Source organism: Acanthochromis polyacanthus, chromosome 6, assembly GCF_021347895.1.
Source record: "Acanthochromis polyacanthus isolate Apoly-LR-REF ecotype Palm Island chromosome 6, KAUST_Apoly_ChrSc, whole genome shotgun sequence".
Classification (NCBI taxonomy): Eukaryota; Metazoa; Chordata; class Actinopteri; family Pomacentridae; genus Acanthochromis; species Acanthochromis polyacanthus.
The window spans coordinates 40,000,188-40,133,754 of NC_067118.1; the positions used below are offsets into that span (position 1 = coordinate 40,000,188).

General features: G+C 40.5%; 4 protein-coding genes across 8 annotated transcripts in view; 2 read left to right on the plus strand and 2 right to left on the minus strand.

Moving 5' to 3' along the window:
• Window positions 1-20,171, plus strand: part of casz1 (castor zinc finger 1) — a 76,902-nt gene extending 56,731 nt beyond the window's left edge. For 3 of the 5 annotated variants that reach the window (XM_051949110.1, XM_051949108.1, XM_051949109.1), the window contains exons 7-19: window positions 886-1,058; window positions 1,534-2,399; window positions 5,662-5,794; window positions 6,176-6,239; window positions 7,209-7,372; window positions 8,302-8,424; window positions 8,531-8,851; window positions 8,944-9,142; window positions 9,982-10,153; window positions 11,748-11,896; window positions 12,734-12,974; window positions 13,793-14,149; window positions 14,914-20,171. In XM_051949110.1, the coding sequence (XP_051805070.1) occupies window positions 886-1,058; window positions 1,534-2,399; window positions 5,662-5,794; window positions 6,176-6,239; window positions 7,209-7,372; window positions 8,302-8,424; window positions 8,531-8,851; window positions 8,944-9,142; window positions 9,982-10,153; window positions 11,748-11,896; window positions 12,734-12,974; window positions 13,793-14,149; window positions 14,914-16,202 (4,251 nt within the window). In that variant the 3' untranslated portion in view covers window positions 16,203-20,171. The remainder of the gene's footprint in view (window positions 1-885; window positions 1,059-1,533; window positions 2,400-5,661; window positions 5,795-6,175; window positions 6,240-7,208; window positions 7,373-8,301; window positions 8,425-8,530; window positions 8,852-8,943; window positions 9,143-9,981; window positions 10,154-11,747; window positions 11,897-12,733; window positions 12,975-13,792; window positions 14,150-14,913) is intronic. The other 2 variants (XM_051949111.1, XM_051949112.1) reach the window with 1 other exon arrangement.
• A 31,188-nt stretch (window positions 20,172-51,359) lies between these two features.
• On the minus strand, window positions 51,360-98,709 carry pex14 (peroxisomal biogenesis factor 14). Its single transcript, XM_022206677.2, is given in 10 exon segments — window positions 51,360-53,664; window positions 53,667-53,686; window positions 56,371-56,462; window positions 63,409-63,506; window positions 67,707-67,809; window positions 69,732-69,817; window positions 72,511-72,636; window positions 78,707-78,791; window positions 97,124-97,174; window positions 98,612-98,709. Coding segments are annotated over 10 exon segments (1,146 nt in total). The 5' UTR covers window positions 98,648-98,709; the 3' UTR covers window positions 51,360-53,215.
• On the plus strand, window positions 98,258-109,330 carry dffa (DNA fragmentation factor, alpha polypeptide). Its single transcript, XM_022206666.2, has 7 exons — window positions 98,258-98,364; window positions 99,075-101,353; window positions 102,399-102,557; window positions 102,667-102,821; window positions 103,343-103,547; window positions 104,598-104,725; window positions 106,208-109,330. Exons 2-7 carry the CDS (start codon window positions 101,260-101,262, stop codon window positions 106,430-106,432), a joined length of 966 nt encoding a protein of 321 aa, XP_022062358.1. The 5' UTR covers window positions 98,258-98,364; window positions 99,075-101,259; the 3' UTR covers window positions 106,433-109,330.
• Window positions 109,331-112,358: 3,028 nt separating this feature from the next.
• masp2 (MBL associated serine protease 2) lies at window positions 112,359-116,422 on the minus strand. The gene is made up of 6 exons (XM_022206655.2): window positions 116,332-116,422; window positions 116,039-116,261; window positions 115,782-115,959; window positions 114,908-115,039; window positions 112,843-113,039; window positions 112,359-112,648 (listed from the first exon to the last, which is right to left on the minus strand). Exons 1-6 carry the CDS (start codon window positions 116,337-116,339, stop codon window positions 112,466-112,468), a joined length of 921 nt encoding a protein of 306 aa, XP_022062347.2. The 5' UTR covers window positions 116,340-116,422; the 3' UTR covers window positions 112,359-112,465.
• Window positions 116,423-133,567: the final 17,145 nt, after the last annotated feature.

The following is a 133,567-nucleotide window of genomic DNA, read 5'->3' on the forward strand; positions in this document are numbered from 1 at the left end:
CATCTGCTTATTTTCAACGTGTCATACTGCCGAGAGCTTTCTCGCTGGCGGGGCAGCGGCGCAGCGGAGGATGGCTTGAGATATATTCTTTTTTAAACCCCTCTAACAGCGTAATTGTTATTAGGACATTTCAGCCCTTGTTTTAACAGTCCCTGAGAACCTGCAGATGTTGGCATGGGCTCTCTTGATTTAGGGGGATAAAAAACAGAGTGGCATTTTTTTCATTGTTTGACTCAATATGGAGAAGTTGCCCGGTTTGCGCGGGTGAAAAGTGCCACGGTTGATATACAATTGCTGCTTTTAATTCAAACATTACCTGTTTTTTTCCCCCTCTTTGTTGGCTCTGAGGGCGCCTGTGTACAACATTTTAAACTAAAGACAGTCATCTTACTCTGGTCTGCTTTCCTCTGCTCCCCCCTCTGAATTCTGTTCTCAGAGTTACAGTAAGTTTGTGATGACTCCACTCCACACTTCAAATATGAATTTCATTTTCTTAAAGGCTGCTTTGCCAGGAAAGCACTGTAGTTTCTGTAGCTTTCTGTGGCCACTGCCTCTTTCAGTCACTTTTTTTTTCTCTTTTATTTTTCCAATTGTCACAATGGCAAGATTGTTTCCAGTTCCTCGGTTTGACATGAAACTCGTAGTGCTCTGCAGTGCATTACCACAAATTAAATTGTGAATGCAAGAAAACAACATTCTTCTACTCATTTCTAGGCCACTAGCATTTTCTCAACCACAATAGGCGTCCGTTCTCTATAGCTTGTACAGTATATCGGATCTAAAGCACAGGTTTTTTTCAAGCCATGTTCTCAAACTGAAACTCACATGCATGCCTGTGGACCCAGATCTTGCTTTCAGTTGCCACGTTTCGTCTCTGCTCTGTAGGTGGGATGCAGCAAGGTGTACACCAGCACCTCAGATGTCATGACCCATGAGAACTTCCATAAAAAGAACGCTCAGCTGATCAACGATGGCTTCCAGAGATTTCGCGCCACTGAGGACTGTGGAACAGTCGGGTGTCAGTTCTATGGGCAGAAGACTACACACTTCCACTGCAGGTAAATAGACCTAATGTTGTGGAAATTCCTCCACAGAATCGTTTTACATCGATAAAACCTACCTTTTTTAACATTAGTATTATGATAATGTGGTGTGACTCAATCGCCGTAGTAGAACTTTACATGAAAACAGAAAATTTGCATTAGAAAAAAGGACTATAAGCACAGTATTTTAAAGTAAATACTTGATAGTCACTACAGTCTTGTACCAGAAGTAAAAATCACAACTTAAAACTTAACATTAGTAATTTTGAACATCACAGAATCAGTCAAAAAATAAATGTGTATAAAAATAAGCAAATGAGCGAGTATCCTGCTGGCAAAGGTTGCTCATGGTGCAGACTCCGTTATAATTCCTCCATTGTGAAGTATTTGAATCATGAAGACCTTCTTTATACTTAGGTACTGAGGAGGCTTTGTAACACAGAATCATCCCTAATCATATTTTGTCTTGTTATTTTCCGTTCGTTTTCAGGCGCCCAGGCTGCACATTCACTTTCAAGAACAAGTGTGACATTGAGAAGCACAAGAGCTACCACATAAAGGATGATGCCTACGCCAAAGATGGCTTCAAGAAGTTCTACAAGTACGAGGAATGCAAGTACGAGGGCTGCGTGTACAGCAAGGCCACCAACCACTTCCACTGTATCCGCTCCGGCTGCGGCTTCACCTTTACCTCCACCAGCCAGATGACCTCCCACAAACGCAAACACGAGCGCCGGCACATCCGCTCCTCCGGCGTCATGGGCCTCCCCTCCACCTTCCTGGCGCCCAAGGACGAGCCGGAGGAGTCGAGCAACGACGACCTGATGGACTTCTCCACGATCAGCAGCAAGAACTCCAGCCTGAGTGCCTCGCCTACGACCCAGCAGTCCACCACTGTACCGCACCTGTTGGCCACGCCCACCACCGCAGTCTCCTCCTCCACGTCGGGCCACAACCTCAAGCTCACCCCCTCGCTGCCCAGTGCAGGCCAGCGTATGTCCAGCCTGCTGTCTCAGGCGCTGCCCAGCAACATGCCGGTGGCCCTCGCTCTGTCCAACAGCGCCCTGGCCACCTCCAACCCGTTCTTCCCCCTCATGCCCAGGCTGCCTCTCCAGCCGCCCGCACCAGCCGCCAGCCTGATTTCAGCCGTGTCTTCTGGGGCCCACTCCATGCCCACCGACTCACTGACCCAAGGCTGCTCCACGGTGGGGGCAGACGGAGCCATGGCGTCCACCCCGACCTCCTTTGCCACCTCCTCCATCATGGAGAAGATCTCGGCAAGCAAAGGTCTGATATCACCCATGATGGCCAGACTGGCGGCTGCTGCCCTGAAGCCCTCCAACAACCCAGACGCAGGTCAGACACAGTTTGCATATTTGCATAGAAACTAGGTCATATTTTATTTCAAATATATAAAGTGTTTCCTTACCAGCTAAAGGTTATCTTTGCTTGGTTTTCTTCCTCATTCTGGTCAGAATGAGACAAAAGTATCAAAACACATGACAAATAATAACCTTTTGAACTGCGCCATAACCAAAGATTATATTCTACATGCGTACGAACAGCTACATCCTTTTTTCGGTTTGGACAGAGCAGAGAAAGTGCACTCAGAGGTCATTTCTGTAACTATCCCACAGCGTAGAGGCAGACAGAAAAACCGTCGCTTTCAGGCTTAAAGGGACATACCGGAGGCACGGTCCTCTGCCCGGGGCTTGTTATTGTGTTGATCGTTTGTTAGATACCCACAATCCATTTGGAGATAAATGCGCTGACAGGGGAGAGTAGAGCCTGTAAAAGTCTCTTATGATGTTCGGAGTGGGGGCTCCTGGGGCTTGTGTTGAACATGTTTCCTCATCATTGGTCTCTTATCTCTGTCTGCGCCCGTTCCAAGCAAATGGAGGTGGAATGAAATTAAGTTCAGAAATTGCAAGAACAAAAAAAAAAAATGTTTTTTTCCCCCTCTTTTCGTATCCTCTATGCAAACTGATAAAAAAACAGAAATCACTCAGGCAGAAATGACTCAATGCACCAGAGCTAAGAAACAGGCTGTTTTTTTTGTGCTGATACAAGAACTCAGACACACTTGCATGCATCAGCAAAGACACACTTTTTGAGTTTCTAGAAACCTTCTGTTTCCACAAAAACATGTCAATATCTATTTAGCATAAACATAATTCCCATAAATTTTGGAGGTAATTGGCCCGTCTATGTTTATCATATTTCTCTAAACAAAGCCTCAGAAAATGAAAATGAAGCTAAAGTATTCAATTTATAATGCATTGCACAGCACAGTCTTGCAGTGGGGTCTTTTCTGCGTTGAGCCTGAGCAGGTGGGGTGTGGATTTTAAATGGGACGGCTCCGGATGTTGGGACAGGGAAGGATTAGAATTCCTGGTGGTGCTCCTGGAGCAGGACAGGCCCTGGGAGGGAGCTGGGGCAGCTGCTCCGGGGAGCCGAGCTGAGCCCAGGCTGTCAGGCTGAGCTCCACCTCTGGGCTTCCAGCAGGTAGTCTGAACGTTGGGAAGGCCCCCACTGAGGGTGGGGCCTCCACAGATGGTGTCTTCACCACCCCTTTTTCTCTGTGGCTTATTCAAAGGGTACATCTCAGATCTCTTTGCTGGAAAACACAAATGGTTTGAAATAAGCTCCCCCTGTCTCGGTCACAGACATTTTCGTAAATGTTCAGCGCACACACAGGATGGCGGGGTTAGCTGTGGTTTTGTTTCTCATATTTGCTTCATAAAATGTGCGAACAGGACATTTGGGGCTAAAATGAGGAGGAAGTGGTTTCTGCTTCTCTGTCAAAAAGGTGTGAGAAAAGTCACTGTGTTTGTGGCTATTTTTCACAGTGTTTATTTTTTCACCGGGTTGTGAAACTTAGCTTCTTTTGCGGTGAATTCTGCATTTTTCCTGTTTCTGCCTTTCGTGTTTTCTCAGTACTTTTTTTTTTTGTATTAATGTTCCGCTCTAATTTACCCCTAAGTGTTTTTCCCAGAGATTCAAGCATCTGAAGGGTTTACTAATTAGACACACAGTACAAATGATCTTTCACAAGCTCTGTATCTTATCCGGAGTAATTACATGGTGGTACATTATTCCTGGATAATTTCCAGAAAGAAGCTGCTTTGAGTCAAACTCATTTGTTCTCCCTCCTTGGGAAAGTGGGTAGAAAAAAATGATTTCATGATGTGCATCTGAATAAGATAGTTTTGCACTATAATCCACGTTAAACAGTCAACTTATCCTCTGATTTAGCGAAGGAGTGCTTTGCTCGGCTCGGCGATCATGTGTGGATCATACAGCGAGTGGCTGCTTTTGATATAATGTGCTCTCATTTCGTCTGAGAGTTGATTTAATTGTCAATGACAAGGCAGGATTTGTCTGGCTACTTAATTTTGGGTATACTCTTATCAAGTTGGAGGGGGGGGGGCTGGACTTGGACTTGGTAAGCGTTCAGTGACCTCAAACCAGACGCAAAATTGTTTGACTGCTGTTTTCCTTTAGCCCTCCCCCTGCCCCACCCCCAGCCCCTCCAACCTCAGCCATTGTCAAACTGAACTGACACTGACACTTCCACATCTCCTAGCTTTCAGCTGACAAGGCCCAAGACTGGCTTTTCCACTCCTATTCTGCCTGATATGTCTCTGGGTCATCTTGTGGCAAGGGGGGAACTCTGCTTGGTTTCCCCCCTTACGTAGGCTGGTCTTGTTTTCTCCCTTGCAAGGAAAAAAAAACGAGAGAGAGAGAATCCTCACCAGGCTGAGGGCCAAGGGCACACACTTGGTTGCCCATGACCTTGCCTGTCACTATCCCTCAGCACCAGCCCTGATTCCTAAACAATAGATTTCTCACCAAAGCAATCAGTGCTGCTGGTAGGCTCCGGTTTTAGTGTCTCGGAGGCTACGGGGCCCTCACCCCTCCCACTCACATATATATATTTTTTAAATAAACCACCACTTATTGTCAACGAAAAGCGGCTTTCTCTGTATAGCCCCAGGACAAATTAATATTTCAATCCCGTGGGATTCGCAGAAGGGGGGCAGAATTCACCTTCCTGTCAGCACTTTTACCTCAGGTCATCCCCTGGTGTTTATTTATTTCAATCCGGGGCTCCTGTCCTCACTCACTGAATACCTATTTGGAGGAGAATGTGATCGAGAGGTCACGCTATTTGAACCAATCTGATTGGCTGTCAGCTCCAATCTGACCGACATAGCACCCCGGTTCCTTGTGGGTACGCTCAGTGGCATTGGCTGCCGCCCGTTGTCAGGCCAACAAGGAGCCTGGGAAGGTGGGAAGGGAGGGGGGTGGCCAATCTGAGACTGCCACTTTCCCTCAGCATTAGCATCTCACTTAATGACCAGTTAAGAGGCAGCCTGGCAAATGAGTTGTGACAAGTGCTGCAGAAAAAGGAGTCTTTTTCCCTCATATCTCCCGCCTCTCAATCACCATTTAAAAGGCTTGACGGCCTGACATAATTTCACAATAATTATCACTCGGAGTATTCTTTTCGGGGCCAGGACAGAAGTCACATTGGATCTCGTCATAGGCTAATAATGCTGACCAACAATAACTTTGTTGTCTCTTCTCTCCTCTGCGTCTCCGGCTTGATCCTCAGGGAACGGGCAGCCGGCTTCAGCCAGCCAGTTCGGTCTGGTTCAAGTGAAGCAGGAGCCGGTGGACGCAAACTCTGGGGCCTCGCAAGACTCGACACAGGAGCACAGCCTGGACCTGAGCAAGAAAGACCACAGGTAAACAGCTGCACGGTACATGAAGGGTTAGTCCAAAAGGCAGAATGTTAATTAATATAACAGCAAAATAACCCATCAAAGAGATAAAAAAAGCTTCTCTGACTGATAGATGATTTCTACGCGTTTGGCGCATATTTCTAATTTCCATATAAATGTGCATACAATTATAAAATCCCTAATATATTTCTCCATTTTTGTGTGATCAGGATGTTTACATAAACCTTCAACTCCAATCTTCCCTCCAACTCACAGTAGATCTTATTTCTTAAGAAGACAGCATTTTTCTTCTTCATTATACAGGCACACCTTGCGTGATAAATAGTAATATTTACTGTTCTCATGCAAATCTTGACTAAACATTGTTCATTTTCCTTGTTCCAGTAATGAATCAAACGGACACCCTGTACCAGGGAATACATCTCTTTTATCCTCGCTTATGAATAAGGTAAGATCCATCCATCAAACGCCTTTCATCCCAAGACAAATTAGCGGGACACAGAGGGGCCTGTTTGTTTTTTAATGTTTCACCGCTAATAAGATGAGTTTGTATCATTTAAATTTTCCAGCCATTTTTCATACAGTGTAATTTTCACTGCACCTCTCACAAATTAATATAATGACGCAGTAGCTCGGTGCCATGCCAGATATATAGAGATGTTTGGTTTTTGATGAGCTGTTTTGAACTCGCCGTCCATTTTTTCTCCTCCTTTATACTTTTTTTTCTCCTCCGCCTCGCCTCTCTCTACATTTATTTATAGAGTTTATAAATTATTTGATTAAAAAGTCAGAGGAGAAAAAACAGGAAGGCGCTGCCCTCATTTTTTAACAAGTCTAAATGTTAGCGTATGGAAATTTAACTGTGTATATTTTTTGTGAAGATTAAAATGGACATTGTCTGGGTCATATATCTTATCTGACTGGTACAAATGTGCCAGGTGGTTTCCATCACACACATGACGTAATGGCAGATCAGACTCCCTTTTTTTTTACTCTCACCAACCGATCAGGACCTCCTCCCTCCTTATTCGTGCTCACCCTCCACACACATAGACACAAATGTCTTTTTTAACCTTTCCCTCGGTGAGCTTAACTTCAGAGCCGCAGTCATTAAATTCAAACGGCGGAGGAGAACTGATGTCAAACAGCTCCACTGTTGTCATGTCAGATTTTTGGGGGTTTGATTCCAGCCACCACATCACATAAAAGGGTTAACAGTCGCTCCCAGAGGATGCTTGGCAAACAACACTTGGCCTGCACTCAAGCAAAAGCCTGGATGTTTGTAAATCCGGCTGCTTTTTTTTTGTACTGCCAAATCATGTGTTGGTTTTGCTTTCATTCTCCCACTAACATATGCGAGTGCCCGGCTTGCGTATGCTCGGCTAACCCTGCGGCCGGTGGTTTGTGTGTTGTGTAGATGTCACAGGTGAACCCGGCGCTCTTCAACGCCATGAACCTGAAGACGGAGCTGGAGGCCGGCCAGGGCAGCGACACCTCTGAGGCTGCACAGTATCTGAACAGAGTGCTGAAGAGGCCCCTGCCAGAAAAACCCACTGAGATCTGGAGGACATACCTCCGCAGGTAAAAAGAAATTGAAAGAGAAAACACGAGATACTGGATTCATTCATTTTGATAGTGAGAAACGTTTGAAAGCACCGTCTCTCGAAGGTCTTTTCTTGTAAATGCTATTGCACGTAAGCTGCACCGCTGGAAAACCCCCTGAAACATAAAGAATCCGGTCTTGCAGGAATTTCAGATGACTTCAAGCAGGGGTGTCAAACATGGGGCCCGCGGGCCAAAAGCGGCCCTCCGGAGGGTCCAATCCGACCCCCAAAGTGTAAAAATTCCAGAGAAGACATAAACTCCAGATTGTAAATTACTAAACCTATAAATTTACAATACTTTCTAGTTGTTTTGATCATGAAGTAAAATGCTAGATTTCCATTGTTCATTGTCTCATTTTTGTAAAATTTCGTCTTGTTTTTTTGTTGTTTTTTGTCTGAGTTTAGATGTTTGTCTCATGTTTTTGTTGTTTTGTTTCTCGGTTTTTTGTCTCATTTTTGTCGCTTGTCCAATTTTTTGTTGGTTTGTAGCTTTTTTGTCTATTTTTTTGTCTCTTTTTTGTTTTGATACGTGTCATTTGTCTCATTTTTTGCCTTTTGTTTCTCACTTTTGTCATTCTGTGTCTCGTTTTCATAATATTTTGTCTTGTTTTTATTATTTTTTGTCTGTTTTTGTCCGACTTGTTGTTTTGATCATAAAGTAAAATATTCTATCATTTTTGCACTAAAATAAAGGAAAAATTTGGAGTTGCGGTTATTTTTAGGTTATTATGCAGTGATTTTACTGATCTGGCCCACTGGAGATGAAATTGGGCTGAATGTAGAACCTGAACTAAGACGAATTTGACCCCTCTGACTTACAGTATTGGAGCATTTACTGTCAGATAAGTTGAACCAGTTGTTGAAAGCGGTGAATGTGCAGCCTTTCTCCTGTGTGTTTTTGTTAAGGTTCGACACAGATGACTTCTGTGAGGCTCAGTGCGACTTCCTTCAGAAAGTGCATTTTCACTGCCTGGTGGAGGACTGTGGGGCTCTCTTCAGCACCGTGGATGGGGCCATAAAACATGCTAAGTGAGTGTCGCAGCGGTTCATGATCGAGAAAAACATACCCCGACTTTCTGCATTTTAGTTGGCGTTATTGATCCGTATAACAACGAGCTTCCATCTTGTTTTTCAGCTTCCACCTCCGAGCCACCTTGAAAGTGAAGTCGGAGCCTCAGTTCGGCGAAGGCAAGGACGCCAGCGAGGGCGCCCCGCTGCAGCCCGTCGCTCCCGTCTCCATGGCCAACAATCCCTCCATGGATGTGGCTCATCTCACCTCCTCCGGTGGCTACAGCTCTCCTCCTCCCTCCCTGCTGGCCTGGAAGCAGCTGACCGGCAGCATCCCTCAGATGCCGGCATCGATGCCCAACCTGCCGGCCAACTCCCCGCTGGCCACCACCTCTCTGGAGAACGCCAAGCCACAAGTCAAACCTGGTTTCCTGCAGTTCCAGGAAAAGTACGACAAACATTTGTGTCCACTTCAGTGTGTTGCTTTTCCTCTTTTTTTACCAGTTGATTAAACTGTATTTTGCATTCCTATCCATCCAGTGATCCCTGTTTGGCCACCGACTGCAAATACTCCAACAAGTTCCACTTCCACTGCTTGTTTGGGAATTGCAAGTATGTGTGCAAGACCTCCGGGAAGGCCGAGTCCCACTGTTTGGACCACATCAACCCCAACAACAACCTGGTCAACGTCCGCGACCAGTTTTCCTACTACTCTCTTCAGTGTCTGTGTCCCAACCAGGTGAGTGCGGCTTTGATAACTCAGCCAGGAGCTGAATCACCTACTGTCATCTCCCAGAGGTTTCTAAGCATGAAGTATGCTATCTATTAGACCAGTATTTGAGGTTATTTGACTCAAGGCTTTCACAACCACTGCTCCCCGTCTTCCATCTCTGCTGCGAAAGACAGTCGACTCACCCCAGTAATGCCTGTTTATATGTCAATGATGTCATTTTGACTGCCGCATTCTCCTCTCAGAAAAGGCCAATTTAGCTGATATTACCCAATAAATCATTGTCACTTGCACAGTAAACAAGGCTGTCTGGAATAGGGCAAAAATCAGGGGAATGCTTCGCAAATGAAACCTAAATGGCAGCCCCTGCCTGCTCTCATGAGCCCGTATTTGGAAAACCGTTTAAATGAATTCATTAATGTGTCGAAAATCACCCCTCTCACAAAAAGTCCCCCCTCCTCCCTCCTTTCTCCTCCTCCTCTCTTTCCTCCCATCCTCCTCCTCCTCTTAGTCTCCATCTCCTGAACTGAGCAGATCTTATTTGGCCCGGTCCTTTGGGATCTGGGCCTCACAAACAGATGGTGGTGTACAGACATGTTAGAAAAGGAGGGGTGTTTGTAGGAAGCCTGGAAAAGCAAAGTAATTGTACTTAGAAATGCGGGATGTTCCAAACAACCAGAAAGGGGAGGAAAAAAAAGAGTCGACTGAGGTGTTGATTGTGTTTGAAACCGTGTGCGGTGCTCACTTTAACTGTGCACACAAGGAAAGATCAAATGAAATGAATCAACTCGTTTGGCTTTCACCACATTTGACTCAGGAAATTGGAAATTGTGTGTCTCCACTTGCAGCACTGCGAGTTCAGAATGAGGGGCCACTATCACTGTCTGCGGCCCGGCTGCTTCTTTGTCACCAACATCACCACCAAGCTGCCGTGGCACGTCAAGAAGCACGAGAAGGCAGAGCGCCGTGCCGCCAACGGCTTCAAATATTTCACCAAAAGGGAGGAGTGTGGCAGGCTGGGTAAGCAAAAACAGAACAAACAAACAAAAAAACCTTCTGATGCTGTGTAAGTCTCTACCTCTTGTTCCCTGCATCACCCCACTAAAACGCCCAGTGTCAGCTTCTGATGATATTTCGCTGGGAGAAATGTGGATTAAAGGTGTTACGTTGAGAAAGATGTAGATTGATTTGTATTGGCTGTTGCAAGAGGATATTCTCCGTGTTTACAAAGGGAGAGAGACCGGTGTTGGCAAACACTGTGTCGTGCATTGTGAGCGGTTTAGGAGGCATGAAACAAGTCCGCCTCGTAGGTTTTTGTTGCTGCATTTTGCATATTCACAATGGCACCTCAAGTCCCAGAGGTAGTCTTGACTGTACTGTATGAGCAATAATGTCAAAGAGGGCAATCACATCCAGGTTGTTTTCTTCTTTCTTTTTGCCCCTGTCAGAAATGAGCAATTAGGTTTGTGTTTGTTAATTATCTGGCTTGTCTGGTTTAGCCTGTTTGTGTTGTGAAGCTGCGCCTCACAGCCACCGCTGCCATCACACAGAAATGAATTAAAAGTGATCTGTTTTTTTCAGGCGGTTACACAAGCTTTTCAGAACGCACAGACAAAGCAAACAAAACCAGGCCCTAAACAGCTGTTTTTTGTCCCCAGCCTGATCTGCCAACTGTATTGTTTGGGCTGGGGGAAAAAACAGAAAGGATTACCATCGCTCGCACTCCAGTCATAAAGAATTGATGGGTTGCCAGTATCCATGGCAGCAACATTAAACTGAACACCGCTGATGATGTTACCTGGTTTCTGTCTCACAAAAGGCCCTCCGTGTCACGGGGGTTACTGTTATTTGCTCAACTTTGCGTGTTTAAAACATTGTGTGTGCAAAAGCTATTTGATGACACAGACATGTTTTTCTCTTAAACCGGGTGCCATGGTTACTGACATGCTAGCACCTGCCCAGCATGTTACTCTTTCAATTATTTCTGCCTGCTTTTATATAATGGTATTTGATTAACAGGCACAAAACGGAGCATTCATTTAATTTGAAATCATAAAGCAATTAGAGCCAGACCGGTTAAAACACGAGAAAAGAACAGAAGAATATGAAGCAGACAGCAGTATAATGGAGAACAAAAGGAAAAATGACAATGGAGATACTTTGAAAAATGAATTTAATATGGTAATAATTGTATATTTACTTTGGTTTGCAGGGGTGTGTGCATTATTGGCCCACAGAAAATGAGAATTTATTTATGTAAATTCCTAATTGAATAAAGCATGTCAGTGTAATAAAAGAGCTCCACAGGTTCAGTGCACAGAAGCCTTGACTTGCTCAGTGTGACACCAGAGTGATCTAATATTCCTCCTACATGTACACTCCGAAACACTTTGAAACCCGATCCCTCTTTTGTCGGAGCCATATCATGAAATTAGAAAAACCTAAAAAATATTTCGCTTTGTGTTTGATCTAATCACGACACAGTCACACTGATAATATTATCGCAGGAGCCGTTTCTGGGTGATGAGCCCGAGACAAATTAATCTGCGAATGGAGACTTTACAGCTGTTTTCTTTCTTTCCTTTTTTTTTTTTTTAAATTTCCTTCTTTGCAGGTTGTAAGTATAACCAAGTCAACAGCCACTTTCACTGCATCCGAGAGGGTTGCCAGTTCTCCTTCCTGCTCAAGCACCAGATGACCTCACACGCCCGCAAACACATGAGGCGGATGCTGGGGAAGAACTTTGACAGAGTCCCGTCACAGGTACGAGCAGGCAGACGGCGACACGGGCCTTTTATGAAAAGGATAATTATATGAAAACACGGGCTGAACGCCTCGGTGAGCCAAAACAGGTGCTGATTGAAATAGATTCCAACAAAGCCGAATACCTCGCGCACCCTTTAGCAGAGAGAATAAAAAGGGAATGTACTTTTCGCTTTTGAGCACTATTCATTTATAGATTTTGAAGATCTTTTTCCTGTCATCGGTTTTGTTGTTTGCTAGTTTTCTCACAAACGCACACAGTTGTCGTGGTTTCTGTCGTAAGAAGATTAAAAAAAAAGTTCCCCTTCACACAAACGCTCCTCGAATTATATGAAACGAGGACAAAATAAAAATGACTCTTAATCAGTAAAAGGCCTTTTTCCATTTAGATTTTTTTTTTATTTAAGAATAACAAGGTCTGCCGTTTCTGTCCATTTGATTTGTATACCTCTTTTTTTTGTTGTTGTTGTTTTTTTAATGTCAAGTTTCCTGTAGTATGACTCAGATTCAGGGAAAGACTAACAAGTGTTCAGTAAAAAGCGAGTACTGCTCATATCCTGTCATACCAGTCAATGACAAATCACTCATGACATTCTTTTGATGAAATTTTTCACACAGGAGTGTACACATTTACTCAGTTAACTCTGCAGTACAATATGTACCGTACGTGGATTTAAATATGTGGATTTTCAAGTTCGGTTTGTTGTCTTTTTTCCAATTTGTAGCCTTCGTATAACTGGTGGCACCTGGTGGCACGCCAAAAGCCAACACCTGCATTCATCGTGCTTTATACCCCGACATGTTTCTTTACAATGAAGGTTTTTTTTGTTTCTCCAGGTGATGCCGCTCGGACAGAGGGCGGATGAGATGCAGCACACGTCCGGGATGATGTCCGGGCCTATGGCGACCCAACACGGCATCACCTCCAGCTTCTCCAACATGGCGGACGAAACCGACGACTACGTGGACTACATGGGAGGAGGAGGAGGAGACAGCCCCTTAGGCCTCTCCTCCGAGTCCTCCAACCAGGACCGAAGCTGCACCAGCACACCTGTTGGCAACGACAGCTCCCCAGCAGGTGAGGATACGTAAAATCCGCCCAGCTGGTCAGCATGTAGGGCTAAAGTCTAAGGGTGGAAAGTGCAGTGCAGGTTTTCTACTCTCACGTTCAGCTTTACGCAATCCACCGCTTCACCGGGAAATCCAGCCACTTGTCATTTCATGCATTCTTCAATCACGTATTTCATGATTCAGTAGTTTGTCTTGCAATCAATAGACACATTATAGTATACGAGGTTGATGACAATGCTGTATTCTTATGTTCTGAGTCGTGGACAAGACATTCTGCAGTTTGCCTGGTCATCCCCATAAAAGCTCCATTTTGTACATCAGTGGTTTGAGTTATTGCGCTGTATGTAGCTTATTACATTTTCCTTTGGCCAGAGATCATCCCTGTGGCTTTATGTCTACTTTAGCACTTTTAGTGGGTTGAATTGTGGGAGAAAGAAGAAGGAAATGAGAAACAGCCTCTTTTTTCCTCAAACTTACTGCATAAATGGGTTCTCCTCTATTTTGTTTCTGAATCTGAGCCTGTCTGTAATTTTTCACATTTCTCCACGTGTTGCCAGTATTATCCACTGCTCTCATCATTGTTGTTTTGGCTGGTGTTTGGGTTACTTGTCTTGAATGGGCCTCATTTTGTATCATTCTCTTATCTTTTATCTTTCCCTTTTTACCTCCCATCCCTCTGTGTGTGTGTTCGTTTTTGTGTGTGTGGGTGTGTGTGTGTGTGTGTGTGTGATCTGGCCCCTGTTTTTTGTGTATCTGCCCGTCTGTGTGTGTTTTCTCCTCCCTCTTGCCTGTCCTTCACCCTCTCTGGTCAACCTGTCTCTCCAGGACAAGGCTGCCCCGCCACCACTTCTGCTCCTACCACCCCTGCTGACACTAGCGCTACCCAAAACGCACCTCCTTCTTCCCCTCCTCCTCCTCCACCGCCACCGCCACCTCCTCTCTCCGCTCCTCAGCCTGGCCTCCAGTCCCAGGCCCCATCCCTCTCTCCCGCTCTCCTCCGACCTCCTCTCCCCTCACTCCCATACCTCCTCTCTCCATCCTGTCTGTCATACTCTCTGCTCAGCGCCTCTCTGGGAGCCACTCGGAGTGTTGTCATGCCAACCAACACACCAGCTTTCAGCCCCATCATTGCCACTCCGTCTCCGGTTAAAAATGACGTCCCTATAGTGCAGGATGCTGCAGGTACTTATCCCCGGCGCAAACCAACACTGCAGCTGTCACTCTCAATTATTGAGTCCTGTGCAGCATTTAACTGTGTGATCCAGCCTTTCAGCAGTATGTTATGGGAGGATGAAAACATGAAAGGGGCTTTAAAGCATGCAGAAAGAGAACATTTAAGTAGAAATGATGAACCGTGCATGCTCACTGAGGAAAAAAAAAATTGCAATTACTTCTCTTACACCTTTGTGTGTGCTTTCTCTTTTCGTATTACCAGCAGTTAGAGCAGTAAATTTGGCACCTGTTCTATGGAGCCTGGGCCTTGTTTAGCTTCCATTAACAAGGCTGCATCAGCAGCCTCTTATTTTAATCATGCCTCAAGTTTTATCGAGGCCCACTGCTTCCTGTCTTGCAGAACAGGGATCACATCATTAGCAGTGACCCCAGGGTGTTGCAAAAGGTGGGTGCCCCTCATAAAACAACATGGAGATAAGAGGGTTGGTTAAGACTCACAGCTCCACCTCTGTTTGGAGGCTGGAGACACCCTGTAAAAGTGTCATGTTCCACAGTCAATCTATCATTTTCCCCCTCCTTTAATCATTCTGGGAATTAGGAATACAGAAATGGTGGCTCTCTGTGCTTACTCAGCTGTGAACCACTTCTGGCTGAGTAGGATTGAATGTTAGACTTTCAACCAGGACAGTAACTTTGCTTGTAGTTTGTTGAGATTTACTTTGCAAACCAGCTGATTAAACTTTAATATGCTTTGTTATTTTTATTTTTTTTAGGCAACACCATCTCCATCCCCACGGCCACTGGTGCAAAGAAGCGTTTCTGGATCATCGAGGACATGTCACCATTTGGCAAACGCCGCAAGACCGCATCGTCACGCAAGATGCTGGACGAGGGGATGATGCTGGAAGGCTTCCGGCGCTACGACTTGTATGAGAACTGCAAGGACTTGGGCTGCCAGTTCTCCCTGAAGGTCACCCACTACCACTGCACCCGCGAGAACTGCGGCTACAAGTTCTGCGGCCGCACCCACATGTACAAGCACGCGCAGCACCACGACCGCGTGGACAACCTGGTCCTGGACGACTTCAAGCGCTTCAAATCCTCCCTCAGCTGCAACTTCCCCGACTGCCAGTTTTCGGGCAACAGCACCCACTTCCACTGTCTGCGCTGCGGCTTCCGCTGCACCGACAGCACCAAGGTGACGGCCCACCGCAAGCACCACGGCAAGCAAGATGTGATCAGCGCCGCCGGCTTCTGCCAGTTCAGCTCCAGCGCCGACTGCGAGGTCCCTGACTGCAAATACAAGCTCAAGTGCTCGCACTTCCACTGCACCTTCCCCGAGTGCAAACACACGGTGGTGGGCATGTCCCAGATGGACTCCCATAAGAGGAAGCACGAGAAGCAGGAGCGGGGCGAGCTGCCGTCTGTGTCGCCCAAACAGGAGGCGGCGCACCACCTCGGAGGAAACATGGCGGCTGTTCCTCCATCCTCCCTGGGTCTTTCTACTTCCTCCCCCGGCGGCCTCCACGGTTTGTCCCACAACATTAACAGCAGCGCTCCCTCCATGCTCTACCCGCCCATTGGCATCGGTTCTGACTATAACCACTCGTACCCGCCGTCCTCCATCAGCCTGGACAGCTCCCTCAACCTGGGCACCGACTCCACCGGCTCCCTGTTCTTCCTGAAGAACGCCGCCGGTTTGGGCCTCAGCGACTCCCTGGACCTCAGCAAGAAGATGCACCACGAGGCGGCGCGGTCGGGCCTCGCCGCCGCACGGTCGGGCCACAACGCCATGACCCCGCTGGGCCTGCCGGCAGCTCAGGACGACACCACGGGAACATCCGGAGAGGCCGAGGACGACCTGTCACCGGAGGAGGAGGCGCACGCTGAAGAGGAGGACGAAGAAGAGGAGGAGGAAGAGGAAGAGGCAGAAGATGAGCTCAACAGTGACTCAAACGATGATTCGATGGCGGAGCCCGACGGCGAAAAGGACAATGGCGAGAGTTTTGATGCTTCCGTTAACCACACTGATACTTCCCAACTGGAAAAGCAAGACCCATAAATAAAAAAAATAAACTAAATGACTGTAGGAACTGCAGAAAAATCCTGTGTACTATAAAAAACAAAACAAAAATGAAAGTGGCCTCATTTATCATGTTTAGAGACTTCAGATGACGACAAAAAACAACAACAGCAGCGTGGAGAAAATGACGGCCCGAAATGATTTATTATGATGTTTACAAGATGACCAACATTATTAATTCAATTATGCATTAAAAAATATGAACGGAGACACACAGAGTTAGGCCCTGTTTTACACGTGGGGCAGCAATGTAAAGCATTTTACTACACATCAGTCTTTTTGTGTGCGTGCATGTTTGAAATTAATTTATTTTTCTTTTTTTTTCACTTTTTGTGTGTGGAAAAAAAAAACACGTTAAGAAAAACAAAAACAAATCTCTCTATATAACTATTATATGTAAGTGTGTGTGCGTGTGAACGACGATGTACAAAAGGAAAAATGCTGGCACAGGCGACGTGAACTGCAGGGCCGCGGATACGTAAGAAAAAAGGGACATGAATCACTAAAGGGGAAAGAGGATGTGTTTCAAACATTTGATCTTTTTTTCTGTATTATTGTTGTTATTATTGTTAATTATTATTATTATTAGACACTGAGAGAGAAAAGGGGGTTGCATTTCGCTCGTTCTCGTCTCTTTGGTGTCGTTTTCTTTGTTCTCGATGACACATGGATTTTGACCAGTAACTGTCTGGTCAGTCTCAGCTGCAGTCAGGCGTCCAAGAAAAGCCGCCAGCCTCAACGGTTCTCTTTGACATTCTGCTAGAATAATATGTTCAACTAGCTACCAAAAACCAAGCTTAGCCCTTGTAATTTTAACCCCCACCCCCCCGTGGAGGAATCAAGTTTGTGCGTTGGATAGTGCACTTTTATATTAGCTGACCGTGATGATAGGCGACTCATGAGTATATTTAAAAAAATATTTTTGTTACCGTTTGCATCTTTGCATTAGAAATGTTTTTTTTTTCTTCTTGTTGTGTTTTTAGTCAGAAGCATATCGATCTGTAAGCGGGCGAGGTTGTGATTAACGGCCGGCGAGTCGGGTGGGATGGGAGGGTGAGGAGGGTGAGGGTGAAAGGGGGGGGGGAGCCCGGCTGACCGGAGGAAATGATGAGTCACTCAGATGCTGCGATTGGGGAAAAAAGGAGGGGGAGATGACGACTAGAGGAAGCGTCAGGGAGTGTGTTTCATGTTGAAAATGTACAGACCGAAAAAATGTCTCAACGGCATTTTGTTTTTTTCCACTCACTTATGGCTGTGGTTGAGCTCCTGTTGTAATGGTTTTTATTTAATATTTATGTGACCTTCCAATGAGAAAAAAAAAAACATTTTTAGGGTGTTATTGCACTTTTTAGGTTCATTTTTACCGTCTGAAAACAAAAACAAACAAAAAAAAAACAACTAAAAAGAATGATATATATCTTTTAACAGGGAATTTGCTTTAAAGATGTTGTTTTAGTTCACTTTTGCTTTAATGCACAAATAGATGTTAGTGTGACAAAGATCTGTTGTTTCTGTGATTTATTTAAAAGACTGGTTTTTATTTTTATTTTTTATTTTTTTTTGCTTTTCTTCTGTGATTGGACAGCTTGAAAAAAAAAGGAAATGTGGTGCGCCAGAAACCAAACGGTGCCCCGATAAGAAACACTAATACGGACTGTGATTTAAATTAATTCTTAAGACGTTCATAGCAATGCTCACTTACTGTAGTACTAAATTATGAATCTGTCAAACCACCCTCTGGTTTTTATTGAGCGAATATGTACGACTGAGGAGTGGACACACTGATCGAGGATTATCTCCTGAGCTTGGCATTGGAAATAAATGATCATAATATAGGGAATAATAATGTGTGTAGATGATATTACTCCAGATATTGTTTTGAGAAGAAAAAAAAAGGTTGTACAGTATTTTCCTCTGTAAAAAATAACTATATATGAACAAAATGCTCTTTGATGAACAGCTTCCTTTAAAAAGAAAACCGTAAGAAGGAGAAATGAATAATAAAAAGTTAAAAATTCAAGTAGCCTCATCATAGTTTGCTTGTGTGCGTGACCTTTTTTTTTTTTTTTTTTATTCCCCCGGATTTTTCCCCCAGAAGTTGTTCATACTATAGCAAACGGCAGATTCCGTTATTTGCAGTATATATAAATATATAATTTTTTCTTTTTTTCCAAACTCTGTCAGAAGCTCAAACTGAAAATACATTGATTTGAATTCATTCATTGATGTTTCTGTTTTATTTATCAGCTCATTTTATTCATTGTCATTTTTCTGTGTGCTTTTTTTTTTTTCCCCTCCTCATTAACTGAAATTCTTTGGTTTGTATTTACTTTGCTGTGGGCATGCTGCGTTCACAGACTGAACTGTCTCCCGGGACTCTGTTTGCAAAGCAGAGGCATTACTACATTTGTTTTTTTGTTTTTGTTTTTTTCCTCATCATTTGTGGAGAATAACTGTAGGGGCTGGGAGACATTGTGCACTTGAATTCAGTTTGTGTGTGTGTGTGTGTGTGTGCGTGTGCGTATGTGTGTCCGTGTGGGTGTAAAATAGCAGGATGTGTAAAAAGTTGAAAATAAAGAAACTATAATTATTATGACACATGTAGTGGCTTGATAGTGCTTCGGCCTGAGGGACTTTTTTGGGGAAGGAGAGAAGGTGCTGCTGGAGGACGGCAGGGCGAAAGGTCACGGTAGCGCTTTTTTTTTTTTTTTTGTCTCTTTTCTATCAGTCAGTGATACTACTGAAGTGTGTGTTCATGGGTGTGTTGTGTGTGGTTGTGTCTCCTCCTGAGAGAGACGGATACGAACAGTCCTGTGGTTCGAGATGCTTCGACTCAAAACCATAACCTCATGACCCTTTTCGCCTTTTTTTCCCCCCCAGTTTGTACCGCTATAATAGACCCTTTTTTTTGTTGTTTTGGTCACAAAATTTGAAGAAAAATAACCATCTGCATTCATGCAGGTAGAGGAATCAACAATATTTGTTGTCGGGGTCGCCCGTTGTTCACTCTTGACATTCTGGTGCGAGAACAAGATCAGAGCCGAGGACCATTAGGGAGATTTAGAGGCCTGCTACTGCTAACAAGATGGCTCTCTGTGTCTTGCTCACTGTTAACAGGGCACATTTATTATTATTATTATTCTTTTTTTTCCGCCTTGAGCCTTGTGCTGGGTTTTCTCCTCCTACTCCCTCATGTCACCCAGTGGCCAGTGTGCTGACTCTGTCTGTCCCTTCGTCTACAGCTGTTCCTGTCCTTCCTCCTTCTCTTCCTTGTGATGTTTTTTTAATAATAAAAAAAAAAAGAAAAGAAAAAAACACACACACACACGGGTAAAGGCATCACCATCTGTCAGCCAGCTGGTATCCTGTATATAATCTACCAGAAAGAAGAAAAAAAAAAAAAAAAAAAAAAAGAATAAACATGAAAATTATATTACACAAAAACCAGACGGAAACGACCTCCAAATCCTGCATAGGCTGCTGCCGAAACGACAGATCATTTTACTGTTTTAATTAACAGAGTAAAAAGGATGGTATAAAAAAGTGGTGGGGAAATAAACAGAGATGTATTTCCACTGCTGGAAAAAATCTAATATGAAAGCCGCCTGCTTACTGCAGAGTAGTGGATCAACACAGCAACATTTTAGACTTTGTAAAATATATTGCACTTTTGGACTAAAAGCCATCTCCCGTTAGCGTTCAATTTGGCGAGATTTATGAGACATTTTATATGAAAAGTAGACAATGAAGCAATTTTTTAAAAAGTCTCTACTTGAATTTGTTGCCCTCAGCACTACTATTCATTCTAGTCATACTGCTTATTTCCACTTGGATACAGTGCTGTTCATCTTCATTGTGCTATATTTATGTTTTTCTTCTGTTTCTGCATGTCTTATGCAAAGATTGAGCTTTTCACTCAGTGAAATAAAAACATACTGAATAACTTTAGGCCTGTTTTCAGTGTCAGTGTTTTTTTAAAGGAGTACGACACGTCTTTCAGCAGATGCATGCCTTCTGTTTTTTCACAAAACACCTTCTAGTCATACATACTACGAGCGCCAAATGTGTGCGGCGGCCAACGCTGACATGCAGTCGGTTGATGTGCCAGGAACAGGTTGAGTAAGAGTGCGAGCAGCAGCAGAGAGGCAACAGTTGAGGATGGGAACATGCACGACAGGTGTGCGCTGCATATGTGGTCACATGATGCCTATAAGGCAGATTAGGGCCCAAACAGATGAAGCGCTGCTTAATGGCAGCTTTTATTAAGTTCACAAAGCGAGGAGGGAGAGGGTGAACAGAGGAAAAGCAGGTGGCCGGGCCTGTGCACTCTTAGATGAAGACAGATATTGTACGGCGGAGTCTGAAGAGGGTAGCCACTGTGGAAGGATTTATGGAGATTTGCCCGCCCTGGACTCACCGCCTGCCTGTTCCCCGAATACTGCAGTAATAGACAAGAGAGCTGGAAGAGCTCGCAGAGAAAAATGTGGCAGCCGTGAAAGCAGAGAATGTGGTCGTATGGGATGAGATTAAACTATAATAATAAATATGTGGCTGATCAGCCGCTGCAACAACAAAAAGTAAAGTGACTCAGAGAAATAAAAAATAATCCAACAAGACATTCTGCATAAAAAAAAAAGCATAAAAAGCATTGAGATTATGAGTTAAACATCAATACCAAGACATGCGTTAGGAATTAAATAAAATGAGATGAGGGCATTTACAAAAGAATATCTGCATTTGAAAGAAATGCCAGGTGTATGATGAAAAATAACAAATAACCTGTATATTTATATATATATTAGACTTAGACAGACTTTATTATTCCCCAGAGGGAAATTCTGTTGTTACAGCAGCTGGATCTTCAACAAGGGGTTAAACATCAAGACAACACAGAATATTAGGGTCAGGTATGAAGTGAAGGTAACATAAAATAAAATAAGATATAATAAAATAAGATGAGAATATGGAAAATGTAATATAGAAAAAAAATTAAAATATACAAGAACATACAAGACTGAAAAAACACTAACAACACAAAAAACACGACAACATAGCACAAATAAGGAGCAGGTTGTCAGGAGCTGCCACGCAGCACGGCATCAGAATGCATTACTATGCAAAATCACTGATGTATAAACCAAATGAAGGGTTTGCAGGAAGTTCTTAGACAAAAACGTGCTCTGTTTGATTAATGAAATACTTAAATGAGACGTATTCAGCTGCAGGTAACTAAAATGTGAAGCTCCATTTAGTAATAAAACCCAATGATTTAGGTGCAACATGAAGCCAGCAGAAATAGTAAAACTGTCATCATATCTGTCTGACTCCAGATCAGCTGGAACACATCAGCTCAGGTCGTCTGTTTGGACTCTGTGTGCTTTACAGTGTGATGATTGGCAACGTGAAGCAGCACCTCCAGCGCTCCGTGTGAGGGCCCCAGACACAGATATGTCAGCGAGATGCGTCTACAACACACTTCACTTTAGTCCATATCTCTCTGCAAAAAAGTGCCTGCAGGCGCACACACACACACACACAGATGTTTGTTTTCTATACCGGTGGGGACTTACCATTGACTCCCATTCATATCTAACTCCTAACCCTTACCCTAACCCTAACCTTAACCATCACCAAATCAATGCCTAACCCTAAACAAACGTTTTTGCACTTTTACATTTTTTATTAACAACAATATGGCCAAGAAAACGGTGTTGCCACCCGTGGGGACCTCATTTTAGGTCCCCACCGTAAGACAAGTCCCCACCTTTATAGCAAATAGTCAGGTCAAAGTCCCCACCGGTATAGCAGAAACAAGTACACACACACACACACACACACACACATACACATACACACACATACACACACACCGCTGGAGCAGAAACGCTGCTCCTGGTCGGTTCATCTGCCCCCCTTCAGCCTCTCTGATGCCTCCTGACACATCGGTTCACACAAGGCCACGCATGAGCTGCAGAAATCACAGTTTTTCACACTGAAACTCCGAAAGTTTGCCACTAGAATCAATAGTTTCACATTAACAGTGGATTATGGGATGTTGAAAGCTCCGTTTTTCTCACCCAACTCAGCAGTTTCTCTCCTTTCTGCTGAGAATTTAACCTTTTTCAGTTTTCTTGTTTCAGCCACAACTTCACTGTTTTGGTTCAGTTTCTCAGTAGCGTCATGTTTTTTGGCCACAGCAGCTCTTTGAGTAAAGTTGTGACGAACTCATGTTACTCTACCTGCTCACACATGTTGCCTCAGAGATGAACACATCGGAGCATTTAGCCACCAGAGAGCAGGAGTTGGTGGTGGAGACCAAAGCAGTGTGAATATTGGATCAAGTTTATTTTTAGAATTCCCTAGAGCAGAACTCTAAAGCACAGCTAGTCTTCCTGAGGTCTGCATTTATAATCGTAACAGGTCAGACTTTTTGCACCAAGTCTTTTGATTTGGCATATTTTGCTGCATTTGATTGCTAGTGGGAACTCGGTATTTCCGATCTCCGACTACGAATAGCCAAAGAAAACCTCACCAAGTCACATTTATCATTTGGTAACTTGACTCGGGCTTCTTAACCTCAACTTTTGCATTTTGCATCATTTCCCAAGAAAGCCTCTTTACTTATTTTTTTGTCTGAATGTTTAAACCATTAGGTGATATCATTTTTTGCCTTTTTTTCTGTTCCTGTTCTTATTTAGTTACGTAAACTACATGTTCAATTTCTTAATTGGGGAAAAGCAGCAAAGCAGACCTGGAGGCGGCAATGTCTTTATTTTCACTCTGTGCATTGAAGGCATCTCACTTGTGAGGTACATTAAATGCAACCTTATTTTGACTGTTTTTATTTTAAAAGTATTATTACTGTCTAGGTTGATACTTTGGGGAATGATGTAAAACCTGACCCCAGTTACTGAGTAAGAAATCTATCTTCTGGTGGCATTTTTTTTCCTAGTTTTAGAGCGGATATTCCAAATTCCCAGCTCACTCTAATGCAGCATTAGCGTGCTAATGTCTGGCTACTTTAGCTACATTCATTTAACAGGGAGCGTATCATAATCAAACATTAAACTGATAGAAATATTTGGGTGACACAGCAGAGCACCTCAGGAAACAGGCAAAATGAAGATCTACCCAAAGAATATGGCAGCAACTGTGTCACAATGGACTGATTTAGAAACATATTCAGCTCCACTTGATGTGGAACTCATCCAATGTATAAAGCAAAGTTTTTCTAAACCCTGAAGCAGCTCAGTTCAACACAAAATGAGGTTTGGTCCTGAGCAGAGAAACATTTGCATAAAGAAATGACCTCTCTTGTGTCATTTCTTTGTCATAAAAGCAGCTGCTTGTTGACGCCACATGTGTACAATATATCATGTGTCTATATGACATGCCAGCAGCACTCATTTAACCGCTTCATTGGCCCATTTATAGTTTACGTTTTTGGATGAGCTGCTTCCCTCCTTCTCTTTCAGCGCTCTGCCCTGGATAGACCTCTCTTTAAATCCGGTGCCCTTTGCAATAGCTGTTCATTTATCTATTTTTGCATGTGTATGAGCTTATTTTGGAAAGACCTCAGTCACACCGCAGAAAAGGGGGCTGTGTGAAAAAAGAGGCTTTGCCATTGGTAGCAGCTGTTGCTGCTGAGACACCTCAGAGGAAATGGAGAATTGGACACACACTCATCCAATTTACCATTAACAAGACCTTATTGGATGCAGGGCCTTAGAAACATGTGGCTTTGCCTTATGTGGCCCTGTTTCGATATGCTGCTGTTCCTCTCCAGTGTGGTTTATGACACCGTTGGCATCTGTGATTGGGGATCAAAGTTAGATATGTGCAGTGATATCAAGTCTGTCATTCAGCCTCAAGAGAAAAAAAAGAAAGCGGTTGTTGCAAAGGGGATGTTTTCTGCCACAATATTCAAAATTCGGCACTAAAGGGTAAGACTCCAAGGCACCAAAATAATAAGAACTTCCATGTGTTTGGAAAAGTGACTCCTAAAGGAAAGTCTGAGTTGTAACATGAGATGGTTTCAAACATCAAACACCAAAATTGGTCCACAAAGATCTGCAAAAACGAGAGACTTCCACCCGTTCTGTGTTTTCCACATTTAATTTCAACCACACCAAGAGAACTAAGGTTGTTGTCAAGCTTTTCAACATAGCAACGGCTGGTCAGACGGGCCCTGACTTCATCCTCCTCCATGATTTCATGCAGCAACAATTATATAATTATCTTTTAGAGATCCCGTCCTGCGTAAGCCGCTCATCTACTTCTACATTCGCTCAGCAGATCTGAATCAGACACTTTGCTCTTGTGCAACACCTGTGTCTGTTTTGTTTCTGGTCTGGTAGCATTTTTTTTTACTTTTTTTTTCCATAAACACATCTGACATTCTTTAGAGGACGGTGTATCTACAAATCTTTGTCTTTCAACGCATTTTTTTTTCTTTCTGTAAGGACACAGATAACAAAGCATTCTTTTCTCACAGATTTGCTGGAACATTCAGTAAAAACAAACAACAGTGCCACGTTATTAACCTCAAAAACCAGAAAAGCAGGATTAAACCGGCCGGTTCTCACAGAAAAGTTGAGCAAACCGCCCGGAAGCCGCTGATCTGATCGTCACGGTAATGAATCAGATGTTTTTTTTTGCTGCTTTTCAGTGGAAAACTTCATTCCTTTACTTTATTTTCCATCTCTGCTTTGAGGTCAGAGTTTGTTTGAGGGCAGGGTCACGCTCACTCGAAAAGGAGAGAGGGAAAGAAAAGAATTCAAACTATAAATCCATAGAAACATTCAGAACTTCAGGTGAGTTGAGGCTTTTCTTAGGACACTTGAGAAATTATGAGTTTGACCTTTAGATGTAGTTTCCTGATAATTGCAATTCATTATTTCCACACAGTTGAATAGAAGTCCTCTAAACGGGACAGAACATCAGGTAATTAACACCTGATGCATTTTCGATGTTGATGGATGTTTGATTGGAAATGAAAAAGCTGCTTCGGTTCTGTCTTTGGGTAACTGTGCTGATCCGGGAGCAAACACAGCAGCTCCCATATTCCTGTGAGCTCTGTTTGAAGTGAACACATTTTCACAAAGGGGGGGGGGGGGGGGTAGTGTTACGGCGGGGGAGATGTTATTTGGTAAACATGCAGTTGTCATCTTACAAACACAAACAGAATCCAGTGGAAAGATTAGCGTTGAGGCCCTTTAAACAGCTTGTGAAAAATGAGCCTCCTGTCAGCCCGGTTACATAAATGTTTACTAAGAAATACCAAACATTGTGTTCTATTTGTTTTACTTTGCCTCAAGTTTGCCCATTGCCGTAGATTAGTCATCCCCCGGAGTTAAACACAACTTTGCCAGCAGAACAAACAGCTAGTAGCAGACAGCAACCAGAAACAAGTGCATAAAACGGTTGATCCGGGCTGGCAAGCGGCCACGCGGCCATTACCCTTCAAGTAGTTTGCTTCAGAATTGGACCAGAGGTCTCCGGAGTTGAGTGGGAGTGTTTCATCACTTTATAAAGTCTGGTCCAAAAGCAGAGAGCTTACAGCAAAAAGTCAAATGGCAATCTCTCAGAAGCCAGAGTCATTCTCATTCCACTTCATTTGCCACAGCGCTGCTCCACTAACTGGCAACCGAGGCCTGCTGCTGCTGCTGCTGCTGCTGCTCTCTTGGCAAGCGGAGAAGTTCTTAAGTGCTAAGCTGTAAATTTGCTTAATTTGACGTGAGTCCGAGGGGAATGGGATCATTTTCTTTCAGGGAAAAAGCCTGGCATATTGGCTGACAATAAGCCGGAATGGTCCAACATGGTGTTTCTGCTCGGCGATGACGGCTGGAACACGGAGCAGACAGCGTTGGACAGAGCCGTAAAAAGTCTGGCAGCGGCGTCGCGTGACTCATTTTCATGTTAATAACGTGAAAGCCTTTCAACGGTAATTTCTGCGGAGGAAAAATGACGATGAAGCGGCTCAAAGTGGTTTGTCTGTTTGTACATACAAGAAAGTTGGAATTTACCGAGCGTGCACGTGCACCGTCAGTAATGAGCCGTTAATAAAGTCCCCTCGTGTTAATCTGCAGAAAATCGCTTACGTTAAGAAAGCGACACATTTATGACATCAAACAGGAAGTGTCAGTCATTTCTCACTTCTGACATACAGCTGTCATGCATCAGATTGTGGGGGGAAAAAGATGAAGTTTTGGTTGCATACATGGGAACAGGTCAGTGCAGTAGCTGCTGACTCATAAATGTCAGAAAGGAGAAGTGTGCTTTGAAAAGAAAATGCAGTCGATGTGCTGAATGTCATATGTACTCATTATCTATGACAGAAAAGAGAGACTATTCATGTTCATGTTTTCGGAAAAATGTAATCCTTTTTCATGTTTCAGTTGTCTTTCTAAACCACAAGCTCTGATCATAAGCATCAGAACTCTTCCATTTTCCCTCATTCATCCAAAATTTAAAGAAGAAATGAATAAAGCCCTTAAGTTGCTTACAGATGGTCATTTGTTTTTGCTTCACTGACAATAAAATCTGATAAGTTTCAACATGAGTGCAGATGGTGAATGACTGCCAAAAGATGTGTTGATCTAGTTTGCTCTGGTTAATGAATAATGTCCAACACAAGCTAGTTCTGATTTATTATGATCACCCGATGTTACCTTTGACCACAGTTAAACGGAAGACTTGTGAACTTCTTTGAGGGGTTTCCTGTGTAGTTACTCCACCAAGGAACGGCGGAGTTGTGTGACGATCGGCGTACGCTTGTCTTTGAATCTGTTTGTCTGCCTGTCTGTCTGTCTATCTGTGTAAAACATTACTCAAAAACGGATTTGGATGAAATTTTCAGGAAAGGTCAGAAATAACACAAGGACCATCTTGTTAAATTTTCACAGTGATGTGGCTTATAGTCTGGAAACGTTTTCGTCCCTGGACTTTCATGCCTCAGACCGGCCCACTTTAGATCACAACCTGTTACTATTAAAATCATGTAATTCTAGCCTTGCATGTTAAGTCTACAGTAACGCACTGTTCTGCAAAGTCTTGTTATTCAGTGTGTTTTTCTAAAATATTTCCAATTCAGTGCAAGTAAGGTTTTCTTTACAATGTGGATCTATTTCAACATCTCCAACATTATTCTTTACAACAATATCAGAATCTATATTCTGTTCAAATAAGTGTTAAAGGATATTCAAACCTTAAAAATGAAATAAAAGAAGAAATAAAAATATTAAATTTAAAAAATAAAATTAAAGGTGTTGCACTTTCTAGTAACACTATAATAATAATAATAATAATAATAACTTTATTTATAAATCGCTTTCCGTCAAAGTGCTGTACACAGAAATAGAAACAGATAAATAAAATGGAACTGTTGTGCCATCACAACTTAAATTTCACAAATATGAGAACATCAGTTAAAGGTTAATCTCCAACACTATTCTTTACAACATCACAATGTCCTTTTTTGCAATATCAAATATCAAGCAAATAAGTGTTCACAGATATCTAATCCTCATGAATAAAGAAGAATTATTACACTGTTGTCTGCAAGTTTGTCATTCACAGTGTAACATAACTTTCTAATGATGCCATTATGGCCCGTGTATATTTTGGCAATTGGATTTTACGTTCTGAAACGAATATTGAAAAACAAAAAAATGGGTGGTTATTTGATTTTCGTTTTAAAATACCAAAAATTAAAATTGAAATACAAGGCATTTTTCCTTTTTATGCTCAAAAAGGAACATACGGAATTTTAAAAATGCTTTGATTTTCATTTTTTATTTACAATAACAAAAAATAAGATTGGAAAGAGACAGAAACGAAAAAAGGTCTGTTTTTTCATTTTCTGAGACCGGAAGTGGTCATCAGCAAGTGTGGAGGCAAATGGAAGTACGATGCAGAGACTGTATATATTTCTTTTCCCGTTAGTTTTCATGGTCATAACGAGAGATCAGGTGGCCGATCTTAAAATAAATCAATATTGAATTTTTTATAGAGCGTTGAAGTTTTGTGAAGCCAGGGGGCGTGGCTACTAGATAAACAGTCCGGTCTGGAATAATTGACAGGTCCTATGGAGGAGGCAGGAGAGACCTGTAGAGACTCTGTTTTCCTCGTTTGGATGAATTCTGATATATTAGCTGTTGGTTTATTTTTCGGTGGAGCAGCAGAACCTTTTCCACAAACAGTTTTTCTGCCTGATGGCTTGTTTTAACAACTTTTCTACCTTCGGCTGATTCTACCAGCGTTTCCATTACCCTTAGAAATGCGCAAAATGTGAATAGCGCAATAAAAAACTGGTAATGGAAACACCTGAGTTTTGAAAAAGGACTAAAATATCGCTAAAAAGTTTTTAACGCTCTCATGAGGTGGTTTTTCAGACGTTTTGATATTGAAAAATATCGCAAAAGCACAATGGAAACACTTTTTCCGCAATTATATGTCACCGGACGTGACGTACCTGGTCACATGACCAGTTCTCTCGGCGTAAAAATGGCGCGGTATGTGTGGACAGAAGAGGAGACCGAGACTTTTCTTGCCATTGTTCTTGAGAAAAACATCACTGCCATACTAGACAACAAACAGCAGAAAACTCTTTTCTCACCTTTTATTCTTTTCTAATGTCTGATTTTGAAATGTTTTGTTTTTAATATTTAATTGTTATTTTTTCAGATGTTTTCTCGCTCAGCTTTGAAAAATTTCCTTTTCTTTCCCAATGTGTAATTTTTAGATTAAATCTTTAAGGTTTTTCTACTTAAATGTTTTACCACCTTTTAATGTTTAACTTTATTTTTAAATGCTTCATTGTATTTTCTGTTTAATTCCTTTTTAGAGTTTTATTGTCTTTAAGATTTAATTTTCTAATTTAGCATTTAGTTTTTTAATTAAAATTGTGTGTTTTTAAGGGTTAATAATATAATTAAATGGTTTGTATTTTTTTAATGTTTAATATTCTTGTTTAATTGTATTTTTTAAATGTTTAATGGACCAAAAACGTCATAGTTTAGTATGTAGTCCAAATATGACCAAAATATGACACAAATGTAATAATTTAGTATGGCATCCAAAATGTGACCAAAAGTGTCATAGTTTAGTCCGTCGTCCAATAATTGACAACAATAGTTATAATTTAATATGTCGTCCGAAAATGGAGAGAAAACATCATAGTTTAGTATGTCGTCCAAAATATGACCAAAATATGACAAAAACGTCATAGTTTAGTATATCATCCAAAATATGAAAAAAACGTCATAGTTTAGTATGTCATCCAAAATGTGACCAAAAACGTCATATTGTTTTTTGTCCATTTTCGGACAACATACTAAACTATGACGTTTTTTTGTCCATTTTCGGACGACATACTAAACTATGACGTTTTCTATCCATTTTTGGACGACATATTAAACTACGATGTTTTCTGTCCGTTTTCGGACAACATATGAAATTATGACGTTTTTTGTCCGTTTTCGGATGACATAATAAACTATGGCATTTTTGGTCATATTTTGGACGACATACTAAACTGTGATGTTTTTTGTTCATTTTCGAACAACATACTAAACTATGATGTTTTCTATCCATTTTCGGACGACATATTAAACTATGACGTTTTCTGTCCGTTTTCGGACGACATACTAAAACTATGGCATTTTTGGTAAATATTTTGGACGACATACTAAACTATGACGTTTTCTATCCATTTTCGGACGACATACGAAATTATGATGTTTTTTTCCGTTTTCGGATGACATACTAAACTATGGCATTTTTGGTCCATTTTTGGACGAAATACTAAACTATGACAATTGTTGTCCATTTTCAGACGACATATTAAACTATGACTTTTAATTCCATATTCGGATGACGTACTAAATTATGACGTTTTTGTCCATTTTCAAACAAAGAAATTACGTTTTTTTTTCCATCTTCAGCTTTATTTGGTAGTTGAAGTGTGATAGAGACAGCAAATGGGGGAGAAGAGTGTGGGAAAGACATTCAGCAAAGGACCGCAAGCAGGAATCAAACCCCGGCCCCCATACGTGAGTCGCATGCTTAACCCATTGAGCTACAGTGGTTCCCTTTTTTGTCTGTTTTCAGACGACATACAAAACTATGACGCTTTCTGTCCATTTTCGGACGGCATATAAACTATGGCATTTTTGGTCATATTTGGATGACATACTAAACTATGACGTTTTTGGTCATATTTCGGATGACATACTAAACTATGACGTTTTTGGTCATATTTCGGACGACATACTAAATTATGATGTTTTTGTCCATTTACGGACGACATACTAAACTATTACATTTTTGTCACATTTTGGACATACTAAACTATGACGTTTTTTGTCCGTTTTCGGACAACATACTAAACTATGACGTTTTTTGTCCATTTTCGGACGACAAACTAAACTATGACGTTTTTTGTCCATTTTTGGACGACATACTAAACTATGATGTTTTTGTCCATTTTCGGACGACATACTAAACTATGACGTTTTTGGTCATATTTCGGACGACATACTAAACTATGACGTTTTTGTCCATTTTTGGACGATATACGAAACTATGACCTTTTTTGTCTGTTTTCGGATGACATACTAAACTATGGCATTTTTGGTCATATTTTGGACGACATACTAAACAATGACGTTTTTTGTCACATTTTGGATGACATACTAAACTATGACGTTTTTTGTCTATTTACAGACGACATACTAAACTATGACGTTTTCTATCCATTTTCGGACGACATACTAAACTATGACGTTTTCTGTCCGTTTTCGGACGACATTTGAAATTATGATGTTTTTTGCCAGTTTTCGGATGACATACTAAACTATGGCATTTTTGGTCATGTTTTGGACGACATGCTAAACTATGATGTTTTTTGTCCATTTTCGGACGGCATACTAAACTATGACGTTTTTGGTCATATTTCGGACGACATACTAAACTATGACGTTTTTGTCCATTTTTGGACGATATACGAAACTATGACCTTTTTTGTCTGTTTTCGGATGACATACTAGACTATGGCATTTTTGGTCATATTTTGGACGACATACTAAACAATGACGTTTTTTGTCACATTTTGGATGGCATACTAAACTATGATGTTTTTTGTCCATTTTCGGACGACATACTAAACTATGACATTTTTGGTCATATTTCGGACGGCATACTAAACTATGACGTTTTTTTCCATATTTTGGACAACATACTAAACTATGGCATTTTTGGTCATATTTTGGACGACATACTAAACTATGACGTTTTTGGTCATATTTCGGACGACATACTAAACTATGACGTTTTTGTCCATTTTTGGACGATATACGAAACTATGACCTTTTTTGTCTGTTTTCGGATGACATACTAAACTATGGCATTTTTGGTCATATTTTGGACGACATACTAAACAATGACGTTTTTTGTCACATTTTGGATGACATACTAAACTATGACGTTTTTTGTCTATTTACAGACGACATACTAAACTATGACGTTTTCTATCCATTTTCGGACGACATACTAAACTATGACGTTTTCTGTCCGTTTTCGGACGACATTTGAAATTATGATGTTTTTTGCCAGTTTTCGGATGACATACTAAACTATGGCATTTTTGGTCATGTTTTGGACGACATGCTAAACTATGATGTTTTTTGTCCATTTTCGGACGGCATACTAAACTATGACGTTTTTGGTCATATTTCGGACGACATACTAAACTATGACGTTTTTGGTCATATTTCGGACGACATACTAAACTATGACGTTTTTGTCCATTTTTGGACGATATACGAAACTATGACCTTTTTTGTCTGTTTTCGGATGACATACTAAACTATGGCATTTTTGGTCATATTTTGGACGACATACTAAACAATGACGTTTTTTGTCACATTTTGGATGGCATACTAAACTATGATGTTTTTTGTCCATTTTCGGACGACATACTAAACTATGACGTTTTTGGTCATATTTCGGACGGCATACTAAACTATGACGTTTTTTTCCATATTTTGGACGACATACTAAACTATGGCATTTTTGGTCATATTTTGGACGACATTCTAAACTATGATGTTTTTTGTCCATTTTCGGACGACATACTAAACTATGACGTTTTTGGTCATATTTCGGACGACATACTAAACTATGACGTTTTTGTCCATTTTTGGACAATATACGAAACTATGACCTTTTTTGTCTGTTTTCGGATGACATACTAAACTATGGCATTTTTGGTCATATTTTGGACGACATACTAAACAATGACGTTTTTTGTCACATTTTGGATGACATACTAAACTATGACGTTTTCTATCCATTTTCGGACGACATACGAAATTATGATGTTTTTTTCCGTTTTCGGATGACATGCTAAACTATGGCATTTTTGGTCCATTTTTGGACGAAATACTAAACTATGACAATTGTTGTCCATTTTCAGACGACATATTAAACTATGACTTTTAATTCCATATTCGGATGACGTACTAAATTATGACGTTTTTGTCCATTTTCAAACAAAGAAATTACGTTTTTTTTCCATCTTCAGCTTTATTTGGTAGTTGAAGTGTGATAGAGACAGCAAATGGGGGAGAAGAGTGTGGGAAAGACATTCAGCAAAGGACCGCAAGCAGGAATCAAACCCCGGCCCCCATACGTGAGTCGCATGCTTAACCCATTGAGCTACAGTGGTTCCCTTTTTTGTCTGTTTTCAGACGACATACAAAACTATGACGCTTTCTGTCCATTTTCGGACGGCATATAAACTATGGCATTTTTGGTCATATTTGGATGACATACTAAACTATGACGTTTTTGGTCATATTTCGGATGACATACTAAACTATGACGTTTTTGGTCATATTTCGGACGACATACTAAATTATGATGTTTTTGTCCATTTACGGACGACATACTAAACTATTACATTTTTGTCACATTTTGGACATACTAAACTATGACGTTTTTTGTCCGTTTTCGGACAACATACTAAACTATGACGTTTTTTGTCCATTTTCGGACGACAAACTAAACTATGACGTTTTTTGTCCATTTTTGGACGACATACTAAACTATGATGTTTTTTGTCCATTTTCGGACGACATACTAAACTATGACGTTTTTGGTCATATTTCGGACGACATACTAAACTATGACGTTTTTGTCCATTTTTGGACGATATACGAAACTATGACCTTTTTTGTCCGTTTTCGGATGACATACTAAACTATGGCATTTTTGGTCATATTTGGACGACATACTAAACAAGGACATTTTTTGTCACATTTTGGATGACATACTAAACTATGACGTTTTTGTCTATTTACAGACGACATACTAAACTATGACGTTTTCTATCCATTTTCGGACGACATACTAAACTATGACGCTTTCTGTCCGTTTTCGGACAACATTTGAAATTATGACGTTTTTTGTCCATTTTCGGACGACAAACTAAACTGTGACGTTTTTGGTCATATTTCGGACGGCATACTAAACTATGACGTTTTTGTCCATTTTTGGACGATATACGAAACTATGACCTTTTATGTCTGTTTTCGGATGACATACTAAACTATGGCATTTTTGATCATATTTTGGACGACATACTGAACAATGAAGTTTTTTGTCACATTTTGGATGACATACTAAACTATGACGTTTTTTGTCTATTTACAGACGACATACTAAACTATGACGTTTTCTATCCATTTTCGGACAACATACTAAACTATTACGTTTTTGTCACATTTTGAACATACTAAACTATGATGTTTTTTGTCCATTTTCGGACAACATACTAAACTATGACGTTTTTTGTCCATTTTCGGACGACAAACTAAACTATGACGTTTTTTGTCCATTTTTGGACGATATACGAAACTATGACCTTTTTAGTCTGTTTTCGGATGACATACTAAACTATGGCATTTTTGGTCATATTTTGGACGACATACTAAACAATGACGTTTTTTGTCACATTTTGGATGACATACTAAACTATGATGTTTTTTGTCTATTTACAGACGACATACTAAACTATGACGTTTTCTATCCATTTTCGGACGGCATACTAAACTATGACGTTTTCTGTCCGTTTTCGGACGACATTTGAAATTATGACGTATTTGCCCGTTTTCGGATGACATACTAAACTATGGCATTTTTGGTCATGTTTTGGACGACATACTAAACTATGACATTTTTGGTCATATTTCGGACGGCATACGAAACTATGACGTTTTCTGTCCATTTTCGGACGACATACTAAACTATGACGTTTTCTGTCCGTTTTCGGACGACATTTGAAATTCTGACGTTTTTTGCCCGTTTTTGCATGACATACTAAACTATGGCATTTTTGGTCATGTTTTGGACGACATTCTAAACTATGATGTTTTTTGTCCATTTTCGGACGACATACTAAACTATGACGTTTTTGGTCACATTTCGGACGACATACTAAACTATGACGTTTTTGTCCATTTTTGGACGATATACGAAACTATGACCTTTTTTGTCTGTTTTCGGATGACATACTAAACTATGGCATTTTTGGTCATATTTTGGACGACATACTAAACAATGACGTTTTTTGTCACATTTTGGATGACATACTAAACTATGACGTTTTTTGTCTATTTACAGACGACATACTAAACTATGACGTTTTCTATCCATTTTCGGACGACATACTAAACTATGACGTTTTCTGTCCGTTTTCGGACGACATTTGAAATTATGATGTTTTTTGCCAGTTTTCGGATGACATACTAAACTATGGCATTTTTGGTCATGTTTTGGACGACATGCTAAACTATGATGCTTTTTGTCCATTTTCGGACGGCATACTAAACTATGACGTTTTTGGTCATATTTCGGACGACATACTAAACTATGACGTTTTTGTCCATTTTTGGACGATATACGAAACCATGACCTTTTTTGTCTGTTTCGGATGACATACTAGACTATGGCATTTTTGGTCATATTTTGGACGACATACTAAACAATGACGTTTTTTGTCACATTTTGGATGGCATACTAAACTATGACGTTTTTTTTCCATATTTTGGACGACATACTAAACTATGGCATTTTTGGTCATATTTTGGACGACATTCTAAACTATGATGTTTTTTGTCCATTTTCGGACGACATACTAAACTATGACGTTTTTGGTCATATTTCGGACGACATACTAAACTATGACGTTTTTGTCCATTTTTGGACGATATACGAAACTATGACCTTTTTTGTCTGTTTTCGGATGACATACTAAACTATGGCATTTTTGGTCATATTTTGGACGACATACTAAACAATGACGTTTTTTGTCATATTTTGGACGACATACTAAACTATGGCATTTTTGGTCATATTTTGGACGACATTCTAAACTATGATGTTTTTTGTCCATTTTCGGACGACATACTAAACTATGACGTTTTTGGTCATATTTCGGACGACATACTAAACTATGACGTTTTTGTCCATTTTTGGACGATATACGAAACTATGACCTTTTTTGTCTGTTTTCGGATGACATACTAAACTATGGCATTTTTGGTCATATTTTGGACGACATACTAAACAATGACGTTTTTTGTCACATTTTGGATGACATACTAAACTATGACGTTTTTTGTCTATTTACAGACGACATACTAAACTATGACGTTTTCTATCCATTTTCGGACGACATACTAAACTATGACGTTTTCTGTCCGTTTTCGGACGACATTTGAAATTATGATGTTTTTTGCCAGTTTTCGGATGACATACTAAACTATGGCATTTTTGGTCATGTTTTGGACGACATGCTAAACTATGATGTTTTTTGTCCATTTTCGGACGGCATACTAAACTATGACGTTTTTGGTCATATTTCGGACGACATACTAAACTATGACGTTTTTGGTCATATTTCGGACGACATACTAAACTATGACGTTTTTGTCCATTTTTGGACGATATACGAAACTATGACCTTTTTTGTCTGTTTTCGGATGACATACTAAACTATGGCATTTTTGGTCATATTTTGGACGACATACTAAACAATGACGTTTTTTGTCACATTTTGGATGGCATACTAAACTATGATGTTTTTTGTCCATTTTCGGACGACATACTAAACTATGACGTTTTTGGTCATATTTCGGACGGCATACTAAACTATGACGTTTTTTTCCATATTTTGGACGACATACTAAACTATGGCATTTTTGGTCATATTTTGGACGACATACTAAACAATGACGTTTTTTGTCTATTTCCAGACGACATACTAAACTATGACGTTTTCTATCCATTTTCAGACGACATACTAAACTATGACGTTTTCTGTCCGTTTTCGGACGACATTTGAAATTATGACGTTTTTTGCCCGTTTTCGGACGACATACTCAACAATGACGGTCTTCTCACATTTTGGACGACATACTAAACTATGACGCTTTTTGTCTATTTACAGAAGGCATACTAAACTATGACGTTTTCTATCCATTTTCATACGACATACTAAACTATGACGTTTTTGGTCATATTTCGGACGACATACTAAACTATGACGTTTTTTGTCCATTTTCGGACGACATACTCAACAATGACGGTCTTCTCACATTTTGGACGACATACTAAACTATGACGCTTTTTGTCTATTTACAGAAGGCATACTAAACTATGATGTTTTCTATCCATTTTCATACGACATACTAAACTATGACGTTTTTGGTCATATTTCGGACGACATACTAAACTATGATGTTTTGTCCATTTTTGTACGAAATACTAAACTATGACGTTTTCTATCCATTTTCAGATGACATACTAAACTATGACATTTTCTGTCCGTTTTCAGACGACATACCAAATTATGACGTTTTTTGTCCATTTTCAAACAAGGAAATTATGTTTTTTGTCCATCTTCAGCTTTATTTGGTCGTTGAACTGTGATAGAGACAGCAAATGGGGGAGAAGAGTGTGGGAAAGACATTCAGCATCGGACTGCAAGTGGGAATCGAACCCCGGCCCCTATACGTGGGTTGCATGCTTAACCCATTGAGCTATAGAGGGTCCCTTTTTTGTCAGCTTTCAGACGACATACTAAACTATGACGTTTTCTATAAATTTCCGGACAACATACTAAGCTATGACATTTTCTGTCCGTTTTCGGACGACATACCAAATTATGACATTTTTGTCCATTTTCAAACAAAGAAATTATGTTTTTGTCCATCTTCAGCTTTTTTTGATAGTTGAAGTGTGATAGAGACAGGAAATGGGGGAGGAGAGTGTGGGAAAGGTGTTCAGCATAGGACCGCAAGCGGGAATCGAACCCCAGCCCCTATACGTGGGTCGCATGCTTAACCCATTGAGCTATAGAGGTTCTCTTTTTTGACAGCTTTCAGACGACATACTAAACTATGACATTTTTTGTCCATTTTCGGACGACATACTAAACAATGACGTTTTTGTCACATTTTGGATGACATACTAAACTATGATGCTTTCTGTCCATTTTCAGACGACATACTAAACTATGGCATTTTTGGTCATATTTGGATGACAAACTGAACTATGACGTTTTTGGTCATAATTCGGATGACATACTAAACTATGACGTTTTTGGTCATATTTCGGACGACATACTCAACTATGACGTTTTTTGTCCTTTTACGGACGACATACTAAACTGTGACGTTTTCTATCCATTTTCAGGCAACATACTAAACTGTGACTTTTAATTCCATATTCGGGCAACATACCAAATTATGACATTTTTGTCCATTTTCAGCTTTATTTGGTAGTTGAAGTGCGATAGAGATAGCGAATACAGGAGAAGAGTGTGGGAAAGACATTCAGCAAAGGACCGCAAGCGGGAATCGAACCCCAGCCCCAATACTTGGGTCGCATGCTTAACCCATTGAGCTATAGAGGGTCCCTTTTTTATGTGTTTTCAGACGACATACTAAACTATGACGTTTTTTGTCCATTTTCGGACGACATACTCAACAATGACGTTTTTGTCACATTTTGGACGACATACTAAACTATGACGCTTTTTGTCTATTTACAGAAGGTATACTAAACTATGACGTTTTCTATCCATTTTCATACGACATACTAAACTATGACGTTTTTGGTCATATTTCGGACGACATACTAAACTATGACGTTTTTTGTCCATTTTCGGACGACATACTCAACAATGACGGTCTTCTCACATTTTGGACGACATACTAAACTATGACGCTTTTTGTCTATTTACAGAAGGCATACTAAACTATGATGTTTTCTATCCATTTTCATACGACAGACTAAACTATGACGTTTTTGGTCATATTTCGGACGACATACTAAACTATGATGTTTTTGTCCATTTTTGTACGAAATACTAAACTATGACGTTTTCTATCCATTTTCAGATGACATACTAAACTATGACATTTTCTGTCCGTTTTCAGACGACATACCAAATTATGACGTTTTTTGTCCATTTTCAAACAAGGAAATTATGTTTTTTGTCCATCTTCAGCTTTATTTGGTCGTTGAACTGTGATAGAGACAGCAAATGGGGGAGAAGAGTGTGGGAAAGACATTCAGCATCGGACTGCAAGTGGGAATCGAACCCCGGCCCCTATACGTGGGTTGCATGCTTAACCCATTGAGCTATAGAGGGTCCCTTTTTTGTCAGCTTTCAGACGACATACTAAACTATGACGTTTTCTATAAATTTCCGGACAACATACTAAGCTATGACATTTTCTGTCCGTTTTCGGACGACATACCAAATTATGACATTTTTGTCCATTTTCAAACAAAGAAATTATGTTTTTTGTCCATCTTCAGCTTTTTTTGATAGTTGAAGTGTGATAGAGACAGGAAATGGGGGAGGAGAGTGTGGGAAAGGTGTTCAGCATAGGACCGCAAGCGGGAATCGAACCCCAGCCCCTATACGTGGGTCGCATGCTTAACCCATTGAGCTATAGAGGTTCTCTTTTTGACAGCTTTCAGACGACATACTAAACTATGACATTTTTTGTCCATTTTCGGACGACATACTAAACAATGACGTTTTTGTCACATTTTGGATGACATACTAAACTATGATGCTTTCTGTCCATTTTCAGACGACATACTAAACTATGGCATTTTTGGTCATAATTCGGATGACATACTAAACTATGACGTTTTTGGTCATATTTCGGACGACATACTCAACTATGACGTTTTTTGTCCTTTTACGGACGACATACTAAACTGTGACGTTTTCTATCCATTTTCAGGCAACATACTAAACTGTGACTTTTAATTCCATATTCGGGCAACATACCAAATTATGACATTTTTGTCCATTTTCAGCTTTATTTGGTAGTTGAAGTGCGATAGAGATAGCGAATACAGGAGAAGAGTGTGGGAAAGACATTCAGCAAAGGACCGCAAGCGGGAATCGAACCCCAGCCCCAATACTTGGGTCGCATGCTTAACCCATTGAGCTATAGAGGGTCCCTTTTTTATGTGTTTTCAGAAGACATACTAAACTATGACGTTTTTTGTCCATTTTCGGACGACATACTCAACAATGACGTTTTTGTCACATTTTGGATGACATACTAATCTATGACGCTTTCTGTCCATTTTCAGACGACATACTAAACTATGGCATTTGTGGTCATATTTTGGACGACATACTAAACTATGACATTTTTGGTCATATTTCGGATGACGTACTAAATTATGACGTTTTTGTCCATTTTCAAACAAAGAAATAATGTTTTTTGTCCAGTTTCTGCATTATTTTCGTCTTTATTTGTCAGTTGAAGTGTGGTAGAGACAGCAAATGGGGGAGAAGAGTGTGGGAGAGACATTCAGTAAAGGACCGCAAGCAGGAATCGAATCCCAGCCCCTATATGTGGATCACATGCTTAACCCATTGACCTATAGAGGTTCCCTTTTTTATCTATTTTCAGACGACATACTAAACTATGACGTTTTTTGTCCATTTTAGGACAACATAGTAAACTATGGCATTTTTGGATGACATACTAAACTATGGGCCGTGAGCAGGAATTGAATCCAGGCCACTGCACTGGAGATCAGCCCCTGTATGTGGGTCGCATGCTTAACCCATTGAGCTATACAGGTGCCGTTTTTTGTTTCCTTTCAGACGACATACGAAACTATGATTTTTTTTGCCCATTTTTGGACAATATACTAAACTATGATGTTTTTGTCCATTTTTGGACAAAGAAATGATGTTTTTTTTGTCCATTTTCTGATGACATACTAAACTATGACGTTTTTTGTCCAGTTTAGGACGACATACTAAATTATGGTGTTTTTTGTCCATTTTTTTAATTTTTTGGTTTATTTTTGCCTTTTTTTGATAGTCGAAGTGCGATAGAGAAAGGAAATGGGGAAGAAGAGTGTGAGTAAAACATTCAGCAAAGGGCCATAAGCAGGAATTGAACCCAGGTGTTTTTGTTCACATTTTGGACTACATGCTACACATACTAAACTATGTTGTCCAAAACGTGACAAAACATGACAAAAACATCATAGTTTAGTATGTCGTCCAAAATATGACCATAAACGTCATAGTTTAGTATGTCGTCCAAAATTTGACCATAAACGTCATAGTTTAGTATGTAGTCCAAATATGACCAAAATATGACACAAATGTAATAATTTAGTCTGGCATCCAAAATGTGACCAAAAGTGTCATAGTTTAGTCTGTCGTCCAATAATTGACCAAAAACGTCATAGTTTAGTATGTCGTCCAGAATGTGTCAAAAAACTCATTGTTTCATGTGTTGTCCAAAATATGACCAAAACATGACAAAAACGTCATAGTTTAGTATATTGTCCAAAATATGACCAAAAATATCATAGTTTAGTATGTCGTCCAAAATATGACCAAAAACGTCATAGTTTCGTATATCGTCCAAAATGTGACCAGAATATGATATAAACATCAGTTTAGTATGTCAACCCAAATTTGACCAAAAATGTCAAAATGTCGTCCAAAATGTGACCAAAAACATCATAGTTTAGTATGTCGTCCAAAATGTGACCAAAAACATCATAGGTATGTCGTCCAAAATGTGACCAAAAACATCATAGTTTAGTATGTCGTCCAAAATGTGACCAAAAACGTCATAGTTTAGTATGTCGTCCAAAATGTGACCAAAAACATCATAGTTTAGTATGTCGTCCAAAATGTGACCAAAAACATCATAGTTTAGTATGTCGTCCAAAATGTGATAAAAAACGTCATAGTTTAAAATGTCGTCCAAAATATGACCAAAACGTCATAGTTGAGTATTTTGTCCAAAATATGATCAAAATATGACCAAAGAAGTCATAGTTTAGTATGTCATCCAAAATGTCCCAAAAATGTCATAATTTCGTATGTTGTCCAAAGTATCACAAAAACATCATTGGATTTCTTTTTTATCAAATCTGTAGATCCAGACTATAAGCCGCATCACTGCCAAAATCTAATCACTTGGACCTTGTGTCATTTCTGACCTTCCCTGAAAATGTCATTCACACATGGACAGACAGACAAACCAATGTCGATTGTCAGGGGACTCCACTGCATTCCTTGGACGAGTAAATATACAAAGATACAAATTGGTCAACAAAGTGTAAAGTATGCAGTGAAGAATCATGTACAAAACTGAAAAATGCCCCTTAAAATGCTAAATGAGTTTATTAATTACACTATTACGGTCAACCCCCATCATGTATTTGAGAGTCAAAATGTGACAACTGTGGTGTTAAAAAGACAGCATGTTTTGAAGACTCTATTTTTTAAAGGATGAAATAAAATACTTGACATGTTGCTGAAGGTTAAGAGTTTCATCTTGTCTCCAGTTGGTCACACTGCAGCACAACTGTTGTGATGCATTTCAAATGAAAGCGTCACAATCAGCTTTATTTCTGTTGAATGACTCTTGAATATCAGCAGCCGCCCTCTTATGAACATCATGAGAGCCTTTAAAAAGACCGGTTTCAGTATCACAGCTGTGACCTTCATAAAACAGAGCTCGGCAACAGGTGGGCATCATGTGTGTGCTAATCTTCCACATTATGGTTGTTGATAACAGACACTGCACAGCACGGCTCGGCTAAAACTCAGTAATTTAATATGGAATACATCAGCAATGTGATATTTGTAGCATGGAAGAAGCAAAGGTTGGGAAGATTCTGCTGATGCTAATAATAGAAAACGTCCATCATTCACTTTGGGTTTCTGTTACCAGAAGAATTCTGAGTACCGCAGACCCTCCAAAACAAGACATTGGGCGTCCACTGAGGGATTTTGGGATTATTTTTTTCACTCGCCCTCCTCCCCTCTAAGGGCATGTAAATGTGGATTGTATTTCGCTGTGACAATCCATGCCAATTTTGGAGGACAAGGTCAGTGAATGTACAGCCTTCCTCCTTTTTCACAGTCCATGCTGCTTTACCCATCAATACTCACACGTGTCTTCTGTTGGCTGGAGGTTTGGGCCTGTGGACAGCTGGAGCTCGACAAAAGCAGCGATTCAACGCCTACACTTGGCAAGCTGGAGGTCCTGGCCTTGTGAATCTTAAGCCTAATGAGCCTCTAAATGTTGTGGATTAAAAAGTCACCATTACTTACATTACACTAGACCTTGGAATATGATAAAAATAAACATTAGTCTTGGACACAGTTATACTGAAAGACAAAAACACATTCTGAAGTGTTAGTAGAGACACTTAAGTTACTCTGGACTGTCAATGGTTTTTGGTTCTAACCTGAAAAACTAGAAAACTACCTTGTTAAATACATTCATTGTTAGAAAGTTTGCAAAAACGGACAGGACTGCTAATCACCTGAACATGCTTATATTGGCGGAGTTATCTCTTCAAATCAAAAACCTTGAACACTCATGTAAAGTAAAACCTTTAACTTATTGCTTTATCTGCTTTTAGTTAAGTCGTTTTGTGGTTTTTAAATATTTATTTTTACCGTGTTGGAATTAATAGGTGTGCTGAATGACATCTTGTCTTTCATCTACGAACTCACCAAATTAAAGTTCCTAAAAGTTCCCTAACTGTTACTGTAACCTCGGTGTTCAGTGATTCTTTAACTCCATTTGTTCAGTTTTAGACATTATTGAATGGTAAATGAAGTCAGTGTTAAAAACATTCTCCGCTATCAGAAAATTCAGCCATGCTTACCAAAAATGCATTCCTAATTATGTTTTGAGTAAAATGTATTTTCTGCCTGATTGTGATTGTTTGTGACGCATCACAAATACATTTCAAATTAACATATGTTTTCTATTTATTAACCCAATCAAATATATGTGAGATGGGGTGGGACTCATTACCCGGGTTACCCAGAAAAAGGAGGAGACGCTTCTAACATGTCATGAAAAGGTTATATTTTAACCCAAACTTTGCTGTTTTCCTTCATCAAGCCAAATAATTTTGGGATATAGAATTACCCCAGCCTTGAGCAACTAATTTTTGTTGTGAAGGCGTAAACTAAAGTGGGATATTTTCCTAAACCAAACCACATAGTTTTGGTGCCTTTACCTAGCCAAACTGTGAAAACGGACAGTACACAGTTTTTTCGTCTAAGAATGATGGTTCCATTTGAGACGCAAACGTCAGTCTCCTCTGTATAAGTCCTTTTGTCAACTTAGGCCAGTGTTGCACTTTCAACAACTGTGCGAAGTTTTTGAAATTTTGTCATCTCCCCACGTCAGCGGGAGCCTCCACAGATCCCTCCGCACCCATCTGTGTGAAGCCAAATATTTCAGCCATTATGTCACAAGGGCAAATGCTCTGCAGTAGTGTGTCTGCATGGACTACAAAAATGAACCCTGCCTCATGTATGCAACAGACCTTTTCAAGCCAGTCTCCCACAGACTAGTAAAGTAATATCTGTGGGTGTCTGCAGCTGTCTGTTTGCATGTCTGCACTAGAGTATAATCAAAGCTTCAGGCCGTTGTTGTACTTTTTGTATCCTTCTGTGCGCAAGATAGTTATTTCCCCGACTCCGCAGAACTTTGTGTTGACCTCTCTATGGACACCAGTGTGCAGCCCAGAATCCATGTGCATGTCTGCAAGGGAGTGTAATTAGGCCTTTTGTCTCCCTGCTTCCTTTGATTTTACTCCAATGTGTACGTGCGCACAGCCAGGTCTGACACGTGTGGTTGTTATTGTTTTACTACTTTTTCTGGTCTGTAGAAGTCAGCTTTGAGTTTCCGTACAGATACACCAGGTTGTGTCTATACATTCTGTGCATACACAGCCCTGCCCTTAAAGCTGCAAAGACACAGATATTTGGCTACATGTGGATATCTACTGAAGGGTCTGCACAAATTCTCATAGGAGAGGTGACTACATTAAGTCTTGATAATATGGTGTGGATGCATGATAAGAGTCCAACAGTCTGCTTGGAAGAGTCTATTACAGACATAGGTCGTATCTACACATTTCGTACATAGACACCACTCCCAAGTATGGTCTCTATTGTTCTTTTAGCGTAATGCCTGAATTTCTGGGTTTCACAAGGATTAGATTTACATCACGTGGACCCTAGCATACTTACATATGCAGAAACTGTAGCCCAGGCCTGGCACAAACTTTGTGGCTCAATTGGAAGCCTTACCTACTAGCTTTGGGGAGAAAATAAATTTCTTTTAAAACTTAACTGAGAATGCAGTTTAGCTGTATAGAAATATAATTTTTGGGAGATATGATTAGACAATTTGGAAAAGTTAGCACCAGCCTTGGGAGTTTGGAAAACACTATAGTAATCTTCAAGTTTGTTTTTAGCCGCACTAGAAATGTAGCTCAGGGAATGTTAGTGTGGATGGCTTAGTTGAATTTCTCCTGCTGTATATCAAGTCATGTTCAGTGCTAATTAGCAAATGCTAGCATGCTTAAAGGCTAAGATGGTAACTAAGATGGTCTATAATGGTTGGACTACATTCTACCTGCTAAACATCAGCATATTAGCATTATCAATGTCAACATGCATCAAAGTGCAGCCTTACTGAGTCACTAGCGGGTTCTTAGCATGATTTTGTTTATGAGCAGGGTCAATAGTCCTTAAGATATATCTTGCATATATTTTTATGTTCATTATGATCATGCCTTTACAAATTCCAGAATTATTATTATGGAAACAATCACGTATTGATAAAAAGTGACTGGATATCAATAAAAAGTCAACTAAATAACCGACCAAATTTAATAACAACCACCTTCTAATTAGCTAAACAATAATAAAACGAGCTGATTCAAAAATGGTTTTGATTGTGTTCTTTTTATTAAGTTGAGATAATCATGACAGGTATTTCTTTTTTGGCAATACATCAAATTCTATATGGAAAATAACAAATTCCATATGTGTCAGAGAAATCACTTTCCACTAAGTTCCCCGTTACAAAAACACCTCTCCAGGAAGTGTGTTAATTCCAGATCACATGACCTGCTCCTCATGATGTCATTTCCTCCTGAAGAAAAGACTGGCCAGACTCCAAGGCTTTCTGACTTATTTAATATAAAGTAGTCAACAGGTTTACTACAATATCTTTAGAACTAACTTTCAGTTTTACTCAATTGTATATATATATTTAGAATAATTTTTCTGTGAAAATGCCATGTGGTGTTTGGTTATAGGCGGCCATGTTGATTGTAGGGCTGAAAACAGCAAAAATGTCAACTATGATACCTGTCAACTATGTTCCAAAAAGTTTTGCAATTATACATTGACCCAGTAAATGCTACGAGAAATGTTGTATAAAGTTGACTAGCTGTGCTTAACAGAACACAAGGCCGATTGTGAAAGCAAAATGAGAAGAAAGTGCAGGACTCTCCCGCTTTATTTCCTTCTCTCTCCCCCATCTCTCCCCCATCTCTCCCCATTCCAGCCTGCCTGGCCACTAGCATGCTTCAGGTGTTCCACAGTCAGGCCCTCTGATTAGTCTAATTTGCACAAACGCTGCCGAGCTTCGCACCTGTTGCCCCTGCGCCGCCTGCAGCCGCGGTCCCTCAGCAGGCTGACAGGCCTTCCCTCGGATAATCCAATCTCTCTACCAGTGCAGGACAAGGGCATCTGTTTTTTTTCTACCTCTTGTCTCCCTTCGTGTTCTCATGGCCACCACGCTCCTGATGGCTCATTATTGGACCATTCATAAAAACAGGCAGCCGGTATCCACCTCCCTGCTCTATACAGCAGTCTGCTGTTGTTTTCCCTCAGCGCTCCTTAGCAGCGCCTTCCTTTACCTGTCAGCGAGGTAAGTAAAGCTTTCCTTCAGGTCCAGAAGAGGCCCAGCAGCCTTTCACATGACAGCCTTCCAGTATCCGCAAACTCCATTTGGATTTGAAACGGCGCCAGGAGAAAATCAAGTGACACAGGCCACACAGAGTGGGAGGGCGGGAGGGAGGGAATGTGATCCCACTTGATTGTTGAGAGTTTATATAGCGAGTGATGACAAAGTGCTTTATGACTTTGCAGTGTTCGCTGGGCCCTGCGATTGAAGCCTTATACAGGCAAAGCCCCCTGGTGACCTTGGCTTGTCAAATGTTCTCATTTTCACCAGGAAGGAGCCGGTGTTCAGCAGCCACTCACAACTGGCAAGCTGCTTTTAGAGAGACAGCCACAGAGAGCTTTTGGAGGTGACCCATGCTTCCTTACTTTCACTGCTGAGGAAATGCATCAGTCAGAGACAAACCATTAAATTATAAGACTATGTAGAATATAAAACCATTAATATTTAAAATGTAAAGAGCAGCTATGCCAGTGGCTCTCTGATGCTGAACTTACACTACCGTTTAGCTTTGAGTTAAATGCTAAATGCTAACATCAGCATGCGGTTCTTTAGCAGGTGTACCATGTTACAGCATGCTATCATTTAATTACAAGTTAGTTAACTATTTATATAACAGGCAGCTTAGAATAATAGGACATTTTGTGGCATGTTATTTAAAAAGTTAAAATTTTGACAAAGAATTCATCCTGAGGAGAGTATAAATGTTTTTTTAAATCACATTTAATGTTCATCTATCTATTAGCTGTTGAGATTTTTCGATAAAACACAATATGTCAACCTGGTGAAGCCACAATTGAGAAGAAAAGTGAGGAGTTAACAGGGGGATACATCATCTAGAAACCATAAATGTCAATTCAAAATTTGATGCTAATATATCAGGTGGATGTTTCACCAGATAAATGAAAACTTTGACCTGGTGGTGGCACTTGATTAAACATCAATGGATAACCAAAGTCATTAGGATTCGTCCTCTGTGGACGATGAATTCATGTCAATCCATCCAGTAGGTGAAATTCAGTCTGAACCAAAGCAGCTGACTGATCAGTTAACCAGCACATTATCAATCTTTTACATCACTGCCGTTCTTAGAGCCTCTCTGATTGTGTGATATAAGAACACTGGGATGTCAAAATCAGTTTTGATGGAAACATCTGGAAAGAAGACTAACAGACCTTCGCAGCAGAGAGTGATCAGTAGAAACATGGATTTAACAAGGAATAAACGGGTATCTCCAGAGGGGTAACGCAACTGGTGGTGTTTCTAAAGGCCGTCCACACATAACATCAGATCGCTCCCAGATACATACGACATGCATCTTATCTCACAGGGAAGAGGAAGAATAATCATTTCATCCTCAGGGCTGCTCTACCTGCATTGACTATGACCTTTCCTACGCAAATGGCAGGACACTTCCCCTTTGAGCTACACGTCTGGAAGTTGGGCGGAGCCTGATGCTTGAAGAACCGGGTCTGTGTTGGTTGGATGTAAATCGTCTCAATCAGTGCGATGAGGAAAAAAAAAACAAAAGCTGGACCAGGATCAACACTCAAGGACTCCAGGAGGAGTTTTAAATGAGTGGAGATGATGTGTGCACGGTGCAGACAGAGCCACGGTGGCCCTCTGACTGCTGCTGCTGCTGCTGCTATGGGCTAACAACTCTTGCATTGATCCAGGGAGACACTCAGCCCTCTAACCTGCTGAGTGCTCAGTTCCAGTGAACAATGGAGTTCAGAGCGCGTCGATACACTATCCTATTGAGTGCTCTCCGTTTAGCAGCAAGATTGATGAGGTTAAGGCTCCCAACCGGGGAGCCAAATGGTGTCAAAACCAAGGTGTTGCTTTGGACAAACAATCCCTCCCTGCACTGCCGCACTGAGAGGCGCTGGTTAACGGCTAATGTGCCCGCTGTAACCGGGAAATATATTTAAATGGCTGCAAGGTTTCTGAATGGGTATGCAAACTGCAATGGATGTTGTTGAGACTCTTAAAATGTAGATGAGAATATGAGGGTAGGATAGACGGCGCTTTCTGGACAGGAATGCACTGCAAATCCCCCAAGACACTAAATGATGTACAAGTGGATTTATTACTGTAGGTCCCTATAAATCTAAGGTTGGCCTGAACTCCAGGGAGAGGTTAATGGATTACAAAGGGATGTGGTATCGAACCTCAGAGAAGTTTATACACCTCATCAATATGTGAAATGCTATTGATCATTTAGACCTTGATAAATTAAATTCATACACTTGATAATGCACGGTAATATTGAGGGGAAAAAACTAACTTTTTTAACCCAGCCGTGAAAAACCGCACATTAGGAAAACAAGCAGGGATTTGATGTGTTATGTCGATACTGAGAACTAAAATTCTGAGAACTGTTTCCAAACACTTACCAGAAATTTGATTATTTAACAAAGAAATGACAGAGGACACATTTAGATTTTCCACAGTTGTAACTTGGGGAACACCTTCTCACATACTTGTCGAACAGCCTCTTTTATGTCATTCTACGTAAATCTAAGGCAGCATGTCATTAGGATATAGGCTGCATATGAGAGGATCAATTGCACTCGACGTGATGCAGCTGGATCGAAATCAACATGAGAGATTGTGCATCTGCTGCAACGTGGACTTCTGTGTGAATACAATGAAAGCAGTCAGTCCAACACTTTGGTTCAAAGAAATGAAAAACTATTGGCCGGCCTTCAATTAAAGCTTCTCTAAAGTCAGAGGAGTACTACTACATATTTGAAACAAGTCGTATAAAGTCTTTTGCGATTCCAAAGGGAGTCGCACAAAATCTGATGACAGACCAATGGGGTCAAGGCCACACCAGCTACTTGCACAGCAACACTAGAAGTCTTTGCATTTTGGGTAATGCAGACACCAGGTTGTGACAAGAAGTAAGAATATATCAAGTAAAATAATGATAACAATTACTCTGTTGGTAATTAAACTAAATTAACGCTCACACGGTAAACAACATGCAGCATTAATAAGGCTCATTTAAACACAGGACTAATGTGAAAATCAAGTTTTCAACCTTGTTAACATGCTTTTTATATGCTAGAAGATGCATCATGAGTGAAATCAGTGGTCAACACCAGCATTTCTACCTTGGCAACAAAAGTTTTGCTAAACAGTAAATAGCTAGAACTAACTTAAGCCATAAAATGACGTTTTTCATGTAGAAGACACAACTTCCTGGGATTAGATTACCATAAACAGCCTTCATTTACATTATATTGCTGCAACTATTGCTCTGTCTCTCTCCTTTTTTCTCTCACTCCACCACAGAGGTTTTTTTTGTACCTTGGGTTCAGCAAAAATGATTAGAAATGAAATTTAAATCAGCAATCAGGGATCAGTCTCTTCTAATAACAGGATGTGGCTTTGTTTATCATCATTTCTCCTTCAGAATTAGCTTTGAGTTTGAACATGTATGGCTGATTTACTCTAATAACACAAAATGGCATTGTTTAGAATAGTTTTACAATGTTTGAAAAGAGCTGCAAAGAAGAAGATTCACTAATGGAAACAAATGTTGAGCTGCATCTAAACCATTTTTAACTCGAGAGGAAAAACCAACGTCTAAATGCGTAACTCTGAAATAGCGATGAGTTTTTGGCGGTTAAACAGTGACGGTGGAGGGGCTTTCACTACGCTGACGATTGTAACTGTAGAACCGTGTTTAGCTAGAAATGACAGCAGCTTTTACTGCTGAAAGTTTGACGATGTAAAACTGAGCCTGACACACAGGAACTGAAATAAACCTTCATGATTGACTTCAAAACACGGCTTTCCTCCAGGGTCGCCTCAGGCCAAGCTTTACATTTTCTGCCCTGCTCGTATGAAGAATTTAAGCACAGCAAAGCAATGACTATATTTTTAATCAAATTGTTTTTTGGTCTACAGGTGTGGAAAAAAATTCTAGTCTTATTAAGCCCATAAATGACGTTTTTCATGTAGAAGATGAAGCTTCATGAGATTAGATTACCATAAACAGTCTTAATTTCCATATATTGCTGCAGCTATTGCTCTGTCTGTCCTTTTTTTTTTTACCAGCTCTACACCCATCTCACTCAGCCACAGAGGTTTTTGTAGCTTTGGGTTAAGCAAAAATGATTGGAAATCAAATTTAAATCGGCAATCGGAATGACAAACCCCATTTTAGAAAGCAGAACTCACTACAGGAATAAAAAAAGGCTCCGATGATGCACTGACAGAAATAAATAAAACTTTCCACATTTAAAGTATAATCATGTTTACTCATTAGTGGAGAGAAAGCTTAAAAAAACTCGGTCTGAAAATCCCTGCCCTGTCATGCTTTCTCATAATTCATGATTCATGGTTACGTACAATATCCACAAAAGTAGCAGAGTGTTCTCATCTGTATCTGGTGTTACTGATACCTTACAGCTGGTTAGCAGCCGACACAAAACAAAAAAACTCAGGAACCACAAAGATTCATCTGAAGATTTCACCTTAAAATGATCTTAGCATTCGAGGACCTTTGGATTTTTATTCGAATCTGGGCAGGCTCAGTGTTCATATTTAAAAAATCTAAACGTATGAGCCTCAAACTTGCAAATGCAATTTCAAATAAACAAACAAAAAAAAATCTAACAAAAAGTCTTTTTATTTAAGCCAAACAGAAAATAACTCCTACAGAAAAGCTTGCTGCACTCGAGCGCCCGCAGCAGCATTCACACAAACATCCCAGAGATCAAAAACAACCACAAAGAAAAACTGCACGACCCACTTAGAGAACACGTTCTGTGCGATTTGAATTTAATAACAGTTTTATAATATAAACATGAAAATCCCAGTAATACCAGGATCATCCTTTAATGGTACAGTAGATACATTCACGTGTATATTGTGTCTAGCTGGTTTAAATAAAACTAACAGAGATTCTTCTGGAGTTAACCAAATTTATTATAGTTATGGCTGAATTTCAGACAGTGTTCAGCAAGTTGGACCAATTATTGAGACTACAGTGTTTGCAAAGCATGGTAACTCTGGAATTATTTAACAAAACTCATTTCATCCACAAAAAATTCATTTCTACAACATCCAAAAATATACTTACAGCATACTGCCATGGTGTGTCATCATTCGGACGTACTTAATAACTCAACAGATGTGCGGGTCAGGCTCAGTGTCCCTCTACCTTTTCTGTGTTTCCACGAAGGTCATGTGACGAAGATGGAAATGGCACAAGAGCTGATATCCCTTCTTCTCACTCATGGACTGTTCTTGTTAGCTCGAGACAGAGTGAGTAATTCAATAAGTCAAGTATTCATTTATTACTTTCCTTTTCAATCATGGGGCATTTTTTTTTTAACTTCCCCTATCCACCTCCACACTGAGAGAAAAAAAAACAAAAGTGATACGAGTTCTGCAACTTCCATCTGTGGCAGCGCTCGTCGTCTTACTGCAGCTTAATTACAAAATATTGGCGCCGTTTTCTGTAAAGATTACTCACTGTAGGAGGCTCTACGTAATTTGGACCGGAGGGTTTGTCACAGAAAATAACACAATGCAACTGGGCTTTCTGTATTAGATTTCCGCTTTTAGCCTCCTTGACATTTCAAGCTGCATGAACTAATACATCTGTTATTTGTTGATCATTTGATTATTAACATACTTCACAAACCAAATCAGCTGCCCTGCTGGAGACACAGATACAGCTCAGCAGACAGCAGTCTGGGTTTTCTCGCCTGCCACGCACAAACACACTCGCAAAGACGCACAATTCAGCCCTCAGTGATAAAGGAAAGCGGGGAAAAAACATTCATCTTCCCCTCCTTTGAGCGTATGAGCACTCTGACACCGGCATGGAACAAAGCCCGTCATCACATTCTAATCTCAAATTTCAGGGCTTTATTTCACCCAAATGCCACCCTGCTGGCCTTGTGAATTATTGACAGACTGACACCAATGCGAAAGGACACATAAAGAGGCTAAAAGCTCCGGCCCTGGAAGAGCTTGTCCTCTCCTATTGCCATCAACAGGGAGACAAACTCTGCTAATGCTCCACTGGAAGCTCACGGTAACTTTGAGACTGAAGTACCAACATATGATTCCTGACCCACAGCCGCACTACTGCAGCAGAGATATTCTGTGCAGCGCTGCCTCTTTGGTCTGAAGAAGGGCCTTTAGTACAATTACAAGGACACCAAGGCAAGGCTGTGAATTATCTGATCAAATCATGAAAATTAAAGCAGTAAGTCACACACGGTTAGTACTGCACACAGGCTTGTAAAGTCGCTCTGATTTGACTACTGCTCCTCATTTCTCCTTTCAAAGAGCCCTAACGACACTTGGCTCGGCATGCAGTCATTTAGTTTGCAGGATCAAAAGTGAACTGTGGTGAGCCGTGTGTCACTAAACACTCCAATATTTGTCAGTTTAGCATCTTCTGACGCCCACGCCTTCTCCTCACTCTGCTCGACACTATGATGTGACAGAAACGGGCGGAAACAGAGAGTGAGCACAGATTAAGAGTAAAGAAAACAAAACAAACAAAAAAAACAAGCAGAATGTGTGTGAGCAGAGCGGAGCAGAGGCGTCGGCAGAGACGAGATGTGGTGTTTCACAGAGTGTTTTTGTGCTTTCCGCTGTCGTCTAATCAACCTCGCTCTCGTTGCTGGCACCCTCGGGCCGCCTCAGTTTGTCCACCTGTTCGTTAATCTGTCCATCCCCACCTCGCCGATCCTCTGTCTGCATGCTCAGACCCTCCTCCTCCTCCTCCTCTTCCTCCTCTTCCTCTACATGGCTTACAACATCCTCCTCTTCCTCCTTTTTCTCCTCCTCTCCTTGCACCTCCATGCGGACCTGATCCAGCGGCAGCGTTGCGCCCAGGCCCACGGCGTCCCCGTTGATCCCATGGGCTCCATCAGGCCCTCCCATTGCATCCTGGGGGCTGTGGTGTCCATCTTTGACGGGGGAAGAGTTGGTGGATTCGTTACTGACGGGGGAGATGTCGCTGCTGCTGTTGGTGTGGTTTCCGGACGGCGAGCCGGACGCTGAGGGCGGCTTCAGGGGAATCTGCCACGAGGGGATCTTAGGAATAGTGGAGTTGAAGGGAATTGTTTCCTGTGTGTCGGGGGGAGACAAGAGTGTTGAACAAAATTAGTCTTGATCACAACTTCATCAAACCTCACTGTGTTTAAAATGTGTGAAGACTGAGAGCTTTCCCACGATGTAATCAGCCATAATTGGGCATACTGTGACCACAAAACTATATATAGCTTCCAGTCAGGTGTTGACTGAGAACACAGCCTCAACGCTGCTTTACGTCTTTGCATGCAGCCACACTCTAAGCGCCCCATCTAATTCTCATAATTACAGCAGAGAAAATGGTTTTCTCCCCCAAATAGCCAGATGTTCAGCACACCTGGTGAAGATGCTCCGAGATTTTTTAATTACACCGACTGCAGCTTTTAAGATCAAAAAGACAACGTTGAATGGGTTCAGCACTTCTTGGGGCTTAAAAAACAGTTTGGAGATGATTTGGATCATGCGCAAAGGAAGGGAACAAGTTTGGAGACAGATGGCGACACGCAGCCTTTATTTTTAGTGATTCAAGTCTTTGCCAGAAAAGTCATTGTGGGAGTCGGGATGAAGTCAAAAAGGCAAATGACAAAGGGATTATTACTGATTAGAATGTACGAGGGGAACAAAACATGCTCAACTAGACAGTTGTGAGGCAGTTTTTGCCCTTGCTGCTTTTCTGATGTACACTCTTACTTCAGGCTTCATTATAGACACTGATACATAATCATGCATGCTAATGGGCCCGACTGAGCCGGGCTGTGCCTGACTAGATTGAGGAACAAAGCCGGAAAGAATGAGGGAGCGTCTAGCAGTATAGAGAGACACCGTATCACAGCAGCAACATAACCTGCCTTACACCTTGTTATTTACATTGCAGGTACAATCTGATGTTACAGGAAAAACTACATTTAATCGGGCTCTGGCAGATCCTTCGGTCGCTTTTCTTCGTAACATCCATCCTTCATTTTGCACTCATAAAGTTCAGCTGGACCAACTGTGCACATATGTGTTTATTCTGCTCCCCAATAAAAGCATTAAAGCTCAGAGGACCAGCTGATGCCTGCAGTATGCTAATTGGTCGAGTTGTGAAGCAAAAGAATGGTGCAATCAAGTGTGCAATTTGCAAGAGCAATGTGACATTATGTATTCCTTTGTTTTATGTATTCACACAGAAACTTTCAGACCCTTCTATAGCAGCGCAGCACAAAAGAAGGGAGTTGGTAAGATTTAAAGTCCGACCTTCAGGGACAATGCAGTCATGGAAAAAATTATTATTCCACCCTACTTTTCTTCAATTTCTTGTTCATTTTAATGCCTGGCACCACTAAAGTCACATTTGTTTGGACAAATACAGTGATAACAAAAACACATCAACAGCTATGGCACTGTTCTGCCAAACACAGCTTTTATGATTCCATGTTTTCTTTTCTGTCTGTTTTAATCACATGATCCACACAGCAGTTAGTACTGATTGCATAACCATTGTTTCTGATGTCTGCAGCCGTGCGTCTTGGCATGCTTTCCAGTTTTTTCTCTACCTGTCTTTCACTCATGCCAGTTTCCAGTAGTGCCAAGATGGCTGCCTTTGTGGCTTCACATAATTCTTTAGTTTTAGGCGTTATGTGAGAGTTTACAACTTCTGAGTTGTGCTACAACTTGAATGTCAGCAGGAAACCACTGTAGACCTTTGAAATGACCTCTTATAAACCCTGGAATACAGTGAAGCTGAAGCATGTGAAAGAGGACATAAAGTATGATGGAATCAGCTGCATTTTTGTCATGTTCATTGTATTCTTCAGGTAATGTACCTTTAGTGGTAGCAGGCATTGAAATTAACAAGAAATTGAAGAAAACAAGGGCGGTCTGATCATTTCTTCCATGACTGTATATGTACTGTGAGTCCCCATCAGCCTTGTTTTTTGAGTTTCAACCCAATTTCGTGGGACTCCTCAGCACATAGGGGGTTATATCAGTTTGTTGTAATCATTAAATGGGTACCGGCTGGGTTTTTTCCCCCCCCACGTACAGTACAACCTTCCATGCTTCAGTCATGTGACGACAGCAGTCATCACAGTAGTATGTGCTCCCTGAATAAAGATTTGTCAAACTAGTTTCAAAAGTCAACTGTTAACTTTCACAACCAATATGTGCACACGCTCTCCAAGGGGAGTCACGTAACGGCAGCTTGGCTTTTTTTGGCTCCACCTGTATTTACACACATTTTTTTATTCATATAATTACATGAATGTTTGTGTATAAACCTGTATGAGCCGTTTTTATTCGTCTGCTCGGATCAAAAAGGGAATAAAAATAAGTACAACAAGTTAAAGTGCAAGAGCATTGTTAGAAATGTATTTTAATGATGGGGTAAATAAAATGTGTGTAAAGATGCAAAACATGTTAACAAATAGTGTGTCTCACACATCAAGCTGCTGGTGCTTTGCTCCTGTTTAACGCTGTCAGATAGTTCAAATGGACTGAATAAAGGAATTTAAAAGTGCATGAAAACACCAAGACCTAAGCCTTTCTACACACACACACACACACACACACACACACACACACACACACACACACACACACACACACACACACACACACACACACACACACACACACACACACACACACACACACACACACACACACACACACACACACACACACATACACACACACACCTGGTCTGTTTCATGTGACAGGGGTCTGGATAACTTTGTTACCTGCTGAGCAGTAAGCCCTTCAAAGAGGCGATCTCAGCCTTCAGCTCGGCGACTGTTTGGTTGTCCAGGATGCGGTTGGTCGAGGACGATGCCTGCAGGAAAAACACAAGTGAGACACACAACAACAACAACTGGCACACACACACACACACACACACACACACACACACACACACACACACAGGCACAAAAGCACCGCTGGGGTCACACACAGGGTCGCGGCACAAAGCTGGTCCGCTGTAGGTCTTTGAACAGCTCCTCTATGCTTAGTCACAGCTATATGAACTAATACATTTTTTTTTTTTTTTAAAAAGGGCAGGCTACATAAACAAATACGGCAAATGCAAATGCTAAAGCCGAATGTTTTTGTGTAGCCAGGTCGTCCATCACCATAACAACCTCACAACTGCCTGCTGCTGCAAACGACAGAAAGCTGGACAAACCACGTTTATGGTGTCACAAAGTCCTGGGAATCATGCTGTTTTTACATAATTTTCCATACTATCTAGAACAGATTAGGCCAGTGTGCAGTGTTTTGGATAATGATTATCTTGAACAATGGCCACATTCATGAAGGCAGACCAAAGCTTAGCAGTTTGTTTTGTTCTTTTTGTCTTTTATCAAAGGCGCGTGTTATCACTCACACTGGTGCATAATGGGAAAGTATTTGAATGGCAAATTGCTGCCGAAAATCTGTCTCTGCAGCACTTTTTTAGGGGTAGGCTGGACTTTGACAGAGGCGGCTATAAAATGATGAGTTTTGATAAAGGCCTTGAACAAATAAAGTGTCACGTGACGACAGCCAAACGCAGCAAAAAAAAAACTGTAGCTGTGGTAAAATGCGCCAAATGAACGACAGCCGTGGCGAGTGGAATGGTGGAGGAGCTGGCACACGCATGAAGCAGATGTTTCAGGGTCGCCAGATAAAAGAGGGGCCGCGAAAAGATTAACTACATGAAAGAACAGAAGAAAAAGCATCGGCATTACAGCTTAATAGACGTTCTCACATCTGTACCCCAAAACTATTCCAATAAAGCGATCTGAAAACGCATCACTCTTTAGTTGTGACTAATCATGATGAGTCACACCCAGAGCATCGTCTAGCTGCGAAGCCAAAATGTTGGGGAACCAGTAAGCAGAAAGCTGCTCCTCTTTCCTGGTCTATTCATGCATAAAAAAAAAAAGCACAAACATGTATGAGAGCGAGAGAATAAAGTGATGAGACCAGAGGGAGTAGAAGGAGCAGACAAGGGAAAAAGTGGGATAAAAGAAAAGTAAAAACTGTAATTAAGACTCTCCTGACTCGCCAGAGGAAGCTTGTTAGAAAGCGTGGACCCCCTATCGAGGGGAGAGGGATAGCTTGGACTCTTTCGCTTGTAATTAAATCTACGAGAAATTAATTGAATCACATCTGAAAGGGATCAGACTCATTTACAGTGGATGGAGGGAGGCAGAGGAGGAGAAGTAGGGAGACGGAAAAGGAGGCGAGGGGGAAGGAGGATTTTTTTTTTTTTGGGCTCTTATCGGCTCCTAAACCTCGCTGATAAGGAGCCGTGTTTTAGAGGTGGTGCATTGGAGGCCTGCTGAAGACACTCTTATTACAGCCGTCACCTCATTAGAACCATCTTAATCCCTCGCCTCCCCAAGGCACCCGTATAATAAGGCTGGATTCTGCTTCTCTCTCATTTTACGTTGAAGAAAAAAATTAATTGCCGTATAGGCTGAGCTAAACGATTTCCAAGGCACAGAATCAACTTAGGAAAAAGGCAGATTTCTCCAAACAGCTGAGATGCGATGATTTTTATGTACTCGTGTCCCATAACGGAAGAATAGAAGGCTTTAGAGCAGACTTGTTAACCACCGGCTACATACATAATATGCATTATCTACAGAGCAGCACCATATAATATCTCACATCAAGGCTTGTCACACAACACTAACTCTGACATATGTCTTATTAAGTCTGAAGAAACCTAATTAAATGTTGGGCCAGGGCTGAATTTCAGCTCTGAGATACATTATGCCAGCGTGTATGCACACACATTGTGTAAGGACGGTGTGTTAAGTGCACTAGGTGTTTGGGTGGAGGCTGAGTGGTGGGGGTATCAGTGACTGCACAGAATTAAAGTATGCCGACTTTAAAAGCCCAACCTGAAGTGCTGACAGAGATCCGATAGACCGCACGAGGGTGTAAGTTGGGATGTTTGAGCAAACTGCTGATCAAAATATTTAACCTCTGCAATTATTTATGAGCTTTGATTACAAAAGCATCTTTCAAGAGACAATTCTATCACACAACACACAGTGCAGCACAGAATCTGTCCTCTAGATTACTAATTTCACTATTTTTCAGAGCAGTAATAGAATGAAAGTCTTGCTTTTTGCCTCTGTAATAAAAGTCATCTTTTTTTAAATATGCACTTTTTGCAGGTTTGCAACAACTTCACTTTTCTCCTCTACATACAGCGTCCTCCATAATTATTGGCACCCCTGGTTAAGATGTGTTGAAAGCTTTAAAATAAATTCAATTTTTCTTGCAGAACCATACTCACACACTGAAAATTGTAGAAAAATGTATTGTAGGAGAAGATAAGGTGCTGTTTTGTTGGCAAAAGGAGGTTGTACAAAGAATTAACATCAGGGATTATTTCTTAATGTGTGATTTTTTTTCCTCCACTGAATAAATGCACATTAATTAAAGGTTGGATTTTCCTCTTTTTTACATTGTGGTCCTATGTTATTTAGAAAAAAAACTGAATTTATTAGAAGCTAAGAACACATCTTAACCAGGGGTGCTAACAATTATGGAGGGCGCTGTATACACACATGCATTAGTGTGTTTTTCTACATTTAAATTTACACATTCAATCACAAATCTGTTTTTTTACCTCCGCCAAGGAGGTTATGTGACACCCGGCGTTTGTGTGTCCGTCTGTCTGTCTGTCTGTTAGCAAGATAACTCAAAAACGCCTGGGCAGATTCAGATGAAATTTTGAGGGGATGTAGACTATGGTAAGAGGAAGAGCTGATTTAATTTTGGTGGCAATCCGGAAAAGATCCAGGATTCTGGATCACTTTGAATTTTTTATGTAGTATGTGGTCCAAACTAGGACAAAAACATCATAGGTTAGTATGTCGTCTAACAAATTGGAACAAGGTGTCCAGATAGCTCAGCTGGTTAAGAAGGTGATTTGTAAACTACTTTATTGAACTACTTTATTGAAATACTTTATTGAAACAGAACTGTGTCAGAGATGCAGGTTCAATTCCAGCTCATGATCTTTTACTGCATGGGTTTCCTGTTTTCCTCTCTATCCTTGGCAGAGGTCTGCACACTCTGAGTGCTTTTCTAGTTTTAATATATAACTGAAATGCATTTTAGGTTCTCTGGAAAACTGCATCATTTGCTGAATGTCACTTCTCTGCTCTTTCTCCTGTCTCACTACAGAGTGTGTTAAAGACAAAAAGCTAAAAATTATATCTGTAGCCCTTTAAGCTGCAGTCAATTCCAGCCATTTTCAGTACAAAACAAAATCGCTAATATTCTATTTGTAAATAAAAATATGACGAGAAATACAGGGAATAATGGACGCGCATCTCGAGGTGCATTTCCTTGAAAACGACCGATTCGTGGATTTTATACCGACTTCAAGACATGTTTTGGACAAAATATTTTACTGGCTTGTCGTCTGGATGTCCAAGGTTGGATTATGGCCGTTTTTTGTGGAATATTTTCATCTGTGTGTAATAATGAACCCGGAAATGTGAGTCGCGCTGTGTACGTTGAAGCCGTGTACAGAGAACAGATGGATGAATATTCGTTGTTTGTCGGACAAATGTGTTTATATTACCCGCTGTGGTAATCACATCTGAAAGTGGTTTATACTGGCGGATTCATGAGAATCTAAGCTTTCCATCGGCGTATAATGTTTGTATAATCGCGTTTGCAGTTTCAGACATTTAGCAAATTGCTTATGCAGATCTCAAAGTGTACCGCGGGCGGGACACTGAAGCGCAACGGGTTAAATCCATGCACTGAAACTCTTTTAATCTGTTTTGGTTTCCAGGATGCGTACATTCACAGGTACATGCAAAAGTCTGGGCATCCCCTTTGGAAATAACATATTTTGCAGGTTTTATTTATGTTTTTTTCACTGCAATTCAATAAAATAGGTAATCTGGCAAACTTTTGCATACAACCGCAGAGCTTCCTTTGCTATAAACGTATCTGACCTCCCACCTCTATGTCTGTGTTTCTCTGTATGCTCCTCTGTGTGTGCAATAAAAAAATACATAAAAATCATCTCTTCAAATCCTCGCTTCTTTCTGATGTTTGTCTTATTCCACAGTTCCTGGTGTGCAGGTGCGTGGCTCTAAGGACTCTGCGTGGCCTCAAGACTGCAGAGCATAATTCTCCACTTGGCACTGCACATCACAGAAATCATTATGCATGAACAAACAACAAACGAGCAACCCGCCGCAACCAAAATAACACAAACTCACCCTATCCGAGTGGCGCCACCTATTAAATTATCAATCACCACTGTGCCGGCTGGATGTGTTTTTTACTGTGTTAATACTGCTCATAGTAAAGATTTCCTCTAACTGGTTTAAAAGCCTTGTAACTAATATGTCTCGGGTGGGTGCCTGGGTGTGATAGGGGTCGGCCTATTTCTGCTGGTTAACTGAGTGCTTCAGGAAGAAAAAAAAAGAAAAATATATATTACAAGCAAAGGGAAAAAAAGACCAACTCTAGCAGCACCCAAGGACGGCAGCGCATCTGGCTAAATGAAGATAAATGCCTGTGGACCATTAGCAACAAGATAAGATCTTTAACAAGCCTTGTTTAAGAGTGTCTGAAGGCAAATTAATTCACAGTTATTCCGCCGGCAGACAGTGTGTTTTCGTGTAACACATGTATATTTATGATGGAATTAGTTTCAAAAGGAAGTCCCCAGAGGAGTGTTTTTGAGTGGAAACACTGGTACAGTGCAATTGATTTCACTCTATTTATGCACTTTCCCACTGGCAGTTCGTCTCACGCAAGCAAGGAGGCGGTTTCTAATCTTCTATGTAGTATCCACTAATAAAGAGAACGATCAGTGAGTTGAGACAGCAGGGCAAACACAGTTAACAGGCAGATTTGTAATGATAATGGAGCAGAAATAGACTTGGCTGTTTAACATCAGGGATGAATCATCCTGAGGCGAATTCATCCTCAACGCCAGTGGTAGAACACAGCAGCACGTCTTTGCAGAATCACGATAAGTAAGAAAATTATGATAGACAAAAAAAAAACGTCCGCGGCTCTGAAGTCTGGAAATGTGCAGCATCAGCCTGGACTGCGTGTGTGTGTGTGTGTGTGTGTGTGGACATGAGCCAGTCGGTCTAAACTCTCCTCCATAATGAGGTCCCCAGTTTAGGGACAGCAGACGCACTCCGCAATTGAGCGGTTTCAAACTACGAGAAATGTTTACTTAGCAGCTGAGGAAACAGAAGTCTCCATGTGTTTTGGGTTAAAGGCACATTTCCGCGTTGAGAGGTATAATTGCTAAGCGTGGCGCGCTTTGAGCAGCGTGGTGAAGCAAACCCTGAAAGCCACAAACGGTGAATGATAAGTAGCTCCCCAGCTCCAACATGTGTTTCTCATCAAACATCCCGGACCTGAAAACAATTTCCCAATTTCCCCCACGGCCCGAGACAACAGAGGGCCCCGTGCCGACTCGCAGGGAGAATTTAAGATCAACACTATAGCTATAAAGCAGAGTTTATGATTTGTTTAATGGGTGTTTTGATGGGAAATATACTTTTTATACACTACTGCTGTCCAACAAGGCACTCATAGCAAATGAAGTAGACACTTTTTAATCCAATCTGTGATTTAAAGATGAGGAAAGAGAACAAAGAGCTGGGTGTCAGGGTGAGGAAAACTTCAGACAGGTTTGTGTCGGACCAGCATGGGGCCGATTCCCATCATCGCGCCCAAATATTCACACATGCTGATCTGGGCCACTGCTGTTTTTCTACACCACACAGAGAGAAATGTGTGGCTCAGAACTTGAAACGGCACAAAATGAGCTATGAGTCGTCAGTTTGTGATGAACCTCGTCCAGGGAACGGATCCATATTTTTCTTCCTGGATTGTGCCGAAGCAGATGTGTCCGCATATGCTTTCCTGCGATATCCAGATGCTACAGTTACACACCCATGTGCTTAACAAGCTGTGGACATAAAACATTGTCTAAGATCGTCTCTTCCGAAGCAATTTTTAGAGCCTGGAGATCATAAAAGGATTTATGAGCAGTGTTATAAAAAGCAAGCAACATTTCATTCCTGCACATAAGTTTTAGAACAATCACTCAGTCCGATTCACCGAAACACTTACGATTCTGAGTAGATTATGGACACCGTCTATAAAAATCAAGGCGAAGAGGAACGATATGGTTAAAGATTATAGTCCCGTGATGAGATGCACTTTACTTTTTTGTAGCTTGTGTTCCGATGATATACAGTATAATAAGGCTGTCTGTCTTGGGTAGTTATGACTCGAGCAGCGCAAAGAGTTTAGTACACAGAGGCCTCGAGAAACCTCTTGCATCACCTCATCAATCTGAAGATTTTAACCTGTTATTTGAGTTTTACTGAGCTCTTCTGTACTTGCAAAGTTACGGCCTGTCCAGCTTTCCTAAAAACCATCAATCAGAAACAACAGATCTTAAAAGTGCGATCCGTAAAATTTCATTCAAGCTTCTAGTTGCCAGCTTTGTGAAGTTGTTGCATCTCACTTTTGGCAGTTTGCAGTGAAGACAAAACGTTTAGTTTAGATGGACAGCAGCATCTCCAACCACAATGGAAGTGCCACCATCCGTTTCATCAAAATTAGAGAAGAAACTGCTGGTAAAAGTTCACCAGTTAAACCAGCGAAAGCAGAAGGTGACACAAGAGAAAGAATATTTAAGTAGAATCTCATATTTTTTTACTCAATATCGGCGATCTTTTAGCAAGTTGCTGGAAGTGTGGGATGCTGGTGGTAGCTACCTCTGCTGTACTCAGTTCCTGAGTGAGCTCCTGGATTTTCTGCTGCTGCTGGATCAGAAGCTCCTGAACAGAAGCCAGGGTCTGCTGCAGCTGGGTGACTGAAAAACAAGCAGAATGACAGACAAAAAGGAAGTCAGATTGCACGATGAAACGATTTTAGTGGTACAAAACTGAATATGTGTCTTTCTCAGAGATGATGACAGACCTGAGGTCGCTCGATCAAAGCCGTCCTCTAAGAATTGTAATCAAAGCTAATACTCGGTAACTTTAGTCGCAGCTTTTTCGGACCGAGGCATTGGGGGCGGAGGGTGGGAAGGAGGGAGGTGGGGGGCCACATACGATGGAGGTATTAATCTCTAGTGTCTGAACTTAAATCAAATAACAGTCTCTAACCTTCCATTATCCACCCAGACACTGCCTTCTAATGCATCTTAAATCCTCAAACGATCAACAAAGGAAAAAACAAGGCTCTCATTTGGGAGGAGGCTGCCAGACAAAATGTCCCCCTAATCCTAATAAATATTGTTCTTTTTCCATTGACTTTGAAGATTGAATTAGTTCAAGTGTTGGTGTTAGACGAAGGTGTATGATTTCAAATAACACCGGGCACAGTTTGTTGCCCCCTGCTTCCAGTCACGCGTGTATTACCAAACAATGCATTAAGTTTCCCCGAGCTGATTATATTACAGAAAACCAATAAACATTCATATAAATCATGGGCGTGTAAAGTGTTAAATCAAGCCTAATAGGATTAACATCAACAGATATTGTGGCGGTCCACTGCTGAGGTTGTCAGGCCAATGGTTAAAAGCCTGAGCTGCAGCCGGCTGGACGGGATGCAGAGAAACCTCCTCTCACATTGACAAAAGACAAGAGCGCCCGGCTTGGGAGCCGTGTTTCTTTTGAAAAAACACGGCGCAGACAAAATATTTGATCTTTCAAAGACGCTAATATCTTGTAGTGACACCTGTGTTTGAATGGGTGGAGCTGTATCAATATAGGTGGGGTGGTGAGGCGTTTTGATCTTTTCGACTGCGAGTTGGAGCAGGATCCTTTGGTCGGGACGCAAAGACCACTGTGCAAACAATTTGAATTTTTCGTACTCGGCTTGTGATCCAGAGTGTGACCGAGCTTTCTGAAGACGGCAATAAAACTAAAATACCGTGGCTATCCCTGCTTAAAAAGGTGTTACTATGACAGGGTGTGCGCTCGAAACCAAGAGCTGCCCTATTAGTCTTTGATTCCACTTTACCGCAAAACAGCTTATCCAGATGTGCGGGTCACTCTGCCAGCCTCTAATGCCGTGTCTCCTGAATTACCATTGGCACCAGGTTTTTTTTTTTTTTCAGCCAAACAGTCCCAACTCTTTTCATGTCTCTCCACAAAGTTGACTCCTTTGTACTGCTCAGACACTTGACAAAAATGCATAACTTCTTATTCCCAGTTATCACAGACACGAAGCCAAGAATAATAATAAAGTCAATGACTTTGGCCGGGCATGAATCAGAAGGAGGCTGCGGTGTGTGTGTGTGTGTGTGTGTGTGTGTGACAGAGGGGGAATCAGAGACAAGATGATGTGTGAGGCTTGCAGCTGCTGCGAGGAGGCTGCACATTGTGTATTCAGTAAATTATTCAGTAAATACCTCGATATAATGTACACTACATATGTCCAGGCCTGTCTCTGTCTTTAATGGCCAGCTGGTCACCAATATGGCTCCCACCAACAAAGAGTGCCCAAACAGCCGCACAATTCCATTACAGCCGGGGTGCGCTGAAGTAGTTCCAAGATCCATTCATTAATTGTCTGTGTGAAGTTGTAGGCAAATCATAATGGGAGTCAAGGCCCTTACTCTTGAGCTGGGGCTGGCGAGAGAGACTAATGTAGTCCCCATTCAAAAGGATACATCACCTCATTGCGCCTGGCACTAGAGAAATACATGAACTTTAACAAAAGGGGGTTCAAGCAATTGGCAGCACCGAGGCAGTCGGTCGCTATTACTCAGTGCAGCGAGGAGAGAGGGAGCGAGAGGGAGAGGAAGACAAAGGGAAAGCAGGGGGAGAAAACTCGCAGTGTAATTGCAACCCCTCTCCCCAACTGTTAACTACAACAGTCATTAACTACAATAGCAGCTTGGCTACTGCAGTCATAGCAAATTAGTTCCCCACATTGGCTGAAGAAAAGACCTGTTTTTTTTTTTTTTTTTAAGGGTTTTTTTTTTTCAACTGGAGTCTCACCTGCTCATTGGGAAAAAAAACAAACAAACACGATGACTCTCGCCGTGAAATCTTTGCTGACAAACAAAACAGGGTTTGCAAGTTGGCAAATCTCCAAAAAACGTGATAAGCAGAGCAAGAATGGGCAGTGAAATAGCCAGGGGAAATGTGTTTGCATAGTTGGGAGAAAATGACCATAAAAGAGCATATATTTGTTAATCAGATTCAGGGTGGCACGCCTCGCACGCGATCTCGCACAATTGCTGCCCTGCGCCTACCTAAGCCAGTCAGAAAACAATAGCATGGGTGTGACGGGATGAAATGATAACAGCCATATTTTCATCTACAGCGCGTGGCTCCGTGACAGGAGCACCGAACTCAAATTGTTAATTTGCTTTAATTTGGAGATGACGCCAAAGTTAAACAAAGGATTTTAAAACGGCGACGTCCTATTTATGACTCAAGCTTGGCTCCTGTTTGTTTCTCTACTGCTAAAAATTCAGATACACGCAGGTCTCTTTCTAGTTTATATAGTTTTTGTACAGAGATTAATTTGTCACCTGGGAGAAGCAAGTGCATCAGTAACACATTTATTTAGGAAGAAGAAACTGTTGAGGTAAAGTTTTTATTTTACTTCTCATGCCATATGAAGAAAGGCACACGGCTCATGTACAAACAACTGTGATTTATGAAATTTAAAAGGAATCGATTTGATCTGACACGTATTTTAAACAAAAAAATTCAAACACTGACCTAAATAATGCATGCACTACCTCATGAAAATTCACTTTTGAAGATTTGTCTGGCTAATGTTCCTTTATTTTGTGCCATAAATGCTCAGTTTGTGGGGTAAAATTATGGAATAGTATGAGCTCAAAATGAGCAAAACTATAGAACAATTTAAAAAAGAAGAGTAAAATAAAAATGCTTGAAAAATAAAATAATGTGGAAGAGGAAATGTGTGCATAAGTATAAGGTTTGATGCAAACAGGAAACACTAAGGAGATAAACAGACATGTAGCAGGTAGGAACTAAAAACATTAAACTTCATCCTTATTTTAGGGTTTTTATTTGGTTGTTTTGTTTTTATTGTGTGTTTATCTTCTTTTTTAACTTGATGACACTGTGGCATGTCTGAAATAAAAATAAATAAACAAAATTAAAATATTTGTATATACAATATGTTAAAATCCTCCAGGAAGTTTGAGGAGCCTTTAAAAATACTACATAAATACAATTTTATCATCATCATCGTTATTACTATTAAAATACAAAAACCCCACAGCTTCCCTGAGCATGTTTTTCTGCCTTCTCTTCAGAAGGGGTTCTTTACTTTTCAGGTGAAAACAGACTCCGGTTCAACACTACTGTTAACGAGACCAAAGTTTCTCAGAGTGCCTCTCTCATTTACGCCTCCCTGGATTTTTAATTATACTGACGAAGAGCTAGGAAAGCATCTCTCTCCCCGCTTCTCTCGCTCCACGTCTTGACAGCCAGGTTGAGATTCCTCACCTGTCCAACATGGGAGCCGCACCTGTCACCGTGCACTTAATCACACTAGGGCCAGTGCTGAGCCCAGACGCCACACAGTGCCACGCCGCACACACACACATCCGGCTCACAAACGCACACACAGACACACACACGCACGCACACAAAATTAAAATGAACTTTCTGCCCACCTACGGGAAAGAGGGGTGGATGATGATGATGGCGATGGAGGTTTGGATTGGGGGGTGAGGTGGCTGGTGCAGGGAGGGGGAGGAGGGGGGGGAGACGGATGGAAGGAGGGAGGGGGGAGGATTGAGAGAGGATGGGTGGGAGGATGGGTGGGTGGGTGGGTGGTGGGGGGAGGAAGAAAAGTTGTCATTTCCCAACTCCTCATTAATATTCCGAGGTTAAGAGCTTTTCAGCGAAACGTAATTAATTGAGCCCGAGCCTGACAGTAAACAAGCAATTTCAAATTAAAGCGAAATGACAGCGGCGTCATTTGTTAAAAACGTGCGGGGCCCCCCGATTTTGGCGACAGATAAATGAGGGAAAATGTTAAGGAGGGAGAAAGTGATGAAGATATTAATCTTCACCTGTCTGTGTCAGCGTGCCACTCATTGCCGCAATGTTGCTTTCCATCCTCTGCAGATGCTTCTTGTCCTCTCGGCTTCTCATAATGAGGGGAAGGATGTATTTCTGCAATTAAAAGCATGGCACAATATTACACTTCTCTCTGGTGGAAAGGGGGCAGAAAGATGAGGAAAAGACGGACCCATCCAGACTTGGCAGTGGCAGGTCAAAGGCATTGTTTTATTGGACTCGTGCCTCACTGTCTAAACTGCGTGATTAGGTGCATGCATTTCTACTGCAAAATGTCAAAGCAACTGATAACAGGTTGATACACACATCTAGTGTTGAAACCATTAGTGGCTTACAGAATGAACCATTTTTTTAGAACCGATTAGTCATTTATTTATCAAGCAGAAACATTAAATATAGCTGTTTCTCCTAAATCGTTTACCACCGTAAATAAATTTCCTATTATAGACGAGCCAATTAAACAAAACAGGCAAAATAAATAAATCTGACAAATCTTATGTAAGTAAGTGTTAGCTGTAATCCTAAAAACATGCAGTATTCCCTGTAATATAAATGAATCAAACCCATGTAAGGACAGTGAAAGAGAGAGACGGGCCCACAGGGAGAGACATGGTGGTGAACACTGAAAATAGTCTTCCCCAACCAAAAACAATGTCATGTTGTTTGTCATCTCTCTGCCACCGAATAAACAGAACTCCACCAAATGATATGCACGTCTGACAGCCAAATGAGGATGTTTGTTATCCAGCGTTACACACCTCCTGAGTATCTCATTCAGTCCCTTTACATATGTGTGTGGAGTCGAGTTCGCCAAATAAAATCAATGTCCGTGCGTCCCTGAAGGGGCCCGCTGAACTGTTTTCATCACCATAATTTTGCTTTTTTTGCTTGGTTTTTTCCCCCCCGTTCAGGCTGAGTAAGTTAATCCCTCGCTGCCAGTTTGCAGCTCTCTGCCGGGTTTTCTCTCCAGCTCAGGTGGCAAGCAGCCACACCAGCGCAAGTAATAAACACTTTTTAGAGAAAAAGATTAAATGGGTGTCAACACGCGGTAATTAATAAGTGGGTTGCTGGGAGTGTGGTGTTTACAAGGTGCACCATAACATAAATAAAGTATGGGCAGAAGCTTGGACATATGGTGCGACTGGCGCTACGCTCTGGTGACATGACAGCAACCTGTGCCGTCCCACCAGGGAATCCCACCTCCCAGGTGACTGGTGGCTGGCAAACCCTGCTGCACGGAGGAAGCGGTGGACTGGTGCAGAGTGTGTTTTCGTCCGCAGAGTTGGGAAGGAGAGACAGAAGGCCCTGAACGCTCATGTGCAGCCTTATGAAAGGCTCTGTAAAGAAAAATGAAATGATAGAAGATAACGGGATCTAAAGAGAAGCGGGTTTGTCTGACAGGGTCAGGAAGGCATATGTACGTACATCGCATGTGCTCCCTTCCTCGCTCTTATACACACAAACGAGAACAGCCTGTCAGCTAGGCCAAGAGCTACTGCTGGAGCTCCTGTCCTCCTCTAAAACGAGAGTAATGGCTTCCACATGCCACTCAGACTACTACTAACAACCACTATGGGATTAATGTCACCGGGGACAAGGGGCCTCATGAGCTCATGTTCAAGGGCTGCTAAGCCCGATAAAAACCAGGGCGATTATTTTTAGTCTGCAGGACGACAAAAAAATGGTTGGGTGCTGTGTTAGCAAATTTATTTTTTAAAGGAAAAAAATACATGTTGGAGAGGGGAAGTTAAAATGAAGGGGTTCAAATGAGATCATGCTTTGACGTAAAGCGGGGTAGCTTTAATAACAAGACCAGAGTGATGTTACATATTGCCTAGGCGCCTTCTATTCTAGCACTGTAATTCATCATAAACCGATGCCTACCAGTGTCAGCGTAACGTATGGGAGAGGCAGCACTGACGGATCTTAGGATGCTGTGTATAATATGTATAACAAACATTCCCCGTGAAAATAAAGTCAATGAGGAAACACAGTCAAAAAGGCGTGGTGGAACTTGCCTTGTAAAGCTGATGGCAGCCGAACGCGATGCCCACCATGATGATGGTGAGGGCGCCGTAGTCCCTCCATCTGTATCCTGCTGGACCTGGAGGAAGCAAAAGGAATGGGGTGAAACACTGATCTTTGGAAACCACAATTATCTCACTGTGAAACTGTAGCATGTACTAATAACGCGAATTTCATTGTGATGGATCACACAACATGTGCAGGTTTCACAAGCAAGTGTAAACTAATTGATTTTCACACTGTATAGATATGAAACCAATAGAAGCCAGTGAGTGTGGGGAAAACTAGAAGAACAAACCCCAACAGCATTGTTTTGCACCATGATTAATTGAGATGTTAAGTATACAATTTGCACTCAGTGGGAGAAAACATTGGAAAAAAAACTTTGATTAAACCTCTAAATACTCTGTGTATCGAATTTGCATGTTTTGAAGACTTTTTCATAACATTCATGCCTTAAAGTGGCTTGGATTGAAGGTAACACCATTGCTTTCTACTATGAAGTCCCCACATCTATCTCCAGCCACCCCTCACTGTAGCTCCAGCACACCAGCTCACCCTGTTTAAACACTGTACAACTGTTCTGCAATGCACAAACTTGTAATATTAGCAGCCATATATGTTGGAACCAGAAAACGAATAGAATAATAATGATATGGAAAGTCCCATCCTGCAAGCTGATAGAATTGCTTTTCTAGGTTTGTTTACACATGAAACTGTTTGATACAGTTTCAAGGCAGAAATGCTCAGCCATGGCTTTTTTCCCCTCATATGTCTTTGAGTATAAAAAAAACATATATATATATATATATATATATATATATATATATATGTGTGTGTGTGTGTGTGTGTGTTTATTACCAAAGTTTTTCTTTTTAAATAGTTTTTCAACATCAGAAGCTTTTTAAGAAAAGGAATCGGAACCCTCAGAAATTTACTTTTATACTTAAGCCTACAGAAGCCTACAGAACAAACAAACACTCCCAGTCCTGCTCTTGTATAAGGACACTATTGTCTTCCACTGCTATTTTCTGGGAGCGGGCCCACTACAGTGTTTGTAAATCAACCTAAAACGAACGGAAAGGTAAGAGACGGTGCACTTGTGCGTTTCAAAGTTGGCTGTTGTGCTGAGTGACAGCTAATGTGAAAGTGTGTCATTGTGCAAGCTGTCATCTGGGCAGGCCAACTGTCTGTCAAGGTGGAAATTCCCCACTTAAGAGAGGCATTCAACTGAAAATGTCACTAAACAACAAACAGGTCTGGAGGAAATATGTGAGTTTTTTTTTCTTTTATTTACTCTAGTGAGGCCAAAATGAAAAGGAAATTATTAAGAGGCGAGGCCACTAAAGCACACCACTGATATTCTATTACAGGTCTGATTTCACCTAATGGGTTATGTGGTACATGTTTACTGGCTTGAAGTAAGCAAACCAGATTGATCTTGAGCCTTAGCACTTGCGTGATTTTACATGCAAATAAAATGAGAGACCCACAGTGATACTGGACTATACGGTACATTTTCAAGGTGAATGCTCTTTTATTCTCCTTACTCAAGGGCAAGTTTCATTGCTGCCGCAGCATTCAGCAATGAACCTGTAACCTTTCCTATCGAAAATTTTGAATCATTCTCCAACATCCATATGGTAACCACATAAATTTGGGTCTTCATCAACATTATAGCTGCGATAGACTGTCACCTATCCCAGAATACCGTGCATCTGAAAGGCCTGGGAGTCCTTGGGATAGGTGGTTGACCCTGAACAAGCCTCACTGCATCACCAGAGGTCTTCACTTGCTCTTTCCCCCTCCTTTTGGACCTTCCATTCTTCCTCTGTCTCTCCCTTTTTCTATACCATTTTCCACTCTGCCATCTTCCTTTTTTATTTGGTCACTTAAGCCGTGGAACTGTGGTCTCCATCCCCCGTTTTTCCAATCTCCTCTCAAATTTATTGGGTTCAGTGGAGGCCTTCCTGTCCTTCTACCGTGTGGAAATAGAGATCAGAGTATCCATTACTTCGACAGAGATGGATGCGGGTCCCTGTGCACCGTCCCCATAAGAAGGACATCACAGGGAGGTAGCCCCCTCTTTTCGGCATGACCCCCCATACAAGACTCCCCGCTCTCACCTCATTATGCAGCTCTCTTATAGCCGTTTTGATATAAAACCCCCCACTATGGACAGAGAGCTGTGAGTCTCCCTAACTACATGGCCATCCCATCAACATCACTTTCATTACAAAACATGAGATGCCGGGGGAGTCAAGGACAGTGTGGTAATAAATGAGGGTGGAATACATCTGGAATCATTGTCATATGGGTTAAGCATTACGCGGACTTCATTCTGCATTGGTAAATCAGTGGACAGCATTCATAACCTCCTGAGGTAATAAAGATACAGGTTGCGGTGTGGGGTCTTGCCAGGGTGGAACCCCTTGAAACAGGATGGCAAGAGACTTCATAAGCTTGAGCTGTGCAATGTCATATTCCCAGTGTCTGAATTCACAATCAAGGCGTATACTGCTTGGTATACATCACCGTGATACTTACTAAGATTCAGGTGTTTGTTAAGCTACAGATAATCCGGTTTAGTGGGTTTAAATTAATAAAAGAGCAAGAGGGAAGATCTCTACGAGCAAACCCACACTGGATGGAGATCTAACTTTTAAATTAGACTCAACTACAAACTCTTTGGGAAGTGAGACAGCGCACATAAATATTAATATAATGTATATGCACAGGTGTCAAAGGCGAGAAAAGGATGTATGTACTTACTGAGCGGTGCAGGAGCTAGCTGAGCGGCATGGAGTGGATGTGGGGGCCCCACAGGGCTCAGAGGCAAGACTTCTTCTGTGCTGCCAGAGCGCTGGATGGCCAACTCTACCTCTTCATCTGTCAGTCCTGGAATCAAGACGCACACACCTTTTAGACATTGGGAGGATGTGCAGCGACTGCGCGTTAATGGGAAAATCCAAATGGCTCCTTAGCTATCATAATGCACACTTAAATACTTCCCAAGCTCCCCACAAATCTTTTAAGTACAATTTAGAGAAAGTACGTCAAATCTCATTCAATTTTACCAGCCCTCTTCTTAAAAATGCATTTTCATTTCATAATTCAGAAATTCCACCGAGACTTTCTGTTTCAGGGACATCCATCAACGGGAGATAGTGCAGGAAGGTTCGCACAATGAAATTCGAAACTCTGCTAGCCTATTAACTGCCACCAAAGGCAAAGAAAATAAGAGTCTGTCCACTTCTCCAGTTATATTTCCCACGTGGAGATTTCATACACCCCAGACAGCGAAAATGCATTATTTTAATTTCTTCATTGTAATGTAAATGTATTACATAATTTTGCAAATGCCAATATAATTTAATCTTCAGATCTTTTTAATGATTTTAGTGATGATTAAATTGCAAAGGGCTCCCTGATGGAGAATCAGAGGGGAGGAGAAAAAAAATCTAATATGAACATCTCCTTTTGTGGCAAGAAAGGATTTTATTTCAGGCGCCATATGCTGCCACTGCTGTGGGTCTCACCGTTTAATGAGCATCTTCGCCTAAACAAAGGAAAATGATTACAACTTTTGATGAACTATGCTCAAAAACAACATTAACCCCTTTGTAGCAAAACAATTAAGAGTAAGCTGCAGACAAAAAAAAAAAAAAAAAACAGAACCGGAACACCGTTCAGCTCTAAGATATAAATGAGCACAGTTTACCTCATTTCCTGCACTATAACGCTTTATGCTTACCGTCGGTTTCTTGGGTAATTTTTCTTTATTTAATGACAGAAAATCCCTTTCGTACGAGTCTTTTATTTGAACTATTCTCTCATGGTTTAGAGAATTTACACATGCTCAGGATAAAGCTTACTCCATCCTTTGAGAGACATTGAGAAGTTGGAAAGACGTAATATTTTGAGAGATGACTCTTAGTTTTCATTAATAGTAGCTGCACAGAGTCGGATCATAATATTTCTGGTGCTGACCTCCAGAGCGGCCTTTAAAAGACAAGCCCAAAGTAACACCCGTGTGGATTGTAACTAATATGAAGTGAGTGAGACAGTAATTTAAAATTCTTAGGGTGGATATAACAAAAATGCTTTAATCAAATGATTGGTCGTCCGTTTAAGCGGCTTGATAGTGGGTAAAATCCGAATAGCAGGTTGAACCTTAACCAGAAATCACACTTTGATTTATCCGTGTCTCAGCAGTCCAAAAGCATGGACAGATTCTTTGAAAATCTACCACAAGGCTTATGCCAAGAGAAGGTCCCTCCAGTCACCTATTTAAATGCTCTGAGGAATGGCCATGAAAATTGTTGAATAATTGAAGGCAAATATTGGCCAGCCTGTAGTCTACAGCAGGTCCTGAGTGCCAGGAAGTGGTGAGCGCCATGTGCTGAGTTTGTGCAGTCAGACTACACTGTCAAATAAGCAATAATGTGTCCCTGGACTCCCGATTCATCTGACCACAGCAGACTACATGGTGACAGACTATTGAGTGAGACGAGCAATGATCTCACTTTCACCAAATAAAGGGAGAAATAATACAAAAAAAAAAATCCTTTCACCTTGAAATGCGAAGTATCTACGTTTAGTCTGCAATTGAGACTAATGTATGTACATCTTAATAGCTGCTCTCATCTTTGATGTTGTTTATGCAGCAAATGAAAGGTTTCTGACAAACATCAAAATAAAATACATGGAAATTCCTAAAGCTGTTTTCTAGTCAAATTACAGCTTGCTAAGTTGTATTGTAGGCTCTGATCTGTTTATTGTTGAGGGGAAGACAACAGCAAATGAAAGAGCCCTTAGATCCAAAAGAAAAAGGAACAAGGTGAAAGTGAGTTTTACATATAAAAGGAAAAGACAAAAAAGGGATTGCGAAATTTATTATGGGTTCCAAAACCTGTGGAATGACCCCTGGACCCCCATTTCAGATCGACCTGTGGGGAGATGAATTTTTTAAGACATAAATTACACCTAATGACGACACCATAAAAAAGAACAATAATGGAAAGCTATTCTGTATTTCATTATACTGTATTATTTGGTGCACCTGATACACGCAGTGCCTGTTTATGAGTCACCGTATTAGCAGATGCTCTGCCAAAGCATTTGCTTTGACCTTGCCATTCTCATTGGGGCATGAAATTACGGTGCTGGCACCTCGATATTACAGCTATAAATACTGTAAACTGCATATCTGGGCTACGTTTTCTATTGTCTTTCAACATAAACCTGATCGGTATTTATTTAAAGGAAAACCCATTGCTCGTCAGGTTATTTACAGCTCTATTTTCAGTGGCTCATATTCTCTGGGCATTTTTTAAGGGCAAAGAGGCAGCAAGGCTCTTACATTAAATCTATTTCTCCGATTTTGGCACTTCTGGACTTTATGGGTCAAGACCTAGCTCGGACAGCCAATTATAAAAATTGCTTACTAAAATATTTTGGGTGGTAAAAGGTGAATGGCTTTTTCGCTGTCCTCCAAGGCCTGAATTATGAAGTTGCCCTTGAGTGAAAATTACTTACATTTTGAATATCGTATTTAGAAAAAAAAAATGCACGGCAGGGGTCATAAATAGATGGAGGTCAATGGGTTATTAAGAAAAAGTTCAACCTGTTTCTCATGCCGTAGTGGCGAGGGAGATTCTACATGTCATTTTGTTCCGTTCAACTGCTTGAAAATGGCATGCCCTAAATAATGACCACTCTCATAGAGTATTCATTTATGTATTAAAAAGGGGGACTCTGTTCTCATTTCCCTGCTTTATCGCCTTGTACTGATGACAAAGTAGGCAAGGCCTAGGCTAGGTGGCGCCGTGGAGTAATTTATAACCACATCAATCCCTTTACCTTCCATGCAGGCCTTGGTCATTGTCATTTTTGTCCGAGAGGTGAGTCACATAACCCCACTTACAAACAGCATCCTATTAATATCTGGGATGATGAACCTTACCCTTACCTTCATACCAGGTATGGTAATACACCAAAAGCCTACCTGTGTTCCCCGTGACCCTCGATCACTGGCCCTCTGCTCAGGGTGAAATCTATTAGCATTATTTATTCAACTCAATAACAACTGGGACGGCATAAAAAATAAATAAGTCAAGCCATCATTTATGTGTCACTGACAGAGGATGTACTGTGCCGGTTTCACATGCAGAATTTACCAACAATGTACGTGTTCCCAAACATACTGCGTTCAGTTGGGTAGTCTAGGAGAGGCTAAGTGATGCCAACTTTGGGGCCACGGTCAAGGTGACACGCTGAAAGCTGGAAAATCTTGTTGACTTAGTCCTGAGAATTATATATTTTTTTGGTAATTATGTGTGTAACTGCTAATTGTCTAGGCTAAACGGTGCTGCCAAAATGGGGGCCCAATGCGCTTCAGTTGTTAATTGTAGAACACATAGACGGCACAATTCACTAGATGAGACTGTCGCACATTATATTTCACTCAAACACAATAAAATTTACTTGATCCTGGCAAGGAACAAGTCAAGCAAAATTGCTTCAAGATTGCTAGATGACAGTTTAAAATGCAATTCATTTCCCCACTCCTCCGTAAAAGAAAGGGGGGGAAAAAAACATCTCTGGGTTTTAAATCTTGATTTATATTACATCACTGTGACAAAGTTTCAATATTTCAGCCAGTTTATTCAACTTCAAGGACTCAAGAAGGGCAGCTCGGAATATTGGACTGCATAATTGCCAATTCATACCCTGAAATTGACTGTTGAAGGAAAACAGAAAATTATATTTTTCAATGAATATTGAAATAAACCACACTATTAGGATCTCTTTGGAAAAAAGGAGATGTAACCAGAGAGGCATCCTTCAGTGCAGATTAGGGCACAAATGCGCAGGGAAATAATATGCACGACTGAGATTATTGTGTAAAGATTCTGCAACATGCAATCAAAGTGGGCCCTATTTTCCCCTTCATCAGCTGTCCAGCATAAGTACTGGCAGCAAGAGGAATCCAATTTAAATTCCACTCTACCGGGAGATGGTATTGTTTCATTTTATGTGTGCTTTGACATTTCTGGCTGTTAATATAGAGTAAAATCCAAAAGTATTTACATAAATATGACATTAAACTGTATTAGAAATTAAGACTGACACATTTGCTGTGGCGACTGTGGGAGGAGGAGGATGATTGAGTTTCTGTGTCCAAGTGTTGAAAGGACAATACGTGCTGGGTACAGAAACGGGGAAAGTCGGAGTATCGGCCTGTTGCTGTCTGTGCAAAAAGCCGATTGCAGCTCAAGCGACAAGGAAGTAAGCGTTCACGATCATCCAATTACTAATCTTACATTTTACAACTCTGGAACTGTTGTAAATATAAAGAAATTCATACATACATGCACTTTTGAGGACATGCATCAGCCCCAAAATGCTTCATATTTTACTTATTTTATCCAACTCATCATGAAAGCCAAAGGTTTAACACTCTCAGTGATACGGTATAATGTTTAAAACTTGACTTTTTAAATTCTCTAGCTAAGAAGAGCCATTTTCCTGACACAATTACCCACAACATGAACATTTAGAAACAATGCTCTAAGCTCAGGCTAACGTGACACGCGGCGAAGTGAAATCAGAAGAACACAACTGATCTAATGAAAGGAAGGTGAGGTATGAATTATAAATACTTCCAGGTTCGCTACTGCACAGAATAAGTCAGGAGTTATCCTAAGAATGCAGCAGAGTGCTACTCTAACATACTTTGCGCTTAGTGTTTCATTGCTCATATCGCCCCTCTCTCTCCCTAAGATCAATGTCCTCATGCAAATCGAGAGTTCTTGTTTAGATCTACAGTGGAACCGATTTTCCAAAATAAATCTGCATTAAAGCGTCATACATATTTCATAGACTTGAAGTGCAGTAAGAGCAAACCATTTTGGATAGTGAAGCTCCGTGGAGTTTGCAACAAAGCTGAAAGTAAGAAGAACATGGGGAGGAGGGCGGCATGACATCATTTGGTCAGCGAAGGCCTCATTACATTCAAAATGACCAACAGCAGCTCGTCTTAGTTGTCAATAATGAGACGAAAAAAGACAAAGAAATTTCAAAAGATATCAAGGATCATTAGAGCCATATGAGATGTGTGTAGTAGCAGCCGGCAACCATGGATTTGGTTTCAGGTTACCTTTCCCAGTCACAGAGCTTTTAGGCTCACTTTTCACTGTTTGGCTACCCTAATGCTGGAGGCAAAGTCCCTCAGCACTGTGGAGTTACAGTCCCCGAAGCACTAAACTGTCTTGCAACGAAGTGAAATAAAAATACTCACCACAAAAGACTATCTGAGGCGAAGCTGCACACTCTCTCTGAACATACTGACTGTAAGAAACACATGGCATACCGCTGCACAGTCCCACCACCGCATTATATTGAACTGACTTAAATGAGTTCAGAGTAATAAAGCTTTTTGCAAGTTTTATTGCGCAAACAATATTCTGCCATGTGTTAGAAATATCTCAATGAATCGCAAAGAAAGTGAAGAGCCAGCAAACGTTTCGAGCTTCCCTGCTTAGAAAAACCCTCCCTGCCGTGCCTCAAATTTACGATAACAGTTAAATTAAGTAAAAGGGTTAAAATGCTGGAAGGCAATATTGATAATTCCATTGAAAACGCAGAGGGAGTTTGTCAATATTAATTTTCCTGAACCCAAAGGAGCATCCCAACTGGTGTGTCATTTATTCACAGGACCTGAATCATGTTCTCTGAAGCCAAATCGACCCCTATTAGACCCCCCAGGGCACAGAGCCACGGCCACAACCTCTGACCCTTACAGACTAATCTTACCAGAAAAACAACAACAAAAGCAAAATAAAGACTGCATCTGTATCTCTGGGCAACCACATATGAATTGGAATCATAGTGTTATTTTGCAACAAATGTATATTTTTAAATGTTTTCAGACTTGCATAAATAAAACAAATCAAAAATCGCTCACCTTTTTTCTTCAAGAAGGCTTTTCTGGTGGCCAACGGACTCTGACGTACTTTTGGGTTCTGTAGAAATTTTATAGCTGTGGTAATCTAGGAAGAGAAAAAGGTGATTTAATTCCTCATGATTATATACTATGAGAAGAAGAACATAAGTTCAGCAGGAAACTGGTGCAGGAAGCAGTACAAACAACAGTCTAGACCTTCCTTAAGAAAAAGATTCATCATAAATCCAACAAAAAAAAACACACAAAATCCTTAAATGGATTCCATTTGATAATTGCTTTTATGCCTCCCACACCCAGCAGTGAGGAAAAAGACCACCTGACCACTTTCCGGCTAAATGTGGGGAATGACCAAATCAGCAGTTATAAAATTAGCCCATCAAGAGTGCTGGACAAATGGAGTATGGAGCTTAATTTGCTATTACCCTCTTAAAGACAAACTTCCATTCTTAAGTGCGCAGTGGAAGAAAATCTATACTTAATGCAGAGGTGATCATTTGTATCTAATAACTTGAGAATCCTAGGCTGAAAACTTCTGTAATTCTTCCAGTTAAAAACCTGCCATGATCAAATCAGCCAGCCTGAATGTTGTAATGACTTCAAACGTTAATGCACTAGAACGTTAAATAGCATCAGAACATCAGTAGTTTTAAGTGCACTGCGTTCATCGATTCTATTATGTTTTCCTTCGAGATGCACCTTAATTTTCCACCCCAGTATGCATTTCCAAGAATTGCAGGGAGAAAAAAAATCTTCCTCAAATGGCATTAAAACATAAATTTGAAGTGGGCGCCATGAAGTGGCGCCTCCTAAAATAGATAAATATGAAAGAACACAGAGAAAGGGGAAACACACTGGAGGGGAGGTTTCGATGACTTATTATCGCACCTGTGGTCCCCGTGATTCAATTGTAAAAGTCATCCCTCTAATAGGTTGAAAGGTTTTGATTACTCTTCTTTTCTCTTAGTGTTGAAAGATACAAAGTGATTGAGCGCCCTGCCAGTGGTAATTCATTTTGGGTAATGCATTGCATATACTATGAACCTGTTCCAATCCAAAAGAATTGCAGTTTAAACTTGTCCAAGAGGGAGGAGTGGCAGGGAAGCTGTTTAAAAAGCTGGATTTCTGTGACAAACACACAGCGCAGTGGAGAATTATGACACAGGCATATTTATGAAGGTTAGGATATTGCATTCAGCTTTTCTTTTCTAACTATGAATACATATAAAAGGACACAGATGTGCTGCAGAAGTCCATTATATTGCAAATCATCAGTAGTGTTTCTGCAGTAATAAAATTTCAATAGTGAATTTTATCAAAACGTGCCAGATTCATCCCATGAGATGCTGCCACAATTTATTTAGACACTAATCTACCATTTCAGCGGGACACAACCGTGACCTTGATGTACACAAGGGTTACGCAAGAGGTATGGAATTTCCTGGATCTCTATATGCTGAGGGCTTATTAAAGTCAGTCACCCGGAACCTTCATTGTGACAACCAGATTAAACCATTTGCATGGTGAACCCCCAACCGATGTTCTGGGCCAAAAGATACAGTCAAAACACAGAGAAAATACCCCTTTGATAACAAGACAAAATCCTTCCGCTCTTGGGAAAGCTCGCACTGTACAAGTGAGTGAGCCAAATAAACAACTTGTGGTAAAGGCAGAAACCAGAGATGATAAACACACTAAAATCTAATATTCTAATATTTATCCCAGCAAATAACAAGGTGATGCAGGCCCTGTGAGAGGTAATGACCTAACAGAGGAGGAATATGCTGAATGAGCAGTCCTTGTTTACATTCCCTTAAAATTTCAGTAGCACAATATTGACAAGAAAATTGCATCAATGTTAACAGGCATAAGTATGACATGTTAGCAGGGACCGCAGCTAGCTCAGCGGCAAACTAATGAGGCAAATGTCCATTTGGTTAAAACTCTAGTGGCGGATCTTCAGGGAGAGGAAAAGTGCACTTCTTAGCAGATGACATAGATGCTTTGCGCAAGTTCCATCCAGACATCTCAATCAATTATAACCACATTGCACAGATTTCAGTCTTGTTATTGACTTATGGATCACCCCAGTTATAGTGTTGGGTAGCACACAACTGGGCTTTTAGGGCGGCAAGATGGATAACAGTACAAGGCAAATTTGGGTTGACAGCATAAATAACCCAAATAAAAATCAGGTACATTTCCTTCCTTGCAGAAAACTTGTGAATCAGTTTTGGTTGCAGTAATAATTGGGCTCTTTTGTCAAGCTTCTTGTAAAGCTTTGACTGCTAATGCACCAAAGTGCTCCATGTTAAGAGCAATAATCTTTGCAAACCAGATAACCGATAAAGCGTCAGGTAAAGCCGAAAAAGAGGCGAAAACTCAATCATAGGAAGAGATAACATTAACCAACACACTCAAAGAGAGTGAACTTGATGAACGGACAAGATTACAGAAATGTTATTGAGTTTGAATTGGACGAGACTTTGCACTGCACTTGTCTGAAAATTACAATTGTGATACCTTGAATGGTGAGAAATGAGGCTGAAATTCAATTACGTTCGAACCGCACGGACAGACGCCTGAGGGAATCCATGTAACCAGTTGTATATTTTTGCCTCCACTAGTAACAGCACTTAACTACTACATACCATAAGATCTATAGATACTTTGCAGATGTGCATTGTGGGGAATCGGCGGCAGGAGGTGTGAGCAGAAGTGTGAAAAAGCAATGCATTGCATGTCTGGCATTTGTTTCTTTTGGCTGGTTTCTGTATTCAAATTTAGTTTCAGTTTTTGAAGCAGGCAAAAGTTGAACCTACAACCAATGAAAAAGTCGCCTCAAAAGAGAAAGAGTTCAAGAGCTGTTTTTATTCTAAACCATTCAGGCCAACTCAGTGCCACATTTATCAAGCAATTACTCAGAAATTAAAGTACTAAAAGCTTAAAAATATGCCGCTTCAACTGCAACTATATTTTCTTCAAGGTTTACTGCATTTTGCTTTTCTCCGAGTCACTTTTGAATAAATGTAAGGACAGTTTGGTGTCTTACCACAGAAAGATATATATCAAAACTTTATTTTCCATCAGAAATCTCACACTATCACAAACTAAAACGTTGCGTAAAAATAAAATAAAAAACTTCCACATTTATTTCTCAGTTTAGTTTCTACATTGCAATGCACTTAAAAACTTCTTACTCCTCGTCATTCGCAAGAATAAATAAAAAAACACATTCTGACTGAAGAGATCTGGAGGCCATGATGGACCTAGAAGTTGGATGGGGGATGCAATGGAGGGGCTAAAAGGGAAATCATTAGCAAGTATAGGATTCGGTCTCAGTGTGAATCAATTCATTCCAAATTGCCCTGGCCTGTACATTTGTGGAGAAGTGCCCCTGATATAATAACAGACTGATAGACATGAGCAAAAATTGCGTTAGGCTAGTCTCAAATTTCCCCCCCAAACACACGTTTGGAGGACCAAAAGCAAGAGAAAGTGAGAGACGGCGAAAAATGAAGCTCTATATTAATTTGGTGCTTTCATGGATGATTTGCTATCAGGGGCAGCTGTCTTAAATGACTTAACCCAATACCTTTCTGATATGAGAGCCCTGCCAGAGAGGAATTAAGTTTTAATGCAATTATTGTATTTCCTTTAGTCGCCTGACTGCTTGATGTGGCCAACAGTGCTTTTTAATCTTTTTAAAAGAGCAGCTTTAAATGCCCTTCTAATTGTGACATCTTTCCCGCCTTAATGTGACCTTTAGTGGAGGAAGCAAGGCCTCGTGGGAGCAGCTATAGGGAATTATTGACCCTGAGAGACATCAGGAAGTGAGGTGCAGACCCGACCATTTAGCTAGCATCCGCACTTGTTCAGACACTGCAGGAGCTTCAAGGGCCCTGCAGGACGAGAACCGTTCTAACAATGAGTGTACAGAAAGAACCTTTTGTCTTTAGTTTGTTTTCTTTATTATTGTGCGGTGCTTTTCAGAGAAGTTACAGTATGAGGAAAACAGACGAACAGCGATTACCAAACCTTCAGCATCAGTAAAATCTGATAAAAGATCACGAGTGAAACGCTGATTCTTCCTTCTAGGAAACCTTCTTTTTTTTTTTTTTAACATCTGATACAACAGTGCAATAAGTACAAGGGTGAATGCAGTGAGGTTGGTGTTCTGTGTATAATACTATGTGAATGTGGTCAATCTTTATTGAATGATCCTAACTTTTGAAATTTAAAGGTCATAGTCAACATTTCAGCAGATGAAAAAGGGTCATGGAAAACTTCATTGACATTTGCCGTGCAAAGGTTTAAAAATAGCATACAGTGCTGTATCAGTGTCAGCGCTGGAGCCACAGGCAAGGCTACAATGATGACATCAAAAGCGCATTATGCAATTTTAGTAAAAGCGGGGGGTGGGGACGTTGGTGGACGGAAATCAAGCTTTTTTCAAGACCACTGCATACACAGACCAAACTTTCCATTCAGCAGCATTTCGATATCAGAGTTCTGTCATCGCAAATATGGAAAAGTTGAATGGGTTTAACGGTGAGAAAAACGGAAGGCAAAAGTACATTTAAATCAGTGAGAACAGCATCAAAGAGAAACAACTGTGCAGCGTACAGACAAATGCATACAATAAAGCAGCTTTCGAGAAAAAAAGAAATGTTACCCTGTTCTTGAATATGTATGTTTTTTATAATGTTGTAAAATTACAGTCAAAAGTGCATTTTATGGTCCAGCTTGCTGAGTGTGTGTGAGGACGCTCTGTGATCGCATTACTTCTTTTATATCCTGAATTTAACTTATCATATGTTTACAAAAGAAACAGGCTCAAACTCGGTGTTTTACTAGTTTAAAAAAAAAAAATCATCTTCTTTTATGAACTGGATATGCAGGATAGAGAAACCTGTGGAAACAGTGGCTCATGCGAACAACAAGTGTTTTAAAAATAACATGAGGCAGCAACAAAGCGATGCATTTCTTTTATTCCACAGAGATCTAAACTTGAAGACAAACATGTGGCACCGAGCCAATTCAAAACTAGCTTGAGAGATTCGGTATAAAGCCGAGTCTGACATTTCTTAATGTGCAACTGTCAGTGCTGCTGCCTGGGGTTGCCCTTGCTAAACTAGCGAGACAGATGACTGTTTAGATAAGGACATCCCCAGTGGGGCCCTGAGAGCCCCGAGAGCCCCGATGACTAAAGAGGAGCGACTCTGTCAGTGACACCTCACTTTCACCCACTTTGAGCAAAAATACTTATAAAGCCCACACATTCCTTTTAATTCAGGTAAAAGGGCCAAACCATGAGTCTGGAGCTGCTCTGAGAGATGAGGGTCATCAGAGATTAACCCATGGCACTTTAGCAGTGGGGGTGCACGAGGGGAGTCGCAGCGAAGCACAACAAACTACTTAGCTACCACAAAACATTCCAGCCCCTTCTCAGCTGCAATCCAGTAATGGATACTTCCTCAGCTCCTCGATTGGTCAAAATGTTTTCATACAATAATTTAATTCAGAAACACATTTACAAAGCAGGAGTAATCAATTTTAATTAGTTGATTTTTTTTTCATTCGCATAAAATTTAATGTACTGCCATCGATCTCCTTTGTTCTTTAATGCAGTGCCTCTTTCCTGTAATTCGAAGCTTTTCTTTTTCTTCTTTCTTTTTTTTCTCATGCAGTCAGTGATGACATTCTGTGACAAGCAGCTCCGTGTGCTTTTCGGTCTGAAGAAAGGAGCGCTTGCAAACACGAGCACGCTCGCAGATGCAGCTCTGTATCAGTGGAGTGTTCTGGCCGTACTGCGGTTTAAAAATGTTCCACATATGGAAAGTTTTGTTGAAAAATGAGACATCAAATGACATCTAAAATGTGAGGTTATGTCAGCGATGGCAAGCAGCTTCATGAATCTTTTAACTGTGGAAACGGAAGAGAACTCGCATCGATAATTCAGATGAATGAAAAGTGATAAAATGTGGTTAGAAAGTACATTTGTTATGAAAAATGCTGTTAAAAAACAAAACAAGTATACTGAATTTCCAGTAAGCAAACTGTATGTGTTAAATTCTACACTGCAACAAAAAAAAAAACACTCCCATGCCAAACATTTCTATCGTGAAATCTAACTTTTTGTCTCAAATTGATCAACTTAAAGCGAGAGGTAAACACTCTTTTTATGGACAGAAATGGGAGAAGCAACCGGCTACGACAACATAAAGAAACACAAAGTCTTAAAACTGCCACTGCTCTTTGTGTTGTCCTTCATATCATCAAGGCCCGCTGGCCTTTCACATTCAATTAGTTGATTGAGGCAAAATGCAAGCGGCACCAGCAGCAAACAACGCGAAGCTTGTGTCCAAGCGACACACCACAGAAGTTGTGTTGTGGTGTCAGGAGAAGAGCTGCCTCCGTCACAACCAACTTACAGTGACAAGCCTATCCTCCTCTGTTGATCCAAACTGCTCCTCTCACTGAGGAAGCACCCACCCACAGACGCACACACAAACCCGGCAATACGCACAGCAAAGCGAGTTGAACTGAAGCACTACGATAGGCAAATAAAGCAGGGAGCCGGGCTGAAGATGCAGTGAGTTGGCATCAGTTTTGTGTGCAGATTTGCCAGCCTGCCAACTGACTAATAAAAGTAGAATAGGGAGGCCAGTGACAATAGAGAGAGGTGTCCTTTTATTGATCAAATTATTCCTTCTTGGGTACACCGTGCCACCGGATGAGAGTCTGCTCACAAAGACAACTAGACAGATTGTGACATTCCAGTGACATTGTAATCGTGTGTCAACCCCTCTCCAGTCAATAGGCTGAATGCACTAATCATGTGTCTTGGATCAGCAATTTCATGGTCTTCAAAGGGGGCCAGGAATTGGTGGCATGACCCTCCACACAGGGTGAGACTCCTCTTTCCTCAGCGAGTGCCACAGAGAGACGGAGAGGGGAAGGATGGCATAAAGGGAGATGCATCGAGGTGGGAGCAGAGTCAGAGAAGATGAACATCGCCATCTACTGGCCAGGGGTTGTGCGAGTGACGTCGAGGAGGGGGAGGAAAGCCTGGCAGTTTACCCCTGCGGCCTGTCTTTCACTGAGACCTGTCAGAAACATTTAGACACACTTGCCAAGACAATGGGCCACACATCTACAGTGGCAGACAAGTCAGACTGAAACCACCAAACGAGGGAGGAAACTTAAGGCTGTAGGCCTTCATTTGGTTTTGGAGAAAGAGAGCAAGCAGAGTCTGTTCCTGATCACACTAAGTGACAAAGAAAAATGTTGGCAATTTCTCCCTTTTTCTGGAGGCGTCCAACTAGCACTAACGCTGACAGCGGGATAAGCATAAAAAGAGTGTGACGCTGACAACATCAGGAAAAAAAACAACAATTATGAGGGTCAGAGGTAGCACTTGTCTTTCTTCGTATTTAACCAGATGTCAGAGAAAACAAACAAAGCCGCTCCTCCGATCGTATAATTCTCCTTTTCAACCTCTGCAAACCAGTTAATCTACACACTGGAGAATTCATTGGCTATAAAATGTTTGAAAGCGACAAAAGCATGTGCAACATTTGGCTTATGCATGCCCCACCTAAACACCAGCCACCTCCTCTGAGAAGTTCTGACAGATTTTTCAGGTTTTGCTGCATTTTTTGGCTATTGTAGATCGTAAGTTACTATACATGACAGTGATATGAATTCAACACGCCCACTTAGTACTCCATCCAGCTGGCTGAAGGGACAAATAATGTTTGTTCAATTGTGTGCTTTCTTTAGATATATAATTGTTTGCTTTTTAAATTCAGAGGCACTCGTTATTCTTCTTAAGGTCAGGACCGACATTTAACTTAAAGAAAAATAATCTACATGACAATTTGGGCCTCCTAAAACGGCAGAGTTAAGCAGACAGAACCGACAGTAGCTGCATGAGAAAAAGGAGTAATCAGAAAGGAATGTTGCACGCCACCGCTGCACATCACTCGTACTTTTTGTGACTACGTGACAATCTGAGGCAGTGGTCAAAGTTTGGGCGTCAACAGCCGTCTTACCTCGACATCGAGTCACGTGGCGACAAGGGAAAATACGTGTTTTACCAGGCTCCTCCAAAAGAATGAGGAGAGGAGACAACCCACAGTGAACCACTATAATGTCACACGGGGTGGCGTGTTACAGCAAAGGGGCTGAGTTGGCAAGCAGCTCAGCAGCAGACGCACACCTGTTCTGACATTTTCTGTCGACCTTGACACAGAAAACACATGACAATGCCACTCTCTGCGGTTCAAAAGTACAGGCTGTTTGACGAAGCCCCTTCACTTCCCCTTTTCTCATCCCCATGATACCTAAAACCACTTTCCACGCACTTTTGGGCTATAAATGTTAGAGGCGACAGACAGGAAGCAAATCATGTAGTGGCAGTTAATAAAACAAAAAAAGAAAACTTCTAAAAAAATCTGATCATATTTGGGGACGACCGAAGCCTGCTGGCAGCTGCGAGTGCTGGCCGACTCCTTCCACAGGATTGCAGGCCACCAATAAGCTCCGTTAAAATCCCAAAGTCCACAGTAAACACAGCCTGGAGAGAACAGAAAGGCCTCAGACTCTCACCTATTTATTCCATTTCTGTCGTCTCTTTCTCACCCTTCCTTTTGAAGTTCATGACAGAGCTGCATTGCATCCATCCATCTACTATTTTAATCAAAGAGAAAGCAAAGTACTGCTGCCAGGAGAGCTGCATGGGGAAACAAATGCAATCTTCCTGTTAATCACTGCATTAACAAGAAGTCGACAGTCTTGACGCACATGCTAGGGAGGGGAGCCAGTCCAGGTGTTGGGTAATTGTCAGTTGTGCCAGTGGTTACAGTTGCTTTTTTACCGTGCCAACCTCTGCTTCTCTGCTGATCAACACTTGTGCCCTGCCTTAATGATAGCTCTGAAGAAGTCCTCTTTCTGCTGAAGAGTGCATGCAGACACAAAGAGGGCTGGGCCAGGATTTCTGCATGCTGACTGTAGTGGACTATGGATGAAGGCATAGACATCCAGCTATAATCAGTGTCAAGAGAAGTGTAGCTCAAGTTTAAAGATGCATGAGGAGGGTCTAATTTAAATGAAAGAGGCCAAAACCCCCCTGAGGTTCTTTACAGTGGGGCTTTTTGGCCTTTCACAGCTATTCTGAAAAACAAGCCCAAACAGTGACTTTCGGGCAAAGAATTATATATTAGAAAGACATCACAGTAGCCGGAAAAATAACTTGCCAAGACAGCAACTTGTCAGAAATGATTCACGTGTTCCTTTCATTCAGAAAAAAAACTCCTACAGCTGCAGGTGAGAATGATGTAGTTTTGAGATGAACTACAAACATGCTCACGTTTTTATCGTAACCCACTGAAAACGTTTCCGGGCAATGCATTTCTGCATCACACTTTTAAAGTTAGGCTGCGATATTTTCAGTAAACCGATCTATTTTAGCAGGTTTTAAGATAATTTATCTCGGTTTCTGCATTCTGTCACTTTGATTTTAGTCATAGAGAACGGCACACTATCTCTTTTTTTCAGATTCGGCAGATAAAGCCACAATCTCAGGGTGCCACACACAGAGAAACTCTGAAATCCCATTAGCATTTTGCTTTCATTATTTTTAATCAAACCCAGAAAACTGACACATATTAATTAATATCCATTACCAGTTTTTTGCCCCCTCTCCCAGAGAAGACGTTCGGGGGAAAAGAAGCAATTAACTTAACAAAATAATCAAAAAAATTGTTACAGAAATCTCTGATAAATGTCATGTGAGGTCCCGTCTAAATGTAAGAAGTGTAATACATTCTTGCTGTCATATTCCATTAAACTGCTATTACAGTCTTGATAGAACTATTAGTCACTACATTATTAATAACATTAATGTATTTACATTTTTGGTGTACAAGCCTGCTTTCATGCAATAATTTATGAAGGCGACTTCAGATATGTTATAACGTTCTCCATCTAGGCTCTTTTGTGTTTATTATTGATTGTGAAAACAGTCAAAATTCCAAATCTAATACCCCTCTGCCCTCCCCCTTTCCCCTTAATGTATTGGAGTGGGCTGTTTACATTAAAGGACCGGAATAAAGTGCATTTACATCTGAAGCATAAGTTCATAATTTACATTCCAACATTTATTAGAGGTGACAAACGAGCATTTGGTCCACTCGTGCTTTTCCACAATGCAGCACTCATTCAATTCATATAAATTACAGCTGGGCTAGGGAGTGCAAGAGCAAATTATTTTATTATATGAATGCATGTATGACTCTATAGGGGGTTACTAAGACAAACAGGGAATTACTTGATTAGGCCAACTGTGGTTAACAAAGAAAGAAATATGAGACAGAGGCTCGGGCCAATCAAATTTCAGCATAAATGTTTGGCCCATATTCAAATATCTAAAATACACAGATCTTAGTGTAAAAGCTTTGGACTGCTGTGTTGCTGCAGCACCATTATGTATTTTATAGATGGCTCTTTTAAGTGTTGCTGTTCCACTACCGTACCCTTAGCTTGCACTAATATTATTCAATTAAAAGAAACTTGCCTAAAAGGCAGTATTATATTACATAATTAGACAGGGCAGCGTTTTCAGAAGTGTAGTTACAAATGCACTGAGGGGATCCCAGCATTTGAACAAATATCTAGCGCTGTAGGGGAGCTTGCCGACAAATTAACAGCTAATAACTTACTGGGAAGCCAGATAAAAAGAGAAAAAAATGTTCCCCAAAGTGTCAATTACAAATAATTTTTTCCTCTGATTTCTACACTTGTGAAAGCACGGATATTCTAAAAGGCGTTTGGAATAGTGTGCCAAAATTGCGTGTGGTTCATTAATTCCTTTTTTTTTTTTCTCGTATTCTCACACAGTGGATTCATAGAGAGAAAAATAATTCAGCATCAGCAGCAGGACTGTTTGGGATAACTCTGAAAGCATACGGCTCCCCTGTGAGAGCGCTAGCTGGTCTGAGAGAGGGGAGACAGACAGGTGCAGGGACAGGGGAAATGAAGGGAGATTCAATCAAATTCATGTTCATTAAAATCAGAGGACATCACAAAAATTAGAAAGATGCTGACAAATCAAAGGGTCTCAGTACCTGAATTACCATAGTCATTTTCTTATTAAAGCCAGGATGCTTCCTGTCAATCAAGAGCCATCACATTCTCCATTTGCGGCGGAAAGCCACCGTAATTGCTTCTCATACTAATCAACACAACTTGTGTAATTATGCCTTGAAAGTGACATTGGAGGCTGAGAGCGATGTGAGCAGTCTTGACAGCAGAGACATCTCAGATTCATCGGGAGATTTCCAGCCTCGCTGCAAGGAGACAAGCCACTCTCAGACCAAGTTACTCACTCGAGCAGTTTACAACCATAAACACAAAGAAAAGACGATAAATCAAGCTGAAGTAATTACAAAGCAGAATAGAGAGTATAAAGGAAGCTCGGCTCAATAAGGCCACTTTCCCAAGTATATTGAGGCAAAATGGGTATGCTGTAATTAAACTGGTGTCGTATTTCTATCATTTCTTAAGTAAACATATTGTGACAGTTCACTAAATTGTGGGAGAATAGGAAATTACAGCTCTGTTACCATGCTGTTCACATTAATATACTCACAGAGACAAAAACCCTACAAATACAGTCCTAAGTATTCATTAAAGTTTATTGAATTCAGCTTAATCACAGACTTTACATATGTCTCCGAAATGAACTTTGCGTAAAACTAGCTTCAACATTCCTCTGAGCACTGGAACACTATCCAAACCATATTCCCAGGCTGCATCTGTCACAAGTCACACTGCGGCCCAGCCTGGAAGGTCAGAGCGAGGTCAAATTACTGCAACAAATCAAGAGCTGTGGGTTATGACATGAACCTCCATCTACATAAAATATGTGTATTATTGGCATGCAGTGACAACAGCTTCTTTTTCATTCACTATGAACTTTACAGCGAATTAAAAGGCCTTTCAGTTCTTTCCAAAGCTAAATAAAAACGCTATTGTCTGGGTTGGCAGCGCAGATCTAGTCCAGCTCAGCACACGAGGCAGAAACCACAAAATGAAAAAAATTTATAAAATGGGTTGGACTCATCTGTGCTCATCACTTTCAAAGAGGTGGGTGGAACCATTGGGGGAAAAAAAAAAGAAAAAAGTCACCAGCATCAAAAAGAAGTCAACTGATAATTCTGGCATACTATGAGGGGAATAAGCGTAATGATTTCATCTGTGAACAGAAACGAAGATGAGAGATTTATGGCTCGTAAAAAGTTCAAAAGACCGAAAAACCAAAATCCTTGTCTGTGTCATTCCTCGCTCATGACCTCCAAACTTCAGCACATGTTGAAGACAAAGTAAGAAAATGCTCTTTTGTGGGCAAATATGAGAAAAACAAGTACAGTTACTGACATAGAAAACAGAGGCTTTTACAGGAAAAGCCCGTGTGATTCACCCCCTGCGTTCAACTCTAATGACTCAAAAAGTGTGACCTGCACTTAAACAAGAAGTCACAGCCAGAAGCTGTAAACTCATTTTCCCCATCCAAGCCAGCAACGTCGGCAGGACCTGGAAGATGTGCTCCGAGCATGCACGATAAATCTGACGTGAAATCATAATCATAAAAGCAATTAGCTGACCCTGCGCCACTCGTCCTTGGACATGACAGTGAGAATTCATACAGAGTCCTCTAAGGAGGCTCGCTGCCGGGTTGGGCGAGGAGGGGAAAAAGTGCAACACAGCAACAATAAAATGGAGGGCCCTTCCTGTGTCATTAACCACCGAAACAAACAGCGCATGATGCACAATGAGCGCTGTGAAACAGAGAATTGAGCTTTTATGCTTTTCAAAGAGAAAACTTCACCGCGACCACTGAAACTGTGGTGCGCAGAGGTTTCTTTTGTAAAACTATGAGCACAGTTCACACCGAGACGCCATCTGCACTTACACACTTCATATACATTCAGCATTAGCGCACACTGTTAATGCAGTTTTCAAACAACATTCAGAAAGAATCCATCTATTCAGAATCACCCACACAAATGTGAAGATGGATGCTTTTAAGACATGCCTTTGATGTGTGCTTCTGCAGAGCGTGCAGCATGTTTACAGTCAACAAGACAGGATGCAAATTCTAGCGGCTATGAGACAGCAGGTGATCGGATTTACTCGACTTTTCTCTTTCAAGGAGTGCGGTACAGTTTGAGAAATCTCTCCTCTCCCACCCTTACATTCACACACACACGCACAGAGCTTCTCACCATCACTTCCCACTCAGTAATTACAGCGAGGCCGAACTAGTGGCTGCCACCTAGTGACCGTCTTCCTCAATAATCATGAAATATCTCCATGGCTCGCGCCCCCTCTCGGACCATAACTCTCCTTTACTGCAGACAGCTCCAATAAAGGATTACAATTACAATTAAAGTAATGAGCAAAGAGGAAAAAAGGAAAATCTCAGAGAAGGTTCCCTTGACTAACTAAATGGTAGCCTAGTTTCTTGACAGAATGGAGTTACCATACCAGACTCATTACCGACTCCCATTTCTTATTCTGCCCCAATAATTAATTTGGAGCGTGTTGAAACCTGGAGTTCTCAAAAATTAAAGTAATGGTTTTAAAAGTGATGAATGTAAAATGAATTGAAATATGAATTATCAAGTAAGAGATTAACTTCTTGTTATTTTTGCTTTATGGTAGCTGGGGTGTAAAGAGGTGCGATCACTTACAATGTACTGTATTTTCAGGAGTTTTTTTCCTTTTAAAGGAAGGGAAATTGAGTAAATTACCCAATCCTGTGAAGAAACAACTACACACACGCATAAGAGAGGCTGGTGTTAAAAGGATAGATCTCTCTATAAACACATGTTCCACGGGGGAAAAGTCATTAAGGGCAAAAAATATAACTGAGTCAAGACCTGAGCGTAACCTCTGACTTCCTGGTGTCACCGCTGTGTTACATTTGTGTTACACCCACGCGCAAGTCAAGGAAAAAAAAAATCTCTTTTCAGAGCAAACATATGAGGAACATCTGTCTGCCTGCGACTCACAGGGCTCAGCAAAAAGAGCCTGCAGGGAGGGAGAGGTGAAACAGGGAGAAAAAGATTCAGAGAACGACAAAAGGGGACAGTTGCAGCCGTCGTGCCTTCATGTCTTCAGCTGCACCAATTACTGTTGGCACGTCCTCTGCCAACCAGCCAGGTCCCCCACAACTGCTGCACTTAACACACTGTTCCTTTATTCCCCCTCTATAGTAAGATGGCTATTGCAGAGGGGCTACGGAAATTTGGAGACTGCTGAGCCAAAACAGATCACTTCAAAGCAGCTTATTTAACGCTTGCTAAATTTTTCATCACAGTCGCTTAATATCCTGGGGAAGGAGAGCTTTTGAAGTTGCTGTGAGACCGGGGATGTTCTTCTTACAATTCTTTTTCCCCTCCCTCTGCTGTACTAAAATCCCCAAACCTAAACACATAACACACACCCAGTTCACGCTATCTGTGCCTACATGCACACACAGAGTTGTGTGAATGCTACAGATGCACCTCCTGCACAGAAACAGCACGCTTACAGACCCACACACAAACACGCTTATTCGTTCAGGGCCAGTGAGGTTTTTTTTCAGCGTGGCGAGAGCAAAGAGCGAGCTTAATCCTACTAGGGATACTCAGAAATATTTTATTAGGGGTCAGCTCTCCTGTAGATCAGCTGCAGACCCACATGACACCTCACATAACAACACAGCAACAAAAAGTTTCTCATCAGCGCCAACATTTATCCCTTTCTGAGCTGAATGTTCAGGACAAACTGACTCGATGATTCTGACATCAGCACAGGTACAGTTACTGTGAGCTTAATGAGAACTATTTTAAAACAGCTTGAACAGTTTGACTTCATATTTTTTATTACAGTTACAACAATAAATCAGTTGGAAGAAGAATAATCAGTAACAATTAGTAAAATAATACTTTTGCTCATTTTCTCTGGGTTTAGTTTAGATGATGTCTGGCTATTTGTTCTAAATGAAAGTAATCCAAAAATCTGTTTTTGGACAAATATTTGGAAACAGCAAAGAATAGAAGACATCACTTGGACTGGTAAATTATGAAAGGTGATTCTTTTTACATTTTCTGAGATTTTAATTAGCAAAATAATTAACTGATTAGTCAGGAAAAACAATGAACAGAATGATAGTAAAAAGGACTAAGATGCAGGCCTAATCTTTCTATCACCAATGTAATAAGTAATCATCACTGTTCTTTCACATCTATTTATTATCTAAAGTCTGTTTCATGAGGGCAAAAAAGAAATAAAATTGAAAAATGACTACAGTGCAGCTTTTATGGTGAGGAAATATTTCAATTTATTTCAATACATCTAGTCTCAAAATGTGGGACTTTTTTCATCTGACAGTAATGCAAACAGAGAGACAAGAAACTGTGGCCTGCTACTGGAGAAATAACTAAAGCTGCTTTTTTTCCCCATTGGGTCAATATATAATTGTGGGTCTTCTAGTTACATAGTTGACAGGTATCACAGCTGACACTTTTTGCTGTTTTCAGGCCTAAAATCAACATGGTAGCTATAGCCAAACACCACATGGCATTTTTAGACAAAGACTCTTCTAAATATTCTATATACAATTAAATAGAATTGAAATTGAAAGCTTTATTTTTATAAAGATATTGCATTAAACTTGCTGACATGCCACTGGACTCACACACTACTTTATATTAAATAAGTCAGAAAGCCTTGGAGTGTGGCCAGTCTTTTCTTCAGGAGGAAATGACATCATGTGGAGCAGGTCATGTGATTTTTAATTAACACACTTTCTTGAGAGGTGTTTTTGTAACGATAACGAAATTGAAAAATTCCTCGGACACGGACACAATGTTATTTTCCATATTAAATTTGATATTTTGCCAAAAAAGAAATATCTGTCATGATTATCTCAACATAATTAAAAGAACATAATCAAAACTATTTTTGAATCAGCTCATTTTATTATTGTTTTGCTGATTAGAAGGTGGTTGTTGATAAATTGGGACAGTTATTTAGTTGACATTTTAGTGATATCCAGTCATTTTTTATTAATAAGTGGTTGTTTCCACAATAAATAATTATGGATTTTGTAAAGACATGATTATAATAAACATTAAAAAATGTGTTTGTTTTTTTTACTTTTAATAAAAATGTAAGCAAGATATATCCCATGGACTTCACAAGTCCCTCAATTACATATTGACCCTCCTATGTTCCTGGATATTATATCAATACATTTCCTGTTTTATCATGTGATCAAAGGGATCATAATAGATAATGTTGCTGTGTGTTCGGGTGAATTTAAAGGGTGAAGCGACTGAAGGAGATGAGGAGTGAGCACAGGGCGTCACTGTAGGGAGAGAGCACAAAGACCAGGGAAATACCAGCCAAGACACAGGCAGGGGTAATGGCCGTGGCAGGGATGAGCGGAAGGTGGGAGGGGGGTTGGGATTATAGACGGGGGAGAGTCGGGGTGAGAGCGAGCAAACAGCAGCGCCACAGGCAACAGCAGCGGCTGGCAGTGACTGGTATACCAGTCAACCATGCAGCACACACTCACACAGGCTCTCCCACCCTCACTGCAGGTCCAGATCTGCCCCTGTGGCCTGGTTGCTGGCAGAGGCTGTGGCACTGGCCCCTGAGCTGGGCCCTCTTGCCACAGAGGAGAGCCCATGCCGTGCAGTGTGCCAGGGCCTGCTGATCTGGGCGAGGTGAGTCAGAACCTGTTAACATGACTGGTGTCCCCAGTCTGACACACTGGCTTGTCTGACATGCACATGTGCACATTAATGTTATACAAACGTGGGCTCTCTCTCTCTCTCTTACTCCCTCTCTCTCTCTGCCCTCCCAACCCTGCCAGCACTCCCTTTCCTCTCATCCAGATAAAATCCTTTCAGACACAAATTTCAATTATTCACCTCATCCAAATAATGCCATGTGACAAGAATTATCCCTACTGTAATAATCCACTTAACTGGGAAAGAGCAGCTCATCAAAAGGAGAAAGGAGAAAAGGGGCTGGAAGTGAGGGTGGTGGTGGTGGTGGTGGGACTTGTCAACCAGTCTCGAATCAGGACCCTCATAACAAGAATTTCTTCCCTTTTTGAGGAGGCAGTCTTGAAGCGCACTGGGATGATGAAATTGAAGTAAATTGAAAGAAAGCCTGGGAGAATGCTCCCACAATCAATAACCCCAGGATTAAATTAGCCTTGGCATGAAGGGATGATGGGGGGAAGATGAAGAGTGAATGGTGGTGAATGACATTGAGACATGTAGGCTGAACAATACAGCACTTCTCTAACCTGGATGCTCTGCCCATACAAGGACAGTGAATGTACCTGGGATGTATTCCATCCCACTTAGCAATAACACAACATTCCTGGTTATAGTCAATACTTGGGCCAAGCATGTCTTATAAACACTTCTCTTTACACATTATTGGAAAGAAACAACTCATGTTTATACTTGTTAAATGTTACCTTTCGCTAGTATTAACAACTTGACCTGCTTATTTATTTTGCATAAAAGGCAGACGGAATGAGAGACCACATCTTTCTGAGACACACTTTTTGAAACAATCTTCTTTTGGACAAAAGCATTATTCATGCTAATTATTGACACACCGATTCAAAATCTTCGTGGACCAAATTGCGGGTCCTGACACAGACTGACAAACGGAGAGCTAAACAAAGGACAACAAAGATATGCAGTCAAAGTTTTTGGCTATAAATGATTAAAGCAACTGTGGAACCGTTGCCGCTGTTAAAATAGACCTTTCTCAATCCTTTTTGCTCTCCAAAGACAAGGAACATAAAGTACACTCTCATTATGGCTTGGGGACATCAGTGTGATGCTAAAGTGACTGTCTGCTAATTGGAAGCCTTTAACACTGGCTCTCCCTGGGGAATGTGTAATATCATCCGATTAGCCTAATAAAAGTCTTTAAGTTACTAGACCTTAAGGGCTAAAAAAAAAAAAAAAAAAAAAAAAAAACTATCTCAGTGCTCCTCAACTACGCATCATCAGTTGCCAAGACTTTCATTCTTTCCAAATAGTACGGCTGCTGATTGCACTGGTAAATTCACCTATTTGAGAGTTAAACAAACTAGCAAACTCTGGAATATTAGTGTTGAGAATCATAGCATGATGTGGCACATGTATCAGTGCATAAAAATGTATTTGAAGTATTTTTAATAACTTTATTTTTTTCTGAATATGACTTGAGCCTACACGTGAGAGTATCTCTGTCTCATTTGTACTACATCAAAGCGTCACATTCAGAAATCTTTTGTGATTCTACTCCATATCGCGTCATCGATCAACTAATTCCTATTAAACACTGAATCCTTACCAATGCTTCTCTGGGGCGAGCTGCTCCATCTTCTCCAGGTGGAAGGCCGGACTGAAAAGATAAAAAAGACTTGTGTTAGAGCGCCATCTACTGGAGAATAAAGACACTGTAGGTTTAAAGCAGGGGAGTCAAACTAGTTCTAGTTCAGGGACCAGATTCTGCCCAATTTGATCTAAAATGGGCCGGACCAGTAAAATCATAACGTAATAACCGATAAATAAACACAACACCAAATGTTTCCTTTGTTTTGTGCAAAAAGGTGCATTCTAAAAATGTTTACATTTAAGGAATTATCTTTTCACAAAACATCATGAACAACCTGAAATTTCTTAAGAAAAATAAATTAAATTTGCACAAGTATCTGGAACTGAATGCTATAGTATTTCACTTTAAAAAAGACAAAAAAAACAACAAAAACAAGACAAAAATTACAAAAATGAGACACAAAATGACGAAAGAACAATGAACTATCTAGTTTTTTTTTTTACTTTATGATCAAAAAACACAAGACACAAACATGAACACCCTAAAAATATATTTAAAAGTCTCAATTCTCCATCGACTCAGTCTAGCAGGAAAATAAAAGACAGTATCATCTCTGTCACTTGATTGTCATCAAAAATTCCTTGATGTGTTGAATTTACTTGGAATCTAGTTGAGAAAATGGAATAAAACATGAACAACAACCATCTGAATTACATTTGTCTAGCCTCCTATTCATAGATATTTCTAGATAATTGCATGTGGCTGGTGCAGTGGGTGTTTGCAAATGCTAGCATGCAAGATAAGATTTTAGTTCCCTCCTTATTTTCTCCCTGGCTTCTGGGTTTAGACAACAGGAACTCTGAATGTAAATGCTGTGGTCCCCAGCTTCACTGTGGTAGCAAATGTACCTGAGCTTCTTCTTCTTCTTTTTTTTTGCATTAATAGCACAATGAAAGTAGCAGCAAAGTGTAAAGCTGTCACTGGTGACCTGTATCAGCCACCACTTTTGTATTGCATTTGTTTATTTGGAATGATCACGGCTTGTTATCGACTTAAACCAACTCTGAGTTAGCTGAGAACAGAGTACAAACCAGCAGGCTTGTTTGTCTCACAGTGACCTTTCCCTTCCACATATCATTAACTGCACATAATCAGACAGAAACAAGGCTGCCTGGTGAGACAGAAGGACATAGCTACATTTAGTTATTGTAATTAGCAAGCTGGCAAAGCAATACAGCCACAGTGATTTTGGCAACGTACGTAAACTTCAAGAACGTCCCTTCTGTCTACATGTCAATACATGCATGTCAAAGGGGCAACTTTGGAAACGTAACCTAGCTAGCATGCTAACTAGCAAGCATGCTAGCCTATGTTAGCTGAGCATTTATAAGGGTAGCAAGCGCAAATGATGGCAGTTAAAAGCCACAGAATGTAAACACACTAGACGAGTTTACAGCTGTATCTGGACATTAAGAGGTGAATATTTTCGGCGCATAATGAGACCTGTGTTGGTGGATCAGGTTGGTCGGTAGATGCCATCTTCCTATCCGTAGTTTGCTAAAGAGGCTGCTCGACTGAACCGCGCTCGATTGCTTTTCCTGAAACTCGAATTTTGCATGATGGTCTTGTGGGTTTTTACAGACTTTAAGTAAGATTAATAGTGTTTTCATTTCATTTTGTGACTGAAATAACAAATAAACTTTCAACTTCAATGTAAAAATCAATTTAAGATAAAAGAATTAAAATATACTATATACATATGAGGTGTAAAATAGCACAAACTTAAATACAAGTACCTAAACATTGTACTTGAACAGCATATTGTACATTTGTGAAACTATAAATTTAAAAAAATTTCTAGACCTCGACAGGTTGTTTTGATCTTTAAGTAAACAACTAGAGTCCTCATCGTTCTTTTGTCATTTTGTGTCCATCCATTCTCTATACACCTCTTTATCCTCACTAGGATCGCGGGGGGTGCTGGAGTCTATCCCAGCTGACTTGGGAGAAGGCAGGGGACACCCTGGACAGGTCGCCAGTCTATCGCAGAGCCATTTTGTGTCTCATTTCTGTAATATTTTGTCTTGTTAAAAAATGGCACCATTGATATGAAAGCTGAGCCAATCAAGCCTTTGATAGTTTATTACCCATTACTGCTGAATATGTAGCAGAAATTTGTAAAAGAGAAGGTCTATTTTTCAAAAAGTTTGAAGCCCAAAAGTGCTCCAATTCTGGAATGACCCTTAAAGATTTCTGGGGGAAAGAAGAAACATAAACGAGAACTGCAGCTATGCATGAATTAATTAAATAACAAATCTTGTGTTTTGAGGATGTGAGACTGTATTACTACTGAGACAAGTGCCATTCTGTAAAGACCGTTTCTAAATGCTGAGGAATAATGTTTTACATTGAAGCCACTAGAGGGCGGCAGACACAGTAGAATGCCTGTTCCACTGTTTCATTCAGAAACTTAACAGTGATAATGTTCTGCTTTCTTATTTTGATAGTGACCTTTCAGACTCCTAGAGGGCACCTTTAGGTTCCTAGAAATTCCTTTAGGATAGACTCATGAATTAATAAGAAACCGCTCTGCATCTTGGAGACTGCAAGTCTTGCTCCTGACACCCACAACTGAAGGTCAGAGGTCAAAAGTTCAGACAAAACAGAAATGCACTTTCTGATGGCCGACATAAGCAGATGCATCAGATCTCAGACAAGAAATGGTATGGAGAATATTTAAATTGTAATTAAATAGTGTATTTAACATGTAATTCTGCTAAAGGTAATGCATACAAAGAGACAAGAAACTGTGGCCTGCAGCTGGAGAAATAACTAAAGCTGCTTTCTCTTGCGGTATCTCTTCTTTTCTCAAAGGTAAGTGCTTATTTTTCATCGTCAAAGCTTTCCAAGTTTCATCTCTGAATCCATATCACCACCTTTCAAGATTCAACACTCTCTGAAAATAATCACAAAAACAGAATGGATTGCTGCCTTTTGTCAGTTTAATGTTGCTTAATGTGAGTAAAACTGCACAAGGAGACACTCGGCACTTGCAGACTGCTGGAGTGTGTCTTAATTTCTATTTCTCACCTTTTCTCTTTTGACTTGGCTAGGCTATTGTTCACAAATGCCAGTGCCTTACTATATCTACTAAGGGTAAAAAGGTTTTTGTTGAAACTTTAAAGAAAAATGATACTACAAGTTCTACAACTAAAATTTAATGAGGTGGGTCCACGAGACAGATTGCAAATCTGTCTCGTGGACCTCTATAAAGAGAAATTAAAAATGAGTGATGCTTCAATAACCATTGAACACATGGAAGTATCTCTTGAAGAAGCCAAAAGAGAAAAGGAGGAGACTGAAACCTTTCTGGTGAAACAGGTGTACGAAAATTCCTAACTTAAAACAGAACTTCAAAAAATTCAGTTACATTTTAAGGAACAACAGTGCCAGTGGGAGGTGGAAATGTGCTGTCTAACAGCAGACCTAAAGAAGGCACTTTCTAAAGAAAAAGATAACTCGGACCACAAAAAAAAAAAAAAATCTATATAGGAGGTGGTGGACAGACAACAAAAAAAGAAACAGTCCTGGTGGAAGAAGTTCCTTAATTTCTTTAAGAAAAGTGATGGAACCAAAGCTCAGCCTAATTCATAATTCAGGTCAACCCTCTTCCCCTCAACCTCTACCTGTCTGGACCCCTGAACCAAATAATTAATAATATCTATGGGTAAAAACGGGAACTTTTCAGCCAGACTTTTTTTCTCCTTTTTCCCCCCCTTTCTTTTCCGGCATCTGGCGGCCATTTTTGGTATTGCTTCTCAGTCCGTCTTCCGCATACACTTCCGCATTGGTTTCTCAGGGTAACCCATACATTTACTTCTAATAGCTGGTTCCCGTGAAGAATTTGCAATATTTCAACTTAATCTTGTAACTACTAGAATGTGAATTTAAACTACCAGTACAAATTACGCAACGTCTTCCTCTTTCGCCGTTTTCTCGCTTGCTAACATGTTAGAACTGCATTTCCCAGAATCCTTAGCGCCACAACGGCGGTTCCGCGTTCGAAGAGACAGTCGAGACTTGCTTTTAGGCATTTGTCAGTGTTGAGATAAAAGAACGAGGGAAGTAGGTTTTTCTATACGAAGCCTAGAATGACAGATAAGAAACCGTGTAAGGTGTGTAATTTCACACGACAGAAATCATACGGGGTTGTAGTTCCATCCCTGGACGAGCTGAAACAAAAAGGTGAGTTGCCATGGCTGTAACTTCTTAACGTGCGTCAAGAGAACTGCATAAATGTCGCCTAAGGCGTCAGTTAGATCAAAACTATCTATTATATTAGCCAAGTCTCGAAATGTAATCTAATTTATCTGTCATCTTTGCACATATTTGTACAATGAGCCAAGAGGGGCTTCATAAGGTGAAAGTGACGTAAATATGTATGTTGTACTGATAATGATCCTTAAAACTGTTGCCATCCATTAGCATTGCAACCATGGTGATTGTGTTCCACGGCTTAAACTTACTTATCTGTCTTGATCACGGAGGAGTTTGTGTGTAGCTGCGTTTCCATTTCCATCGTGTCCAAACTTGCTGCAGCTTAACATGAAAAGTCAGTCCTCTCCTCCTGCTCATTCCTTGAATGCTAGTCAGCAGGCGTTGCCCAGATCATTGCACCCTTCAGAGTCCCTTACAGATGTTAGTACAGCTTTTGACATAAATATAGGTGTAGAATACAGCTAAAAGATTGCATTTCTGTCTTTTCAAACAACCCACATGCTGGACATATAGATGTAATTATTGACCTTAAAGTATTTTAACTGTAAATGACACAATGTATATCTTCCATAAGTTTTAACCCTATTATAAATATATAAATCAATTACAAATGTGTTGTTTCTGCCAATAATCAGCATATATATTCTTATTTGAGCAGGTTTAGTCAGCATACAGATAACGTAGACACAGAAAAATACACATTACACAAGCAAACCGTATGCATGAACTTATCATTGATGTAAAAAATGCAGAATTTCAGGAGTTAGAATAAGCTGTACAACCACTCAGCAGCGATACTGTCCTGTATAGTAAATGGAAACTGTGCTACTGACGGAGCAGGTGGCAGCCCAGATGCATTGCTGTGATTGTTGTGTTTAAACTGCAGAAGTATTTGCTTGAAGCACATGATGACCAGACGGTATGTGAGATCTTTGCAGTGCTGATTGTTTTGCTATGGCATAACATTATTCACAAAAGGTGTATGAAGTAAGTAATATTCCTCTTCTGACAGGATGTGAGTTTCTCGGGTACGGCCCCACTGATCCGGTCACAGTGGTCCTCGAGAACGATGGGACGATAGTAGAGGATCAAGCCTACTTCCTGTGTTTACCCTCAAACACAAAGTTCATGCTTTTGCATGAAAAAGAAACATGGTCTCCAGTTCGCAAGAGTAAGCAGCTGCACCTGAGATTGGTCTACAGTCTGGACTGATTCCTATAATTTAAATCAGTGATGTGTGGATCTTTTGAGTCTTGGTATTCATTTACTTCTCTTTGTAGTGGATGGTGGCACAGCTTGGATGGCTCGGGAGTCGGTGCTGCTGGAGACCGATGCTGTGGACGCCTCCAGTTCAGCGGCACCCTGGTGGGGCTTGGCTCAGCAGCTGAAACAGGACATGGCAAGCGTCATTCTCATGTCTGAGGCAGATCTACAGGTACCAACTGTAACCACACCGGTCTGATGAAATGAAGCCCACACATCATGCAGATGTCTTTTGAATATATGTTTCCTCTCGAGGCAGAGGTCACCGTGAAAACTACAAAAATAAAGAACATATGACAGATATTTCAAATATACGTTGCTCAGTTGTTTTTTAAAGTTTTCCAAATAGTGTCTCTAATTAGATGGATGCTAGCTCGCAACATGCATTAAACCGTCCATACAAAAGCACCCGACAAAAGGTTAAAGGTCACAAATTGTGCACCTTTCAGATCATACAGAATAGTTATTACTACTAGTAGTCATGAGTAGTTAGCACTACTCATGACAGTCTTTGTCCTGTTAAAGGATAAGGATGTTAATGAGCACATTTCAAATCCCGTGGAAAGACTGAAATCAGCAATAAATTGGTCGTACTGACAGGAATACTTTGTTGTACCTGATTCCTTTTTGCCAATGACCTCCATTAGTGTGCAGAAATGATTAACGCATATGTTGTGTCACCTGCTGTCCCAGACTTTGGTGGATGCCCCGTGTGCTGAGCTGGCCTCCGCTTTGCGCTTCCAAGAAAAGAAAGCTGAGGACCTCCAGGAGACACTGCAGAGGGTTTTGGATCGAAGAGAGGAGGAGAGGCAGTCCAAGGAGTTGCTTCAACTCTACCTCAAAGCTGCAGAGAAAGAGGACGGACAGCAGGAAGAACCAAGCCAGTCTGACCAAGGAGGTACGGCTGTGTCATCATCTGGTGGTTTTTATTTTTAACAAAGATCTGGGACATTTAGTTCTTGCTTTAGACCACAAAGAGCAGCCTTTACAGAAACTTTGTAGACTACTTCACAGGAATACTAGTTCTTTATGGAAATCAACAGCACTTTTCTGAGATATCGCTGCCATGGGATTCATTGTCTCTACCGACCCATTTCAGCATCTTTTGAAGAGCCACTAGTGTTATAAATAGAAATTCTCATGTTGGACATAAAGCTACAGTTGTTGATGCCATACGAATTTTAAACTGGATAATATTTGGCATGGCTCAGGTTATTTTTTTCATCGGTTTTTAATCTTTGTTGCATTATTGTTTAGCCGTATTAATAATATAAAGCGTATTTTGTGTAGAATGTTTGCTTCTAGTCTGAGAGTTTTAACATGCCAGAGGTGCTCATATCATCATTTGTTACACAAAATCCCAACGAGTAGCTGTGATCTATGAGGATGAGTACAACCCAGCTAAATAATCAGTATTGTCCTATGATGTGTAGCCCTGGAGGAAAGTGATGACCCAGAAACTGGTTGTTCTTTGGACAGAATCAGTGACATCACTAACATAACTTTAACCAACACGCAGGGCTGATACATTCACACAATCTGAGGAAACAATCAACTGAGATGTATATATATATATTTAAGAACTAGGAACAGTGTTTGTATTCAGTAGATCAATAAGCATCCATGGGGATATCATTTAGCTCTTGACTGTGCAGAAAAGCCAAGATTTAGTCATAGCAACAAAATAAATCAAAATTTTTAACTTGAGAATTACAGTGGGTGAAAACAACCCCAGATATTATTTCTCATCATGTTATTTTCTCACACATTTCAGTGCTTATTGATAAGTTATCAATCTATCCTCTTTGGTGCCTTGTATTTAGCTGTTCACAAGAGAAGAGCTGTACTTTTACCTTTTGGTCACTAGGTGGAACCGTTGTTGCTGCTTCGTAATTTCAACCGCTGTTGTGATCCGCTGTGATTCAAATCAAGCCTGTTTCACTGTCAGGTGCTGGAGACGGAGATGTGCCGGATGGAATGGAGGTGGATGCTGCATCTGGATTCATGTCCAGGACACTGATGGTCCTGAAAGGCAAAACATTCCCAGAGACGAGGCTTTCCACCGAGGACCTGCAGGTAGTCCAGTCACACCGCTGATCTAGTGTGCTTTGCAAATAAAAACACTTTGAATCAGACTTTCATGACGTACACATTGAGTTTAAATTCTCAGTCTTTCTTAGAATCTCCAGAATCGTCCAAACAGAAAATTTAGACAGATCTGAGCAACCGTGGTGCATTTGTATGTCACAACCATGCCATATAATTCATTATGTTCTTCTTGTGATGCTATAGCCAGCCTTATCCTGTATATAAAGATGGACTTAGCAAGGCATGATATCGCCCACTGGTTTGCATAGGAGATGAATTACAGCCTAGAGAATGACTTCATGGCCATCTTTTCTGTTTGAAACCGGCACCATGCTAGATTGGAAGCAGTGATACTTGAGACTGGATTAGAACTCATAGCTGCTACAGCATCATCAGTACGTTGGTGCATTGTACAAATTCTGCTTAATGAAAGAATTACGCACAAAGTGCATCAAAATTAGAAACCATTAAGTTAAAAAAACGCTTTTACTTTCAGAAAAAAAGGGATAATAGAATCCCTTGAGGGTCTGTGCAATTAGCTGAACAACAGGCCACAGTTATGGTGAACTGAAAACTGATTAAAACAAGCTAATCAGCAGCAAAACTATCTGGGGAAAATATACTGCCTACTCCACTGACAAATGATACCAAAATAACTGTTATTTTGGTATCATTGGTATAACGATACCAAAATAACTATCAGTTATTTTGGTATCGTTTGTCAACATGCACCACACCTGAAACACAACAACATGTATGCAGATCAACGTCAGCATTAAAATAACCTCCTGGCTTGCCTCAAATTACACATATCAGTCAAAGTCACGGCCTCATTTTGAGGCTTATTGTCTACATTGTGACGGAGTTATTTTTAAAATAGAAACCAGCATATTGATCAGAGAGAGTGAAATTGGCTAATGACATCACAATGACTTGTAGAAAATGTTAATTGAATGAGAATTTCATGAGAGAAAGTGACATTTCTTATATGGGAGTCTATTTTAGCCACATGTTTTTCAGAGCAGCCGCCTAGTGGTATTTATTGGTACTGCAATTCAAAACGCTTTAGCACTGGCTTCATTTTAAGTGATGGTTGTTCCTGCTTGGCTGTAACGTGGTCCATCAAGCCTAACAAAATGACAAAGCAAGAGTCTGCAGCTGCAAGCCCTGACCTACTTGCAAACACATGCTTACTCATTGCTTTGGTAATGACTCAGTTCTAATACATATAATCAAAGGGCGTTTTCTATGGGTAAAATGCAATTAGATTTTTTTATACCACCCTCACTTATATATTTAGATAGAGGAACCTAGAACGCACTTTTCTGTACATTTCAGGGCAGCAACACTGACTCGAGCCTCAAATCAACTCCCTCTCTGACAATACATAGGATTCATGTGTGTAAAAAAGTCATTATAAAGTCTCACATTTCCAGTGTTTGAAATGAAGCTCCCTTCATGTGTCATCAGATGGTGGTGGCCAGAGGAGTGGAAGCGATGGAGCAGGTGCTGGGCTGGGACACAGAAAGGACAAAAGCGCTGCTGCAGGCCTGCGAAGCCGAACTGATCACGCGTCTGCAGCAGATTCAGGCCGTGCAGTCCGTCAGGAACAACACACAGCCGGACGGCAACCCGCAGTCCAGCGAAAAGAGCACGGAGGAGGGCGTAGAAACAGCAGCTCAAGGCAGCGAATAGGTCGAGACGTTACCTGAGCAGAGACTGATAAGAATTGACACTACCTGCCTCGGGGTCAGTGGAATGGGATTCGCCCTGTGTTACTGATAACATCTTCACTGCTGGAATACATGAATGTTAAGGATGTTGACATTTGCATCATTTTGTAAAACTGGCAAACCACTTGAATGCTTTTGCCTCCGGAGGAAGCTGGGTGATTTGCACAAGTCATGTTTATCAAAGGCATGATGACATTAACCACTCCATCACTTGTGTGTTGGCTCCTTATTTTGATCAGAGCCACGCTGTGAAACTAACGACAGATAAACTGATTTATGTGAGTCTTAAAGCCACACTCTAGCATTCTGAGGGGGAAAAAGCTTATTTGCTTTCATGCTGAGAAATAGTTGGGACCGTAGATAGCACTCGCATGTCTGTCCTTTAAGTATGAAGCAGCCGGTTAGCTTGGCTTAGCATTAAGGCAACAGATAGCCTGGTTGTGTTCAAAAGTAGTCCAGTCTACCTACCAGCACCTCTTTAGATCGTTTATTTACACATAATATTAATAAAACACCTGCAGATAATCTCTCCTAAAACCACAGCTTGTAATTTTTACATTTCTTCACTTTGTGTGTTTAAATAAATTAGGCATCCCACATTGATTAATTAGCTTTAGAGGGGAAGTTTTATTTTTAATCTTTAGGCAGAACCAGGCCAGCTGTTTCCTCTAGTTTGCAGCCTTTACTCTAACCTGAGCTAGTTGTCTAGATTCATTTTTACCTGTCAGACATGAGGCTGATACCAATCTTATCATCTGACATTCAGCACGAAAGCAAATGAGGAACGATGTGGGACTACTGCTTCAGTAATTTACAGAAAATGTTTCTTTTCAATTTGCTTTCCAGTCTTGTTTTGCCTTCTGCTCCTCCTTAAATGCAGCCAATTTAGACAGAAGGTGAACACAGCAATTTATTTCAGATCTTTTGATAATAGTTAGGAATACCGAGAAGCAGCTAGAAGAAGCTGTGGATGTAGTGCAAATACACAACTTAGTTTTAGTTGGAAATATTTTACATGCGTTTTCACTGATGCTACATTTATATCCTGAGACCGGGGAACCTTGTGGATAGTGTGAAGTAGCAACAGCTAATCCTGTGCCTCCTACCTTGCTTGTTATATTGCTTCATGTTTTTACTTTTTTCAGTCAGTTTTATAGTCTACTATTAGTAAACTGAGAATATGTAGAAAACAGGCTCATTATAGCAATTATCAGTCCAATGAAATGCAGCATTTTCCTTTGGATTTTGCATAAATGTGCACCTCAGGGCAAAGTGCCAAACCTAATTGATGTGTGACTATTTAGGGAATCCTAACGTGGAAGAGTGAAAGGTAGAATTACCTCTGATCCATTAGTGCAGAAATAGCTCATCTCCAGACACAATGCCAAAGTACGTGTGCAGCACTGACAGAAATAGCAGACGGGATCACGACGAGACTTATATTTTGTTCTGAGACGTACAGAAATGTTTAAAAAAAACAGCAAATCTTGCATGGGTAAGCAGGCTAATTCATCATTCTAACAATAAAGAGACAAGATGAGATGTATGCCACTTCATTCACACAAGCCTCACTGAGCACATTATGGGTGAGAATGACGTAGCTCACAGTTACATAGAACCAATATTACTGCTTGAGTGCTCTTCAAGACTATCCATTATATATTATTGTGGAAGTTATGTATCAGTCTGGTGGCTGTTATGTAAGACGGTGTGGACAATGTGTGCAGGTCCGTGTGACTCATGTACAAGATGGCTGCCACAATGCCTGTCAGCCCATTTGTCTCCTGAACAATGAACGCAAATGATGCATTTGAATTTGAAGAAAGATCTGTTTTTTCTGTGTGTGACGAGCTGAGATTGAGTTGTCAGCATGAGCTTGTACTTTAGTATTAGATCCAGGGAAAAGAGCAGCGTTTATGGACCGATCTCAATTATTCAGTATTGTGTCCACGCCTTGCAAAAAAGAAGAAAAAATGTTGAGCCTCAGCACGTCTCATGGTTTCCCCAAAGTTTATATTAGACAGGAATTGTGACGTGCCAGTTCCCCACACATTCCACATTTTATATTCTATTTAAGTGTGCACAGCACATGCTAAGATCAGACGCTGTAAATGACTGTACAATATGTGATTTAAGCCTTTTCTACCGGGCTTTGCAAAAGTTCTGTTACACTCGGTTTCATGATCTTTAGAGACGTTTACATGTCGGAGTGAAAAATTCCATTAAATAAACTGAAAGTTCTACCTTATAGGCAGGTGTCCTTGATACAGATTTTTTTCTCCGGTGAAGTTTTATCAAGATGGAAGTCAAAAGAGTTGAGATATCTGCTCTCCTTCGTGCTGAACATCAGCCGGATGACCGTCCACAGAGTCGCGGAGAGGCTCAAGAATGGTGAAGATCTTTCAGGTCTTCACCATTCTTGAAAGATCACTGAAAGATCTTCACCATTCTTGAGCCTCTCCGCGACTCTGTGGACGGTCATCCGGCTGATGTTCAGCTGCTTGGCTCTGTCAGACTTGTTGTGGCCAGCAAAAAATTGTATTAAGGACACCTGCCTATAAGGTAGAACTTTCAGTTTATTTAATGGAATTTTTCACTCCGACATGTAAACGTCTCTAAAGATCATGAAACCGTGTAACAGAACTTTTGCAAAGCCCGGTACATGTTGAATGGTGCAGGAGGGATTGTTTCTTAATAAATTAGCGTTCAGGCTCTTGAAAGTGTTGTTGTCCCACATTTTTGTGATTAATATTAAAATAATTTACAATTATGCACCATCTGAATGAAAGACATTATTGTAGGACCTTAAATCTTGAATTTCCCTTGGAATTAATAAACTATCTATCTATCTGTCTATCTATCTAATTCGTTGAGCCAGCTTTGTGAAGATACAATTTAAATACCCCAAAATACCATTTAGCATCCTAAAATACTGATTTCTTTGGTTACAGAACATGATGACCAATATCAATTAACAGTAAAATTTTCCTTTCCACACTAACTTGCCAAGTTCATGCAATATGTGATTTAAGGTCCTTTTTATACAAATTGAATGGTGCAGGAGGGATTGTTTCTTTAATACACTATAATTCCAAAAGTATTCGCTCACCTGCTTTGACTCGCATGTGAACGTCAGTGACATCCCATTCCTAATCCATAGGCTTCAATATGACGTCGGTCCACACTTTGCAGCTAAAACAGCTTCAACTCTTCTGGGAAGGCTGTCCACAAGGTTTAGGAGTGTGTTTATGGGAATTTTTGACCATTCTTCCAGAAGCGCATTTGTGAGGTCACACACTGATGTTGGACAGAAGGCCTGGCTCTCAGTCTCTAATTCATCCCAAAGGTGATCTATCAGGCTGAGGTCAGGACTCTGTGCAGGCCAGTCAAGTTCATCCACACCAGACTCTGTCTTCCATGTCTTTATGGACCTTGCTTTGTGCACTGGTGCACAGTCATGTTGGAAGAGGAAGGGGCCAGCTCCAAACTGTTCCCACAAAGTTGGGAGCATGGAATATTCCAAAATGTCCTGGTATGCTGAAGCATTCAGAGTTCTACCACTTGGTGGCTGAGCTGCTGTCGTTCCCACACATTTCCACTTTCTTATAATACAGCTGACAGTTGACTGTGGAATATTTAGGAGTGAGGAAATGCCACGACTGGATTTGTTGCACAGGTGGCATCCTATCACAGTCCCACGCTGGAATTCACTGAGCTCCTGACAGCGACCCGTTCTTTCACTAATGTTTGTAAAAGCAGTCTGCATGCCTAGGTGCTTGATTTTATACACCTGTGGCCATGGAAGTGATTGGAACACCTGATTCTGATTATTTGGATGGGTGAGCGAATACTTTTGGCAATATAGTGTATATTCACCTTTAGTCTCTTGAAAGTGCTGCTGTTCCACAGTTTTATGACTATTAGTAGAACCCTTTGGAATTATGTCCCATCTGAGTGAACTGTTTCTGTGAAGATGCAATTTATATACCAGGAAATACTGCTTAGCAAAGTTTCCATGGTTAAAACATGACAATAACTAAAAACAGTGATTTTTTTTCTTTCTACATTAACTTGCGAGCTTCTTCTTCTTTCTTCTTTTCCTTTCGGCTTTTCCCTTCAGGGGTCGCCACAGTGAATCAATTGCCTCCATCTAACCTTGTCTGCTGCATCCTCCTCTCCCACACCAACTACCTTCATGTCCTCTTTAACCACATCCATAAACCTCCTCTTTGGTCTTCCTCTAGGCCTCCTGTCTGGCAGTGGGAAACTCAGCATCCTTCTACCAATATATTCACTCTCTCTCCTCTGGACATGTCCGACCCATCTCAGTCTGGCCTCTCTGACTTTATCTCCAAAGCCTCTAACATGTGCTGTCCCTCTGATGTACTCATTCCTGATCCTATCCATCCTGGTCACTCCCAAAGAGAACCTCAGCATCTTCAGTTCTGCTACCTCCAGCTCTGCCTCCTGTCTTTTCCTCAGGGACACTGTCTCCAGACCAAACAACATGGCTGGACTCACTACAGTTTTGTAAACCTTTCCTTTCATTTTAGCTGAAACTCTTTTATCACACATCACACCTGACGCTTTTCTCCAGCCGTTCCAGCCTGCCTGTACACGCTTCTTCTACATTAACTTGCGAGCAATATGTGATTTAAGGTACCTTTATACATTTTGATGGGTGGGTTTTTTCTTAAATAAATTAGCCTTAAGGCTCTTGTAAGTGCTATTCTTACTATTTATTCATGACTAATGTTAAAAGCATTCAGAATTATGCGCCATCTGAGTGAAAAACATGATTCGGTCGTGTCGAGATCTCTGAATATCCAAAAATGAGCATTGTGTGGTGTTTGTGAACTAAGGTTTCTATGGTATTAAAATAACTAAAAACAGTACAATTGTTTTCTCTCTACACTAACTTGCAAAGTTCATGCACGACTGAAACTGTGATTCACGTATTAACTAAAAGCCTATTGGAAGCGTGCTGCTGCCAGATATTTTCCAACAGCTGGTTAATGGGTTTCATGGTGTGCGTAATTCCTGTGGAATTGACTCCAACCAGGCTGAACAGTTAGGAGCGAGTGTGATAACAGTGCAGTAGCAGTCAACTGTGCTATCATGTGTCACACTGTCCACGTGGATTAGATTATGACTTAACAGTGCTCAGGTAGACACAGCGGCTCTGCTCTGTAAGCACTCAGGTGCCCTCAGGACCGTCTGGACATTTCACGCTGGATTCAAACCTCAACCCACGTGGTCTGAAATGTCCATGTCAGACAGGATGATTTTGTTTGGCTGCAAATGCCAAGGTGATGCATGGGTCAGTACGTACTTTGCCTGGCTAAGTCGTGGTAGCATTCAGACTACACAGTATGAGGCAGCAGAGCAGTTCAGTCAAACATCACATACATACTACTGCACAGAAAAGTTAGAAGGTCACAGAAGAGTGGTGTTGGAGTCATTTCAAGGGAAAAAAGGAGGAAAAAAATCAAATAGTAGAGCAACAGAAATGGTAAAAATACATCAACACTAAGTGTTTTTCTTTCACACATTCAAGCGTGTCATTTTGCGCCACTCGTGGGGCTCGCAGATGGAGGAAATGTTAGCGAGCGCACGAAAAAGTGTCAAACGAGAGGCAATTTCAAGGGACTGAAGAACACCGTAATGACTGTTTTGATACAGGAGAGGAGCTGGGCTGGCTGAGAACAAGCTGCATAATGTATGAAGGTTAAACGACGAGCATTCATTGCTTCTTAGAACAGACTGATTGACTTCCAGGATACTTTCCTGCATTAATCTATCAACGTGTGTCTGTCTGCAGCCAGAATGGAGCACAGCGACATCAGCCGCAGTAATCTGAGAGACGCTTTGATTTAGAATCCAAATGCTTCAAATTTTAAGCATAAATTTTATTTCACAAAGGTGATTACAGAAGAATGTGCTGGTCAGATTGTAGCAGCATGTCACTAAAAGAAGTAAAATAAGATTCAATCTGTCATTTGTTTAAAATTATAGGAAGAGAGCCGGCCTTGGTGCTGGTGTATCTGAGCTTCCACCCCTTGTTTTTCCCACTAGCATCAGATCTGAACACAACGTGCACTTGGTAGCTTCCTGTGTCGATGCGGCCCGGCGGCATCGAGCCACAGAAGGGTCCGTACTCTTGTCCAGCCGTGGAAATCTTGCAAACAGGAAAGAAACTCGGTTAATTCATTACTTTCCCCGACTGATCAATGTCCGACCAAACTTAAATATGCAGCAGACCGCATGGCCATACAGTAAATCACCCAAAGAAGACGAGTCGGTGACAGACTGGCTCCACGAGCATGAGGAGGAATACATTGTTTATTCATCGACCGGAGTCACATGACTGACCTTTAACATGTCGTACGGACAGGGAACGTGTGGGTGTCCCTCTATGTCGAAGGGTTCCAGGAAATCCAGGACTATTCTGGAGCCTTCCGGTAGACGGATGGTGTGGTCGCACTGACTCATAGGAGGGTAGGGGGTCGGGTAGCCTGGGCTGCTCAGGACCCCCGAGGGCGACGTCAACACTTGACTTGGGCACGGCACTGTGGAGGAAACTCAATAAAACAGTGTTCATGTGGGGGCATGAGAAATCTCACAACCTACACTGTAAAAAATGTCTGTAAATTTCACGGTGAAAGACCGTCAAACCATGACAGTAACAGTGTGATCCAGTTTATATAACACCAAATCACCATAAATAGGTTAATCCGTAGAAAACTGCATTTTTTTAAAAGATTTTTTACTACTCTCGCACAGTTATTTAATACGCGTATCACATTCAATATCATAATTTTTGCATTTATTTCCTAAAAAGAATGCAATTTTTCACAGTTAAATGGATGTATTGTTGTGCTAATAATGGAAACATGCCGTAACATTTATAACATTTTGTGTTTCTTTCATATAAAAAATACACTTTCTGCCTGTTGAATTGATGAACTTCTGTTCTAATAACGGATATATTGTTTAATATTTATGACAGCTATAACCAGAATTTTCACTAAAAACACACATATTAAATGTTAAATGCTGTGATATTTATAATAGGCCTCACAAATTTTATTTTATATGGTATTTTCAAGTAAATTTTCAAGTATAACAAACGTCATTTCAAAGGCTAAAACTTTTTTTTTACAGTAAGCACATTTTTTAACCGTAAAATCAACAATATCATAACATTTCTTTATAATAAATGTAGAAAATGTTTCACCATGATTTTATGGTAGAGTTTTGGCAACCAAAGCTGCCAGAATTTTACCATATAAATGATTATTTTTACAGTGTACTGTAGCTGCAACTGCTGGGTTAAAAAGTATCAGCTTTAAAAAGTTTCTTGATTAGAGGAAAATAATAGTTTCGAGTCAATTGAAACATTTGCTGGCAGCATAAATGATGGGATTCATTTAGGCTCGCGCTATTGCCCCTGCAAGTGTGCAGATGTTGTTGCAGACAAAAACAAACGAGCGTTGCAAAGAGAGGCAGAGTTGCTGTAATTCATATAATTAGTACAAACTGAAAGCAGATAATCATTTTTTGCCTATTCATTGCGTGATTTGTTTTGTCACTCCCTTTTCCTCTGGCAAAGAATAATAATTTAAGGCACATCAGCGAGTAATTGTGATTAATTACCTGGTGCCAGTACACTATTAGCACTGCACACAGGTATCAATTTTTAATACCATTTTGAAGTTGCTTTTCCCTCAGGAATCGACAGTAATTAACCCCGCCTTACACCAGCTGGCAGAGATCAACTACTTTATGCATCAGTATGCCTTTTCAGTCTGAAATTAGTCAGCACAGGCCAGCGATGACAGAATGAAATCCAATATGTAACAGTATCAACTGTGTGCCCTGTGAAATGTCAGAAAATTCCACTTTTTGTTGTTGTTGTTGTGCACTCGTTCTGCAAAGTAATGAGAGTGTTACGAGACAGACAAATGGCTTTTTCTAAAAAAAATAATTAAGTGTACTTGCAAGCGTACAGCACAACAATCTGATCTAATTTTTCATCTAACATTCTCAAAAAGGCTCAAATTACAAACCGTTTGTGTTTTAATTATCATTCTGAATACCCTAATTACACAACAACTGAAACATTTGGACACTATTATGTTTATATCATCGACAAATGCAGCAGAATTAAATGTGCAAAATGCTGCAAAAAATGTCACAAATAGAGTTGAGTGAACACACGGAAGCTGCCGTGCCTTGTTGTCGTCAATATTCTCCCTGTTGTCTGGTGAAGAGGCGCTGAGCGGCAGTGTGTTTAGCTCCAGAAACACCACACACCCTATTTCCAGAGATCAATACCCAGTCAAACACCGTATGCCGAGCGCTTAACGCTGCACCTCACAATGCTGCCTTGGACTGATTGAGCTCAGACGCCTCTTGAGCTTTTAGTTGCTCTCACCTGTGCAGGATCTTTTGTTGTCATGGAGAAGGTGTCCTTGTTTGCACGTGCAGTAATAGCCGCCGATGTAATTGTGGCAAAAATGATCACACACTCTCTCCCCGTCCACTTTGGACAGACACTCGTTGATGTCTGCGGGAGACGGACGCACAGAGAGAAGCATAAACAACAAACATGTGCCTTTCCATCCATGAATATTCTTCAAACGCAGAATGTGGGGTTATCTTTGTATGAATGTGTATTTAAACCCATGTCTGATTATCTGTTATTACTTGTTTGGTTTGCATTGTCCTGGAGCGCGTGCGTGTCAAATTGGCTCTTACAAGTTCAGCGAATGAGGCAAAAAAAAAAAAAAAAGTGACGTCAATCGGCTAAAACCAAACAATGACACATAAATATTTTACACGGAGATGCCGCGGCAGACTCAGGGCTGTGAAAACAAGAGTTCTAGATTGGAAAAGCAGAAATTGCGCAGAGACTCTTTGTTCCGTTCAGATCCATAAACACTTAAATCACAAGAAAAGGAGCGTCTGTGATGGAAAATATGTGGCAGACAAGTAGCTCAAAAGCACCTTGAGAAATGACAAGTAGTATTTCGTCAAACTGTTGTTGAAAATAAATGCAAAATGAGCTGCTTTTTGAATAATCCTTCATGTTACACTTCATTCCTGCTATGATTTGTTGCTATTATATTCCATATGCAGTTTGCAGGCTTTATTTCTTTTCCTAAATCTGAAATGATGTTTAAAATATCACTGTGTGATAGAGTCTGGCCATTATTTCCGTAGAAACTCCACTACACTCTACTCAGTGTAATTACAGCTGCCAAAAATGTGCCTGCCTCCGGGCAACACACGTCACTTTAATGCATCACCTTCTGAGGTGTAAAATGCTTGGAAGCCGGTGAATCGGCCCTCGTTAGAGTAGTCACTCCTAAAGACCACTGACATGAGGTTCCCGGCTGACAGGATGATGGTGTTCCTGGGGCTGCTTTCAGAGTTCTTGGCTTCCTCACCGCAGAACCGCAAGGTTTCGTTCCCCTCCGCCAAAACCTGGTTTGACAAGGTCAGAGGGCCTTTTTAGTGAACATACTGGCTCCAGTGCAGGAGTTGTTTTTGTTCATGCACGTACCTGGATGTAGTCGTATTCGCAGTGGTTGGACGGCTCCAGGTTGAAGTGGGTGAAGTAGAGTTTGACCCTGTGGCCGTCTGGGACCGTGATGTTCCACACCATGAGCTGGTTGTCAGGGTACGGCTGGGGGAAGCCGGGGGAGCTGAAGCTGCCGTATAACCCTTTCATTTCCACACTCAGGGAGACGTGGACGAGGGAAAACAGGACAAAAACACAGAAGGCACTGGGAACAATCAGGTGTGATGGCAGCAGCTTCAAGGGTTATGTTGCACAAATGAATAAGTGACACTCACCCGAGCATGTTGGCTTCACTTTGTTGTGTTTTGGAACAGTTCGCTCTCAGTGATCGGAGGGTAAATGAACTCGGCTGTCCTGGCCGGCTGACATTTAGGTAAACAAAGTGAGACAGACACATGATCAGTTTGTCATCATTCCCCACTTTCTTCAGTGACAAAAATCTATCCAGCTTATGTATGTCAGAGCAATTTATATCCATTCTTTTTCTGTTAAACTCTTTCTCTCATTACTTTATCAACTTATTTTGAGAAGAAATGATCGTTTAGACTGCTGTGACTCATATTTTCTTTACTTTCACTGCAATGACAAAAAAGAAACAAAAAAAACACATTTTACAACGTGTTTCTTACCTTAGAATGGTAAAATGTGTTGAGTTTTAACTTTACAATTACAAAACTGTAAATATAAAAGGAGAAAATTTATTTTTTTTAAAAAAGGATCAGTTTGCCATCATTCCTTACCTTCTTTAGTCACAGAAATCGATCCAGCTGATTTATGTCAGAGCAATTTATAATCATTTTTTCTATTGTTAAACTCTTTTATCAACTCGTTTTGAAAGGAAATGATCATTTTGATGATTGTCACTGTTCTATTTCTTTAACTTTCATTGCAATAACCAAAAACAAGTACATTCTATGACCCTGTTCTTACCTTAGATTGGTAAAATGTGTTGATTTTTAACTTTAAAGCTGAAAAGCTGCAGACAATATATGTAAGATAATGGTAAATATTTTGGTAAACAAATTGAGACAAACACAGGATCAGTTTGGCAATTTATATCCATTCTTCTACTGATAAACTCTTTCAACTGTTTTATCACCTAATTTTGAGAGAAATTAACACAAAAAAATCACAAATTATAACCCCTCTCTGACATTTTATCTGTAAAATGTATTGATTTTTAACTTTAAGGCTGAAAAACTGCAAATAAGAAAACAGAAAATATATGTAAAACAAAGTGAGACAGGCACATGATCATTCCTTTCAAACTGATGCATGTCAGAGCAATTTATATCTATTAAACTCTTTCTGTGATTGTTTTTCCACCTCATTTCAAGAGGAAATTATCATTTAAATGACTGTTCCATGCCCTTAATTTTCATTTCACTGACAAAAACAAACAAAAAAACACTATATGACCCCTTTCTTACCTTTTATTCATCAAATGTGCTGATTTTTCTATTAAAATTAACACTTTCTGACTGTAAAAATGGACATTTATCAAACTGCTAAGCACCAATCACCAGCGTAACACCTCAGTGCCCTGTGAATCCTGTTCAGACAGGGATTCTGATCAGACCAGACTCAGGCCGCAAGTTATTTCAGTCCCTGCTCTTAAGCCGGTCGAGCTGTGAGGTTGTTAAATAAAAGCCTCAGAAAAATAAAAACGCCATCATCCAAAACATTTACCAGCCCGGCCCTTTTGTTTGCACCTAATTACTGTATCAGGGATGAAATCAGTCAGTGGCACGCCGACAATAAATTGCATCATGTTTTATTTCATTTATTTTTTTCATGTCTGCGGGCTGCACTTTGCCAAATGCTTTAGGGTCAGACTTCATTGTAAAAGCTATTATAATGAGGGAATTGCAGAGTATTCACGCTGTGTGTTTTTGATGGAATATGGATATTGATGTTATTCAGAAGTGACTGGGGCCTTTTAAACCAGCAACAGTTTCACCATAAGTAGCTTATAATAACCAAACCAAACCATTAGTGTTTTCCCTAACGCGAAAGCACTAATGGCTAGTATTTGAACTGAATTACAATAATTATCCACATAAACATCAGTGTTAATTTCCCCTCTCAAATGACCTTTTTGATTCTGCTCTTTTTCGGCCATGACCTTTCCCTCATTTTGAGCTGGTGGGATGTTGAGCCTCGGTGGTGGATGTGCTGTTGCCAGATGTTAGTCTCCTTTTGGATGTGGTCCAGCTGCCACTCAAGCTTTTATAATCCGGCGTGATGCATCAACTAAAATGACACCCTCTGACTCCAAACATATTCCCTGAAAATGTAAAAACTATAAAGAACTTTTGTGCTGCTTGCATTATCTACACCCAGGTTCTCCTTTGTTATTTGACTCCGGTAGTGTAAATTATTTTCCTGAGAGCTCAGTGGGATCTCAAAGGTGAAAATATGGAAAAGATCCTGGAGTATTTCCACTTAAATGTAACCTCCAAGGAGCTGCTTCACCCATAATAACACCACAAAGATCCAGATGACTTTGTTAGTTTTGACCATAGTGTTTAAAGATATTTCCTCCAATTTTATACTTTGGTGTAGAAAGAACTTCTCTAAAGTCCCTCATGAAAGCATGAAAGAATGTTTTTTGTTTTCAGAAAGAAAAGGGCAGACTGGTCAGAGACATTATTGTGGGATTAACTCTGCAGCTTCCAGTGGTTCGTTAGAATCACGTTTTCTTTGGCTTAGAAGGTAAAATATTGTATTTCGCTGGCGGGTCTTCACATTTGCATGTTGTTTTGTATTCTTACATCGTTACTATTCATTCTGTATATGCAGCTTTGGAAATAATAAGTAGACTATATGTTGTTTTCTTTATAGAGTAGTTAGGATTTATTTTTTGGGGGGGAACTGCTAGCTTAAAGGCATTATGGAGGATGTTTTTTTTTTGTTTAATTTGTCTGATTCACATAAAATGAATATACTGACCTTTAGTGGACTTGTATGTATGGTCTCTAAAAGAATTTAAAAAAAACAAAACTGTGGACATGGCAGGACCTGAAAAACATCAGCCAATCAATGCGCTCGGACCGAGGCGTTTGCTTTGCTCCCTTTCCTGTCAATCAAAAATCTTCCGGCTCAGGCCTAGTTACGTAGATTACGTACGCCTTGGACTTACGTGTTTTCTGTATGTGTTGCTTTGGTATAGCTTCGTAGTTAGCTGGCGACTTGTTTTGCTCATCTTTTTTTACATAATGGCAGAAAAAGATCCAGGGGGACCCAGCCGTAAAAGACAACTTCACGAGTGCTACGCAAGTTTCTGGAGGGGGGCGTTTCTTCGTAAATGTTAAGAGGGGGGAGGTTAGAGGGGGGTGAGGGAGAGGTTGTATGTGCGCATGCTACGTTGAAAGTCGTAGGAAATTAAATCTCCTCTAATGCCTTTAACACTGAAATTGATACCATATTTTCGTAGCATAGCACTGATACTAAAATCATTTATTGTGCCATTAATGTATGAGTTTTGTTGACCTAAATAGAAGGAGAGCATCAGTCTCAGGCTCTGAAAGTCTGAATGCATGAGGGACACGACCAACGACAGGTCAAGCTGGAAGGTTTGTACACATACACACCAAAAAGATAGAGATTTGGCTTTGTTTCACAGTATATTCCTATTTCCTGATAAAGTAGCGACTAATTGCATTGAAATTACTAACTTAAGGTTGTCTAAGGGTGGAAGCCACAGTAATCCTCCCACAAGGAATAGATTGACAGGTAGAGAGCAGGAAGAGGGTTCTGTGCATCAACCATAGGGAGAGCTGAGTCTAAACCTCGGTTTATCCCCATCTTTAGTCAGTCACTTTTCAATATTTGAATTATATGTTTTAGTTTTGCAACCAATCACATTATAGTACATATATTGAATAAAATGTTGTCTTCACATGTGGTTTCATCTCTTTCTGGGAGGTTGTTCCAAACAGAAAAGGTCCCTGTACAATTCTTTTGAGACACTGATAATAGAAAATAAACAGCTTCATTGAAGAGTAGTTTGTCTTGTATCTCAAAAAAATGAACACGCTCAACATAGTCTACATAACAGGCCTTCAACACGGCTAGTTTAAATTCATCATGCTTCAGTAATTCTAAAAGGCATGCTACATCGCTTATAGTAATTAAATTGACACTGGAAAACTATCAAAATTCACACTAGATGGTCAAAAACATTTTCAGGGTCATAATTATTTTGAGCCTAAGCTTCACATGTAAAGTCAGAAACAGAAAATCCAAACTAAATTATCCCTCAACAACACAAAAAAGAAGATATCTGTTAGACATCCATTTTGGTACTTATTTAATAAGAAGCACACAGGGAGAGAGCAACGGCTAACCAGCATGGAATCAGAGAAACAGCTGTCTATAAAAACAGTAGAACTATGGCAAAAATAACACAGAGGATGAGGCAGAACACAGTGGCCACAATGGTCTAATAATCATTTCCAAAGCTGCATTTTTAGGGGCTTTGATTAAACTACAAAAACATCAAATTCAGTGAGACAAGACTCCAACATAAAGCTTGATTATTCAGGTGTTAGCATTTTCCCTTGTATATTTAATCACATATTGAAGTGCAATGTAAATAATGGATGTTAAAACAACATTTGGCCACTTTACTCTAGTTTATTGCTAAATTACAGCCTTCATGTAACATTAATTTTAATATAGTACAAACATATTTTTTTATTTAATGCCAAAATCCAATCTGCAACTCGGTTTAAGTAGGTTTTATTTGAGCTATTTATTGTGAGAAATGCTGCATATTTAGGGAAATTTCTTGCTATGAAACTGATCTTTATTTCCAGATATGATGAAGATTTACCAAAATATAGGTTGTCAAAAAGAAAAACCGGCTGTAAATGTAATGTTGTCACTTTTTGTTTGAAAGCAGTGTTTTACATTTCTGCCTTAGCAGAGAGTAATTTTAAATGTCATTGCAGTGATTGGCACGAAAATGCCACGGCTGCAGTAATTAAAAGAGCCAATCCGTCATAATGTGCTTCTTGTTTGTTTTATTGACTGAACACAAAAGACTTTTTTTTCAGTGTTTCTAGGGTGGTTTTCTACTGTCTGTTCTGAAAAAAAAAAGTAATCTCATCCCTCCAAAATGCCCAAAGCTACTGACACCAGCATTTTTTCTCTCTTTGTAGCTTCTTTGTAACCTTTTCACACCCTAAGGTCATAACTTTCACATGCCGCAAGGTGCGAAAAACCTTTTCCTTCCAATGTACCATCCTGTAGACCGGAGGCAGTTTTCAATAATGCAGAACGTGCAGTTGACATGAAAACAAAAAAACAAACAAAAAAACCCAAAAAAAACAGCACAATTAACACACTAAAGCTTAAAACTGGATTCTAAATGCAGGGCAACACTGAAATATTTAAGGCGCTTAAGCCAAAATGGAAAAATGGAAAGTAAACAACAACAAAAGACACACATTCTATCAAGGATAAAACACAAGAAACCAAAGAGGGAAATAGAATTACGACGTACAACACTGTGCATCTCAGCGTCTGAACACGTCTTTCTTCAGGTCAAAGTAGAACGAGACAGCAGACAGATTGAAGTGATGATATCATCTAAACATTAAAAACTGGAGCAGGTCTTCAGACAGTGAATAATCCAACTGTTCTCGCCATGACAGCAGCCACTGAGCGATGAGAGCTTTTTTTTCTGACTCACAGCTGGAAGCCTTTTATTCAAATAAAATTCAATGAGATGGACGTAATTACTCAAGCAAAAAAAAAAAAAAGTCTATACGTGTCTACAGACCTGACCTCTAATTCATTATATGTCATCACTTCAAATGTAAGAGCTCTGATTATCAGAGGGAAGCTGTATTTGTACTGTTATGTCTAAAATCAGTACAATAATGCATGTTGTACATTCAATTTAAGTTTAAGGACATTTGCTTCCAAAAGTGGATTGTGTTAAAAGAACCTCACCTGCAATACGATACGATAAGATAAACCTTTAGTAATCCCACAATGGGGAAATTTGCAGTGTTACAGCAGCAAATAATTGTGCAGACATTCAGGAAATGAGTTCAGAAATTAAAAATAAACCAAAATAAACATTCTTTAATGAATAGAACTACTGAGGGAAGTATTAAAATTGCACAGATTGTCGTTTATGTTGCATGGATTGTATTGAATATACAGCATATGTTCTAGTATATGTAGAAAAATAAAGATTGCACAGGGCTACAGAATATTCATCACTTTGTTTGTTTATTAGCTGGAACTGGAATAGCTAAAGTAATGGGTGCCTCTTGGGTTGCAAGGAGGTCAGTTGTGACTTAAATCAAGCTTCTAGAAATCCCCTTCATAAGGCACGAGCAATTACAATAAAAGCTTCATAATGCGTATGAATACTGAGGCAAGCAGGCGTTAAAGTATATGTGCGTCATGAAAAAAGGCCATTTGCAAGACACGGGCTGAACTCAGTGCTGCTCTTGTGCACGTACCGCGGATAATTTGCTCACACGCACGGAGCTGGGCATGCACTCAAAACGTGCAGCGACACAAGGCTCGCTCTGTTTTGATTTCAGCATGATCACATCTGCATGTCCATGTGCACAAGACAGACACCGTCCTCGCAGCGCCGGTCCACTTGCTTGCTGTGCCATGCAGTGATGAAGTGCTTCCTCATAGGAAGTCAGCCAGTCATTAAATAAAGAATAGGCCACTTGAGATCAATTGAAATGACGAAAAGACAGCGACTGTTTGTATCTGGAGAGTGGACAGAATGCAGCGGTGGAGAGAGCTGCACATCAGATGCTGGAAGGAGGGAGGTGAAGAAGGAAGTTTCTTTCATTTCTTTCTGATTTTGAGTAATTTACACTTCCCTCTGCTGGGCCTTGCTTCTCACAGTTTTTCTCTCTGAACATCTTGTGCTGACAAATTACGCTGGCACATTTTGTGTATTTACCCTCACTTTGACATCTTTCTGCCATCTTCATCCTCATCCTCTTTCTCCTTCCCCACCGGCTGCAATCACTGCAGTGCCAACCACCCACCGGCTGTAAACTGTAATTAAGGACTTGAATAAGTGGGGACGCGTCAGTTGAGCTGAACCCCAAGGAACAATGTAGAGTTAATCCACTGTAATTTGCTCGTCCACTGCAGTTATGAGCAAACCAGGGCCGGAGTGAGACTCATTTTCAGCCCTGGACTTTCAAGCCTCAGACCGGCCCACTTTACATCGCAACCTATTACTATTAAAATCATGTAATTCTAGCCTTGTCTTGTAATTCAGTGTGTTTTTCTAAAATATTTCCAATTCAGTGCTAGTAAGGGTTGCTTCACAATGTGGATATGAGTGCACATCTCCAACATTATTCTTTACAACAATATCAGAATCTATATTCTGGTCAAATAAGTGTTCAAGGATATCTAAACCTTAAAAATGAAATAAAAGAAGAAATAAAAATATTAAATTTAGAAAATAAAAAAATAAAATAAAAGGTGTTGCACTTTCTAATAACACTATCAAGGTTATACAAGGAAACAGTTCCATCACAACTTAAATTTCACAAATATGAGAACATCAGTTAAAGGTTAATCTCCAACACTATTCTTTACAACATCACAATGTCCTTTTTTGCAATATTTATCAAGCAAATTAGTGTTCACAGATCCTCATGAATAAAGAAGAATTATTGCACTGTTGTCTGCAAGTTTGTGATTCACAGTATAACATAACTAGCTAATGAAATTTTAAAAATGCTTTGATTTTCATTTTATATTTACAATAACAAGAAAATAAAATCAGTTAGAGGTGGCGCCAAACAGAGTACGATGCATAGACTGTATAGAATTTTTTTCGTTAGTTTTCATGGTCAAAATGAGAGATCAGGTGGCCGATCTTAAAATAAATCAATATTGATGTTTTTATAGAGCGTTAAAGTTTTGCGATGCCAGGGGGCGGGGCTACTAGATGAACAGTCCGATCTGGAATGATTGACAGGTCCTATGGAGGAGACACAACCCAGACTCTGTTCTTTGGATTAACTCTGAGATAATAACCGTTGGTTTATTTATCGGTGGAGCAGCAGCACCTTTTCCACAAAGTTTTTCTGCCTGTTGGCTTGTTTTAACAACTTTTCTACCTTTGGCTGATTCTACCAGCAGACACTAAAAGGACTCTGATTGTTCAGTAAGTGTTTATTTTGTTGTCGGTGCCGCTTTTGATGCACTTTATATGCAGCTTTAGTGTCAGATATAATTTTTGCCATGCACTCCAGATGTTGGTGGAGTTTATTTTAGTGTGTGTTGACCAGAGAAGAAAGTTAGCATCCAGTAAATATTAGCTTTTGCTAGGGATGCTAACCAAGCTAGCTGCTCAGTCGTAGCCTGACTAAAGCTAACGTTGCATTAAGCTAACAATGTTTGTGTTGTGTTTCATGTAAACAGCTGAAGTGTGCTGTGTTTGTGTAACTGTCAGTGGAGATGCTGGTTCACATTAATGTAACATTTAGAAAACCTACATGTGATTAAAACAGCAAGGTTAAGGTTCTGTGTTGTCAGTAGTCCTGAATATCTGCTGAGTCTCTGAAGTCAGACTGGAGAAAACAGTAAATCTACTCTCTAGTCTTTAACATTGTTTAATGACTGATTCACATGTTGTAGTACGTATTCCTGCAGTCTAGATTGGAAAAATAACCTCCCAGAATGTGTCCAAAGTAATGATGAACACTACAGTTATTACATTTAAATTGCCCCACAGATAAGATGGATAACAAAATCCTCTCCTCTAAAGCTAAAGTGACTGCAGGCCTTTCTGTCTTTCAGTGTTTGGAAAATAAATATGACAGAGGAAATCTTTCCAGGGATACTTTAAAATGAACCTCTGCTGTTGATGCTGATACTTTAACGTCTGTCTTCATCTCGGGTGTCTCATGTTCACTGTGAGGATCTTCTGAGTGAAGCCAACACAAGGAAAACCTCTTCTGGTTGTGAAGAAGGAGACTGAATGGACAACATCCTCAGTGAACCACTTCCTGTTTAACTTTCACTTACAGAAGGACAGAGCAACTGTTTCAGCAGTTTATTGTTCTCTGTTCAGCAGACAGGTGCTCTGCTTTGGAGTGTGACGATGTTGTTGAATCCCCCCCAGCATGATTACTTCGATCCACTGGATTAGCTTCTTTATGTTTGTTTTTCTTTGATTTTGTTCAAAGCAGATGACACGGCTGAATGTCAGAGTAGAACTTCCTACGAGTTGCTTTTTTGTTTATCTGTAAAACAAGGCGATTAGGTGATCCATAAGTTACCAAATATCCCCCAGATATGTTTTCAGCAATATAAATACCTATAAATATAACTACCATTATTGTCAGTGTATGTTTATCTAAAATCACAACATAATGGCAGGAGAAGCAGAACATAGGTGTAGAAAGGTCAAAAGCAACAGATTGTATTTAGTTCAACAGGATTTATCATCTCTTGTTGTTGCATTTGTTACTGTAATGATCTTATCACAGCGTGTGTGTATCACTAAGTGTTCTTGGAAAGACACACGTTTTGGTGTTTTATTAATTATGAGCTCCAGTCACTTCAGATTACATCCAGACATCTACACGCAGAGTGTAACTTTAGCTTCAACTGCACACTGATTGAATACACTTTCTACAGTGAATGAATGAACATGGTAGGCGCAAAGTTGGAAAGATATTCACAGATACGGACTTCCGGCATCAATAATTCATTAAATATACATTGTCAAAACAAAAATGATGCTTCTTTCAAATTGTTGAAAGGTAGACAATGTGCTACAAGCCCAAAAGTCGCTATCTTTAACCTACTAAAAATTAAACGTTGTGTAAGTGTGCTCTTACAGGTGAGCAGGGTTAAGGTATGACATTAAAGCTTCTACCGTATATGCAGCATTTAGAACCACTGGATGTCCTCAGGCCTTCGGCATCTCCAAACAAAACAAACCTCCCCTTTCCCTTTGTATTTTATTTACGTCTAGAAAGGTTATATACGCAAGACAGAACAAAACATAATCCAGCTACAACCAATAGCTCATGCGAGCATTATAAAATACGAATAATATTAATGAATTGTTGTCAACTTCTTCACTGTCTTCACCGATCTCTCCGTTTCTCAGCTTGTTTCTATAAAAACAGAAGCAGCCAACAGTTTCAAAGGACGGGACTCACATGCATTAACCCCATAGAGCCCAGCGTAGCGCCTCGACTGCATTTTCATTTTTGATTGGAGGTAGATTTGAAACCAGATCAAATAGATCCATCAATCTTTTTGTATATAAAATCTGAGCAGTTAGACCAACATTTCACACATTCACCAGGGCTCAGAGCACTTTTTGGTTGCTGTAGTGGGTTTGTAAAAATACACAATAAAGCGCACATAACAAAAGGGTTAGGGTTAGGGTTAGGGTGTGCGGTTTGTCCCGGGCATACGAGCGGCGGCAGGTGTTAGCCGACCAGCTAGTGGGGGAGACCGGGGGAGAGCAGCCGGCGGACCCGCAGAGTTAAAAATGACAGTTCTGGTGGCTTGGTGCTTTCCGTTTTTTTTTTTTTTTTGGGCGCGGACCAGTGAGGCGGCAATTTCGGCAAAATTGTCATGAGGCGGTGGCCTATACCAGCGAGGCGGCCCGCCTCGTTGGTCATATAGGAGCGGAAACACTGGATTTGATAATTAACTTGAACGGTGGTTTGCAAAGTTCAACAAAGTCCGTATCCGTTTCCTCATCGTCATTTGTCGTTTCAAACCGCGAGCTTTAGTGAAGAAGTTTCCAATTTCTGCACATTTGGCTGCGTCTGTTTCCAGAGCTTTCCTGTTTTTAACTCTTGCCTTCTCTGCACCATCCTTGCTCTTCCTGTTTTCATCTTTCAAACACCTCTGACCTTGTGCACGGACGTGTTACGTCACGGTGCGTCTGCAAAGGAACAGTGGTCGCAGCAGAATGATCAACCCAGTGCCATGACTAAACACTGGCCCTCACGGCCCAAACATCAGACCGGCCCACCGGGAATTGTCCCGGTCCTCCCGATTAGCCACCCCGTTGGAGCAACGACAGAGTTTAGGCTTCCACAGCACCGCTGCCTGCCGCAAATAACACGTTAAGCAGTGCAGGCCCGGCTGTCTCGTGGGGTTAAGTCCTCCGTCACGCATCTGTCACTTTCTGATTTCATGATAGGTTTACAATTTTCAGCAGAGACGTTGCTGGTAAGAACATCCACATTTAATTCAGAGAATAATGTTTCCAATGTCACCGCTTCTCCCAGCTCTGATGTCACGTCCCAAACAACGGTCCAGACTGCAGCCTCCAGGCCAGATGTTCACCAGCCGAAGGAACAAGATTGAGTGCCGCCAACATATATAAGCATCTGTCTTTGTTCTGAGCAGAGCTGAGCTGAAGCTTCGGTGTGATGTTTCCATTCTTGCTGCCATTGTTCCTGCTCACTGTATGTGGGCGCAGAGAATGCAGGAAATGGCAAAAAACAAAAGCACACCTGGAAATGTCTCACGGTGATTTCTTGTTCAAGACTCACGTCAGTGTTTTTTTCATACACCAAGAGCTTTCTTGAGAAGATGGTTTCAGAGGACAGAAGTAAAAGTGGGATTTCATAAATAAAATGTTTCTAATTGCAAGGAATGAAAACTGAGTGGGCAGAAGAATTATCCTGCACATAAAAAGCCATGAGGAGAAAAATAAGGTAAATGACATTGAAATTTCACAAATATTGGTTTTGTAAATCTGCAAATTGTCATTTAAAAAGAACTCAACTTCTTTTTGTGCTTGAATGGAAAATGTAAAGCAAAAGATGGACTGACTAAAACTTCATCAACAGGGTGGAATAGGATTACAACTCATTAAAATGTGTATTTAGATCTGATATTTGAGCTTACAATTAAACCTATACTATTTTTAAATTAATTTATTGGATTTTTTTCTACCACTGATAACTTCCGAGTTATTTTTTTGGTTGTAAGAAATGTACAAAAAAAAAATTGTGTGATGCTGCATATTTCAGTAATTTAAAAAAAATCACACATACTGGAAATGTCATGGTTAATTTAACTGAATTTTGAATATAGAATATAATACTAATTTATTTTTATGATTTGTTTTATGACTTGTTTTATGATGTTCCACTGTTTTAATGTTTGCTGATTTTATAATGTAACAAATAAAACATATTATTATTATGATAGAATTAATGCATTAGCAACTAATTCCAAATTACAAACAAACAAACAAATCTATATACAGTATAATCTGTGCAATACTGTTATTGAAACGTAACGAAATCTGTGAAATATTTGAATTTCTACATACAGAACAATCTGTGGAATATTAACAGTTCCTAGACATATGACTGTTAATTTTTCTATTGATGCCCCAATATTTTTTCACACTAACCCATTTACTGCTGTAACACTGAAAATTTCACATCTTATCTTAAACAAACAAAAACAACCACAGATACACTGCCCCAGTATATTTGAATTCATAAATGCTGAAGGGAATATATTTTGAAGGCTTAAAAACCACATCTTTTAAAACAACAATCATCTGCAAAACAACAAAAACAAAACACAAACTACGTCAGCACAAAGGGACGCTTTGGCACATTCACTGCTAAATGCCCCAAACGCTAAACCCACATGTTCAGAGTGTTATTTATTGTTCACCTTGATTCCCAGCATCCCCAGATGCTAATCACCAAGAATGTCTCCTGATGAATTGATGTTGAGGCTTTTGTGCTGGACTCCATTCCTGACGTCAGGCCCATTACTCTTTCAATTTGGCTTGGCTAGGCTCTTTTTCACCGATAACAAATATGGTCATTTCCTTGCTAATTCAAACAGGCTCCAGCTTGAGCAATTCAGCAGACTGCCATAAGGCAGTAAAGCAGTCAGTGACGCTGCTGTGAGGACGCAATGATGAGAAATGGCACACAGGTGCTGCTCTCGGCCCAGAATCCTTTCCTTCATTATGCTGCCTCACCGCCAGCGTGCTTTTTCCTTCATTATGTTTCAAACAGGTCTTTCTTTTTTCCCCCCTACAAACCTACTGAATTACAATTTAAGGGCAAGAGAGGCTTTTTAACTTGAAAGAAAGAATACTTGTTCCCCAAGCGGAACTTTTGCGATTCAAAAAATGCCTCAAAAAATGAAACAAGACGTAAACAAAGAGCTGCACTCCTCAATTAAATTTCTGCTGAGTCTACAAATGATCAGCGGTGAATATTTCTCTTAATAATGTAACTCATAGACTCATTGTGACCATGCTTACATTGCTGACATGGAATTATATAACAGCGTCGACAGTTCGTGACTCAAAAACTTCAGCAGTTATATTAATGTGGGGTTATTTCTTGTATAATTGATTAAACTTTTTCGGGTCTGTTAGGCTTGAGAAAAATGACGGTCAGCCTGAACATTTAACATGGATTTCCAATAAGACTAATGGCGTATTTCTCTCTCATGCAGCAGCAAAGACTTCACATGCCATTAATTACTGAAAACCATCACTGTCATCCATATTGCTGCGGTGACATTTAGGTCCTCGATGGCTTACATCACTTTTTTTTTTCTATTCCCCCTCTGTATTGCAGCCTGACCATTTGACATAAGGGGATTTCATGTTGTTAGAGCAACTGCAATCAGGTGTATTGCCATCCCACAAGGGCCCAATTGTCCTGAAAATAGTCAAAAGCAGCACTACATACTGGGAGAAAATAACATTACTTGAGATCCTCATTTGCTGCTGTGGCAACAAATCTATTACAGGTGCAAAGTCTGAGGCAAACAAGGACAGTTCTGCCAGCTAATCACAGGAGTGTCACCCTTGTGATTAGAGACCAGTATTGTGCTCGATGTGGTGCTTAAACAAGACAGTCAATATCATCTTTAGATGCTTTTATCCGACCTTGCAGTCCTTTTCTTCTAATGAATCATGGTGCAACCTCTCGCTGTGCTGTCGTGATGCCTCGCACTTATTCTGAGTCACTCACTTTCAACTGAATTAAAGACAGAGGCTACACAGAAAAAAATACAACAGAAATGAATGAAATATTTGAACTGGAAATCTGCAGTTGAATTCAGTTAAATCAGGGATGTCAAACATGCAGCCCGCATCCAAAACCAGCCCTCCAGAGGGTCCAATCCGGCCCGCTGGACAACTATGTAAAATGTAAAAATTACAGAAAACATTACCTGCAAATTGCAAATTTGTAAAACTATAAATGTAAAATATTTCTGGATCATGACAAGTTGTTTTGATCATAAAGTAAAATACTAGATTGCTCATTTTTCTTTGCTCGTTTTGTGCTTCTTTTTTGTAATATTTTGTGTTGTTTTGTCTTTTTTTGTCTGACTTGTCGTTTATCTCATGTTTTTGTCATTTTGTTTCTCATTTTTGTCATTTTGTGTCTCCTATTTGTTGTTTTGTGTGTCGTTTTTGCCGTTTGAAGTTTGAAGTTTATTAATGGAATACCCCTTGAGATGTGGCATCTCGTTTTCGAGGGGGTCCATAAACACATACATATATAAACACAATTTACAATGACATACATAAGTGCACACATTTACACATAAACACACATACCCACACACACACACACACACAGGACAGATATGCTCCTTTGTTCCCTCACCCCACAATCCTCAATGAATTCTAAAACAGGTGCCACCAACTCGGTGCCAATGAGGCCAGATAGCCTATTCGAGATGTGTTTGTTTATTTGTCTGTCTTACTCTTTTTTTCTTTTTTTTCTTTTTCTTTTTCCTTTCCCTTCTTTTCTTCTCCCCCTTTTCCTCCTTCCTTCTCCTTTCTCTTCCCCTCTTCTCCTCCCCTTTTCCCCTCCTCTTCCTTCTTTTCACTTTCTCTTTCCCTCTCCCTTCCTTCCTCCTCTTCCCCTTCCCTTCCCTTTCCCCTTCTTTTTCCTTTTTGTTTTGTTTTGTTTCATGCGTAATTTTTTGTCTCATTTCATCCATCCATCCATTCTCTCCTTTATGCCATCAGGAGGCTTTAGAAACACAAACTCCAAATAGGCTGCTTTGTGTCTTTTAGCAAGAGTGGCTTCCACGCATTTCTACCAAAAAAGGCCCTATTGATGGGCTGTTGCTAAAATGACTCCCGGTCTTCTCCCTGACCAAGGACCTACTTACTTCAGTTACTCAGTCCCAAGCTGAAGAAGTCTTAAACCTATTTTTCTCACTTTCATTTAAATTAGAATTCCAGTTTAAGGGGACAATGCATAATTTCGAGTTGATAAAATCCAGAAAAGTAAATTGAAAATACAGAAAGATAAACGAGATCAATTTAAAACTTTACTTGGCTTCAACTGTAGACTTTTTTTTATTTTTTTTTTAACATTTTTATAGTGTATATGACAAACTATCACTTATGTTGTTTTCTCTCTTAAAACACAATCTGCATTTTATATCCAATCACTTCCTCATCATGTGATCTATGTTGTACAGACTAATGTAATCTTCTAACTTTGACAGGTTTTCATCCATCCGCAGTGGAAGTTGGTCTTCACTGGGATAGCACATTCTTACAGAGTCTAAAAAGATATAATGATGAGACTACTTGTCAGTGTTCACTGGTCAGTGAAGCACAAAACAATTAATCTTTACATGTTTTGCATTGTCACTCAAATACAACCCCACCACCGCACTGCAGCGTCTCTGCCTCATTACTTATACAGCATTCCTCTGCCTCGCAGCCTAACTTTGCTTAAAATCCACAGTTTGAGTGGGAATAGTTAATGGTTAGGTTGTTCAAAAATAAAGACTTAAATATCAAGTATACAGTAGCACATGAGCAAACCACACCATTTCAGTTTTGCACATTTTATAGTGTTTTTACTCGTGAACGAACACCGGCATTTCCACCTATCAATCCACACTTAATAACCCAGAATAACATAGTGAACATATGTGGGGTTTTTCTTTTAGTTCTGCTTCTTTTCCTTATGTACGCTTATTTAAAACTAAAAAGTGACATTTGTCCTTCACAAAAGTATTCACACCCTTGATTTATAACTTTGAAGAAGCCCCTTTGATAGCAGTTAGTGCTTAACATTGTGTTTAGTAAGTCTTTACAAGCTCTACAAAACTGAATTTGGTGAGTTTATTCTATCCATCCTTGCAGATACTTTCAAGCTTTGTGACGATGGTAAGCAGCTGTGCGAATTGTCATTACTATTTTCTCTTAAGTCTGGGTTTCGGGCCACGAACGGATGATCAGAAACTTGTCCTTAACTCACACCAGCATCGTCATGGCCGAATGCTTTTGGTTTTCTTCAATGACTTCTCTGTATTTGGTCACATTCATCTTTCCTTCAGTTCTGACAAGCCTCATTGTCTGTGTTACTTAAAAGCACATAGGAATAATGCTGCCACCACCATGCTTATCTGTAGGAGTGGTGTCCAGTGTTTGCCGGACATATTGCTTGGAGTTCTGCCCAAAGATTTACGTTTTTGTTTTTTTGTTTTTGCCTCATCGGATCAGAGAATCTCCCTTACGCTGTCAGGAGCCTTTAAAAGCATAAACTCCAAACAGGCTGCTTTGTGTCTTTTAGCAAGAGTGGCTTCCATGTAGCTCTACCAAAAAGACTCCATTGCTAAAATGACTCCCATCTCTGTAGAGGACTTCAGTCTGGTACAATGACTGTTCCCTGACCGAGGACCTGCTAACATCGTTTCTCCAAATAGCCATCTCCAGGAAGAGTTTGGTTTGGTGGCTCCAAACATCTTTTATTTTACGTTTGTTAAGGCTACTATGCTCCTAGAAACACTTAAAGCTTTACAAATGTTCTTATACTCTTGCTGTCATCTATACCTTGCCACAGGTCTGGTGTGGTCTGCAGTGAGCTTCTTGAACTTCATGGATTGGACAAACATTTCTATCTAAAGCCTCTTTCGGACATGCACTTTGTTTCATTAAAGTGAATGCAACTCAGCATTTTGGCTTTGTGAATGCACACCCTGGTCACGTTTCCGTAAAAGCCATCGCATTAATGGACAAATACGCACAAGCACTGGTATTTCTAGTTGTAGAAAAAACATTTGGGATGACTTTTTCCACACTTAGCATCAATATTACCCCAAAAACATCACTGAAAGCAAAGCAAAAAACTGATTGTGTACCAAAATCACAACACGCTTTTCCAATCACTTTGTTCTATTATGTCAAATCTGTCAAGCTACAAAATTAAATGCCCACAATAACAAACCTTTATTGCTATAAAAGTAAACACTATCAGTTTAACACTCACCAATGATTAGTGTAGTCAGTCTTTTTCTTCCCCAAAACATTTACAGGAGCTGAAGTTTGTTGTTTCCAGCTGGCTAGGACCACTTCTTCTGAGTTGATTTAATACCTGCAGGGTCAGACAGTAGTAGATTCTGCAAAGAGAATGTTGTACACATTTGCACAAGTTAATCAACAGTGCTGGTAGCTTAGAAATTATACCCAACAGACCATACAGAATGGATCGGTCCAGGCCC

Bases quoted from the DNA above. Each gene is read 5' to 3' on its own strand.
- dffa (XM_022206666.2), top strand. From the start codon at position 101,260: ATGACAGATAAGAAACCGTGTAAGGTGTGTAATTTCACACGACAGAAA. The intron at 101,354-102,398 runs GTGAGTTGCCAT...CTCTTCTGACAG, and splicing joins GGACGAGCTGAAACAAAAAG to GATGTGAGTTTCTCGGGTAC. The intron at 103,548-104,597 runs GTACGGCTGTGT...TTTCACTGTCAG, and splicing joins AAGCCAGTCTGACCAAGGAG to GTGCTGGAGACGGAGATGTG.
- masp2 (XM_022206655.2), bottom strand. The intron at 115,040-115,781 runs GTGATGCATTAA...CGTCTCCCGCAG, and splicing joins AGCATTTTACACCTCAGAAG to ACATCAACGAGTGTCTGTCC. The intron at 112,649-112,842 runs GTCAGTCATGTG...CCTGTTTGCAAG, and splicing joins GTCCGTACGACATGTTAAAG to ATTTCCACGGCTGGACAAGA.